Source organism: Pseudopodoces humilis, chromosome 5, assembly GCF_049639895.1.
Source record: "Pseudopodoces humilis isolate 2021_Gansu_Grassland_sample_001 chromosome 5, ASM4963989v1, whole genome shotgun sequence".
In the NCBI taxonomy this organism is placed as follows: domain Eukaryota; kingdom Metazoa; phylum Chordata; class Aves; order Passeriformes; family Paridae; genus Pseudopodoces; species Pseudopodoces humilis.
In genome coordinates this window covers 7505536-7649714 of record NC_142204.1, presented here as the reverse complement: position 1 = coordinate 7649714, position 144179 = coordinate 7505536, and the positions used below count along the sequence as shown (strand labels likewise).

General features: G+C 40.5%; 1 protein-coding gene across 1 annotated transcript; it reads right to left on the bottom strand.

Annotated features, from left to right (window-relative positions):
* Nucleotides 1–28068: 28068 nt before the first annotated feature.
* On the bottom strand, nucleotides 28069–124732 carry ATXN10 (ataxin 10). The gene is made up of 11 exons (XM_005527014.2): nucleotides 124639–124732; nucleotides 118260–118451; nucleotides 116734–116816; nucleotides 98578–98674; nucleotides 97537–97701; nucleotides 84676–84756; nucleotides 77832–77997; nucleotides 73979–74087; nucleotides 72071–72240; nucleotides 45544–45607; nucleotides 28069–28791 (listed from the first exon to the last, which is right to left on the bottom strand). Exons 1-11 carry the CDS (start codon nucleotides 124719–124721, stop codon nucleotides 28604–28606), a joined length of 1398 nt encoding a protein of 465 aa, XP_005527071.1. The 5' UTR covers nucleotides 124722–124732; the 3' UTR covers nucleotides 28069–28603.
* Between the last annotated feature and the right edge of the window lie 19447 nt (nucleotides 124733–144179).

The following is a 144179-nucleotide window of genomic DNA, read 5'->3' as shown; positions in this document are numbered from 1 at the left end:
TAAAACAGTGGTATTTTCATGTGACTTCAAGACTGCACCTACATTCTTTGCTGCTATAATCCCTCCAAATTTGCTTTTAAATGATTTGAGATGCATGTGAATGGTAAAAAACTTCCACCTCCTTCCTACATCTCTCACATTCAAAGGAGGGCATGCCAGCCTCTTAATTTAATAGCTCTGGAAGGACATCAAGACTTGTGATGAAAACAAGTGTCTTCACACAGGCCTTGCTGGGATAAATGCAGAACCATCAGGTTTGCACATGCAGAGACCAGGTAGGGATTGTAAGAAGATCCAGTTAGTGCTTCTGGGAGAATATATTTTAAAAAAAAAAAAAATTGAATTGTATGATCATAAAGTATACAGTCAACCTAGAGAATTTAGTGCATCAATCCTTCCTCATACCAAACTGCTTATGTGCACGGTGCTTATGTGTTGCCAAGCTGAGAAAATTCGCCTGGACACTGACAGGAGTCAATCCAGTTTTCATTTCGTCTATTGGTACTACTGAGAACAGAAATTCCAGGAGTCAAACCCGGCTTTCAACTCAATGTGGACAAATCCCCGTTTCTCGTAAGACAGTGTCCTGGGTTGATTATGATGTTAAATTGTATCCCCATTCGTCCACCTAATCCAGACACAGGTTTTGTATTCTTAAAATTCCATCTAAGAGTAAAAATGAGTGGAAAAGAAGCACCGAGTCTGTTATCAGAGACTGTACTGGCTCCCCCCGCATCGGGAGTTTTGACTACAGCACAGACAGACAACAAGACACAGATCGCCTTGGCTTTCCAACTAGCCGGAGCAGAGAGGTCTTCCTGGACTGTTTTCTTTCCCTTTTTATGAAACGAATCGAACCTGCTCTGGACTGGGGACTCGGGGGAGCACCGGGAGCTTGCACCCATGGACTACCGGGAGCCCAGCCTGGGCAGCGGCATTTTCCAGCGCCAGAGGGACTGATAACAGAGAGAACACCCACAGGAAAGAGACCCTCTGAAGTTTGTAATCTTTTCTGAAGGGCGAGAGGTTTTGTAATTTGATATCTATCATTTTTGTGCTGGGTAGTGCTGTGCCTGTGAAATAAACAGGTTTTTTCCACTTCTCTCAGAGAAATCTCTTCCCGAACCGGTTGGGGGGTGGGAGAAAAGGGCCACGTGGGTTTGCTTCCCGGGGGGAGCCCCACTGGAGGTTTTCTCCCAAATTTGCCCTAAACCAGGACAGACAGGACAATACTAATGTAAAGGCAGGATTTGCATCCACAGTAGCAAAATAGTTAAAAATGCCAAGACATATTCGAAAACTGAGACAGCCACACACTCTGGCAATGCTTGCAGCAGTAAAAGTATAAATATTAATTTCTTTCACAACAGCAAGCATATGGGGATATATTATCAGGTATTTGCTGATAATGGTGTATTATGGAGTGATAATGGCATGGAGGAAAGGTGAAATGTTTTCAGAATGACTTCTCAGAGTAGAAAGCATTGAATTAACTAATATATTAATGACATTTATTGCTATAATTACTTAGTATTAGAACACATATTCACATACGGTACTTGCAAAAAAGCCCATACAATTACAGTATCAATAACTCACATTCTTTTTGAAAACTGGGACTATCACTGGAATTTAGTCAGCTTTGGGCTCTACACAAACTATTTAGCAACACACAATAGCCATTTATCAGAGAATTCCAGCAAGGTATTACTTTTGGAAAACCTGAATAAGAACTTCCAGCAGCAGGTTACAGGTCCCCAGACTGGTAAGGGCACATAACTCCAGTATTCACAATTCCAGTGTTTGCACCTTTTAATCCAACACAAGGTATCACTGGAAAGGTAATGTTTGCAGTCATGTTAGAAATCCCAACTCCCCATGCATGCAATATTAGAGAGACGGTAGCTGAATATCAAACACACCGAATTTTAAGGTATGAAGTTTGAGACAGGCACACAGAAGATGATAGGAAGTCTTTCACAATACTTCAGCTCAATTGTTCCGGAAGCATGAAAAGAATGATAAAGGAAAATAAAAGGGAAAGGTCACACAGCTCACTGAGAGCATGGAGTGATTTAGGAGTTTGTCTAGTTCTGCTTAGGAAGCCAAATGAACCACTCACCAAAGGAAAATGATAACCAATAAGGAAAGGAAATCAGGTGAATACACAATTTACAGACCTTCTAGATAAGAGATATTTACCTTCAGATAACTTTAAATTCAACTACTGAAATCAAGTATTTCCAGTCTCCAAAACTCTTGTGACTTAGACCAACATCTTTATAGCTCTAATCCATGTAGCTGGAGATGAAAAAAAAAAAAAAAAAAAGAGAAAATTAAACAGAGGTTGAGGTACCTACACTCCAACTCAATCTGTTACTGGATACAGCAAGATAAGGTACAGTCAATAAGGAAGTCCTCAGGCAATCTTCTGCCCATAGAATACTCCAAACAAAGTAGTCCTCTTTTTCTTGCTCAGTATATTTCATTTGAAATGTTTAACTAGAAAATGGGGTTAGATCAAAAACAGATTTCCAGGGAGAGCTGCACTACAGCTGCACTCAAAGCTCAGTGCAAAATATTAGACATGCAAGCCATGATGATGGAGAAACCAAGTTTCCACTCTTAAATTTATATAGTATAATTAGCAACAAATATACTCAGAGAAGTATTTTAAATATATTCTGGTGGTTAAGAAGCACTTTCCTACGTGATGACATAATGCTATTCTTTACATTAAATCCAACTTCACCCAAGAGTTGCTTTTGACTTAAAGTGGAGTCTAGTAGTATAAAAGCATATTAAAAGTGATGTGAAGTTGAATTTTATTTGTGCTTCAAGACATCTTGAAAAAGTGGCAAAGGTTGTCTTGGTCTTATTGGAAGCCAGTTTCTTTGCTAATACACGAAAAGCCTTTCAAGGTTTCACTAAAGGGAACCATTTAGGTTGGAGAAAACCCTTATGACCCTTGAGTCCAACCACTTCTTCCAGTCTTTTTCTTCTCCTTCATCCTGTTTCCTGGAAAGCAACAACATACCACCATAATACTTGTCAGTGGATCATGTAAATCAAATGAAAATGTACCCACTGGGTCTCAGTGGGTCAGGAATCAGCACCAGAATAATTCTCCTCTCAATCTGCACAACACAGCCAATCATAATGCCACAGAATTCAGGAGAACAAGTCCACAAAAACTGCATTTTGCACATGGTCCAACAGTCTCGAGGTTTTTGGACAAAGAGGTGTGGACAGGTGTGAGGCAAAGGGGAGAGCCTGCAGGCCTTCCTAACAATAAGCTTGACACCCCTTTCTAGGTGAAAACTCATGTAAAGGGAGCACTGGTTTGATGCCAAAGCTCTAACAACATTCCCAGTCAATTACTAAGATAAAAGACTAATCTCATAAAAGACCAATCTAACTCCTCTCTTAAGGAAAGGACTCACTCTTCCTAGGAAAAACCATGTACTGTTGGATGAATTGAGAGTGTGCTTTACTGTGAGCATTATCTAGGTGCTGCATGAGGCTCTTGCCTCAGAGAACTCCCAAAGAAAGAGGTCAAGAAAGAAGATACAGATTCACGCAGACAGTCAAAAGACAAAGGGCACACAGGGACAAAGAGAAGCTTTGTAAAAGTACCTGTGATGAGGTGTAGACAGAACTGTATCTGTAGGCATTCTTGAGGTGCAGGTTCAAGGAAGATTTTGAAGGAAAAGAACATAAGGTGATTTTGTATAACTATAGAAGAATCCTCTGATATATGAACAGCAGCAGTAGAAGGGACATAATTGACATACTCAGCATATGGCAGTGCATAACTTTTAAGTGAAAAATAAATAGGTCATGTAATGTCACCAATATACCTTGAGCACAGGGTGATATTTTTAAATTATCTGTATTTGTTTTGATATTTCAGTATTTACTACTTACCTACTCTTTTACATTAACATTGAACAAATCTGACTTTATGTTAGCAGGCAGCCCTTTATTAACACTCTAAAACTTCAAGTTTCCTCAAAAATGCCTTCAACATGCAATTTGGATGACAGCCAGGTGTGAATAGCCACCTCTAACTGAAAAGTACTAAGAAATGGAATGAACTTTGGAATGGAGAATATGTTAAGTTCAGTTATTATGAAAATACAGCAGACATGAAGAGTAGCTGGTGTGCCACAGGGAGAAGTTTTACACAGGTTGATTGCCTAATCCACATTTCTTTTGTGGACTCCTAATCATAACATACTGGTGAGTAAAACAGTTCCAGTGCTGCGAGCTACATGCACACACCAATTTAAACTTAAACACATTTGCCTTAAAAAAGAAACAGTCCCATGGTAATCTCATAGTCTACCTCAGTATCCCCCCACCCCAAGCACCCCAAAGGTAGATGATCACTTCCTGAAACACAAATAGGAGTGGGAAAAGACTAAATACATGTTGAAACATTTAGCTAGTAACTTTTAAAAAAGTAGTTTACCTTGAATGTGCATCCCTTTTCCCCTCAATGCTGAATCCACATGGCTGAGCTCACAGCACTACTGCACTGGCTTTCTCCAGCTACAAGCGTAGCTGCAAACCTTCACAACCATGTTTTGCCCTGGGTTGTTTGCTTCAAAAAGAAATAAAAAGAAAAAACAAAAGAAATCAGAAAAAATAAAACAGGGCACAGCATTAGCATTGTCCTTTTCCCTCCTGTGGCTGAGCAGGACCAAGGCAGAAATACTCTAGAGGAGAAATAATGAAATTTTGCTCCTCACAGGAGTTTAAAACATGGACAGATTTTAGGAATTATACCAACAGGAAAGTGTTCTCACAATTAAGTGCCTTCCTCGCATTCTTTCTCAGCATTCATGGAACAGAAAAAAACCTAAAGAAAAATAACTTCCCTGCCTCACCTGGTCATTATTAATTACAGACTTAAACTGGAAAGGCCATGCAACCCCATTTCATTAGAAACCTGGAGGGAAATCACTCTTTTTTTTGTTTTTTTCCACTGTTGCTTTTCCATTGCTTTTAGGCACGGGAAGAGTAATCAGAAAGTGTCATTTTCTGACTCCATGGACAATCAAAAGCTAGAGCTGACTTTTTTAACATGGGAGGAATAAAGGTGAGATTTCTGGTGAATGGCAGGAAAAAACTAAACACCTGTCATATTAACTAGAAAGAAACCTGCTATCTACTGAAACTACTGAGCAGAGTATGACTCCACTTACACGAAGCTTGAATTACAGGATATTTGTTGTAACAAACAGAAAAATCCCAGAGAACCCTAGCCAGAGGTCAGGCTGGGCAGTCAGGCAGGGCACTATGTCACAGCTCTCTCCCCAGGCTGACAACCTTTTCCTGATGCAAAGACCAACCCTGCCAAGGAAACATGTGCAATTTGCTTGGCCAGTCTCCTTTTTCTCCCTTGGCCACAAGGCTAGGAGGAAGGCAGCTGTCCCGCTGCTCATCCCATAGGAAGCTTCAGACAGGGGAAAGGGTAGGCCTGTTGATGGGAAGAAACTCTAATACACATAAAGAGTCAGTGGACAGAGTGAAAGTCAAAGTGTCAGAGGGAAGTGAAGAATGTCCCAGCTCCTTTTCTGTCCTTCACCTGCAAGACAAGGAAATTCCAACAATGTTGTTACCATTTGTGCAAGGTGAAAAATCCATCCTTACTATCCTGAGTCTCTGAATGATTATCTGGAGAAAGCTTCCCAGTGATCAGTCCTCAGCTCCTTGCAAGAAGCAGCTGGGGAACTCCTTACCTCACACACACCCAGGACAGCTCAGGGTCCCTCAGGACAGGAAAGCCCTGGAGCTCCTGCAGCAGGTCCAGGGGAGGGTAACGGAGATGAGGAGGGGACATCTCCCTGACAAGGCAAAGCTGAGGGAGCTGGGGCTGTTCAGCCTCCAGAGGAGCCCCAGCTGGGAGGGACCTGCTGCTGCCTTCGCAAGGACTGGGGCTCATCCATTGGAGAACTAAGGTAGCACAGAAGATGGAAAGGCCAGGCACTGCTTCCCACAAAGAAACTGCATATGCTGTAATTTAACTAATCTTCTTACAAGTGATTTGAAAAAAAATTTAAGGCCTCGTCTTAGTCTTAGCTAGTCCCGGGTAGCAATGGCATATATAAGTCACAGCCTTAGTGTAAACTACTTATTTTTCAATGTATTTGGGTACCATTATCAAAAGTAGATGCATACAGCTGAATGATAGAACAGATAAAATTGAGAGGAAAAATTTGGCCTGGTGTCAAAAATCAATCTAAAATTAGTTACATCCATATTAAGTAGAAAAAAAACCCTGACCATTAGTTTCCTACCTTAAATCTCTTGCTGAAAACACTTTAAAATCTGATACTAAACAGTCCAGCCATAGTCCTGATACAAAATGCAGTACTATGCAGATGACACACTAGGAAAAATAAAACAAAATTAACATACCAATGTTTGTGGCTGGACCACTGTACCATTACTGGCATTTTGCTTATGTAGTGATTCCATTGGTGTTTTGCATTACATGACAAAACCATAGGTTCCCCTTCTAAGAAAAGAATTGCTTAATGTGCCAAATGGTACATCTGGAGAGAAGTACTGCCAGCCTGCAATGGTAACAACAAAAATAGATTAATCCAATGTTTGCTGGCCAGGTTTCTAAACAATGATGCTACTCACAATATTCCTATTAATAATCATATTTTGGTAGTGTATTACCTAAAGATTTCAGGCTGGAAAGCATCTTTAATCCTTAAAAGCCATATTAGTCTCTGTTTTTTTGGGTTTTTTTGCAAATCCAACAGCTGCAGGGGAGATGTCTGTGGGTTTGGTGAGATATCATGTATTATTAGTGCTCTGCTTGAGCTTTTTAATTAAATTATTCTGTAATCTTTCACTGTCAGAGACACTATCAGGAACAAAAACTGTTTGATCTTCAAATGAGTAATTTAAAATGAAGCCTTTTGCCTGATAGTGTGGATTAAGTGTCATGTGGTATTTAAGGTTCAGCACATGTACAAGGGAAGACAGGTAGAAAGGACCTACTTGATCACACATGATCCATTATTATACATATTTCCAAAGCCTATTACACTACCACTGTATAAAGTCTAGCAGGCCCTTACAAGCAGTGACTTTGCTACTTCTTTGGGCAGTTCCTGCACAAATCAATCTTCTCCTGGAATGGGAGTCCTGCAGGAGAGGCCTCAGTGCCTCTTGTCTAACTTGTTGCAGGGCTCTGTACGGCTGGAAGTCTATGTCTGTGCAACCCCACATGAAAACCTGCAATGCAGCAGACCTCAGCTGATGCCTTAAATTTAAACTATGCCTCCTTTTTAACAGTATTTTCTTCCTGACAATTTCACTGAAAGAAAGAAAAGCAATTTTAGAGCATTTTAGACTGCAGAGACTCAAGTTCACACAGAATGATAAAAAACATAGCCAGATATACTGATTTACCCCCAATGACACGAAATACAACCTCTGCCAGCAGAAGGAACACAGCAGATGTCGTTGAAGATGCTACTGCAGTAAAGAAGACAACTGATTCAGGGTAGGTTAGAGACATCACCAGCCTCATCAGTCCCAGCAGAAGACGCAGGAATATGGAGGCGCCTCAGAGCAAGGCTCTGTTTTGTGACAGCTGTACCAAACCATCCAAGAGCTCAAGCAGGCAGATCTGCCTGGTTTCAGAAGCTGGAGGAGCTCTCTGGTTTTGAGTTTTGTAACAGTCTCTGCATTACAAAAGGCATCCAAATAATATGGGTAATTTTTTTCCACTAAAGGTGAAATATTTTCCAACTGAATACTTCCCTGATTTGGAGGCTCCAGGCATGCTTATGGGTTCTGGAAAGTGGCCTGCTTTATCGATCTAGGAGCAAAAATTGCTCAAAACATTGTTCTGGAGTTGTTTACAACCAATATGATACAGTCTATGGATTATTTTAAATACTCAGTGGGGGGAAAAATGGTGATTCCTTTTTCTAATGAATATTTAATCCCAAAAACATTATAGAGGGCAAACTGAGATATCTGAGACAATACTTAACTGGGCAGTAGAAATGTTTCAGGGGTGACACATCAGTGCATGTGACAATGTAGACACAACACAGGTGAAATATTTGAAATTCTGTAAAAAAATGTGGGTCATTGTCATATTCTGCTTAGGCCTGGAGGGGTGAGAACAGGTGTGGCTCTCAGGGTTACATCCCTCAGAAGCTGCCTTTATGCTGTAAAACTTCTCATCAGCTAGAACAAAGACACTGCAGGGTGGGACTGGAGGAACTGATGGTGTGGAACAGCACACGGATGGCCCCATGCTGCCCAAATCCTGCCAGTCTGGGTGTCTGGGACAGTGCTGTAGATGTCTACTGGGGAGTTACCCTACTCCAGACTTCAACTAGGTAATTACCACCTCACATAGTATCAATCAATATTGAAAAACACAATTAAGCCAAAATGAACTTCTCAAAAGTCTCCATTCATCCTCTCCCCAAAATGGACAAACCAATTGTCACAGGAAGTTTCTGTGTCCCATTATGTGAAGAATGTAAATAGTTTTGACATTTACCAGTGCTTCCTAAACCTGAAAACACCTCCTCATAAACTGACCATGCACTTTCAAAGACAGACCTGAAGGTTGCATAGTTTGGTAAATAAACTGGCCTGTCCTCCAAATACATTGACATTTTTCCTCTCACAGAGCAGCTCCTTTATTTTCCCAAAGATCAGACTTTTTCCATTCCAGTAGATATTTTTCAGGATTGCTCTTTAGTTCCTTCCTGAAGAAACATGTTTGAAAATTGATCTTATCTAAGTTATTTCCTTAACTGACACAGAATATTAATGGAAGTTTGAGCAACTAATTCAGAGCAGCATGCCTATCACCAAGGGGATGAGGAGTGCCTACAGTTAGACACAAGTTGTGTGTCTAACTCTTATGAACTTTCCAAACAGCTTTGGAAAGCTGATCTCTACAAAGTCTTATATTATTTGTTTACTTTAAATGCCCAGACTTGTGCTTCATTTTATTGAACAATCAGCCCTGAATTCTTCCTAGTGGCATTTAACGTGCATCTCTTTTTTTAGTGTCAGACATCAAATCTACAAGTTTAGCTCGCACAACACACATCACAAATTTCTGTCTAAATTACTTTTATGCAGTGAAAACACTGCTTTTCCTGAAAACCAATGTAATAGCAAAAGAACAAAGTTCAGAGTGAAAATGGTGTGGCATGGTTTTATCCTATGATAACACAACAGTTCTTTAATATTTAACTTTGATAATAACAACTGAATTAGATACATGCTTCCGGAGACACAAACTGTTCCAAGCCTGGCTGCTTCAGAGATGGTGGATGCAGAGATTAAGTGACTGCCTGAAAGTAACACAGGCCTGTGGCAAAGTCAAAAACTGATCCAAGAACTCCCAATTCCTCTCCATTGTGTGCACCACAAGGCCATTGTGCCTTTTGACTAGTGCTAGTTTTTTGTACCTGTAATAGTGTTTGCCATCACCCGGCTTTGTTAAAATTGCTCTCAATACCATTAGAAAACACCAGCTCTCACCTCCAACAACCCCCATGTTTGGCTTCACAAGTCCTACTCGCCCCTCAAAGCTGGGGGAAGGTCCAGGAGCATCTCCCAGCACAGCTCCAGACACGCAGCACTGACATCCCATCTCTCTCCTGTCCTACCAACACAACCCCACAGACCTCCCACCTCCTCCCAGCCCTCTGAACAATCTGCCTCACAATTTATTTACTAAACCTGCAAATCTGGCAGCATGGTGTGCAAAGTCTCACTCTTCCATTAGTGTCTAGAAGGAAGCTGTGGCTCAGGAACCCTTTTCATATCCAGTCTGGGAGGCCCATGCTCACCTGGTGCCCAGCAGCTCCAGCTGCAAGAACGAGTTGCCACTGCTTCTAGAGGGACCTTTGCAAGTATATTTTTGCAGAGCTGTAGTTCCAGAGAAGATAACCCCAAAGCCTTCACCTTTTATTTGGATAAGATGGAGAACATGGAAACTGAACTGAAATTAAATCCTTCTATGGGGATTCAGAAAAATACAACTGGTTGTTAACCACTCGTGTTACTGCATCGCAGTGGGAAATAAACACCAGACCTATGCCCTCCAAAACCTCCCAGATGTGATTTGTACAGAGCTGCAGTAAAATCATAAGTAAAATCATAAATACAGTCCAGGAATTGCACACTAACATGTCTTGGCACTGATCACCACTAAACAGCCACTGCACCTCGTGTTCACACAGGACTGCCTCACTCAGGGCCTTCCTAAATGAAGAGAAATCATGGTATGCCAGAAGGCATCAAATCCAGCTTCCATAAATCTGCTAAAAATGCTGGAGGAAAAAAAAAAAAAGATGAAAAATGTTTGCAAGGAGCAGTAAGTGAATATGGAAGTCTACAGTTCATCTAAAATATAAAATTAATCATAATTTTGAAAACAATTATTTTCCTTTTTTGAAACTCCTTAGTTTTCACAAGCACACATACCTGTTTTTATTTTTGCATAAACCAGCTCATCCAGATTTGTTCCTTTTAGCCAGATACTATAACTTACAGTAGATGAAAAACAAAAAGCTGGATCCTGTCAAAGGATGAGATAACTTGTGATTAAAAAGGATTTCAGGGATGAAGTTTCCCAAGTAACCACGGAAAAGCCACATATTGATCACTTGAGCTCAGAGTTCTCCCTTTCCCAAGGGAAAGGACATAAAAACATGCATCTGTTTATATCAGTTTGAGAGGAAGTGGTAGAAAGGATGACTGTAACAGTGCCCAGTCCAACATTATTTCCTGGAGTTCATCTGCTGATGTTTCAAGTGCATCTGCACAAAGTGCACCTTTGCTAAACTTCTCAAAAAAATATATGAAACCTCAACTATTTCAGAACAAAAAAATCAAAATTAGGTGATAATAGATATGGAAAACCAAAGCTATCTCCCTCTCAGTCCACCTGCAAGAGCCAGCAAAGCATATTTAAATTTGTGTTTGAATCCATCAGCACCAGTGCAAACACATTATTCAGAAATCTCAGGACAACAGAATTTATTTCATTAATTTCTAATCCTTGTCTCCAGCTGGAATAGCTCCCATAGCAAACTCTGGAAGCTTTGGAATGGCAGTGACAGCAGAGGGAAAGGGAAAAGGGAAAGAGGATTACCATCAAAGAGACTTTTTTACCCTCAAGTGATCACTTGCCAATATTAGCATATGCACAGTATATTTAATATAGACATAGAAATGACGAGGAAATATTCCTTTCACACTATTAAATTATCCCAAGGGTGATGGTTTTGAAAAAGTAGAATACCTTACACTATTCATTAATTTAATTGCACAGCATGGCAAACAGCACTGTGCATTTCCCAATAGGCATCAAGTGTAGAGGTCTCTTGTGGAGACTCATGCTGTTCATTTGATTGGTAATCCCTGGAGGACACTCTGTCATTGACATATTATACTCCTGTTCCACAACACACTGGACAACTGGCTGTCAACTTCTTTCTCTGAAAACCTGCTGTCACTTCAGGGTGTGCTGGGCAGCCTCCAGCACATAACAGGCTCCAGAAGATGCTCCTTAACTCCCAGTGACTTGTAGGCTTTGGCATTGATCAAAACAAGGGACAAGATGCTGATCATTTTCTCAAGGGTTCTGCATCTTAGCAACTAAAAGACTGAATCTGTAATCCCATTCATTTACCTCACTGATAAGACAAGATATTTTTTTGTTTCAGGTTTATTTTCATGGAGTGATAGGGGATAGTAGGATATCAGTCAGTGAAATTGAAGGCACCTGCTTGCCATTCAGTGCCTGATAATATCTAATTCCATGGCATGGAAAAATTTAATCTAGAATTTTCTTTAAAAGGAAGAGGGGAATAAACAGTTAATAAATAAAAAGAGATACGTGGCTGTGGCATAGGGACCCTTGGGATCTGGCATTTGGAGTACCAGCAGTGGATTTGGCACCCAAGGAGAAGCGGCACTACTCTTGCCTCCACAGCAGCTTTCACCAAATTCTCCCCCCATACCCAGCACAACCTTCACAGTAACAAGTTGTCCTTGTATGACCCACATTTCCAGCTAGTAAAGTCCTCCTCTCTTCCCCCTATTCCCTCAGAAGGCATCAGTTTTCTATTTTAAAAATATCAAGTCACCCTATCTCAGCTGCATTATAAACAAAGACAAACAAAACAACCCAAAACAGTTTTGTGTGTGTGGAACTAGAAAAAAAACACTTCAAACCCAAAGAAGTTTCCAATAAGTCACTCATTGAAATTCAGGAAGAAAAAACCCCAAAGGGTAAAAATACCCCCATGTATCCAAGTTCTCTGAGGCCATTTCTTTCCCTCATCTGTGTTCCATCATCTTCTTCCTTATCCAAAAAAGTTGTGGTGTCCGTGGGAGTATGAAAAAACATTGGTGTGACCACGGAAAGGAACTCTCTGTCTGGCAGCAGAAAGCCATGCGTTATCCCGTCTCCAGGAACTCAGCCTTCCTTCGACAGTCATAAATATTCTCTGATGACAAAGCAGAGGGTATTCATTGAACCAGACTGAATAATACTGCACAACCCTGAGAAGCACACCGGGATCTGTGCTCTGTCCCCAGCCACAACTAAGATCCACGGGAAACAACCCGACTGGCCTCATGTGTAGGACACCCTGAGCTGCCACATCCACCCTCAGGGTGATTCAGGCAGGAGTGTTGGACTTCCCTCTTTCAGAAGCCTCAACACACCTGGTGACCTCAAAATTTATCTGAGGACAGTGTCATCCAGAGCAGCCCTTGGTGAAGGATTTGGGGATGCCAGTGGGTGAGAGCTGGACATGCCCCAGCTGTGTGTGCTGGGACCCCAAACTCTCCACGTGCTGGGTTGAGAGTTATCAGCCTCAACCACACATCAATGAATGGCACACAAAGGCTGAAGAAAGCACCAAAGCACAGGCTATCTCATTAATAATAGCTAGTGTATGCTATTAATGAGTACACAAGTAATTCTGTCACTTTTTTAGTTACACTCTGTCCTTGGGAGTTTTCAAAGTTCTCCAAAACATTTAGACACAAGTTTCTGAAAGGGAGGGAAAAAAAGACTCATTACACCATTAACTTTACACTACATTGTGTAATCAAAGATCTCCTAATTTTCAGAAGAGCATCTTGTTGCATCTTAAGATGTTGTTTGACATCTTGTTGCATAAATTCTGCTTGTGCAAGCAGACCTGAGAATGACCAGTAAAGTATGTCATAGTCTTGCCAAAGTTATTGACAAGAAAATGATCTTCATGACCAACCTTCCCCTAGCCAGAAGAAAAAAAAGTTCTAAATATAAGTCACTCTCTTCTGCTGTCCTCCTTTTCACTCCCCAAACCCCAAATTAATAAATTTACAGTGAATAAACAAATAATCACCTTATGCTTAACCATATGCATTCTCCTTTTAGGTAGCCTTATAAATTAAATTTAATCTTGCCCTTCAAGGTAGGAACAAGTAATAAAACTAACCTGTTTATTAGTCAGTGTAGTTTGAGAACTATACTCGCATTTCTGCCTTTGAGACCGTGAGGGATTGTTGACACAATGGAGGCCAAGCATGCATTTATGGTGCGTGATATCACCGTGGGGCTCACAGAGGCAGTTTACTTATTCCACAGATGACTGCCACAAGAGAATGTAATTGCTCAATAATGTGTCAATGTACCCATGGGAAGCATTTAAGTCATCTGAGACCTGTATTGGGAACTTGCCAAGGACCCTTGCACTACCTCTAATTTGCATAAAATGGAGGAATTGTGGCCATCTTCTGCAGTAAGGATAAACAGAACAAGGGAGAAAGTCTGGACAAATCAAAAAAGCACCCCTTTCTCAGAAAACTGAACATAACTGGAAGGGGAAAAACTGTTCCCCAGATTCAGGAAATAAAAGCTGCAAGAATGACAAACTTCTAAGTAGGTGAGTCAACACCAGTGTGGTACACTCCAGCACATGAGATGATCTGCACTGGAGACAAATTACCTCACCAAGAATTAAAGCCTCAGAAATATTACACCTGACTGAAAAGCTATTTATGAACAATGAAATCCTCATACCATCTCCACCACAGATTTATTTTTTAGTCATAAATCAAGTTAAAGTGGAACATCCAAGTGATTGAATATCAGTGTGAGGTAAATAACAATTAAAGCTCTCTGAACACTGCAAATCAAGTATCATCATGTAGAATCAGCTTCGTAAATCAGTCTTTTCCATACTTCTCAAGAATTAAAGGGTCATAGGATGAGATCCAACTTTGTGGATGCCTACTTTTCAGCATGTAACTATGTCTGTTGATTTTGAAAACACTGCCCAAATGCTTTAGTTCAGGTACATGAAAATATCTGGGTGAGCAAAAGCCTTGGTAAGAAAGCCATCAGTGGAAGCTTTGGGAAGCTTTTCAAGCTAATGGAAATTGTAACTCTCTCCAGTAAGATCCACAACAAGGTAAAGAGATGCTGCAGCTAAAGTGAGAATGACCAGAGTCCCCAGTGGCTGACGCAAAACAGGAGTTTACAGCCTTTCCCAGCATCCTATTGGAGAATCTTCCATGAATTTTCCAAATGGTATTGTCACATTTTCTGTTCAGTTTTCCCCCTCACAGCTCAGAAGAACTTGCCCTCTTGTAGCACAAATGGGTTCAGTCCCCATCCCCACAGTGAGTCAAAGGATCTGATTGAAGGACATCCACTGTGCCATGACATGATGCTCAGCTCAGGGCCCACATGTGACCCACTCCATGTAAAAAAAAAAAAAAAAAAAAAAAAAAAAATCCTAGTTCTGCTAATTTCAGGTTAGTCTTTCCATCTAGTTTTTTCCCCCAGCCCTCCCTCCCACCCTGATCTGACTTTTCCCATTTCAAATGAGATTTAGAAGTCTGCCTAATGGCAGGTGGGTGGAGGCACTCCAGATACTATGTTTGTTGGTAGCCCAGCAGTTATTTGCGGTTGACTTTTTTGGTTGCCCACAGGAATTTCCAGGGTGGTGTAAACAGACAGATGTGGGTTCTTTTCTGCTATATAGATCACACCATAGAGAGATATCAAAGGAAAAAACCAAGCCCATGAATAATGCACTAGTGGGAGCATTTGAAGCTCTGAACTTTAAAGACTGGCCTCTGAATTTATTGGTTTAATTGTTGGGTATGGACACTTAGGCTGCCAGATAGCTTTTGAAATCAAAACATCACTGAAGGGTTTCCCGAATATTTAGAAGTTTATAAAAAGTGGGCTCAAGTACTGGCAAACTCCAGGCTGGTCCCGCCCTGAAAGCACTGCCCTAAATCTTACATACTAAAATTGTTCTTTCCTTTTTTCCCTCAGCAGCACAGTGGTTTGATTTTTACTTCAGTGAGGCATCTCAACAACTATTCCATGGCTCATTGCTGCTGTAACCCTGGGAAGCTGAAGGGGAGGGTTTCAAAGGTATGGATTAGTAAAGCCCCACTGATTTCAGGCTAATTCATACTAGCCAGGAAATTCTGCCCCTTGTTCTCTTTTTTTTTGTTTGTTTCTACTGTTACCATTATGCAAATGCAACTTTTGCCACGTGATTTCTGTGCGCCTTGTGCTCGCGCAAGAGACACATTGTGGCATTTTTAGCCTTGAGATGAACAACTAGCCCATGATTAAAATCACGTTAAGTCAATGGTGCAACTTGCTAACCATTCTTAGTCTGGCATTTCCAGCTAAAGCGTTTCTCATAATTTATTTTTCCAGGAGGATTTGTATATGTTTCTGTCAGTGTATTTTGGAGCACAGCAGGTTACAGAGGCACTTTGATTCATGGCTGGACCTGGATTATTTTAAGTAGAAAGAAAAAGGAGTCTTGGTTTTAACAGCCTTGCACTGTCATCTTGCGGTTGTAGTGCTCAGTTCCTCACCCTTATTTGGAAATGCCTTCAACAAGAATTTGATTTGAGCAGGAAGAAACAGTGATAGCCTCACTCCCAGGGCTTTGGTTTGTTTGAAGGCCTCCTTCCTGACATTCTTGAGACAACAAGACAGACTGACCTTGCCAACTGTTTCCACTTCAGTTTTTTCCATGTCCTTCCTTCGTGAGAAGAAAGCCTCACCTCCTCCATAAAACCATCATTATTTAGAGAACTTAATCTCCTCCAGACTTACAGCACTTCCACTATGGACATGTGCTCCAAGACAAGTTTTCAGGGCATTGTTATGCACAGTCCTCCTTCCTACCCGAGTTTTAAAGAGGGAACGCTCTGCCACCATCAGCTCCTGGTGAGGGACAAATCTGTTTCACAGCTGAGGCAAATAACTTACATCATCTTCTTGGCTTTACCCACTAATCTCAATTTGCAAACAGCAACTATTTTTGCCTCTTTTCTGGACTGCTCAAGACATGAATCATGGGATTATCCTTGTAAACCCTTCCAAGAGTTAATTTCCTGAGCTTGTCCAAAAGACAAGAGAAAGCCCTTAGCCAGGCTTCCCCTCATCTCCACCAGTGCTGCTCCCAGCCAGAAAGCTGCTCTCCCACCTGCTTCCTCATATCTTCCTGCTGGATAAAAAGAAAGCATATTCTGCAAAGATTGTCCAAATCCATCCCATCCCAGTGAAGCCTGGCCAAATCATCTATCAGTGAGTGACCAGAAATGAGGAAATCAACCTAACTAGTTACTTGGATGTGTGCAGCAGGATGTTACCCCAACTTAAACAACAGATTCCAAAAACTGCATCCATGTCCTCCTCAACAGGCAATACTTAGATCTCCTATCATACAAAATCCTCTTTACTGTTTTATCAATACCAGGAATCAAAAGCTTAAAAATCTATATTGTTTCTATTTGTGCTATTCACTTCAGTAATTTGTCTCAAATTAGAAGTAAAAAATCCTCATAAGGTCACTCTTGTTACATTCAGTTTCAGCATCTCTATTTGGGCTGCCAATACCTTAAGGAAATGTTTATTTTTACAGAAACCACAGTTAAAATTAAGAGTTAGGGGAAAAAAATAAAAAATGGGTTTCTAAGGGACTTCATTTAGTATGTGGGGGAAAACCCACTGTATTTTGATTAGAATTGTGTTACTATTGTTCATTTGAATGAAATTTAGAGTGTGAAAAATGAACTCCCCATTTTCAGAAAGAACTGTCTTACAGTTTAAAATGTTGTAAACCATATTTACTTCAACTTTTCTTTTACATGTGAGAATTGTCATGATTTCACAAACAGATTGCCACAGGTAAGATTTGTGCATCAACCCAAAATCTTACTGCCTGCACAGGGATCCTCTGTGGGCTTTCGAATCCATTAAAGCACCATTCAGAATCTCTCTGAGGGTTATACTCTAAAACTCCCAAAATGCAAGCTACATATGCAAGACTTTTTTCAGCTATAAGGGATTTTAAAGGGTAAGAATTATCTATTTTGTTCTTACACTTTCAAAATGACTACATTTTAGTTTAGCTTCAGAAAACAAAACTTCTTCAGAGATAAAATATAAAACCACTTCAGAAAGAGGATTGCAAAACAATGGGGTAGTATGGAAACTTTGGAGCTGAGAGTTACCAGAATTGTGACTATTGTCATCAAACAAATGGACTGAAATCACACACTCATAGAACCATTCAGGTTGGAAAAACCTCCAAGTCCAGCCTGTGACTGACCCCCACCTTGTCACCCAGACTAAAGCACTGAGTTCCACATTCAGTCATTCCTTGGACACCCCCAGGGATGGGGACACCACCATCTCCTGGGGCCATCCTTGCCAAGGCCTGACCACCCTTTCAGTCAAGAAATTCCTCTTGGTGTCTAACCTGAACCTCCCCTGGCCCAGCTTGGGGCCATTTTCTTTTCTCCTGTCCCTTGTTCTCTGGGAGCAGAGTCTGACCCCCCTGGCTGCCCCCTCCTGTCATGGAGTAGTAGAGAGTGAGAAGGTCCCCCTGAGCCTCCTTTTCTCCAGGCTGAGCCCCCCTATCTCTCTCAGCTGTTCCTGCTGCTCCAGGCCTTTTCCCCAGTTCTGTTCCCTTCTCTGGACTCACAAATATGAAGAATCTCATTTTTGGCATGCTTAGCAGATATGTCAGGAGATAAATCCGATGGACAAAGGGTGTGTGGGAAACTCCAATCCCCATGCATGGACATGCCCTTGAACCCAGGGACCGATAACCTGCAGAGGGCAAAGCAAACACGGGGACCTGGCTCAGCACCTGGGAGCAGGACGAGCTGCCATCTCCCCAGAGTGCAGGAACACACATCCCACAAGGCTGACGGCACCAAACCCAGCTGCTGCTGCTGCTGAAGGGCTCCAGGAGCAGCAGGGACCACCTCTGACAGCAGGAGCAGCATGCTAATTTCATCCTTCCCCTCTCTGCCAGCCCTGCCAGCCCGGCTGATAATTGGCACTAACTGCGGCCGTGGTTGCTGTGATGTGGCAGCTGTTTGCCAAGAGCTGGACTGAGACCACCAACTCACTTCAGACAGGCCACTAAACACTCATCTGAGGGTAACCACGAGGTCGCTCTCAACCTGGGTTCGATTCAAACTGGGGACTCCGAGGTGAAAAGGCTCCGCATTCAATTACCAGTCCCCTGAGTCATCCCATCCACCCTCTATAGTTATTTCAAACTGCTTTGGTAAGCAATATCTGAGAACATTACATGTGTTCAAAATGCTAAAAATACATGTCTAAGAAGGCAGGGATAAGATCAGATCTCTCAAAAGTACATTTTCCTTTATCTTTAAAAAAGAAAATAAAAAAAAAAGAACATCATTCACTTTCAAGCTGTTTTTTCTTTTTTTTTTTAAATACTTTTCCCACACCCTGCTTTCCCATTCCAATTAATTTTTGCAAATATCTTTAGAATACAAAAGAGAGACTGTTCTTGGAAGAAAAATAAATGTTCCTTTTACCTTTTTTATTTTCTAAGTAGTTAAATCAGTACTAGAAAGAAGGTGAAAGTACTGGGGTGGGGGGGGGAGGGGGGGGTTAGGGGGTGTGAGAAGGGTAGCAGGAACAAAACAAAATGCTAAAAGATGGATTAAAAAGGCCCCACGCTGAAAATGACAAGTCCCAGGGATTCCACCCAGGGTTTCTCAAACGTGCAGATTTGTTTTCAGATTGACGCTGCCCTCTGGTACCCCAGGATATGGTATTTTCAATGCAGCTCCGGAGGGTCACCAATCCATTTGTGTCACCTATCCTGGGATCTGACAACTCTCCCCAGGGGCCCAGTTAAACAAGTCTTCAGTTTTTAAACAAAGTGGATTTTAATTGAGAAGCACCTGTGGTGAGGGTCTACCAGCATTATTAAAAAGCAAATTTATCACAGTGAATCATAGAAGGAGGAGGTGGGGGAGCCAGCGGGGAGGGGGACTCCACACGTACGTCATACCTGCAACACAGAACCAGTCCTTTCATAGAAAACCCTTGGAGAAATGTGTAGGATTTGACTGCACCCCACAAAGAGTGTTTTTCCCAACAAGCTGTTCCCAGGGTGCTGAAAAGCTATCATTCATAAAAAATTATTGAGGGGGAAGGAGGTAGCAAAAGGGAGTTCAGGAGGCCAGGGATGCCAGTGGGAGCTGCAGAATGAGACCCTCTGTAAAGCACGCACCTGTTTGTGGCCACCATAAAAGCTTAAATAGAAAGCCTAAAGTTCCAGATTGGGGGGGGGGTGGGAGGAATGGGGAAAGAGGGAAAACATAATGAAAGCTTGTCTTAATATAAAAATAAACTTTAACCCATGGAGTGCAGACTCACAACAGATGGCTGCAATTTAGAAAAAAGCCCTAGCAAAGGGAAATACACAGAACTGAGGAGGAAACTCCTCCAGACTCATCTTGGTATCATCAAACATAGGCTTGGGGCAAAGACTGGAACTGCACCACTTTATAAAATATGTGGCTAAAAAACCTGCTTCTAAAATAAAATTTAATGTTGGCCTAGAGAGCAGTTGATAGGAGGTGCCAAGGTCTGTCTAAATGTAGTAATAAACAATTTCAATAAGGAACAGTTTACCAGGCAACGAGAAGAGAGTGCAACCAACAGTTAGAAGATACACAAATGTTTACAGTGCCGTAATTTTAATGACACTATTAGTAAGATCCCTTGGTGATTTGCAGTGTTATGCACTTACTTTACCCTTGGTGAGGGGCAGAAATGATGTGCTCAAGCCTGTTGACCCAATTTAGAAGACCTGCCCTTAAGGCTGAGGCTCCCCATAGGTATTAATCACTAAGGATGCTTTTTACCCTAAGAAAATAACTGGGCATTTTCACCCATTATCTCCTTATCAATATTTTCCCACTTATTGCACATGTAACACTGCCTATTTTCCCCCCTCTAGTTTATGTAAATCAATCTCACTTCTAATCAAAAGTAGGCACAGAAAAGAAATGCATGGTGCAGAATGAAGGGGCTAAGGAAGAGAAATACCAGCCACTCTACATCCCATGTCTGGTGGTTTTGTAAATGCTTTATCAACAATTTCAGAATTTGCTTTTTAAAAATCACTGCCAAAGTAAAAATCTACTTCTCTCCTGCCACAGTGCCTTGATCTGCAAGGCTTGCTTTAACTTTTTTTGTTAAGACACTGTCAGCTTGGACTTGCATGGACAGAGACTATTTACAAGAACATGGTGTTATAGGACAAGGGGGAATGGCTTCAAACTGAAAAAAGTAGGCTTAGATTAGGTATCAGGAGGAAATTCTTCCCTCTGAGGGTGGTCAGGCCCAGGCACACGTTGCCCAGAGAACCTATGGCTGCCCCATCCCTGGAAGAATCAAAGGCCAAGATGGCAGGTTTTGGAGCAATCTGGTCTAGCAGAAGGTGTCCCTACCCATGGCATGGGGGTAGAATAAGATGAGTTTTAAGGTCCCTTCCAACCCAAACTATTCCATGATTCTATAACTGTTTAGATCTCTTTTTCTAGGGATTATCTTTTTTAGTCAGCCTACCTTGCATTTTCTTCTAGTACGCTCTTCCCTTCCTCCACTTTAATTCTTACATTTAACATTAACAGTTGAATAGTTCTGCAAAAAATGTAGGTAACTTCCTCCACAATTAACAGAGGTAATCTGAAGCAGCAAACTGATTCTTCTCCCCCAACTCCCCCCCTCAAAAAAGCCCATGTATATGATTTCCATGACCTGCTCTGTGAGAAAAGTGCCAACACAGAACATGCAAATGCTAGTGTTAAACTGATTCCTAGTCAAAGTTGTTTAAATACACTTGAAACAAGCAATATACATAGGATTTATCATGAAAGCTGAATGCTTTTATAAGCAGTCATTAAACAGCTCACTATGCTGGCTCTGCTGAGGCACCATTAATCTGGGAGCTGGTTCTGGGCCCCTCACTGCAAGAAAGACATTGAGAGCTGGAGTACATCCAGAGAAGGGAACGGAGCTGGGGAAGGGGTTGGAACACCAGGAGCAGCTGAGGGAGGTGGCGACAGGTCAGCCTGGAGAAAGGGAGGCTCAGGGGAGACCTTCAGGCTCTCTACAACTCCCTGACAGCAGGGTGCAGCAGATTAGCACTGGTCTGTTCTCCTGAAAAACAGGAGACAGGACATGGGGAAATGACCTCAAGCTGTGCCAGTGAGGTTTAAGGCGGCTATTTAGGAAAATACCTCCTGGAAAGGGCCATCCAGCACTGACACAAACTGCCCAGGGCAGTGGTGAAATCCCCATCTGATCCACTTAAGGTGAGGACAGGTGAGTCTTGCCCCAATCTAAAATTGCAGAAAGGAATTAGGTATTCAGCATAGTGGAAAAGAAGATTAAACCCCAAATGAACTTAAATGCTGGAATCCAAAGTGATCATTTGTCGCACTGTATTAGGAATGGCAAAATACAACAGACTCTCTAACTGGGTTGCACAAGACAGCAAGTTTCATTCTTCCAGATCTTCTTTTATAGACCGTTCTGAGAAGGTCTGGAAAGGTAAAACTCTCATTGGTCATTAAACTAACACATCACCATCACTGGACAATTAGGAACACCACCCCTTGTCTGTTTCTTGCAAGAAAACAAGGTGATAAACAACACCTGCAGAGGTTTTCCTTCTCTAAGGACTGTTTGGATTCCTCCTTATGATTTCTTGGCCACAGAGAAAGTTGTGTGAATTAGTTTCACACAGGCTCAAGCTAATGCCTGAAGCCTAAAAATCTCTTATTTGACCATTGTCAGTTTCCACAATCATTCAGCCTAATTTTTTTTTTTTTCACACAGAAGGAAAGAAAGAGATAAAATAGCAAAACAGGAAAATGCCAAGAACAATTATGAGAAGCACAGGAAAGGGGTTACCACCTCTATGAGTCCATTGCTGGCTCACAGACTGCACTGGGGAAAATATCCCCAGTGAAGTCCCTCTAAGAGCTTCCAGTGAGTCAGCAGCAGAGCACAGCCATGGCAGCAAGACCAGCAGGGTGGGGCATAAATAGCCTCATAGGAGCAGCCAGGACAGCAAAGAACAGCACAGACAGCAAAGACTTCGACACTTTGTAGATTTTGCAACCTGTGACAGGTTGGGCACTTGCTTACAGAGTAGCAATGTCATATCTACCTTAGAGCAACAGCATGTCTGTGGAGAACTCCATCTTTGCTCCCTTAAAGTTCATTGTGTGCTCACCGATATCCAGGCAAAGTTCCCTTGAAGTATCAAAAATTTATTGCTTGCTTTTTTCATAGATCAAAACTTTATTGCTTGTTCACCTAATGTATCAATAGTTTATTATAAGTTATTTTAGTGGCCTTCAAACATGGTGCCTAATTTTCTAAAATGAAGCAGTTTCTAAGATTTTTGTTACAGGTAGTTCAAAACAAACTTTCAAAACTTAGTAGTCAGAGAAGCAATGGAGAAACATTCCTTACTTTTTACTTGTTCACTTCACCATTCCTGGAGGGGTTTAACAGCCATGTGGATGTGGCACTTGCAGACAAGGCTTAGTGGTGGCCTTGGCAGAGCTGGAGGAATGGTTGGACTCAATAGTCTTAAGACACCTTTTCCAATCCAAACCATTCTATAACTTCCAGTAAACACAATTTCAAAACCAAAACTGCCCAGCACAACAGCTGAAAATCCCCTTTCCACCCAGACTGAGGACTTGGTATGGATCATTTAATTTATCTTAATTTTTTTTCCTTATTATTGTGCTATGACTACTACATAAATACGTATTTCTGAAAACAAGGTCTACAGTAGAAGAGTGATCATCACCACCATTTGTTCTGCTTATGTTTTAGAGTTAACACTACCATAGCGAGGTACCTCTCGCTGACTAATGCACTACCACTTCAGAGCTTTATTGAGACTTTTTCCCTTAGGCAACACAGCTTTTGTGCTTACTTTGACTGAAGTTTCGAAACTCCAGGAGAAGAAAATGTTTTAAGAACAACCACACAAAAAAACACATTACTGACTGGACTGTTTGTTTTATAACAAATATTGACTATGAATGTATGCTAAAGCATGAAGATTTTCAGACATCTCAAATTATTACCGAGCTAAAGGCATCGTGCAACAATTCTGCAAGTGGACAAACAGGTTGAAATACTTCCTGAATGACAAAATGAAAAATCAAACACAAATCCCTTTTGTGCAATTCTGTTTCTACATTAATACTTACTTGTACTAAAAATGAAAGGAAACTTTAAAGTTTGGAATAAATGTGTTACGGAAGCCATCTTAAATTTAAACAAAACCAAGTACAATTTACAGTGTGTCTTGCTCAGGAAGTTCTGTGACATCTCCACATCATCACCAGTGAGGCATCAGCTCCACTTCTGAACTAAGATGGTGTGCAGCAGAAACCAGGAGGTTAATTTTAAATGATCTAGGCATTCCTTGGTCTTTACCTCCAACTGCATTTTCCTTTCCCATGAAAATTCATGCAGAACTAGAATTCTCAGACTTGTTTGTACATTTCCTCTTTACTATTTAAATATTTTAACTATTTAGGTATTCTCTGAATTACATACTGCTTTTAGAGTAAGCTGTAAGGCTTCAGAAAATCCTGAGCAAAATTGCAGAGTATCCTTGATTCCAGTGAGGACTTGATAATCTTGCAGCTCTTTTCCAGCCTTAATGATTTCATGATTCTGTAAGGCAATTAAAAGCAATACAGTGGCAATCCTGTCCAAATGAAATTTGGGGTGAAAGAAGACAACTCTTTTACTTTAGTCTGGGAAGGGGGTCTCTTCCTAAATAGATACTTTTTGGACAGCAAATTTCTGTGAGTGTCCAGACAGCAGGATGAAAGATGCAAACTAACAATACTCTCATTTGACTGACAACTTGTTTTCCATCTCCCAGGAGCTCTCCCTGGGACCTGAACTCCTCCCTCTCTCACCCCAAAATCCACTTTTATTTGGTTCTGCCTTCTCCAGCCTAGGTAGTTCCTAATTCCATGTTAGATGGACATCACAAGGCAGGTCTGAGAAAAATGCAGAGTCTCTCTGTTCTTCCCTTCTTTTACCAGTACCATCCCAGTGAGGGACAACAGTTGTGGGAAATGTCCTGTACAGACACTGGATCCATGACTCGAACATCAATTCAGTAAATTTAATAGCTCAGCCCCCATGTCTCTTCTTCCAGTATATAAACTAAAGTTTTCCAGAGCTTACAATGTGGCCAAGTTCAGACTAGATTATGCCAGAGGAAAATTCACTACCCTCATTTATATCTGCAACAGCTAAAGGTTCCCCCCCAAAAAAGTTGTTTTAAAGATACGGAAGACCTATTCAAAAATCAATTCCAGTTTCTCATCCTCATAAATTGCTGGATGTTATCAGAAACTACTGGAAGAGAAAGTTCCCTTAGAGAAACCCATTAAGCCTAAAGCAGCATGGAACCACTGGAATGGCTATGCCTTGGCCAAGCTGCAAGAGACTGGAACCAACTCTCGACATGGAAAGGTTTGTTGGCAGAGTGGGGGTAGCTCGTCAGGACCCTGGACAGCACTGCAGGGAGCCGGCGGTGCACACTGCTAAGGGGGACACAGGGGTTTTAAGAAAGAAGCGGGAAGTCCAGGGAATCACAGAATGGTTTGTGTTGCAAGGGACCTTAAAGACCATCCAGTTAGAAGTCCCCTCTGCCATGGGCAGGGACACCTTCCACTATGCCTAGCTGCTCAGAGCCCCATCCAACCTGGCCTTGGACACTTCCAGGGATGAGGCAAACCCAGCTTCCCGGGCAACCTGTGCCAAGGCCTCACCACCCTCACAGGGAACAATTTCTTACTAAAATGCATTCTTCTGCATTGCTTCATAAATTCCCCCATTTCATACAAAGAAATCCAAACTAAGAAGACAGGGAGTTTGAAGTCAATACAACCCAACTACACAGTTCAAGCTTGGTATAAAAACTGAGTGTAATTTTGGGTACAGCCTCTCATTTTTAGTACTTTCTCATTTGCAAATCAAGAGGACTTTTTTTTTGATTCTCACTACACAAACACTTGCACCAATCTCAAAATACAAATTGACTGTTAAATAAAGGTTGTGACAATGGCATAAACTGCCTGTGACTTTTTTTTGGGGGGGGAGGGGATTGTATTTAAAAATGTATTTTACAAGCACTTTAGGCAAAAATAGCTTCAATTATTAGAAGCATATTCAGAGCTTTGCAAACATTTCAGGCTATTTCTCACAATTTGCCAGAAAGCTCTTCCAGAATCTCTCCACTTACAATGAAAAACCAACTCCCTATTCTCTTTTAATAACAAATGGACTTTAAAAAAAAAAAAAAAATCTGATCACTATTGTTTGAAAGCACTCGAAAGCAATAAGATGGTCACAAGACTTGATTTGCCTGTTCTGCCCCCTTACAAACTCACTAAAGCTTGCTTTTTATGACTGATTGCTGTGCTGTATTAATCCCCAAGCATATAAAACGAGTCTATTGGAGACCGGGACTCCACTGGGAGAGGACAGGGAAGCTGTTGTCTTCCGAGAATTAATCCATCCTGGAAAATCAAAAGCCAGCCATTCACAATACAGTAATCAGCATGTTCTCCACTATGAAAGCCGTACGTTTCCCTTTCAGAAAACACAACTATTACTCCATTATGTACTGAAACACACAAAACTATTTTTTTTTTGTGTTTGTTATTATTTGGCTTATATTTATGGGTTCGTATGTATTCCATTGGTGAGCGTACATCCATCAAGTTAAAAAAACCCACCCTGTCTATTCCCCATTGCTTAAAAAGAAAAACGGACTCCCACTGCTGTTTCCACAACCAAAGTTCTCTCTGGATTTGCTTTGTGAACAGGATTTTAACTCTTTATCACCCTAAATAAAAAGAAATTCTTTGCATTTTTTTTCCTTACACAGAAAGCACAGCAAGTCCATTTTCTATTAGGAATAATTTTATTTTTTTTCCAACTTTGTTAAATTATCTGAGTTTTTTAAGTAGTGGCACTGAAATAAAAAATCTTTGAATTTTTGTAATTGCCAAATTAAGAACAACTTCACTTTATTTCAGATAGTGTCCTATTTGATGCTCCTTTGTTAGCAAAATTTTAATTCTTTCCTTTTAAAGTTGAATGATGCAGCCTTCTAAATAACCCCTTTTTTTTTCTTTTTTTGAAAAAGTAGAATTCTTTTTTTTTCCATTTAGGTCCTAGAAGTATGAATCTTCCATTCAGTTACGGAGATAAAGATCAAAACCCCCTACAATCCCAGCTGTAAATCTTATGTGACAGTAATGAAAATGCTAAATGAATTTTGGCCTAAACACAATAATTAAGGCTTAAGGAAATAATTGAGAAATCATGTGCTTAAGAAGAAGTACAATCACATTTCCATTCAGCCAGCAAAAAGCACCTACCTGTATACAACAGCACTTCAACACAATTTTTAACACCCAACAAAATATCCCTCTCAAGTCATTCTTTGAAAGAAAACAAATCAATCTTCTTACATTCATATTCATTCTTTGCTAAAGCAAAGAACACTTTTCTCCCCTATTTATTTTTCAAGTAAAAAGTCTCTAAAAGCAATAAAAGTTAGAACCTTTGTTCCTATTGCCATTATCCCTTTTCAGACATCACTTACTTAATAAACAGCTATAGACAGGAGTTTTGTATCCTTGTCTGTAAAACCAACAGGTGTCTAAAATCCCACTGGGTCAATTCCGTAGTCCCACCAGGATGGTATGGCAGACATCAACATCTTTCTGTTAACTTGAAATGACCTTAGGAGTCCAGCTGTATTCACCATCAGTTTTAAGCAGTATGATGTGTATCTCAGAGTTCAAAGCCATGTGTACTTTTTTCCATTTTTACATCAAAAATTCAATTGAAGGATCAAAATCTCATGCACATGGATGAAGGTGGGTTATATGTAATGTGGAGCTAAAGGACATGAACTTGCCTTTCTATTTAGAATGGGATTAAATGTCAACAAGAACATGAACATGTTCATTTTTCTGAGACCTCTGAGTTAGACATGGCTGAAAATAATCCAACGACAGTAAGTGTGCACAAGTACCAGCAATATTAAGCTGTAATTCCTGTTTTGCCTGTGCAGGGAGGATTACATTTTTCAGCTTCCAGGGCAAAGCTATGGCATACACAGAGTTAACTGTGCCCTCCTCCCCCTGTCCCCCAGCTTCACCCCCCTTCTCCCCCATCTCATTCATGCCACATTCCACAGTGGCAGGGTCCAACAACAATATAGGAGGGTACCCAAAATGAAGAGGCAGGGCCTTCTATTCTTCTGCCTCTCTTGAATTAATTAACTGGAAATGAGTTTTGTCAATGTTTTGGAAAGGCAGAGGGGTGAAAAGAAACTGCTAGAATTAATCACAGTGAGAAACTACCTCTTCAGCAGTCTGCCAAAGTTCAGAAAACCCATGAGAAGTGCAAAATAAAAGGAAAGTGGGCTGACTTACCCTCCAAAGGAACAAATAAAATTCAAACAAACACCCAAGTCTCCAAAACAGAGACATGCCCCAGTGCAAAGGAATGCAGCATCTGTTGCCACAACAGCTTCAGCTTTGGTTTTAATATACTTGTCATGAAGACTGATAGGTATCAAGGTAGAAAAGACAGTTTACTAACAATTTAAATAGACAAAAGGCATGTTGTGTTTAATTCACTAAATATTTAAGTACATCCAACATTCCCTTGATGCTTATATAGAGATATTTAGGTCCCATGATTGAAAATTAGTAACTTTGCTTGTTTAGCCCTAACTCAGCACAGATCTTTTACATGGAGAAGGCAGCCTGCAAAGGAACTCTTTCTTTGTAGAGTTTTTTAATGACAGTTATCTCCAGGTTCAGCAAAGGAAATTATAACAAGTCAATAGTGCAAGTATGACATTCTTCTACTGATGAAAAGAGAAGTAATGAAATTCCAACCAACTGACAAGAAGGACCTTTTTTCAGAAGCTGATTTACCCAGGTACATAGAAAACATATAGGTGACCTTTTGTTTACAGCAAAGGGAGGCAGAAGCATCATCTGGAAGTTTGTCTGAGAACAAACACAACATTTTAAACAGACTGGCACAAAAAAATAATGGCTTCTGAGCAAGGAAAAATATTTTATAAGAGAAATACCCTTTTAGTGATATGACTATTGCTAATATTTTTGCTCAGGAGGGCTTCTTCCTAACTGACCGCAGAATTAACTTGTCATCTCGTTGCTGTATCTCCAAGCCCATCCTCTCGAGGGCAGAGCTGTCTGCCAGCCCCTTCTGCTCCATCTGTGCAATCAGCGCCTGGTTCTGCTCGTTCTGTTCAGTGAGATTCCGGATCGCATAAATTGCCCACTGGCTCACAACTGTTGGGCAAAGTTAAGGACCATTTATTTATTTACAGATGAAACATTGTTTATTTTATTACTAGTCTCACCTCCCCCAGCCCTCCCCATCCCTTAAACTCAGAAAACTAGTAGAAATCAAGGATTTGAAAAAGATGTTTACAAGTGCTGACACTCAACATGCAAATACTTGCATATGAGGCAATTTAATTTTAAAAGAGGTATGCCCTTAAACTTCACACAAATTTGCTTTTATATTTTATACTGAGCTTTGGATTTATATTGAGTCAAAAAAACCCCAAACAAACAGATAAGCCCAACCAGATGAACTGCAGGAATTAAAAAGACATACTGTGTTAAACCAAAATTACAGCCAATTGAAATGTTCCAATGATCCTCCTAGTGAGTTTAAATAAAAAAAAAAAGTCAGTTGTTCATGATCTGAATCCTTCAACACTACACTTCCAAGCACTGGCAAACAAAATAGGCTGTACCTCATGTACAGGAAAGATGACTGTTATTTTCACTGCAAAAGTTGAAGAGATGTAGAAAAGGACAGCTAGCTTATCCAGGTTAGTATCTCAAAATAGCACAAATAATGTCAGAGACACTTAAACTTCTTTGACTTCTAATATTGCCTAAATTCAGTCCTTCAAGCCTGGGTGCTTTCACACACTTGCCAGGAGACCAGACACTACAGTCACTGGCAGGGAGCGCCTGCTGATGTTTAAATGGGCACAAACTGCAACTCATTCACCTCCCAAGGTGGTCCCTTGAGGCCAGGATTGAGGCACATGTCAGGGATATAGACAAAGGATTTAAATTCCCAGGATTATCAGCCAGGCGTCTTCCAAGTGAACTACAGTGCTCATTTTATGAAGTGTCAGAGATGTTGGTCCCAATTCTGCAGCTGAAAAGTTATGTTATAATCTTTTCCAAGTTACCCACATAGGAGCCAAGCCTTTCTGAATCACATGAGTGGTTTGCCCGCAGGGCATCAATTATTTACTACATGTAGCTTCACATCCAGTAGAAGAATATGCATAATTTACTCATCTTCTTGACGTCTTTTGGGTTGGGGAGCATCTAAGCACAGAGATAAGTGTTCTTATGGGCATTTGCCAGGGGGTGACAGGAGGGGAAAACTCAGACAGAGGGGAACTTCAAACAAAACAACAGAAGAGAGGAACTGGACTTAAACAATCTTACATAACCTCAACAGAGAGAAGGGTTTAGATGAAGAGTAGCGTGGACACAAACGGAAGGGAACAGCCCTGCACTGGCATGCATCAACAAAACAGTCTTTTCGTAGCAGTTTATATTTATTTTCAAATTCAAAAAGTCCAGAATTGAAAATCAAAAATAATAAAGTGTTAACTACTATGGAGCTTTTTTCCTTTTTCCTGATTGACCTCTTTAAACTTTGTCAGGAAGCATGCTGCACACCTTCTTCGTTCAAAAAAATTCCAGTTTGAGGTAATGATAGAGGAGACAAATTAAGACCAAAACAAATTATGGATCACATCAAAGCCTTAACAGGTGAACACAACAGAGAATATCAATATATTCTCTTCTGTCAGTGCACCACTACTAGAATTAAGCAAAAAGACAAGTGCCAAGCTACATTTAAGTTACATGAACTTGGTATTTGCAATGAAGATTGCATTTGAGTATACACAACAGTAAGATGCCAAAGTAATAAAGTCATATATGTACAGACTCTCAGTTATTAGTGCCAATGGTGAGAATAGATTGCAAAGCATGCAAGCTGATGAATGCAGATAAACCAAGGCTGACACCCAGCAGGTCTTTTCCAGGTCTGTTTTAGGGCATGCCATGAGTGCCAAAAAGTAACATGAAGTTCTCCCAGTGGACTGTGAAAAACAACCTACCACCCTCCCTGGCTTGGCTCCTGGGATGAGAAGCAGACTTTTCTTGCTGTGTTCCTAAAATATGGCTTCTGCATAAAATACAGCACTTGCATAAAAGCATATTTTCTATAATATTAACAGCAATTTTCAGAGAGTTCTCAATCAGACAAAGTGCCACACAGACCAAAAATGTACTATCAAAACTTTTGTGTGTACTAGCCTTGGGAATGATCCTACTACTATAGTCTTTATGTCCTTCAACACAAACCCGCTGCTAAACCCCATGGCAAATGCTCTTTTCCTATTACCAGATCCATTCATGCTTACATAATATCTAAGACATCCCCATTATCTTATGAACTCTATCACCATTGTGGCATTTATCATTACTGACTACTGTAGCTGAAGCTGCAAAATGGTTTCAATAACATTTTCACTCCTTCAGACACCCCTTTCTGTGTGTAGGTTTTCCATTGTGACCACAGCCATGAATATTCATGATCCCCTTGTTCACATGCTGGGGAAGGATGAGGCCTTTGGACAGTTTGGAGCAGACTCTGGCAGACTTGAGTGTCTGCGGAGATTAAAGCCAGTCCCCAGCTAATACTCACATTACCCTCTTGCTCCTCTCCAAAGACAGAGACACAGAGAGAAAATTAAACATATTCGAGAGTCTCTAATCCTACCTACACTTTAGGCACTTTATTGTATGCTCAGCTTTAGAAACAGAGCTTCTAAAGTTGCCATAGTTACTACAAATAAGAGCGTAAGCCTGTTTGTTGTGAAACTGCACCAAAGAGAAGCAACACAGTGAGCACAGCAGATCTGACTGCATAGACTTGTCTAGATTTTCCCAACTGGGCATTTTACACTCTCAAATAATATTACAGACAAGTGAAGATTATGATATTCTGTCACAGGGAAGAGGGCATACAAAAGGAAGAAAACAATTAATTTTATTTTGCAGAAACCTCATCACTAGAGTATCTGTGCTTAAGGACTGAAAACAAACATTTCTATGTATTTATAGCAACACTTTTCCAAAATCCTTCAGTACTGTGTGCTTTGGGATTCCTATGCTACTTTGACATAGACAAGTAACAAAACTGAATCAACTTGACCTGTCTTCTATACTTAAATAACATCTTAATTCCACAATTTAAAATTTTAAATCATCCTCTAGGTCGTAACTTTGATTGTCAGGGAAAGAGGAACACAAAGAGAAAGGAAGAAAGGTGGAGAAAACTGTCCCTTAGGGATGAAAAATATTAGTATTTTGGAGTAATGAAAATCTATGACAGTTTTGCCACTGACTGCAAAGGGAACTTTTCACAATTCTTCTGTTTCTTTTCACTTGGATTCTGCTACAAGAGGTTGCTGGAGTCAATGCAACAGCACAGTGACTGGTTTGTAAGCTTAATGGGGTGTGAAAATACAAGGATGTCCTGCCAGGAATTGCTAACCAATACTGCCAGAGAGGAGGACATACAGACCATTTCTCAGGGAGAGCGTTCCACCTCATTCTTAGTCCAACTGGAACCTAAACATTATTGACAAGCCCACTGCAGCCACCAGGACCCAAACAAATTGTTTTATAAAGCAATTTGGATTCTATGGATGATGGAGAATAGAAAAAAATATTAATGAGGTTGGAAGCTCATGAGGCAGATAAAAGGCAAGTTTTAGAAGTTAATTATTATCATTAGCTAATACAAGATAGTGAAGGGATGTCAAGGAGAACGAAATACATGCATATGTTTTCCCAAGTCCCCTTCATAGTTATTAATACTGAAGGATCTCTAAATATAACATTCTTAGGGGAGAGTTTGATTTATTACATAGTATAGGGACTTTTTTTTTTTTTTTTTTTAATTAGTCTGTTTCCTTCACTACAGTCAGTTTTCCCTAACTCAATTACTGCTTAGGAACTTTCTTCCTTATGAGTAATTAGGTTGTATGCAAAAAAGAGGGTATTCTTTGCCCAATCCCATTACCTCGTTTAAATCAAAATTTTTATTATTTAAATAGTAACTACATTCTAATCAAATACAGGAAGAGATACAAAATCTTATTAAGAAAGCCAGCACTCACAGATTGGAACCCCCATCAAATGGGCTGTTTATGTAATCCATTTATTAAAGCCGCCCAATTTTTCTAAGAACTATTCTGGAACAGATCTGTAGGACTAAAAAACAGAGGTAATAAAAATACAGTATTTGTATTGTACAATAATTATATTTCTTTCTGGCCTTCAACAAGTAATCCAGTTACCACTAGAACGTCTGCAGACTGGAATTAAATACTGAAGTATCACTTAGAGTCACTTCCACTTGCAGACCTGACTGGACACACTGAAAAGACATAAATCATTTTTCTTTCCCGTCTTTCAGTCCCTTCAAGCACTTTTGTTTCATAGCACCTTGAAGATAATTCCTCCCACCACTAAAAGAGAGCTCTAGACAACTACCACAGCTGTTTGTCATGGTTTGGAGCTGTGATGGACCACACGTAGCAGACAGTCAGGACTTTGGCCCCTCACCATCAGCCAAACTGCTTACAAAGCTCTACAAGTTTCATTCTGTCTGAGGTTTCAGTAGTTTAATGAAGTTCTAAAGGCTGTAGAAGATCAGAGCAATTCCTTAAGATTAATCTATATTTTTATATGACTTCTGCCAGTGATTAAGACATTACCAAAAAAATAATAACAGAAAATGCAACAAACTGAAACGTTTTATCTAATTTACTTATTTTCAAGAAGCTAATTTATATTTTAGAATTAAAGCTTTATACTCTCTTTATACTTAGCATTGAATTACCAGCACCAGAAAACAGCTGGGGTATTTTCATCCCAGGATGAAAATCAGGAATTCATCCTATACAAACTTAAAAAATTTTTCCTAGACGGTAGGGGGGAAAAAAGTCTAGGATATTTCAGTTTGCAGTATTTTCATATATTCCACAGCTGCTCTTATCACCTATGGTTGCAGTCACCACATTCTGGGTTTAAAAGCTAGAAATGGGCAGTACTGTACAAGCTGGGAATGTCCCTTCCTCCCGCCTCTGATTGACTTTGCTCTTGCAGAGCTGACATAGCACAACCCATCTAGTCTAGAAGCCGCCAAAATACAGAGGCACCACTGGACGCTGGCAGAGGTATTTATTCCTGATCACACTTTTTGGGGATAAGATTTGTAACACTGGGGAAGTGAAAGCAAATGTTTCTGCTACAGGCAGCCCTCACCTGGTCCCAGGGATCGGGCAGAGGGTTGGACCATCCAGTACCATACAAGGTTCCATCTCCACCACAGCGTGGCAGCAAAGCTTCACTGGACAGCATGTGTGGCATGAGGAGCTTGCAGCCAGCCCTTCCACTCCTCACCTGCAGCCCTCCCCAAAGGAAGCTGCTTCCACAAAATATTCCACTAAAGACAGAAAGCCTATCCCCAAAAACCTGAACTGAGGTTTGCAGCTCAAATTCCACCCTGCAGAACATGGCTTTGACAGAGATTTTAAACTACACCACCTCAGAACAGACAAATGGGCAAAACCATTTGGTTTAAAGGCACCGAAACAGCTTCAATACTAGGGCAATATTCTCTGTAATTCACAGATAACAAGAAACATCCACAGCACAAAATAATTGTACATTAAATACTTTTTCCAATTCTGAAGTCCTCACTCTCCTCTCATGCCAGCAGTGTTCCTCTTGCAAACAAACACCATCCTTCTGGCTACTTGTATTTTTCACACTCTCTGAGCAGTCTACCCAGGATCTGCAATGATGAATCAATTTCTAAAGTGTGCCTTGTGCGACACAGGCTTCTTTAAAATGGGACTTACACCTTTTGTATAACCAGCACACAGGCATGTTAAATCTCATGTAAGACTTTCAGTGACAATTCATCCATTTTAAGTATCTGCAGACAACAAATACACTTTGAAGACCAGAATGGACCTCTTTTGCCCAACACTTCTGCATTAACAGAGATGACCAAAGGTTAGCTTCTCTTGAAATCAAGCCTGTCAATTCTATTTCATGGGCAAAATGCTTTAATTTCTTTTCTCTGAAAAACTTTCAGTGTTGAACTGGAAGATTTCACTGTGTCCCTAAATAAACTGTCCTAGTGGGTAAATATCTCACTCATTACAGCCTGTGATTTATTTCTGGCTTAGATTTGTTTAGAATTATTTCCAAACACGGCTTTTCAGCATAGACAAAAAAAAAAATAAAATCCCAGATCATAACCAGCATTTGGTAAAGTACTTTTTGCATGAACTAAAGAAAGAAACCAAGGGAGATACTCCAAGTTTTGCATAATTTTTGTGTCTCTTCCCTCAATTTATGTTTTTCAGCATTTTTTTTGAAGGACAGGCACCAGAACTAAGTAATAAAATCTGCTAAAATCTGCTATCTGGCCGATTAGGGGTACAGCACAGTTTCCTGGCCCTTTTGGCTGTGAGTAGTTCAGAAAGAGAAGAACAACAGCTCACAATATCCAGTTGCTGTATATCTAACACACAATTACGAATATACATATGCATATGTATTATCTACTGTCCTCCCAGAAGTAGAGTCCAAGCTCCCCAGCCTTTCACATTTTCACTACTGTCCAATACTGACAGCCAGGGCAGATCATGAGGCTCATTTGAGTTCCAAAGCTTCCCCATTTTTAACTATATCCTCATGTCAGTGATAACCAGCTAAATGGCACCCTATGTTCACTAAATGGGGTTTACTGCTTCAGGAATTTGAAATCTATTGGCATATCTCTTACCTAGAGTCATATGGGAATTTTTCTCCCTAGATCACTGGTATTTCTGGGTTAACAGTTCTGAGCAGTATTACGCACCCAGCTTGCTATTAGCCTTTAATGCCTGCCAACTACACATTTAATCTGTATTCTATGTGCAGCCTTTCATGTTCTGTGGAACTTAAAACCCAATGCCAGAACATCTTAGCATACTATGAACTTAAAAAATTTGGGTCTAGCACTTCAGAGCTACAAAAGCCATTGGATAGGCTTAGCTCTGTCAGGCTATTTTTATTATTATGTCTCTTACGCCAAAACTTACAGAAACTTTCAGAAAAAATTAAGCCATAACCTCCAGCTTGTTTTCCTTTTCTCTATACTCAGACTTGTAATACTAGCTTAAAACCAAGAATATGACACATTCATTTTTTGCTGCTTAGGCTGCCAATTTTTTTTTTAAATTATGACTTACATTTTTAATAGAAACCCATAATTTATGAGCAACTACAAATCATCTGGTTTTAAAACAGAAAGAATCACACTCTTGATTGATCTCAAGCTAGTACTTCACAGTTAGAGAAAATTCAGTTGTTTCAGTCCCTTCTTTTACAATAATTCCATTTTAAGAGTTCATAACTAAATTTATTCGCTATCTGTAAGAGCTAGTTAGCAGGTTGGTATGTCAGAAAGCTTCAACTGCTGATACCTTACTGTTAAATATGCCTTACCTTCTCTTCCCAAGTACAGAAAAAAAAAAGGAACATTCCATTACGTTTAAATTCATGTATCAAATTACTAATAAAACCTACCACAAACAACGCTTCACAAGCAATGAAGCACAGGGGGATGGTAACTGTGTTCACAAACTGATCATCAGGCAGGCTGTAGTCCTTTTAGATTTCCTGGGACAAGGAAAGAAAAGGCTCCACCTTTACACAGAAATACAGTTGTGTATTTATATGTATACATATAGAAATAAACACCTTTTCTAAAATGCTTTAAAATGACAATTACAGGGGTCAAATGAAACTTTCAGAAATTTGGCACTACACTTAAAAACCCAATCTAATTCATGCCTGAGATGTGGTCAAGCTAATTCTAATTCACCACTCCAAGACAGATGATGAGTTGAGCTGACACAATTTGGGCTGAAGCTCTTTCTCTGTTTAGAAATGTTAGAGATTTGTCCAATTACATAGATCCAACAAAGATCTTATGCCACCTTATCTTTAAGCACAGTACATGCATATTTTATCGATTCAGGGTCTCTGAATAACTTATGTGGCATACCCTCCCCCCTGCTGCTTATGGTCATTTCAAATGTCACTTTATGACAAATAATCAAAACACTGAAGATAAATTAAACTCCAGTTCCACGGTCACAGACACCAAATGATGCCCAGTGTGCACCCAAAAATAACAACCATTAAATAAATTAGTGTTTTGAGAGATGCAACTAAATTATAACCAACTATTTGTTTAGCAAAATAGCCATTAGCCACAATTCTGTCTACAATTTCAGGCAGTGTCTGCAGATCCTTGAGGAAATCTCCACACTCCAAGAGAAAGGAACAAATCCACAAGGCGAGTGGAAAGGACTGCAAATATATCCCAAGTGAGGGAAAAAAGGTTAGGTTTTAAAAAACATTTGCAAATCGAAAGAACAAAGTTTAACCAAAGACCTGAGGAAGTGATTGCAAACAAATTAAGACTCAGGAAGGAGCTACACAGGAGAACACATTCACCAGCTGAAGATAACACTGTTTTAATTATAATGATCAAAAATGGGCAACAGAAAAATGTCAGAATAAAGTTATTATTCAAAGCACTGGCCAGATAAAATCCAAATATTCTTTGGAGGCAGGCACAAGAAAAAATGTCAAGAAGACAGACTGAAATATGATAAGGTGGTTGTAGAAGGTCTTCCATTCTCAACAATATTTCTGAACCACTCCTAGCTTTACTTAAAAAACCCCAAAATTTTTGGCTCTCAAGTTTCTAGTGCTCCGTCTCAGCCCAGAGGGGAATTTTTCAAAAGTAAGTCTACAGAAAAATCAAGGAAGCAAGTCTGAGCTATAAAAGCGGTGAAATAGTATATATTTTCTTCTTTTTCTTTATTTTTTTTTTTTTTTGGAGGGGGGTTTGCCCCTGATAACTAAAGATCTGCTTTCTTTAAAGAACTCAAGCCTGTCATAGATTTAAATCCACCAAGAGGATTAGAGAAAAATATGACAAGATTTGGTTTAGAAATAGTTATTAACTTTAATTCCTCACTTTTACATGCATGAGTTGGTGCCTACAGAGATTATTCCTCACTATGGATTAGATATATTAGAATGTAACATTTGTAAAAGCTTTCTTGCATTCTGTATAGCTCTGTTAGATTTCTCCCAGCTTTAAGAGAGACCTTGTACATCACATGTTTCTTTAGTGGTGATAGCTGGGTAGAAATGTGATACTGAAGAATAGATTCATAGTCACATCTCTGCAAATCTGTGTATTTTATGTATTTTTAAACTCTTAAGGAAATTACTAACAACACCCCCCAAACTCTGAAGTTCAATATTTTTAAACTACTTAAAGTATTTTCACTATTTTAATCATCCTGCAGGTGCTCTAAAAAATTAATTTTCGGAATTACGCAATCAGCAACCTGAAATATACCATTAGAAACTGTAACTTTGTTAAATGATAAAACAAAAGTGTGTGTGATCTGTGGTCATTTCTGGATGACAAAAAAGGTTAAGTGCTTTAATTTCTCAAAGTATCTATTTCTGTAATGCACACTACACTCTTTCTGTGGTCTCAAGTATTTTTCATATGAGGAGAATGTTGCATTTGACAGGAGAAAACTTTTCCTGGGGAACAATGTGGAAGACAGAATTGATGAAAGATGTAGAATATCTCACAAGAAAACTTTGTATTTTTGTTTCATTCTTAAATAAACATTTTCTGGCAATAAATACTTGAGAACTGCAGTCTTTGTGTCAGAATTTAGATCTACCAAATATGCTTAATGTGCTACGTTTTTCCCTTGGTTCTCCACCTTTTACTGAGTTTTGCCCCAAAGAGTTTGCAGAAAAGATAAACAACGAGTTAAGACATAGGTGTTATCCCAACTCTTCAAATCTGCAGCCATCACTCATTTAAGTGAGATTTAAAACAAGATTAAGTTACAGGAGTGCCTCCTGTGCCCTTTCCAACAGGGAGCAGCACTCAACTTCTCCCCCTTTGGAGCTTTATAATAATCCCATTCAGGACACTTTAGGCAATATACTGAAAAATCTACTTGGAGTGGAATCAAGATCTCTTTGGTCAATTAATGCTGATGTAAGAAAAGACTGGATAATTTGGCAATGCTTCTTTCAAGAGTATAAAAAAAATACCCTTGATAGATAGTGACACCAGTAGGCACTGGGAGGCTGGTGATCTTTCCAACTACAACCAAAAGTGGTGTTTGGAAATAGCTGTTTGGCTGAAGCCTCTTGGGAATCTCTTCAGATAGTAGCCCTGATACAACATTGAGGGGCTCCATTCCAAACCCACACAGGCCTCTGGTCCCCCTTAACCACTAACAAAATACAGCTACAAAGAGTTCACAGCAACTTGCAGAAAAGGGCAGAATTTCATCTACAGAATAAGGTGAAAGAAATGAGCCCCTCTCAGACTGTTCTTGCTCAATGAATGTTTGTACTTGTTCCAGCTTCTCATCTGACCAGCTCTTTTCTATACCTTACAGGTATGTGCATATGTCACAAAGCAGGAATCCTCCACTCTCTCCACTCTCTCTAAAAGCAATTCTCAACACATAGGAATTGAATTAGTCTGAACTGGAGCATGGCAATACAATGACTTCTTAGTTTCCTAGTTCCATCTATGGTGGAATCATAAGATAGAATCACAAACTGGTTTGGGTTGGAAAGGACCTTAAAGCTCATTGATTTCCAAACTAGTTCCAACTCTAGTTCCAAACTCATCTAATTCCATGGGCAGGGACACTTTCCACTATCCCAGGTTGCTCCTAGCCTCATATAACCTGGCCTTGAACACTTTCAGGGACGAGGCAGCCACAGCTTCTCTGGGCAACCTGTGCCAGTGAGAACAGGTAGAGCTGGCTTCACTCAGCCGTTATTTTATTTTGCCTTTGGCTCCATCAATGAAGGGTTCAGGCCAACTGATTTATCTTCTTAACCTGTGGTGACAAGTCCCATTCTTCTACTGCTGACCTCAACCACTGCTTGTTAAAGTCGCAGTGACACATTCAGTACTGGTTGATAGAAAACAAGATGTTTGCAGTGCTCTGTCTCATCCCTGGATGACACAGAGCAACCAACAATAATGCAAAATTGAGGCCCTCTACCAAAGAACACACTCCCCCTTAGCCTAGGTGGACTTCAAACTTAATTGTGCAGCAAGGCAAGTGTCACTGTGAGGAGGAAAAGGGTAATTCCATAGAATCACAGCATGGCCTTGGTTGGGAGGGCCAAGTTCTGTCCAAGTGGGCAGAACTTGACTGGACATGAGGAGACCATTACAGTTCTCATCAGTACTGTGGGTCCTTTACAGTTATCATATAATAATGTGATTTTGTGTATGCTTATGAAAATACAGAATCAAACAGGTCACATAAAATTGCTTAATGCACTGTCAGTGCCCAAAATGAGCTTTCCAAAAAATGGCAACCGTTGCTGAAGTGACATTGTGCTGTATTTACTTGGCAACACACATGGGATAGCCACACGTGCATGAAAACACTCAGCTCTGTGATGGCTCACTGTAAGAAGTCAACTCACTCTCCTGTTTTTGCTTTCTACTGGCTCCCATTCAGCGGTGAGGCTGTTTTACAGCATGTGGCCTGTTTAAGGTTGCACTCTGTAACTTAGATAAAAATGTCTGTCAGCTCCCCCAAAAGTCCTTGCTGGCATCTTGCAAAAACAAACTACCATTGTTGTAGACCATAGCAACTTGATTTCCTCCAGCTTTAGCCAGCTTCATGAACCACAATTATACTTGTTGCTGCCATGAAGTCAAAAGTATTTTCAATCTACCTCTCAGATGACTGAATATAATAGAAGCAGCTTTGGAAGGAGTATCTGAAAATTAACTTACTCTTTCTACATTTTCATCCATTAGTCAAACTAAGGGATCTGTGTATGGATATTCATATCAACCACAGCTTTTCCTTCCACAAATGCTAAAAACTCTTACTCCTAAAACACAGTTTACTAGGCATTTCCTCACATATATAACATATCTATGCATATATGTACATACACATATATATATAAACATATATCATCAAAGCAGGATATATTTTCTTCAAGTACAACTGATTTCTTGGCTAATACAAAGCCATGTTAACTAACAGTTTATATAAAATACTTACATAAGGTCATTCTGATTAAATCCAGACATTCACAAAATCAATTTATTGAGACACCTTCTATAAGAATCTCAAAAGGGTAATACTGGCACGCAGGCTGAAAAACCAAGAATATTCTGTCTTCAAAACTGCAGTTCACTTCTGACTTTCAAAATTTACCACTAACTTACAGTTATTATATTGCAGAACGCTGGATAATATTTTTTTTTTTCCCAAATAATAATAAATATTTCTATGGACAGCCACTGAAAAGCAAAAAAAGGCACATCTGTGTGAGTTACTCATAAGCAAAAATGTTAGGAAGCAGTGAAAAACCAAACTGCTTAGTTAAGGTAAACTGAAAAGTCTTCAATGATAAACAGGTCAGTTTATTTAAAGCCTCTCATAAGCACCTTTCTTGGAGTGATTAGGGTCAAAAGTATTTTGATCAGAAATGGGCTGACCTCCCTCCTCATGTTTACCTTAAGGAAATGGAACCTGTGAAAGGGCAGAAATGAAGCTGGAAGGAGCAGGAAGAGCTTAGGATGTGGTAAAAGGCAAGAACAAAAGGAAGGGCTCTTCTCTAATGATAGAGTCAGTCAGAGATGAGGAAGACGATGACTCAGAGAGCAAAATAGAAGATATTTGAATTTAGAACACCTTTTCAACACAAGTAACCTGAAAAGCAGGATTTGGAGTAAATTTTTTTACTGGTATTACCCAGATAGGTATCACCAACCCACTCTGCTGTCCTTTAGCAGGTTGAATTTATTTGTTTTTAAGTACAGGTTACAAAAGTAAAGCACAATGTTCCAGCTTTTCAGAAGCAAGAAACTAAATTTTCAAAACTAAAAGATTAGCTCATACAGGGATCTCTCCTTAATCTAAAGACAAATAACTCTGCTTGCATTTTGAAACACCCTGTTTTCTTTTGAGACAGAAGGACAGTTATGATTAGGACACAGCCAATCCACGAAAGATTTACCAGCTATACAAAAAAGTGGTATTAAACCTTCTTTGAAATTTAACTCTTAATGAACTACAACTCCCCAGTCTCACTCTGTTTACCTTTTGGCCTGTGCTGAAATCCTAAGAGCCACAAAAAATCTGGCATCCTTCAGCATCTCTCTGTTGAATTTACATGCAAAGCTACAGTAGCTGGAAAATTAAAATTCAATCAATTATAGAGGTACAGTAAATTTGTTTTTAACTGTCTATAATAATCTTCATGTCTGTAACTATGAGAGTGTTTGTTTTTACTCATGAAATATCCTGAAGGAAAAAACCCGTTTGCTAGTATAAATGTAGAAGTTACAAGTCTGAGATATAATTAGACAAGGTAAGAGTTCTCCATAACTGAGAACTGAAAGTTGAATTTAAACAATTAATTAAAGCAACGCAAACATGTCAATTGAACTTTGTAAGCCACAAACTCCCTGGTATTCCTATGCACATTACAGAACTGTTCAGGATTTCAAAGGATGCAATTTTAAGGTAATGACAGGTTTACAAAGGAATTTAATTTAGGATAAGAGAAGACCCATTTCCTTTCTCAGTATACTTCCATATGCTACAAATAAAAAGATTTATCAAAGATTTTTTCCTCTCAAAGGTAATAAAGAGCTTCTTTAACATCTAACGTGGCAGTCCAGCTTCTTCTGATAAATTGCACATTTTAGGGAAATTATTTTTTTTCCATTCAGAAAAATATCCTATCACTTTTACTACAAAAGTTACATTTTTTTGATGAGAAATCTTGTATGTGTAATTTGGAGGCAGAACTTTTCTAGTAAAATGGAGAAAACACAACGACATCTTAACTGTAGAGCTTGGGTAACTCCAAAACAGCTTGAACAAAAAATGTGCATTGATCAAGACTTACTAAGACATCTAAGAAACTATTATATGAAAGGATTCTGAGTGAAACTTTTTCCAGTCAGATTTATCCAAGGAGAAATCCAAGTAACACAGCCTTGTAAACCATAAAAACAGGCACTAGGAATAAAAATGTAAAATGAACTTTCTGGACATGATTTCCTGAAGGAGCCATGTTCGAAGAGCTATGCTGAGCTTTTTCTTGCAGCTTTCCACCCTACCTTGGAAAACTGAAGATGAGCCTCTGTGGTCCCTTCCAGCCTCACCCATTCAGTGATTCTGGGATTTGTGCCAGGCAGGACTGGAGCACACAGAGAAGGCAAAGAAACAGTCAAATCTCTTCGAAGAAACATTATGCTATAGATTCAGGCCCCTACATGCCACTAAGGACATGGTCTGTGGAGTCCAGAAGTAGCAGAACATGCTGCAGAGCAGATAAAAGTAGCGACAGATCTAAACTGCAAACTTCTCCTCCGCTTCCCTGTGTACGACTGTTGCCGTGCATTGCTGTTCATTATATTTGATTCAATTACATTCTTTATTGTCAAGTTGTATCCTTCCCCCCCCCCCCCCCCTCGCCCAATGTTAATATTTTGTTCCTAGTTGTGCCCTCCTACCCCGGTTGACAATGCACCCTGATACCTGCCTCTTGTTCCCGAATGTTCCTTGTTCCCTCTCCCATTAAGTTGTGAATCCTCCCTTGTGCCAACCCCCTGCCTGGACTGCCCCTTTGGAATTCCCCTATTCCTCCAAGCCCCATTGGCCCATGTGCCCCACTCTCCTCCCCTTGTGTTCGCCTTTGGTTTACGTATTGTGTAACCCCTCCTTGTGCTCCTCCTCTAAGTCTTCCCTACTGATTTATTATTTGTACACTCCCCTTGCTCCTCCCCCACACATAAGTTGCTGTACCCCTGTATCTTTTGTCTTTCCTCCCTGGAACCTTCAATAGACTAAATCCCTTTTGGAAGCCACAGGGAAGACCTCTCCCTCGTCCTTGCTCCTGCCCTTGATGCTGTACAGCCAGTGCCGTAGAGCATAAGCCCTAAGCTGTCCTGCTTTCCAGGAGCAGCCCACTCTTGGCTCGGTGCCGGGAGCTGGCTGGGGAAAAATCCGGCACCGCGTCATATGATCTGCTGGGAAGGCAGCAGATGAGGAATGCTAGAGGCAGGAGAGAAGCAGGGGAGCATCAACTTCATGTAGCACAAGAGCACCTGGAATAGCAAGAGATCAAAACAATAAACTGAACCATAGTCAGGACCTGCACTCTAGAAAATGATGCAGCAAACTTTGTCACAGTAGGCAAGTGTTCCCTGTGCCCATGTGCTACCCACTTTTCCATATACCCCAATACTGTATGCTATGGATCACTGGTGAAAAATCACATTAGGAGGTGTTAAAATGTTTTCAAAAACCAAGTAGACAAAGTTTTATCCTCTTATAAGAAGTTTATGGTATAGCCATAAAATGTCAGCCTGTGTAAGAAGGTGCAAGAAATTCCATTTTGCTCAAAACACAGTGAAGATTCTCGTGTTTTTTTATTTTCCTTTCATTCGAGATCATAAATTAGAAGTCTACCCTTTGAGAGTCTCAAACCTTATCCTCTTCTACTACATCTAAAATGAAGGATGAATTCTAGAAGTGGTTGCACAGCTGTGCTTCCCAGCAAAGAAGGGTCACTTAGGACAAAAGCTCCTTATTAGGTTTCCTCAGGGCTGCTTTTCCACTTAGGGAAAGGTAAATTTCCCTGCCCATCCCACCACATCCAACAGTGCCTGTTACCAGATCTGGACCATGGAAATACAATTCTGCCACTCAGTGCACTGACAAGAGTCACACTGTCATGTCTCAAACTACAGGAATACTGAAGATGTAAAACTTATGGATATAAAGCATCAAACTGAGTAACTCAGAGGATACTTACCACCCCTTGCTCCTCCACCCAGCTTGTTAACATTGTCCTATCATCTACATTATTTCATCATTTTAGGATATATTTATATGTAGATGATGTTCTGCAGGACACAGCTGAGAGAATATGAAACATTGCAAATTCTTTTTGTTTGTTTGTTTCTTATACTTGTTTAAAAGAGTGTGCTTTTTATTATATAATCATTTGGAAACCTATTTCATGTGTTCAGTAAATTAAAACTGACATGATTCTGTATAGGAAAGACATTGGATTTCAAGATGCAATTACCAGAAATTTACAAATAGCTAATGATTAGATGACCAAAAAAAATCACAGCTCAGTCACTGAACTTGTATTACTTGAAGAGATGGATAACTCTGCTTAAAAACTGCTTATCTTCAATATAAGATTATTTATTTCCCTCTAATAGCAATCCATTTTTGAAAGTTTATGCTCTTAAATTCCAGGAAAAAAAATCTCTAATATGAAGCACGATGCCATTTATATTAAAATCTCCCCAACACTTCAGTAATTTGCATCATTGATTATTTCAACTATACACATTTTCATAACAGCTTGCTAGCCCTGTCTCTGTGCTTAGAATAAACTCCCCAATCTGATTTAACAAGTGTAGAAAAATCAACGTGGTACTTATTTCAGTTTCCTAAACAGATTTCAGTTAAGCAAAAGCTCTAAATCTGATACAACAACTAGAGTCTGAATTCAGATTTCTGTCACAGCTCTTTGAATAGGCACTTGCAAACCAGTAATATTTATTATTTTAGGAAATAGAATATAACCACAGTTATCTTACTTAGAATCCAGTTCATGGAAGCCTATTTGTGCCCTTGCTCACTTCTGAACCATTTAAATATAACCTAGAAGCTCATGAGGCCAATTACATTTAGATACCCTGTGAAAGCAATGCTGGCATACATCCATGAAACCCCCACACCTTTCCTCATGAGTCATATTCAATAAACAGAATTACTTTGTAAAGGATACAAGGATTGTTGTCATCAATGCTGCAGTTGTCCAGAATCAAGGAAATGCCATCCAAGTCATACACCTAAATAAAAACAAAAGTTTAATTTAACAGATGTCTCAACAATACTAATGATGTTTCATACAAGAAATATGTAAAAACAAAAGGATTGTTTCATCAAAAATATTAAACATACTAACATGAATTGCAGAGTAAACCCGATGTTTTCAGCATGAGTGTCACAAAACAGTGACACAAGTGGGCACTAATTTCACATTCTCCCTTAATTTAGCAGATGTTTCACTGAGGTATTTTCTGCTTCTCACACTGAGCCAGATAAGCTATGCTCACTTATAGCTCCTGCTTGCTTCCAGAAGCAAGAACCATCAAAAACTGTGAAGCAAAAAAATAGAAAAAAAAAGAAGCTGAAAAATATACCTACACACACAAGTTTGCATGAGACCACCTCTTCTTTACATTTAGTAGCAATGTGTTACTTGTGCGTGCCCAGCACAAATTCTTTATATCAAGTAAGAGCCGTGGATGTTTCTCCTTTAAGAAACTATTCCTTATGTTACTAGCAAACGAGCAAAGATGAGATCTGGGGTCTTTAGTTCCTTATGCATACATGCACATGAGAGTTCACAACTACATTTGTGTGTGTGTGTATGAGATAACAACAGATAATCTTAATAGACTCATACACATACACTTTACCAAGTCTTGGGACAGGTTGATCTTAACAATAAACATGGAGCATTATCTTATGGAAAGTATGTTCCATAAGAAATTTATGTAGACTCCTAAGGTGTACTGTAACATCACACATGCATATTTATACTACACACATCCCCTTCCAACCTCATCCATTCTGTGACAGCCAAGCTATACTCATCCAAATCTTAAATTCTTTAATTTCTTAAAATGTAATTTCAAACCAAGAACTCCCAGTTAAAGGAATTTATCATAATGCCAGTTTAGGCCGTGGCTTGATGATGATGTTCTCTCTTCTACCTTTTTTGCCCCAAACAGAATGCATTTTTATGTACCAAGGAAAACAATAAACAAAAAGTTTTCACTGCAGGATCATCAGCTTTCTGAAACACAAGTTTTGTGATAAGAGAGGTAAGTCAAGTAGATTTAGATGTGAAATCTCAAACAGTCTATGGATCAATAAAACTGAACTCAGAGACAAAGATGAGCACATGCCTCTTACAAGTTCCTTTTCAGACAATGTTATTAGAGAGTTTCAAGCTACATGAGAAAGCAGCAGTGACAGACAGACAGGCAATGCTTACATGTGTAAGAAGCAGAGAGCACTACTAGGTCTTAAAACCCACCTTGCACATCTGTCCTAACATGCCTAACTTTACCTACGTGAAGTACAGTTAATAATACAAGTTTAAAAATATCCATTCTTTCCATGAAATGTTTGTGTTCTCTCAAAAGGCCATGCACCATGTATAGTATCATACTTCATAGCTTGAACAAGCAATGACCTTTAAGTAACACAGTACTTGGACATGCTTGGGAAATGCTGGTTCTTTGATATTCAGGCTATAGCCAAACACTGATGTGCCTACAATGCTACCTCTTACTTCCCACCAGTGAAATGTTCAACAGTAGAAATTAATTAGGATCAAGTGCTGTTAACAGAAACAAACCATGCAACAATGTGCTCCAGTCTGATTCAAACAAGATGTCTGGTTAACAGAGTAATCATTTTGGGAAAGTACAGTTTTAATCAGGATCCACCAACACTTCAAAAAGTTACTGGAAGAGCGTAAGATTGCTTCAAAGGTATGTGGGAACAGCAGCAGCAAATCACAGCCTTAGTGATACCTTCATGAAAAAACAAGTTGCTAACTACCAGTGCCTTGCACCTCCTCCCTTAGAGTTTCTTTAACATCGTACAATTCAACTGTACATACAATTTGTATGACTTAGGCACAGCTTTTGTCACCACAATGCCAGCTTTAGAATGTCACCCGTGACTTACTACACAGGGAAATGGAGCAAGAAGAAAAGCCTTACAATGTACATACCCAAGACAAATCTATATACTCCAACTGACTCGAGATGAAAGGGCTAAATCCTGAGCAACCACTGTTAGAAAAGTTCCAGTCCATGCCAGCCATTCCTGAACTTCAGTGGTCCACTGAAAGCATTTTATGGCAACCTGCAATTCATGCTCTGTAATGTGAGCCAGTTCAGCAACTGCTCTGCACATAGCAGAGTAACCTCTGCAACAAGAGTGCCTCAGGCAGTCAGAGGGAAGAACCACTGTCCCACCCAGTGTACCACTTGCATTGCTGAGAGTCTTTCAAATCCTGTCACTCTCATCTCCTTGTAACCTCCCAAACCAGCACATTTTGTAAACACTGAGAAATCGTCCTACATCTCAACCTCTAAACAGTCTAAAAATCCATTGGAACTACACTGCCCAAAAAAACCTGTTTTGGGAACTTTTCCAACTAATTATTGGTCTCAGAGATTTTGCTTTGAAGAGAACTGTCTGTGAAATGCTCAGTGTAGAGCAAGGAAGTGGAGCTTTTGCAGGGACCTTCTGCAGGGCCTGGGGTGGGGAAGGAGTCAATATTGCACAAAACCCAAATCTTACTTTAAATATGGTCTGAAAGTACCTTGTGAAGAGAACATTTGTGGCTGGTGTGAAACTGGCTGTAATCTGTCCAGATTTTGGAAGAAATTATAGACAGAAGCTAAAGAATAGGACAGTTGTGGTGTCTGGTGAACAGAACTGGCTGGTCTGTGTTACAAAAGATCACTAAATCTATTTACATTGCTGACAACATAGATGGCCAGTAACAGGGAACTGCGCTGGACTGTAACAAAGCCACAAGGCTATTTTACTATCAAGAACAGTGTAGTTCAGAATAATACTATATTCTGAACTACACTGAAACAGAAAATGAAGTTGCAAGGTTACTTAAGACAAGTTTAGAATTTAAACAATCCAGCTCTGTGCTAATGATCTCTTAATGTTTCAGTCAAGTCAGTAATTAATATCTTGCCCTAATGGTATGACGTCAGTTTCTGAAATAGTGTCCTAAAATATCAGAAACCTAGAATATCCAGCATTCCAAGACAGGTATCCATCCCTGGCAGTTAAAAAGCCTACTTTCACAACACAGCTTTATATTTCTGTCATTTGTTTACTGCACTTGCCTCTGAAACATAATGAAGATGTGTACCATGCCAGTAAGAGAAATTTAAATGTATTACACTGAAGAGAAAATGCCTTTCCCAATGACAGTGGCTGCAAGATTTTTCTCTTTCTCTGTATCTGAAAATTAATAACCTATCTTAATTATTTAAACCAGGCTCTTAAAAGAAGCTCATGTAAGTAAAGGTGCTATACAAATTTAAAACAAAGTTTATGGGAAGAAGTATCCCAAGGCTGTATTTGCTCACTGCTTCCATGGCCAAGTCTTTAATTCACATGATCTGGGACATGTCAGCCCCAAGAAAAAAGTTATGCTTTTTCTCTTGATAACCAGTGAAAAAAATAAGGACGAAATTAGACATCTTTATGTTATCTTACAGAAGTCACATTTATTGACCAATATATAAACAAAGTCAGTAGTAGAGTGAAGGATATGTGCTTAAACAGAATTGCTTCTGACAATCTCCCAGTACTTTCTCATGAAGTACACAGAAATAATTACCATTAACACAATCATTCACAGCAGAGCCCAGGAAAAGTATAAATTAATCGAGACTACTTATTGAATCTTTCCCTCTAGCAGCAACGGAGCCAAGCTCAGGGGTAAGAATGCAAATTCTCTGAGCATGACAGTGCTTGTTGCTAAATCTGCCTGCATCTACTAAAATGCAACTACAATCTCCAGGTCCAGCAACTGTCCAGACAAAAATGGAAAAAAATAAAAAACAGTCCAGCAAGAAAAAAATACTCTTCCAAGAATCATTAACATTTTGCCCATTAGAAACATCACCTAATCAACTATTATGCAGAAAAGAACATTCATGCCTTTACATAACAACTGAACATACACTACTCTTCCACCAGAATGTGATCAATTTTTAGCCTTCAATCAATGCAGAATGAAAAAGGTGTTTCTTTCAGTCACAGAAAAACTTCCATTTCGTAGTTGTGTTTCACCAAACTATTGGTGAGCAAAAAAAGAATGTTTTCTCAAACAGAAGTGGACTAGTAACAGTCTGAGTAATGCTGACACTTACTCTTCTTCTTACACATTATTTATAATCACACTGAAAAACAGACAAATTTCTAGGTTAAAAAGCGGTTCGGGTTGGGAAACATATTCGAGAAATGAGTCAAAAAACAGGAACAAGCAGGAGCCATTTGTTAGAAAAACCTCTAGAGACAACATTCATTACAGATCACCAGTTTCCTACCAGACAAAAAGTCTGTCTTCAATCATGTTTAGTTCCACAGTACGAAATTTTAACTCCCGTTATGGAACTTAAAAGATTTCTGGGAGCAATCAAACTGGAAAACTTCACACTTTTATGAACTTGGCTCCTTCCCTTCACTCTTTGTAACGTTTCCAGTTCTGTCACACAGCTGTAAGTACCCAAACCCACTCAAGTAGCACCACCTGGTACCTAGGTAGGGCTGTGCTGGTCGACTGCAAAATGCTAGCCCTGGTCTGCAGTGCATCAGGGTTTCAGCAACCACAACCTGACTTCCCCTCTCTGGAGCACTTCTTTGGGTTTCTCATCCACCCTATTTGCTGATTCTCACGTGGCAAAAGTAGGAGCATAACAGTAAATCTGATCCCCATATTTCTCTGACAAATTAGACTGGCTAATATAATTAAAACCTGGAGGAGGTGAAGTCAGAGAGAAAGGGAAGATTAACATAGCTGGTCTGGCATCACCACAGGAATCCTAATGAATATATTAAGGTGGCAGAACACACTTGATGACTGTATTTCGACTTCTCTTAATGTCCTAGATTACTGAAATTATTAAATTGCAACATGCTTCCCAAGAGCAAATGCATCAACAGCATCCTAAGCTGCATCTTGGGAATGGAGCCAGTAGATCCAGGGAAGAAATTCCACTCCCTGACACTCATGAGAAAACCTACTATACCTTGCAGAGAAGCTGAGGGATCTGGGGGTTTGAGCCTGGAGAGGAGGAGGCTTCAGGAGAACCTGCTGGCAGCCTTCTCACCCCCCTACAAACAGGTCACCGAGACAGAGCTGCTCTCCTGACTCAGGTTCAAAGTAGTTTAAACAGAGAAAATGTGGATATAAAAGTGCAACTGAGAAGGTTCTGGCTGGATACAAGGAAAAAAAAATTATTATGAGGATATGGAGCAGCCACTGTGGACTCCCTATCTTGGATGACTTCCAGACTTCTCTCAAGAATGTCTGAGTAACCTACTCTGAATTCAGCTTTAGGGAGGAGATCCCTTTCTGAATGGCTGTGTGAATCTAATTCATTTTCATCTCATTCAAGCAAAAATGAAAAGGCTAAGACCACAGAAAGAAGCACAATTCTTTTCCTCACATTTAGCTGAAGATCAGATTCTTTCTACTCTAATATGACCTTTTCTTGGTTATAAAGTTGGAAACAGTTGTTAGAAATTTACTAAAGGATGTAAAATTCAGAAGCAGTTCTAGAAAAAAATATGATTCTTAACCATTAATGGAATAATTCTGCATATTTACTGGCTTCACATGACAGAGAAAACTTAATTTGTCTGGATGCCAGACCATTCATATGGTCTTATAAGCTTATATAACTTATAAGCTCATATAACTTTGAATTAATGCCTTGGGGCAAATAAAAAGGATTTCCCAACTGTATAAAAGGAAATAACTTCATGTTATCTAGAGTAAAAAGTAAGAATTTTGTACCACTCAATATACTGAAGAAATATCTGAAACTGGCTGTGAAGAAAATAAAAAAGGAATACAAGTGAGGCCTAAACCCCACAACTAATGAAAATTTTAAGATCATAAGCAACATGGTTAACCTATACCAGAAGCTTGTTGGTTAACACAGCAACCTTTAATTAGGAAAACAGTACGTTCTATTATCCACATCCACGAGGACAAGGAGAAGTGAGCCTAAAGAACAGACCATTGACATTGCACAGCCATTAAATATTTTTAACAGTAATGGTCAATGAAGCATTGCAATACACTGACACACAAGTCTCAGACTCCTGGAGCAGACTCCAATATTCCAAGCCTCTGCAAATGACCTGACAAACCTTAACCATGAACACTCTACCTGGTCCTGCTCTGGACAGGTGAATGGTTCCAACCTTCTCTATCTCTTCTGTCTCTCAGTCTGCACAACTTTCTTAAACAGAAAATGACAGTAGAATATTAAACTGTGCCAAAGAAAAGGAACCCAATGAAATATACACTGGGGATTTGTTGTCAGTCTTTGGCGACCATTAAAGATATTTTTAAGCTCTACACTTTCTGAATGTACCACATGAGACTACATAATGTAGTACATAATTATGTAGTGAGAGATATGTCCTTCAGACCCTAACACCAAAAAGGCTGACTAACAGAGTCAATTTTCCTCCAAGACCTCCTCAATAATTAGCTAATTAGTGATTAGACATCTGGGAAGAATCCAGCATTCAATGTGGGTAATGGAAGAGCTTAGTAAGAGTAGGAACACAGCAGCTGTTAGGTTGCCAAACAGGCTGTTCTGCATCTATGATGATACTGAAAAACATTACTTCCTTTTTTTTATTTCTGAGTCTTAGTTTTGGGCATTTTCATTTGTTTTCCTAAGCAGCAGAAGTGACAGGAGATATACACAGGATATTCTGCTTCAAAAGACAAAAGAATGCTTTAGGCCTTCAGTGCTACTGGATTCCAAGGCCTATGGCAGACTACAGGCACTTTGGTTTAGAATACAGGCAGCTGTGGCTTGCCACCATCAAGTCTATTATAGGAGTTCACCACATTCTGCACATCTACTGAAATACTTGTGGACAGAGGCTCCCTTCTCCAGGACATCACAGGAGCCTTGCTAAGCTAGTCTGAGAGCCCCCTGCACCAGCATCAGTGACTTTGCTCACATCCAAGGCAATGTCGCCAGAACATTTCCCTACCTCCATGCTACCTAGGTAAGCAAAATTTAACATTTTAATGTCTGAAACTCAGAAATCATGGCAACAAAACCTGTTGATCCTGCTACATTAATTTCAAAGATATTCACTCTCTTTCAGCATTATTTCCCAGAGAGACATGAGGTTTATTACAATTCTCCCATAAGCAGAAATCCTCTTTCTTGGAGGTAAAAAAAAATTTTAAAAAAATTAAATCTTCAAATCTAAATGTGGGGTACCTTTGTGATGTCTCCAACTTCTCCTCAGAGAACTAGCTTAGAAAAATAGGGGTTTGGCCTTATGGAAGAAGAAAGGAAGATGAAGATTCCAAGCACACCATCAGGCCTGAGCCAAAATAAGCAGATGAAGACTGTCCAGTTATGAGGAGAGGGTAAGCTGCTGAATAATTTTTTCAACTAGTCTTTCCAGGAGCAAAACACAGGAGTTTCCAGCCACTGAGATGATAATACAAACACTTGAGAATTCAGAATAGGTTCCCACAAGAGACAGTAACACAACTGGAACATTTGCTTTTTAAACAATGCAGCTTTCCTCATTCTCTTACATACAGTTCCTGAACCAGAAGGCACAACAAATAGCTGCTGCCATGACAAGCAGGCTGTTTGCTCTGGTATGGTTTAGATCTGAGACTTGATGTGGATAAAGCAAGGTCCAACACAGCCTCATTTTGCTTGAAACACTTAATAGTTGCAAGTGCAGCCTTTGCCTATCCTGACAACAGCAGTAGAAGAAAACAATGGTGCTAAACATCATCCAGTATTCAACACTGCCCTTCAAATCAGTTGAATTTGTACAAATTTGCATCAACACCACAGTAGACATTTAGGTATTTCTGGTCACACACCTTCCTATTCTCTGTCCATGAAACTCATTAATCAGAGGATCTTAGTTTGCTGATTTCCAATCAGTGCTATAAAAGTGATTCTTAATTCTCTTGTCTTCTTTCATCAGAACAAAAAGAAACTTAAAGGAAATTAAGTGTAAGAATCAGTTATGTGACTAGAGACAATTTCTACAAGGCTGTCAAAATTTCAGTAATTTATTTAGTTCTAAAGCAAAGTGAAAACTGAAGACTTCACACTTCAAAGTTCTGAAAAAATACAGGGATAAAGGTTGTACAACAAATCACATTATTCCTTTCAGCCTTTTTAATCACTATTGTAACAGGAAGTTCCAAGTCATTCTGGCAAGCTGCCACTGTTTTGGTGGCTACAGTATTTTTGTCTTCCATCTCAAGCTTTAGAAAACATTTTATGAATATCTCAATTAAAATGAGAGACTTTGTTTTGTGGGTTGTGTGTACAGGCTTGCTATTTTTTAGGGATATTTCTGTTGTTTTTTTGATTGTTTAAAGTTTTATTCTCTCCAGTTTCACATTTTGTATTACATCAGAATAACTTCTTCTGGAACAGAATTCCAGACAATCCATAAAATACCCTGATTTTGAAAATCACTGACATTGACAGAAAAATAGATAAAAACTGAACCCTTCTGTTGAAGATTTCCTCATTAGCGTTCTACACTAGTGATCACACATTCTTCCAGACAAAAATGGGCACCACAGCCTTGTGACAGTGCTCTATTACTCAGGCCAGCTTTGGTACTTAATTCATTTCCCCCAACAGCTGGCAAACCTGCCTTGCTGCTTCCCTTTCACATTTCAACTGCTCCCTGACACACAGTCCAGCTGAAATCCTTGAAAACTGCCAGCTGCAAGGAGGAAAAACAATCCAAAATCATACCCTGTTTTGATGAATGCACCACCCTCACAGAGACCATGTATGCCACCACTCTCACACATCACAACTATATTCTGAAATTGCTTCCACTCCCAACATCCAGGATTACAACTCAGAAATTTCTGAATTCAGCAAGCAAAAGTAAATGCCAATTGGACCTTCCATGCTCTAAAGATGACTTTCACTGCATCCAGCATACTGAACATTCTCACTTAATTTCACTTTGAAACAAGGATTTTTAAAAAAAATTAAAAATCAAAGTCAAACATATAATTCCATTTGCAGCAAATGCTCAAATGATGAAAATAATGCATCTGAAAAGATGTGGGATGATTTGAAAAGATGCAATGATTTATGCCAGTGATTTTTATGTTTCATGGTTAAATTCTGCAGCTAAATTCAGCACACTGAATCACATCACTTCAGAGTGCACTGACAGACTCAAGTCAAAAGCAAAGTGGTGGCAGTTTCCCGTAATTCCTCAGTTTCCTATTGTAACTGTGAAGTGACTTTAGTACTGCTAAATTTTTTTAAGGAGCTGTAAAGAATAAGTTACTGAGTATGTTACCCCAAACTTCAAAGCCAAGGCAGGGGGGTGAGAAAAGAAGAAAAGGAGAATGTTGGTAGGTTAGAAGATTGAAAATCTCACAGAGACATTTAGTGAAGGCATTCACGATTCCACATTCCCTTGTATGCACAGCTTCCAGGATTTTACTGATGGGTCAAAGAACAAACCATTAATTTTCTAGTACATGTGTTAAGGACGTGCACTCTGTTACATGTTAAGTACAAAACTATCCTTGATGATTATTAAATTTTTCACTAGGTTAAAGCATAGTAAAACAAAGTGTCTCTGGAAAGGACTGTAAAATGCCTTTTTAGAAAGCTGCAGAAACAGTAAATGGGAGACTGTGGGACCCAGCTGGCTACTACAGTGAGCAGACAGTTTAATGGTGTTTGCTGCTTGTGTTTTAAATCAGAGCAGTCAGGGAAGCTCTCAGAATCCTGAGCCAGCCATACAACCCCATCACTGAATACTGTAGTAAATAACATGTCTGTAACTGACAGTTACAGTAAATAACTGAGCAATGCCAGCCTCACACTCTATTTCATATGAAATGCGATGTTTTCCAAGAAACCTGGAAATAATGGAAATAATGGTCTTTTGAAAGGAAAAAAAACCAAACCAAAACAAAACAAGAACAACAAAAATAGCCCCACCACCCCAAATCTCACAATTACAAAAACTGTTTTATGTCAGGACTAATATATGTTGTTGCACTTTACTGGAGAGCCTACTGGGGATGCTTTCAAAGAAGGCCTAATGTAAGTTCAGATCTGTTCTTGGGCTGGAAGAAGCTTTAGACATACACTATTTTGCTGAGACCTAATCATGTCTTTTTCCCCAGTATTTTATGATACCTTCAAGTCATAAAGTACTCTTCATACAAAATAGAACTGATGGCATGTTCTCTCAAATACAAAAGCAAAGCAACTACACTTTCTTTTTTTAAGTAATTTATTAGCTATCTTTTTATTTCATAACAAAACTTCAATCCTATATAAGTATGTCCTGTAAAGCCCTTTCAATTCTTCCTCCATGTCATTTTATAAGCAAATTCAACACAATTTTTATTTGTTCAATGCATGAATAAATCCCAACAACTTAACTGGGACATTCAAGGAATGGTAAGAGAAGGTTGAAGTATTCAGTTTAACTCCCTAATGAGGAAGAGGTACTCTTTTAGATATGATCCAACAGAAAGATCCTTTCATTCCTTCCTCTCAAACTGTGCACACTCAGCTATCAGTTCCTGCCCACATCACCTGGAAGAGTGACTCCAGCCTGCCAAGATAACTTCACAGGTAGCAATAACAGACCTACTGAGGGTGCTGGGATTACTTATGCCTCTTTTTGGTATTGTGCTTTTGTAGAAAGCATCTACTACAAAGTAAAACAAATGGTAAACACTGTCAAAGACAAGAAATTACTGTGAATTAAGTGATTATAAAGTGAACAGAGTAAATTTTTAGATCAGTTTTAATTGTTTACAAGCCAGATCCAGAAGCTGATGACCCTTGTGGCTCCCTTTCAACTCAGGATTATTCTATGATAGAGATGGAATTTATTTCTGCATAATTGAAATAATGTCACAAACTACTTCAGTAACAATTTTACTGAGACAATGGTCACACATTTTATGAATAAAACCCCATCACAATTAAGACCTTTGTCTGAATTAGATACTCTCTTGAATCAGTGTATCCCAGACAGACTAAATAATTTCTCATACACTAAAACAAAACAAAGAAAACAGAAGACTTTCAGTGATGTATTTAAAAGATTTGGTAGTGTTAAAACAAGGGAAGCTGTAGCATGAGATAAATACTTTTCAATAGAAAAGTGTTTAAATACATTGAGAAGCTTTATTCAAGTTAACATTCATTAATATGATGCAACTGTTCTCACTTGATGGTTCCCTAGAGAAAAAAGTGATTATTTCCACAAGTGTAATTTTCCACATTTGATTTATTCTTTTAAAATAAATTTTTACTTGATTTCTTATCAGCTGGGTGTTCTATAGTCTCTTTCTTTAATGAAAAGTAGAGATATACTAACAAAGGTGTTCTGGATTGCCAGCCTGTTAACAGAGTGGCTAGCAGCACTGAATGCAAATATAAAATCTGGAAAATATCACTGTATATGAGCATGACAAAGAAGTCTCTGTTTTTTAAAGAGAAAAACATTAAGCTAAGGTTTGTAAAATGGTATAGTTGAATTCAAACGTTATTCTTTAACAAGACCAGGTTGGATAGGGCTTGGAGAACCTTGGTCTAATGGAAGGTGTTCCAGCCCATGGCACGGGGTGGGATGAGAGAAGTTTTAAGGTCCCTTCCAACCCAAACCATTCTGGGATTCTATGACCCTGATCAGCTTAATGAAAGAAGTGAGGGAAATCCCTCTGCATGCATATTATTGAAACATTTCATATTTCTCACACTGCAGAGCAGACAGGAGTTTACTTTGGTTTGAGCTCTTTTTCACACCTTTTATACATTCAGGATTAATACCTCAGTTTCAGGATTTTGTCAGTAAGAATGTTTCATTTTTAACTGCAAAAGAAATCTGAATGATGATCTTATGATGGCTCATAACTTTTGACATTTGCAACCCCTTTTGCTGATGTAAATGCAGTTAAAAGTAACTGACAGAGAGTTTTTACACTGATAATTTTTACAAAGTGGGATTCTGGTAACATAAAGTTTTTGTAATGTTTCCATTATACTTTTGGAAAGTCCCCAACTGCCAAACCACAAAAGAATTCAGAAAACAAGCTGAATGATGTTCTAGGTTACAGTAGTGTAACAGTTTATTATTTGCCCCCTTTCAGCAGTTATTTACAACCATAGCAATAAATAAAAGCAGAATAAATCCTTGTGTCGCCCTGAAAACTCAGCTTCTGAGCTTGCTAACATACTTTTCTAAGGACTTTCCCAGGACAGTAACTATAAACATAGATATGTGTACATTCCTTCTGTTACACGTCTTGTAATGGGCACCTCTCATGGCCAGTGCAGTGAGAAAGTGTTATCCTGACCATCCAATCCCTGGCCGTGGTCAGGAGCCTATAAATCCTGGGGGGAAAAAGAAACTTTTTCTTCTTTCCACCGCACCTTGACCTGTGTCCGTGTGATCTATTCATCTTCAGCGGTAACATCCTTGCATCTTACACTGCACACCCATGACTACTGAGGACATCAGTTATCAAATTACATGGTCCACTTGCACCATAACATAGCTCAGATCCACAGAATCACTAATGTTGAAAAAGACCTCCAAGATCACCAAATCCAACCTGTGACTGATCCCCACCTTGTCACCCAGACCAGAACACTGAGTGCCACGTCACTGAACACCTCCAGTGGTGATGATTCCACCACCTCCCTGGGCAGCCCCTTCCAATGCCTGCCCAGCCTTTCCATGAAGAAATTACTCCTGGTGTCCAACATGAACCTCCCCTTCAGGCTATTTTCTCTTGTCCTGTCCCTTGTTCCCTGGGAGCAAAGCCTGATCCCACCTGGCTGCACCGTCCTCTCAGGGATTTGTGGAAAGTGAGAAGGTCCCCCCAAGCCTCCTTTTCTCCAGGCTGAACCACCCAGCTCCCTCAGAAGCTCCTCACAGGACTTACAGAATACCCAAGTGCATTCTAAAATGCCATTGCTGATTCCGAATGCTTGCCCACCCCCCCCCCCAAAAAAAAAAAAAAAAGCAGATAAATGCACTACTTAACAAACCTCTCGTGTGGGTTGGGAGCTGTTTCTATTTTGAAAAACTGTTTTCAAGGAAAACAAACTACTGAATAGGTTAGGAATCAGAGAATGTCATGGTTAGTACAGGAGCAGGGCACATTGCAGCTTCAAAACCATGTGTGGTGATGCAAGAGGTGTGCAAATGAGCTAGCAATGATCTGCCAAAGATGAACCCACACAGAACGTTTTGAGGTGCCCAAACCAATGGGACCCAAGGTCTAATCCCTCCCAGTGTGATCAAAACAAATACAGTGACCATTACAGGATATGTAGAACATAGGGTGGAAGGAAGGACAAGATTAATCAACCTCATCTGAAGTGAACAATACACTAGTGAAGTCTGAAGGCTGCAATAAACTTGGCTTATTTCAGCAGAGCTTCTGAGTGCATGAGCAGACATGGAGCTGGTGTGGCCAAGATTTGGCACTGCCTTATGGGTGCTGCTCCCTGCTGCATTTTTCAGACGGTTCCTGGGGCTGCTGGCTCCTGACAACCTCCACTTCTCTGGGCAATACTCAGGAACTGCTGAGCACACAGTGCAGGCCATGGGTTCTCCCCAAGGAAAGGAAAGGCAGTTCTGTGATTTTATTTTGGTGGGGGAAGATTGAGGGGAAGAAGAGGAGAATGCTGGGATGTGCATGTGAGCCATGCCAAACTCTGCAACTTGCCCTCAAGGCTAGAAATGGTCCCTCACACACTTACTTGCTGTACCCACCAGGGACTGGCCCAGCCCTCATGTGACATTGTTTCTTTGCTGACAATCCTGACTTACAGAAAGCTGAGCAATTATTCTCTGCATTTACCTGAAATTCTAAGAATACACATTTGCTTTTAATGATTCACCAAGAATAACCTTTGCATAGGATCAGATTCTCTTACTAAGATAAATTTAGCCACCTTGTTGAGATTAAGATCAACTTTACATTTAGAAAACAAGACTCCTGATGTTGTGATTTATATGTCTATAAAAGCCATATATATGGTATGCATGATATACAATAACTCAGGAATGCATGCTCAAGCACTAAATTTCATGCTGAAAGTTTGCTAATGCCTCAGGCTACTGAGCAAGATGATACATGAAGCTGTACACAAGGATATTGCATAGTAGTTTCTTCATTTACCTCTAAATTACAATTATCAGAGGGTTTTCTGAGTATTTGTGTCTCTAAATGTCTCGCAGTCAGGTAATAACAACTGCAGGTACTACAAAAGTAAGATTCCCCATTTCTAGCTGAACTCCTGTATTTGTGACAAACAAAATTCTAGGTTTTCAAATTAGAAAAGGTGTTGTTCAAAATGTTCTAAAAACTCCGTAATAAATGTATCCGTTCATAGGGTCAATTTACCTGAAAATATTATTGCACAAATCAAGGCATGTATATATATACTCAAGCACTAAGCCAATTGTTTATACAATTTTGAATGTTCTGTTTTGCTTTATTTATATTGTTATTTCTTGTCTTGCAACAGATCATTAATTTGATGACAGCCTATAAAGTTGAGACTGCAGATTTTAACTGAAAAACAGAAACAGTTCTTGTTTCAAGACCATTTCATTACTCTATATTAAGTATATATACACCATGTTATTAAAAATTACTTAAAGGAAACCTATCCAAGCACAGCCAACTCTTCCTAGCAAGTCCATTAACAAGAAAAAAAATCTCATATGAACAGAGGATTGAGGGTACATTTTCATAGATGAAATTTGTACAATGATTAATGCAATCATAAATTTAAAACCTTTTCAAAAACTTTGAATCCTAAAAGTCACTACTTTTACTATTTTTAAAAAGAAAGAAAATTTCTAGAGGAGTTTAATAATAAACACTTTCATTTGAAGTTGATTTTCAAAGGAGCAGGTCAACACTTATAGAAATGCCTGCAGGAACAGGTTGACAGTAATGGTAGGTCAGAAGGTGACAGGAGAAAAAGCCTTGAATCAGAACCTCAATCAGCTGCCAACTGGTTGATCTATTGTAAGGGAACTATAAGCTTTTTCTTTTTTTTTTTCCTCAGCAGCTACACATTCTAAAAGTGCACTGAATGGTAAATTGCTCATGAATCTGTATAATTCAAGAGCTGGAACTAAGAGGTGACACTCCCAACCACCAAATACTCCATTTGGATTGTAGGTTCCAGAAGAACTGGCAGTAGTTAGTGTCCTCTCAAACTGCCTCTGCTTCTTATGCCTGGAGCTGTGGGGAATAGGAAGAGCTGCAACAACTAAACAGACCTGGCTGGAAAATACTGAGAGTGACATTCGAGTAGCAGGGAACAAAAGTTAGATACAGGTTAAAAGGAACCTACCAATTTATGACTACTTACAATGGACTGTTTGCATTATTGTTTGCACGCAAAACACTGCTTTATTATTATTATTATTATTAGCTACAATACTGAGTAACTGCCTGAAATAAAGACCTTGAATATTTCCAAAGCCAAATACACAAATACAAATGAAAAGATTTTTAGAGAAGCTGGAAATTCTCCTATGGAAACTCTCTTACGGAAAATTTCAAACCCTGAACAGCTCCATGGGTAACAACCCTCATTTTCTAAAAAGAGAGGATTTTTGAATTGATTTGGAAAATTGATTTGAAGATAAATGTTATAATTTCCCCTTATTAAAATTCAATGTGTGTTGCCAGCTTCAATATTAATCCATAATTGTGCTTTAGAACAGTAATTGCTAGACCAAAATCTAAATCCTTCTTATTTTGTCGTAGGTGAGATTAATGTCAAACCAAAGCTGACAGTAATGCTGAAATATACAGGAAAACAGAGAGGAGAGACACTTATATTCTGTACTTATTCTAGTTTATGAAGAACACAAAAAATTCTATCTTTACAGAATGAAGCTAATCCTCATAGAATCATGGCATGGTTTGGGATGGAAAGAACTTGAAAGCTCATCTCAATCCATTCCCTGCCATGGGCAGGGACACCTTCCACTAGACCACATTGCTTCCAAAGCCCTGTCCAACCTGGCCAGATTCAATATTTCACCTCAAATATCAGTAAGGTTATAATAATGTAAAAATATTAAATCAAACTGAAATATTGTACCTATAACCTCAAAAATAAGACTCAAATGAAACACACTATTTTTTTAGAGGCAGTAAATGCTCTAAAATTTTTTTTTTAAGCAACAAAATTATATATTTTAAGTTAGACAAGCAGAATGCATAATGAAACTGAAGTCAGAATGCTGCATCAGCCTTGGTTAAACCCATTCATACTGCATACAGATCCCCTGGGCTGGATGTTCTGCTCCAGAGGAAACCATCATCACGAGATTATCATTCCCAGGGTTCGTATCATGACCTAAATCACATCCTGGGGTACACACACCATTCAAGACTTGTGCATTCTTGTACTTTTCAAAGTACCGCTGGCTTGCAAAGGAAGACTTTTTAACTTCTGTAAGGTCATACCATTTATGTTCATACAATTTTTTCATATTTTCAAGTATCGGTGTTGTTTTCCTTCTTTTTAGCATCTGTAAGACTGTGCCAGAACTCATTTTTAAACCAAGTTTATTAAGAAATGCCAAAAGACATCACCTTGCTAGTAATGAAAAAATGATCCATCAAGGTATACAGAAAATATTTACGGTATTTTTTTAAAATTTAGCAGTGCAACTTTTCTTCCAGGAACTGAACAGGAGTTATGATTCTTAACCAAGAGAGTAACTAGGCTCATATATGAGAATCTCTTTCACAGTATATTTGTGTAATACAATTTGAACTCTGCTTGTGGGAAGATTATCAAAGGGAAGTAAATCAAAGATGTATAATACAATTAGTTTTAACAAAAAAAAAAATATATATATATATATATAATAATACTACCCATCTTCTCGGTTTTATCCAGAGAAGCCTTCCTGGAATAGTACATTGAGGTAACTGAGGAGTCTGTGTGTGTAGGTTTTTAAATATGTATGTATGTACAGTGAATCACAGACTGGCCTGGGGTGGAAGTGACCTTTAAAGATCATCTTGTCCACACCCCCTGACATCTTCCACTATCCCAGGTTGCTCCAATTCCCATCCAACCTGGCCTGGAACACTTCCAGGGATGGGGCAGCCACAGCTTCTCTGGGTAACCTGTGCCAGGGTCTCACCACCCTCACAGGGAAGGTGTTTACCTTAACCTATCTAACCCTGCCCCCTGTTAGTGTGAAGCCATTTCCCTTGTCCTGTCACTCCAGACCCTGGCAAACAGCCTCTCTCCATTCTTCTTGTCAGCTCCCTTCACTGGAAAGCCATGCTGTAGCTGGGGTCTCACCAGAGCAGAGTAAACTCAACCTGCTGGCTACTCTTCTCTTTCAAGTATATATTATATATTTGTATTCATGTATATATTTTTATATTACATACCTACACAGATATATATATATATAATTATACAGCAAGAAAACCCCAAAATATCTAACTTCTATTAATTATCAATTTCCACATTCATCAATTAAGGGAAATATTCCATTTCATAGATGAGAACAGTAAGACAAGAACACAATTTTGACAGAAAAGCAAGTGCAAATAAAATCAGACAGAGCTTTCTTCTGTCCCTCCTCAGACTACTGCTTTTCCACCTCAGAGGACATTGGATAATGAGCCAGACTGACTCCGCAATAATTATTATACGGAACTTTTAATCTTGCTTTATCTTATGAAGAATGACTTTGGTCAAAACCATTCATTATCTGTGTATCACAACTGCCAAGAGTTCCTACACCTACTTCACCCATTTGATACTAGCACACTGGAATGGGTTGACCTTGGCTTGGTACCAGGTGCCCACTAAGTTGCTCTATCACTCTTTCCCAATGGGACATGGGAGAGGGTAAGATGGAGAACAACCACCAGGGTGAGATAAGGCAGCTTTATTACAGTGAAAGAAAAAGAAGCAAGATTGTGCATGCAAGCTAAATAAGCTAAAGAGAAAAAAATTGTCAACCTCTACTCATTAGCAACAATGTCCAGACACTTCCTGGGAAGCAGGACTTCAGCATACATAAGGATTCCTCCAGGAGGCAAACACTGAGGAATCACAAATGCACCTCTTTCCTCCTCTCTCGCTTAGCTTTAGGTATCTGAGCTGACATCATATGGCATGGAATATCCCTTTGGCTAATTTGGGTCAGCTGGCCTGGCTGTGTCCTCTCCAGGACCTTGCCCACTCCCATCCCCTTTGGTGGGAGAAGGAATGTCAGAGGGACAGTGCTGAAGTAGCCAAAACACTGGTCTGTTATCAACGCCTGTCCAGATACTAATGCAAAGCACAGCGCTGGAAGGGCTGAGAACTTACCTCAGTCAGACTCAATACACACACAGATACTTGTTTGCACTCAATCCTCAATCAGTGGTAACAAAGGGCATTTTGGAATTCCAGACTGTGAGGATGTATCTGAAATTTAAGGAGTCAGTCTTGTAGACAAGGACTGTTTGTGCATACTATGTATTATCACTTTCTTTTCCCAAGCAGAGTCCATGGGAGCCTCTATCAGTCCTGGAAGGTAGATAAACAGATGTACCAACCTGTTGTCTACTCCCTTAGTCTCCCCCTCAGGCTAAGCCTATGGGGACCTGAATATAGAGTAACTATCAGTAAGTGCTTCCTCTTGCCACTTACAAGCAAGAAGGAAAATCACACTGGTGGCACAGGTTTCTCTTGCATTAGAGAAGAGTTTAATGTCAGCATATGTGATGGAAGTAATCAGTCTTGTGGTGCTACCCACTGAAATGCTTTGTGAAAGGATGGAAGGAATCTTGCTAGCAGTCTTTAATTAACTAAATCTTAATACATACAATCAAGCCATCATCTTGGCTTTTGTACATCTAGCTTATTCTGAATTTCACAAACATCAGAGGATTAATTCAATATCCTCTTGGTGCCCTGACTTTTAGCAAAGAGATGACATACTTTCATCTTGCTCCCACTCCTACAATAGCTAAATATAGGCCATGGTCCATTCAAGGAACTTAAACCCAACTGTTTTACCAGTGTCTTTATGAGATCTTTGGTCAATGCCCCTTTGAAATACTTCCAGCAAACCACTTCTGCCATAACAATCTGAAGATATCTCATTGACTGCAATTATGAGGTGTAAGAAACAATGCTCACTTTTAAAAAAAATTAAAGGTTTATTAACAAAATACAACAAAGGACTGAATAAGGAAAAATTACAGCACTGTGAGTCTCTGTGACCAGCAGCCACGTGCTTATCTATAAAATGGAAGTTTTGCTTTTTATACCTTTGGCCCTTCACAAAGTCTTGTCAGTCAACTCCTTTTCTGCCATTCACTGGTGGAGATCATTTTCTTACAACTTGATCAGGTGTTGCCAAGCCTGCCTTCTCCAACGCCCGGACCAGTGTAAACAATACGAGGGGGAAGGGAGAGAGAACTATGAGGTGAACATTCTCTTGACATACACATCCCTTAATTGTGAGAGCCAACCATAGTATTACCCATCTATAAGATGAGGCAAACTTGGAAACTCACAGTTTTAAACATTTAAATACTCATGAATGAGGCAATTCTTTGTTACTACTTGATTGAAATACTGAGCTTTTTTGGTTAAAGGCTTTCAAACAGCACATCTAATGTGAATTAGCATGCTAAAAATATCAGGAGACTGTAAAAGGAATGTTAAGTCTTTTCTCTCTCACAAGACAGGCAGAAGGTCTGAATATTTATGAAGTCCTTAAACAATGCAAGGACTAAAGATAATTTTCAAAAATCTCCTTAAACACTGCAAGTTCTTCTCTCGGCACCTGTTCTACCACTGCTTACATAAAAAGCTAAGTAGGTTCTTCCAATCATTTTCTAATGATAGCAGGCAGATTAAACTAGTTGATAAAAGCATGCAGAAGTGATCACCACTTATTTTTATATTATTGCAACCCCCTTATAACATTGAGGCTCTTTGAAGACCCCACATTTTAAGCAGAAAAGATAACTGAATGGAGCTCTGCAAATCAGATCTGAATGTGCAGCACCTCTGCCTACACAGACTTGTGTAATCTCATCCCCCACCTCTTTAAAAATGAGACCAGTCCTTTGGTTCCTTTGGGCACAGGCATGACTAAACTTGGCTCAAGCATTGCCATGCTGAAGAGCAAGAAGCAAAATCCTGCAGGGCTACAATATAGAACAAACAGCATCACCCAATGGCAGAAATTCAAATCTGCAGATGTCTGTCACAACACTTTCTGGCTCCTCTGAAAGATATGAAGGAAAACAGGAGAAATGGAAAAAAACCCCTAATAAAATAAAATGCTTGGTCTCTGAAGACTAGGTGCTCTGATACGGCCTCACATCCTTCAACAGCAGTTTTAGAAAACACTTAACAGCTGGAGCTGTGTCAGAGGAGGTTTAGGTTGGATATCAGGAAAGTATTTTTCCACTAGAGGGTGGGCAGGGACTGAAAAGGCTCCCCAGGACAGCAGTCACAGCTCCAAGGCTTCCAGAGCTCCAGGAGAGTTTGGACAATAGAGGGTGGAATTGCTGGGGTGTCCTGTGAAGGGCCAGGAGTTGGACTGGATGATACTTGTGGGTCCCTTCTGCTTCAGGAGATTCTATTCTAGGATTCTAATTTTCAGGGCTGGTAAGAGAATTCAGGTGGGTTCAGAGGCACACAGGCAGAGAGAACTGAAGGTTGTCAGCTGCTTTTTGACAAGGCAAAGCTAGGCTGAAGCCTGCATGTCATCAAACCTCTACTGAACCTGGTAACAGCTGTCACAGGGGAGGGAGTCAATAACTGAAGCCCACTGTGGTGAAACTGGTAGCACATTGTGAGCTTCTGTCTGGCTCAGTGCTTCTCTGATTTTGGTGGGAAAGTTAGTACCAGAATTCAGTGACATGTACTTAACATCCAGCTTGCTGATCACTGTGAAGGGCTCTTCCACTCCCTCACACACAAAGTCTCCTTGGTGCTCTCCTCACCCTGAATGCAGCACAGCATGCCACTAAAACCAAATCACTGCAGTAAATTCACCACAAAATGAAGTCTCTCACATGTCATGCTTCATTATTTCCTCCATGAAGCTATTTTATTCCAAAATGTGAACTGAGCTACATTATAGGCAGTGATGGTCAAATCTCAACACTTAGAAAAAAATAGTATTTTTTTTTCTTCTTTTTTGGTGCTGGTTCCTGTATGTGGGAGAATGGATAGTAAGAGAATAGAGGTGGTGTAGCAGGCAACCCCCACCCCTGATGAGTTGCAGCTGTAGTAATTACCAAAGAATGGAAGCAGCAAGCTTTAATAGGTCCCAGCTATGTCCAATAAGGATGTGAGTTATATAAGGGTGGGTTGGCCAGTCAAAAAGGAGTTGTGTGGTGCTGCCTGTGAGAATTTGCAGAGATAAGGTATAAAAGCTTTTAGGATAATAAAGGGCTGATGCTTGCCACCATTTTCAGCATCAGTCATTTGAGTCTGTTGTCACTTATAAAATTCAGGATTGTCATAAAAATATAAGCAGAAAAACACTGCTGACTTTCACAGACAAAACCTACCAATTACAGAGGTCAGTCCTGCAACATCTTGCATGTTTTATCCCTATCTAGCAAAGCACTAAAACATACAGAGAGCTACATGAGAACAGCCCCACCCAACCAGTGGAACCGTATAGAATTTTTGATAGGTGTGCAGGAGCTACACTTCAGAGCATCCAGGCCCAAAAGACTCCCTTTTTTGTTCAGTTGTAAACCAACAATCTTCTTCCATTTTAGGCCTCTGTTTAACATTAGGGAAATATAATAATCAGAATGATGAAAGTTTCTACTTAAGATATCCAAGAGATTTAGTTCTCCCCCTACCATCTCTCAATAGCAGATAGTTAAATATGGGATGATCTTCACTGCAAGTAATTTCAAATCCTCCTATGCCAGAATGTAATTATTTTTAAAAAGTTACATTAATCCCAAAGAAGAAGAGATAAGCTCATGGGGTTTTTCTGAAAACCTTAGGTGAGAAAGAACCATTTGCTAAACTACATAGTGTAGTGAAAAGTCAAAGAGGAATGGCTTCAAACTGAAAGTGGGTAAGTTTACATTAGGTATTATGAAGACATTCTTCCCAGTGAGGGTGTGGAGGCCCTGGCACAGAGAATCTGTGGCTGCCCCATCTCTGGAAATCTACAAGGCCAGGTTGGACAGGGCTTGGAACAACCTGGGATAGAGGAAGGTGTCCCTGCCGATGGCAGGGGGTGCAACAAGATGGTCTTTGAGGTCCCTTGAAACCCAAACTATTATGTGATTCTGCAAAAACAAAGCATGTGTCTTTAATAAGAGTTTTTCTATTTTATATTTTTCAATTTTCTATTTTTCTTCACTATAGCAAGAAGATGAAGTTGAGGAGCTGTGTGGTCACAGTTTGATCTGTGGATGCTGTCACCTTCTGCTAAGCAGATTTGTTACACACCTTGCCCCCACGAAAAAAAAAATTTGAAAACTGAATTCCAAACAAATCAAATCTCGTTCATATTTTCAGGTAGAACAGTCTTCAAATTAGGATGCCAGTCTCATACAAAACAATGTGGCTTAGATATATATATATAAAAATCTAAGTTAATGTGAACACATTAAATAGTATACAGATGTTTTACTTGCTACTTTTATTAAGATCAGTTTTAACAACAGAAGCCTTTTTCTTTTCCCTTTTCTCCCAGAACACTTCCTTTCTTCATCTCTTCATTGAAAAAAAATTGGCATTATAGCATTAGAGAAAGCACTGATGCCACCTCAAATAAATACAGGCACATGAAAAAAATTAGCCCTCATAAATTGTTCATTTGACTAGAGTTACTCTGCCTAGGCAAGCAGGTGCCAGTACCAAGGGCAACTACATATTTAATTTTTCTGCCTATATTAACAACAGAACAGCTTTACCAAAGAAACAGATTCCAAGATTAGCATGCTATGATTGAGTTCATCGGCATCCATAGTACCTAAAATGTCCTTGACAGCTTTAGGGACAGGAAATAAGGTCGTGCAGAGCAGTGCTAGGTGTCACAATAATGCAGAGATCAGTCATCTCCCCTTCCATGTATATGATTCTTGTAAAGGAACACAGAAACAATGATCTATTTTGTGTTTGTTTCATTTCTGCAATAAAGAACTATATCCTCTGGAATTCATTCACTAGGTTTCTTTTGTAAGTTTTGCTCTTTATTAAACAGTTCTGTACTAAAGCAGCAGAATGAGCTAAATTAATCCATCATGTCATAGCTCTGAAAGTGAGAGTGGAAAGTAAGTATCTAAAGCCTTCCCCAAAAAAGCCAGCATCAAGTCTGTCTCCATGATAAAAGTGAGGTATTTAGAAGGCAAGTCTAACAAGGTAATGTATGGAAGAATTTTCACTTTTTCCACCTGATAGCTTTATTCATCACCTACCAGCCAAAACCTCCACCCTTTGCTCAGCCTAAGAACCCAACTCCTTCTTTCCAGTGTATTTAATACAAACATACAATGCATCTTTGTGAAGGAGACATAACACAAAACAGAAGACTGCTCCTCATGTATGACAGTAACTCTTGACAGCCCTTCCTCCTACACAGAAGGAAAAAAGAATGGAAGTGCACACCCACTGCAGGCTCTTGGCAGGCCCAACACAGAACAAGCTTACCCCTTGACATCCCAAGTACAGGACTTTTATTTGTTGTTCTCTCCTCTTCAAGAGCTAGTGCAACTCAGGACATGAAGGGACCCAACATGGGTCAGTCCAAAGGGAATGTTTTATCTTAAGAACACCAACCCATCCAGGCTTGCAAAACACCAAGTGAGCAAGCCTGGCAAGACCCCCGCTAGTAACTGTTTACAGGTCTGCCCACTCCCTTGAATTGTAAGGACCTATCACAACAATGGAACTAGACTATGAGGAAGAAAGGATGTCAAGAATGCATTCCTAATGTAATGGAGTACAAGCTAAAGAATGCATTCCTAAAGCAAAGACTGATTTTAAACAGAAACTGAAGAAGCAATAAAGTGCTAGCAGGGTATCTCTCTGTTCCAAAGCATTACAAGATTTTTCCCCACTGCCAACAAACCAGTCCACTAATCCTCTGCAATTATGGTTGTTATAGCAGGTGAAGATCATGAACAGAGAGGTGGAAAAGCAGCCTTTGCAGAGCGATTCTCATCTCCCTCCAGACAGTTTGCAGCTTTAGCTCCAACCAGCAACCCGTGCAGTTGACCTGCCCCACTGAACTTGGAGACATGCACTGCAGGACCCACACCCAAGAGGGCAAGTAGCCTGGGTGTCACTCAGCTCAGGAAAGAGCTCCTGGATGCAGTGATCTAACTGTTTCACAGTGAGCTTGGCCCAAGTCACTACTCAAACCCCAGATCTTTGGATATTGCTTTTTTTTCTAGAACTCAGGCAAACCAACATCAAGCATTAAGGTTGTATTACAGATCCATAGAATAAAATCATAGAATTGCCTGGGTTCAAATAGACCTTAGGGATGACAATGATTTTCCAAGCCCCCTGCCATGGACAGCGACATCTTCCAATAGACAGGGTTGCTCCAAGCCCTACCCAGTCTGGCCTTGGACACTCTTAGGGATGGACCATTCACAACTTCTCTGGGCAACCTGTGCCAGGGCCTCATCATCCTCACAGCCAAGAATTTCTTCCTAATTCCTAATCCTAATTCCTGTTTCCAGGCTCTTCCTGCCATGCAGCCCTCTCCTGCAAGGCAACCATCCAGGCTGTCCCAAGAGAGCCGCTTCCCCAGCCCACAGTTCCCACTTTCACACCCCTTCTCCTTCTCCCACAGGAGAGCAACAGCCACTGGTAAAGTCCAAGGTCTCTCACACACACTGGTCACTTGGCTGGTTACATAAACCCCACAATCCACCCTTTTTACATTGCTTTTGATTGAATACAGACAACAAACTGTGTGTAAACCCAATAACGGATACAAAGTCAGACCTATATTGTGAGGTACATGTCTGAAGTGAGGTGGGAACTCAGTTCTAGGTCTGAGCCATGCACCACTTTGAAAAATAACTCTTACCTCAAAACTCTTCGTATCTGTGCAATGACAGCAGCTGCTTGTCCCATCCTCACAAGCATGTGTTTATATATGAAAATAAACTTACAAACTGCTTTAAATATATTAAATAAATCCGTATTTATTTAAATAAATATTAGTATTTATTTAAATTTATTTTAATTAACTAAATTTATTTCACATTTGATTTAATATTTTTAATTAATTATTTATTTAAATTAAATATTAAATAAACTGAAGGTGCAGACAGGATATGATACAACTGGCATTACTGAAGTTTCAATGGCATGTAAATAAAGTACCATGATATCACACCAGAATTTAAATAATTTTTAAGACAGCATAAGGCAATACTATTTTCAGGCAGTTTACAGCAATTTAGTACCCAACTTCCATTGAAAATATTAAGTCTACATGCTTAATTGCTCCAGGGACCTTTGAGAATCCCAGCAAAAAGGATAATAAGCTGTAAATCAACCCTTTCAAAATTAAGCAACCCTCTCCCCTCCACTATCATTAGGTATTCCATAAAAATGTACTTTATTTCCACAAACACATATTACATCATAATGGGTTAGAGACATAGCTAAGCAAGAGTGATTAATAGTATTAATAATATTTTTCAGACATATTAAAAACTTTGATTAGATACTCTTAATATGAATGGGGAAGAAGATCATTCCTGTATTACCCATCCAGAGGATCTTAATACTAGAATTTGACAGACAAAGACACTTTTGGAAGTGTTTTTCTTGCTGAAACTAAGATAGTCTAACAGATCCTGGAGGAAAGCCACATCTTTTATCACTCAAAAAAACAAAAAAAAACCCAAAAAACCCCAAAGTTTAATATTTAAAGCTTGCTGCTGTTTCCCCTTTATTCTCACTGTGGAAACAAAACTGGTTTTCTATATATGAATTATAAGATAAAGGGTTTCAAGTGATTTGATAAAGGCAGACCTGCATTTTTAAAGTGACATGAAAAAGGGAGAATCATTAGACTAATTCAAAGATGTAAACTTAAGTCTATACAACAATTCACATCCATTTCCCTTCAAAGTGAAATTGAAACTCAATTTGAGACTTTTCAAAGAAAGTGCAAAAGTGAAAACTATAAAGGAATTAGGCACTGGCTTGCATTCTACAGGACTGAAACCAAAGGTAGGCAGGCAATTACATTGTTATTAAAAAGTCAGCAGAAATGTGACAGTAATTCATACTCACTAAAAAAAAAGCTTCCTTTACACAATCAATTTTACAATTTACAAATCAATTTCCAGACCAACAGTATATTTGCTTCTTTATAGCCAGACATCTGTTTACACATCAGAACTCTGCCAGAAAAATGTGTAAGCTCACCTTCTCTTGGTTTTCCTTATTCTTGTAACACAGATTTCCAATCAAACGAATGAGATGAGATTTGAAACCCACAGCTGGATGTGAAATTTCTTCCTGCCCTGTCACAGCATGGGTGGCAGTGAAAATATTTACAGCCTGTTTCCCAGCAAGGTGAGTTAATCTCAGGGTATCTAGAGAAAACATTTTAGTATATTACCAAGAGAAAATTAGTCTCACATGGTGCAGAGCTTTATTATCAATTGTTGAGTTCAATGCTAAGTAACATAATTTCTGATATTCAACATCATGCCAAAGAACTATGAAATTTTACCTCATTGTGTGATTTAGGCTAATATAATCAACCATAAAAGACTAGCCCAATGTCAGAAGGCATTTTTGCATACTTTTTACACCCTTAGATAGTTCACACATGAAGGCTGAAGGCTGCTGCCATCCATCTCCACCTGAAGATTCAGAATTTGTAGGCTGTTGAGAATTCTGGGACCATAAATATATTGCTAAAACCAAGATTTTTAGAAAACTTCCTGTAGCTTGAATATGTCACAGCAATATATACTAAACCCAGAATCCCTTTTTCCTCTCTTCTTCGGCCTGTTCCTGGCACTGTAGCATGGTGAGAATTTTCAAGTACACAAAATTACAGAACAGTTTGGGTTAGAAAGGACTTTAAAGATCACCTTATCTCATCTACCATGGGCAGGGACACCTTCCGCTACCCCAGGTTGCTCCAAGCCCCATCCAACCTGGCCTTGGGCATTTCCAGGGATGGGGCAGCCACAGCTTCTCTGGGCAACCTGTGCCAGGGCCTCACCTCTGTCACAATCTAACCCTACTCTCTAGCAGTTTGAAGCCATTCCCCTTCCTCTGTCACAATAGGTCAATAGCATCCCTCCGTCTTTCCCACAGGCTCCCTTCAGGTACTGGAAGGCCACAATTACGTCTCCCTAAAGCTTCCCTTCTCCAGGCTCAACAATCCTAATTGTCTCAGCCTCTCCTCACAGCAGTGCTGTGCTCCATCCCTCTGATCAACTGTAAGTTTCCTTAACACACACATGCACAAAATAAATCCTGTTGTTAGTCATCTTATTGTAAGCCATAATTCTACAAAGCTGCCACCAAAAATAGAGGTTTGGTTGCTTTTTATGTTTTTCTTTTGCTGTTGCTGGAGATCTTTTCTTTATTTGTATTTTTCTTTGCTTGTTTGGGCTTTTTTACAATAAGAACCCTTCAAACATTTCAAAAGGGGTCATCGCTAGCAACTGTTTCAGCCTTTTTATTTTTTAATTTTTACCCATTTGTCTTAAAAATACACAAACTTTTACAATATTCTCACAAAATGATAGCATACCTCAATCCCAAAGTGCTAAGATGTAAAAAAGCACAGGTCATGGTATGTATCACCCCTCCCTTGAGCATCTTTGGAACACCTTGGCATAATTTTCTTTGTGTACAAAGAAAATTTTCTTCCCTTGCTGCTTCTTAGCTTCTTTAAAGTTGACCTTTAAAAGTCACTGGATTTAATTAATAAAATTCAAATTGCACTTAAATTTTAGAAATTTGGAAAACAGAAGAGAACAGGCATGGAGGACAAGCCCTTTTCCTACTTCTTGAAGGAACTCTTCCACGTATTCAGCCAGTGGAAGAGCATAGAAAGCAGCTGTCTGTTGCATCCCTTTCTGTAGGAAAAGAGCATTGCTGATACTTTTATCAAGGCTCTGTTGGGCAACACAGACCAACAAAGTGGAGAAGCAGAAAATTTCCAGGATCAAATATTTGAAAATGCAGATTAACTATATCTCCTATTTATTTACCTTATTCAGAGGCCAGAATTGTAATTACCACCAGTTGTGAAAGACATGTTTTCATTCACAGAGCACCAACAGTTAAGCCTTGTGGCTATTGACTCACCTACAGCTGTTTCAAGCAAACCAGGGAATGCCTGCAGATGTTCCAGCTGGCCGTTGTTTGAGGTCATTTCACAAAGAACGTCGAGAAGACGAATTGTCACCAGTGCTTCCTGGAATGAAAACTGCATTTCTGAAAATGGCCTATAAAGGCTATCATAAAAACATAAACCCAGAAATGTAAACAGGGGAAAGGAACTCTCAGCTCCTCAGGTTCTGTGCAGGTCTTCCAAACTGCCAAGAATAAATTTATATAAAATTAGGGCAACTTTCTAAAATAACAATAACATATTAGATTGCAATAATTTCTTTTCTACAGTTAGTGTTATATCTGCCTGAAAAATCATGGGGAAACCAAAACAGAGCCATAAGGGATAAAATTTTAACAAAAACAGAGTCACTTCCAAAAGCAGAAATACAGAAAATTACTAGCTAAGAAATTATTTCTGTATAAATGTTTTCTTTGAATTTATTCAGTCAGAGCGTTCCACTTTAAAGACACAAACACCGCCTGCAAGACACCAATTTGTTATCCACAGGAATTCTGTGAAGTTCTGTGGTTAAAAGAACTTTGGCTGTGAGAATTTACATTATTATTGTGTAAATAGAATTGCAGTCAGAGATACAGCATTTTGGTTAGGTATGAGACACAATTCCATTTGCATATTTTTTATTCAGCCAGAGAACTATTTTTTCTCACTGAATATGTTGGTCCTACTTATAATGATAATCTAGCACTTACAAAAATGCCTTAAGAGCACATGACAGAATTTGGAACACCACATATTGCTCAAGAGCCAGGCTGTGCCTGCAAGATGATCCCACTCTAGGTGTGTTACATAAACTGCAAGTAGCCATGAAAAGGCTCAGACATTGGTCACAGTAACTATTTCTGCCTTTTCTGATCCAGGAAAAAAAAAAAGGGTTACTTAACAGTATAATACTTTGGATTCACATAATCAACACAATGTTATTCAAATCATCAATAATAGTGCTCAGTAATTAAGTAGTACAATTATATTCATTTACTGCTCCTTGAAAACACCAAATTGCTGTAGGGTCCAGGTACTAAATCAGTATTTTCATTTTTTGACCCATACAGATGTAGGGAAGTGCAAGTCTTGCCCTAAATTACTCAATAAACTGCTTTATCAGCACAGAGGCAGACTCTAAACACATCTAAACATTAAACACTCCAAACATTATCCTCTTGCAAATTAATAATACCACAATTGTATTTCAGAGACAGTAACCAGCTTTTTACAATTTTTAAGAGGAACAGATTATTTAAAAACCATAGATGAACTCCCAAATTTTCATGTATATTTGAAACTTGCTAAGTTCAAAAAATTGTTCCTTCCCTGCTGCTGACTTGACTTTGAATTTAGAAAAAATTTTGGAAAAATCCACATTTTTCCAAACCCAAAAAAAAAGGGGTTTTTTTGCCCTCCACCTGTACAAAAGAAAGGCAGTAATGGAAAATACTTCCTTCTGAAGTTCAAAATCCAAACTCTGACAGTCATTCCTATATGGATACAATCTGAAAAGTAAATAAGGAAGTAATTGATGACTTTTTAAATAAGCATATTTAGAGGAAGATGCAGAAAAGATGTTCCTTATAAAGAGATTAACTAAGTCCAGGGAAGGTTTTTATTTTGCAAATATGGTTTAAAGTTAGTACAGGCAATCTGATGCTCAGTTCAGGCTTCAAATGGAAAAGCTGTTTTAAACATTGGCTTAAGCATTGCAAAAGCATACGATTAGCTGGTCATGGGTTTAAGATGCAAGCTACAAGACCTGATTTTCCTTAAGAAAACAAGTGTCTACATATAACAAATTAAACAGTGGATGGGGACACCCAGACAACATTCTGGGAGTCAGGCCAGTCCAAGGACTGTTCCCTAAAGTTTTCCAATGTGGCCTCAGAGCTCTGGAGTCTAAGGCAGCTCACTACTACAGACATGGCCTGAGCAAGGTACTCGTTTTGTGGGCCACAGAAAAGCCCAGGCAAAGCCAAGCTGAGTATCACAGATGTTGCCTAAAGCATTTTTAATGACAGACTCTAAATGCACAACTAATTTTTTTTCAATTAAATACAAGTGCTACACAAAACCTAAAAACAGTTATAATAATGAGGAAAAATTGATGCAATTCTTTATAATTTCTTGTAAGAAAAGAAACAGTTTTATGAAGTTAGACTGGCATTTCTCTTTTCCCACAGTAAGCATACATTGTGAACAAATGTATACACAGATATGCATGCACACATATTGCCCTCAACTTATTCACCTATCAGGACTTATATTTTCTGTTCATTCAGTGAGCCCCATTTTCCCACCAAAAAGTGACACTCAACTTATCATACATCTTGTTTATGTGAGAGAAGAATAAGAAGTCAGTGTCAATCGGGGCAAGTTATGCAGTAATATTCACAATACTGCTGTCCCAGCACCTTCTTGTTGGACAGAGACCTTGTTCTGGTGGGTGCAAACAAATAGTTTGTTTCCATGAACTGAAACCACAGAAAGTGGCCTGGAAAGTAACCACAAAGGATAAAAAACCAAAAAAAAAAGAAGGCAGAGGGGAAAAAAAAAGCAAAGATGGAATTGTCTCAATGTACGGCCTCTCACTGCCAAGTTAGTACCTTTTCCAGAAGTAGTCACTTAAGTTATCTGACATAAGTTAGACCAACCAATAGGGGCAGTGGGGAGGCTGTGTTTCTTGGACAGACAAGAAGAGATTGTGCGCTTGTTGGTTTATGTTTTGGTTTTTAAACACATCTCCACCACCTCCCATAATGTGATTTATGGTATTTTTTCACAACATGTCTCAACCTACTTTTAAAATTCTTGTGTCTATTTAAACGAAAAATGCCAAGCAAGTACAACGCTTTTCAACATTATCATATAAAAGCGTTTAAGATAAATGTTTTTTTACTTTGATAATAAATTATGACACTTCTCTAGAGTTTTTGAAAGTGAAACTATTGCACGTTAATTTTTATATGAACAATAAAATACTCTGACTACATGTATATTACTGCTTCCCATCTATGAACAGAATAAATATTTTTATTTTGGTTCATATTTGAATCACAGGTTCATCACAGAATCACAAAATATTCTGAGCTGAAAGGCAGCCATGAGGATAAAGTCCAACTCTCAGGTGAAAGGCCCATATGGGGATCAAACCCACAACCTTGGTGTTACCAGCACCATGCTCTGACCTCTGAGCTCATCTCAGGTCATGGTCTGAGTTGGAAGGGACCTTAAGGCCCATCCTGTCCCACCCCCTGCCTTGGGCAGGGATACCTTCCACTAGATCAGGTTGCTCCAAGCCCTGTCCAGTCTTGCCTTGGACACTTCCAGGGACAGGGCAGCCACAGCTTCTCTGGGCAACCTGTTCCAGGGCCTCACCACCCTCACAGGGAAGAATTTCTTCCCAGCATCTAATCTATCTTTACTCTCTGTCAGTGTGAAGCCATTCCCCCCTGTCCTGTCACTACAAGCCCTTCTAAATTTGAATTAATATCAATTCCCAACTCAAATAAATTATAGAAGTGATCCTTAGTAAGATAATAAAATATCCAAATACGTGACAACTTGAACATTTCTTAGATTTTGAAACATTTAACAATGGGGTAGGACTTATTCCGAAGTACCATATCCTTTGCCATCCTTAAATTAAAAGCAAAAGTTGGCTGCTGTCCTATGGGCTCTACTGTGCACTTTGCCACTGCTTTCCCATCGTAAACTGGAAATGGTACTGTTATGTATGCCCCCTTGTGCAACAGTGGCAATGAGGAATCAGCATGTCTATGTTCTAAATTCTAGTACTTAAACGGTTATCAGTCATACCTCATCTTCTGCATCTGCTGCAGCAGTTAACTTGAGCACAGCTCCACATTTCTCTTGGAAGCAGACTGCAAGGAAGTCAGCATGTCTCACAAACACATTCATTTCTTCACTGGTAACTGAGTCCTTGTCACTTAATTTCACCATCATTAGCTCTAACAAAGTAACTCTGGAGACAGAAAAAAAATTTATTAGTCAGATTCACTGAGCCACATAGAATTATCAGTAGAGCAAGCAGTAGTTATAAAAGATAAAAACAATTATCATGCTTGTAACAGAGAGAAGTTTTAAAAATTAACAAGCCTCATGAATACTGGCAATCAGTTTCTGTCTCCTGGGCTTTTTTTTCTGTACAGAATTAATTTAATTCATCATTTAATTAATACAATCTGGCCAGACTGTCAATATTTTTCTCAAGTCTATTTCAATTTATAATTTCTTATGTCCCAAAAAAAAATCACTGAGAGTGCATATTCCCTGTATCTAAAATTTAGAGCAAACCAGCTCTTAAAAGCTGTTTGTAAGCATAGCAAAATAAGCACAGACTATTTGACAGCTTCTGTTTGAAAAATACAGGTTTTCACAGCCCTTGCCGTGCCCACAATCCTTCAGTAACTCCTCCCCACACCCCTAAAACAATTCTGAGCCCAAACAGGGAAAATAAAAATTGATATGCACACTCTGTTCTTTACAGTCATTTCATAATTGTTACTAGATGGACTATGTAAATCTAAGTTAATCACTTATGTACCCAGTCAGAGATATTCAATGTATTAAGCTGGCAAGTAACTAGATACGTAATGAAGCTCTATGAAATCTACTTGAGCTGCGTTTTTTAACAGCTTTAATGTAATTTTATTTCCAACGCTGTTTCATGTTGTCAGGGCAAATTGGAAGCATCTCGTGGAAGTAGGACTTGGACATGGCAGAGGCTCTCCTACAGGTCCCTACTCCAGTCCAGCACACAGACTGGTGAAGTCTCACTCTCATTCTCTCAAACTGAAAGAACACTATTTATTGAATGAATTCAAAAGCCAGCTCAGGCTTTTCTTTCAGTGAAATCTTTGAAATTCAGATGGAAGGACTGACATTTAAACATGTGGAATAGTTCAAATGCTTTTTCTTTTAAATTTACCAAGCAGGTTGTCAGAAGAGGAAGAGAAACATCTTTTTCTGTGGATAAAGCTCAGTCACTGCTTTATTAACCTCCAAAAAACCACCTCTATTAATCACAAAACAGCTGCTTAGTCCTTGCTAAACTCAGTTCTCAATGTCATAAATACAGCTGCATTAAACTATTATCTGAAGGAGGACAAAATTTTTTTCAACATGGCAGCACTTCTGTGATGCTAGCACATTTGGCAAAGGGCAGACTCCAAAGAGGAGGCTGGAGCAGCCTCTCTCAGGGGCTCTGCTCATGGTCTGTTTGTTCTGCAGGTTACAGCTGGTGCACCCTGCCCATCTCCAAATGACCAGAGTCCGGCTCCCTGACACCCTGCACTGACCAACAGCTTTCCCATTTGGCATCCCATATAAAACCCAAGCCCACAGATCTGTCATTTGCCCCCAATACAGGGCAAGACTTGGTATGTCAGTTTTCACCAAATTTAGAGTCTTTCAAGCATGTGCTTTCAACACAGGCTGGTCACTGACTTGATGAACAAAGGAATTATTCCAGTACTGCAGTGTACTGGAATACAACCAGTGGGTTGACCCTGGCCAGATGCCAGGCACCTACCGAAGCCACTATATCACTTCCCTCACCTCCCCCCTTTAGCTGGACAGGGGAGAGAAAACTTCACAAAGGGCTCATAGGTTTAGATAAGGGCCACAAGAGATCACGCATCAAATACTGTCATGGCAAAACAAGCTTGAAATTAGAGATACAACTTAAATTTATTACTAACAAAATCAGAGCATGCTAATGAGAAGTAAAATAAAACCTTAAAAACACCTTTCCCCCACCCCCCTCTCATCCCCAGCTCTCTCTCCTACCCCAGTGGTGCAAGGAGACAGGGAATGGGGGTTATGGTCAGTTCATCATCCACTATTTCTCCCTCTGCTCAGGAAAAGGAGTCACTCCCCTGGTGCACTGTGGGGCCCTTCCCACAGGAGAGAGTTCTCCATGAACTTCTCCAGTGTGAGTCCATCTCACAGGCAACAGATCCCTGCAAACTGCTGCAATGTGAGTCCATCCCACAGGCAACACTCCCCATCAAACTGCTGCAGCATGGGTCACCCTACCATGGGTACAGTCTTTCAGGGACAGGCTGCTCCAGCACAGGCCCCTCTCTCCACAGGCTCCCACAGGGTCACAGCCTCCTCTCAGGCATCCCCCTGCTCTGGCATGGGTCTGGGTCTCCTCCATGGGCTGCAGGTGGATCTCTGCATACCCATGGATCTCCATGGGCTGCAGGGGCACAGCTGCCTCACCGTGGTCTGTGCCTTGGGCTGCAGAGGGATCCCAGCTCCAGTGCCTGGAACACCCCCTCCCCCTCCTTCTTCACTGACCTTGGTGTCTGCAGAGTTGTTCCTCTCACATATTCTTACTCTGCTCTTCCCCGACTGCAATTACAACTGTGCAAAAACTTCTTTTTCCTTTTTTCTGAAATATGTTATCACAGAGACATTTACCACCGTTTCTAATTGTCCCAGCCTTGACCAGTGACATGTCTGTCTTTGGAGCTGCCAGGGACTGGCTCTGCCAGACACGGAGGGAGCCTCCAGCAGCTTCTCACAGGAGCCACCCCTGTAATCCCCCTGCTACCAAAACAAGGCCATGCAAACATAAAACAAATACTATCTTCTGCTTGACAGGATTCTAGTCAGCGCTTCTTGCGCCAATAATCCAAATAATAAATGTTTAAAACTGACAAGCAATCCTTTCGTAAACAAGCTGGAAAGTCACCACACTTATATAAACCCCATTAAATAGATTAAATGGTTGCTAATAGGGAAATTTTTTTGTACTACTCTTCCCCTTGCAATATGAATGGACGCCTTTTTCAACAACTGCAGTCCTTCGTTAAAACATCACCTGAATGTCATTTCTTTGGAAGTTTTCTGGTCTCTTTAGGCATTCAAGTCAAACTGTTCTGTTGAGTTTTCTTCTAGGCACAGTCATTCAGGACATGCCCATCTTTCTCTGAATTTCAAGCAAGTCTTGCTATTTAGCCAGTAATTTCTTGAGAGTGATGTGCTTTGTTCTGGTGCAAGTTCCCTCACATTCCTTTTTCTATCGTTTCTCTCAGTTTTCTTTTAAAACTCACCCTAATTTTTCCAAATTAGTTCTCCCAGACAATGCAATTTGCCCATTTCTTTTAAATAATCTCACAACTGTTGAGCCATTCAAATTACAGTGTTTCATCCTATTTGTTTGCCTGCAGCTAAATGCAACAAATATGACAACTGCTAGTACCAGTTGAAATTTTGTAACACTCAGTTCAATATCTCAAATCTAATTCTGTGTATTATATTTACAATTATACCTCTGTTTGGAAATAATCATGCCATGTCATCTTCCTTTTCTTTAGGCACTACTGAGGAATACCTTTTGTGAATCTCTGGCAGTTTTTTTCCCCCCTAGACAAACAGAAACCAGTTCTTCCTGAAGCCTACTAAATTGGCATAAACTTAGAACAGCCACTATAAGGTATTTGCAGTCATCAGTAAAACAAACTTTTGTCTCCTATAGCCTGCAAACAAACCACAGAATTAAAGTGCAATTTAAATCTGGAAGCTCATTACTACACAATAAAATGCTGCCTCACTAAGCCTAAAACTAGCCGTGTAAAATTCTATTGATTTTCTTAGCATCAAACAATATTTGCATCAAATGTGTTTTTTTTATAACCTCTTAACAAGCGCTATACACCTGGGACATTCTCCCTCTGTGACTTTGGCTTCTCCTTCCTGAAACACTTCCCTGACAGCAATGGTTCCATGAGACAAATGAGGCCCTTCCTCACAACTTTCACTTCTTTCATCTTCAAATGATACTTGCGAGCATCATATTAAATGAAATCTGACAAATTTGTGAGCAGCTGTAGTTCGGTGCTACCTTTGGCTACCCTATGTCTGTGAGCATTGCCATCCCAAGGACTGACAATGCTAGCCCTGTAGCTGAGCATTAGCAAGAAGTAGTGCTGCTTACACGACTTGAGTGCCCATTTCCTGGCAGGAAATTCCAAGAGTGGCTGCACCCTTCACTTGGGACACTTCACCTGACAACACTAAAATCAAACCTAGAGATGCAAATACTCGAGCATTTTAAAAACACCTGAAGCTATTCAGCTGCACTTTTTCATGCTGTTAAAAAGCCCTTCTTAGAAGGGACAACAACAGATGTGCTCATTTTTGAAGACTTTATAATGTAATTAAGACAAGCAAGACATGAACTTACAGTGTCCATGCTCAAGGCTAACTTGGATGAATGCAAACCAGACTTTTTCTAAATACTTCTGACAAATACCTGCACACAGGTGCAGGAAAATCTCAAATCTGGCAAAAAAATTAAGAATCTATATTCCTTTAGCTCAATGGCCATATCCTTCTACAATAATCCCTTCCAGAGAACCAGCATTGTCACAACACCATGCATTTGTCTCCAGGTCAGACTAACACTGAAAACCTGATCATATTAACACAGGATTTATTTCAGGCCATTTGCACACTCAGACATGCAACACATTAAATTTGTTAGGAGAATGAAAGAGAAAGTTGTCCAGAAGTCAGGAATTTTATTTTAATTAAAAATTCAAATTCCTGATCTACTTGTATAAGAACTGCTTTGAGGCAGGCACTATGGCCACTGTGACACAAATGCACTGGATTTCAACTGCAGGAAATATTTGAATAGTGCAAATACTGTGAATAGTGCAAATAACTGAGGTTAGATAGCCACATACACTCTGGGCATCACAGGCAACTGCCAGCTTTGGGAGTCACCACTAATGGGCATACTCATAAACTTCCTTAGCACAGCTAATTTCATTTGAGCAAACACATTTAAACTACCTGTATTTAATGTGCATGACAGAGGATACTGTAACTGAGGGCTACCATATATTCATGAGCTCCAACTGCCTTCCCCAGACACCTCAATGGACATCTGTCCATTCTACATTTATAGCACTTGGTCAGTTTCACTGGACATCCAACACGAGAATGCTTGTGGTGAAGACTCCTCATCTCTTTTTGAAACAATGAATTCCCTATGCTTTGGGGTTTATGGCTACTTTTTTCGTCAGTTCATGACAGTCAAAATGTTTGTATCTGAATTGGATTTGTCTTTTCAAGTCTCTCAAAAGAATGCATTCTTAAATACACTAACACTACCTAGGAAGATGCCGGGGCAGGATATTCATCTATAGCTTGGATGCAAAAAGATTATTTCTACAGCACTTCCATATGTTTGTCAGTAAACAAAGCACTGCCCAATTCATAAATGTACTGTGATTATGTCTTTGAAAAACTTAATGAAGTTGACCAGCAGAACTCTTGGGATTAATAATAAATTCAGCAGATATGCTCTAAACAGTGATCTCACCTGTGATCACCTATGTCATGTCTACACAAAAAGCCTTTGAGGTGAGGGATCTGATGATCATCTGTAGTATGCTGAGACCTTTCTAGAAACTGGTTACACCTACTGCTTTTCATACAACTGAACACCATTAACAGCTCTGGCTATCCTCAAAGGCATTACAGAAATGTGCAAACTGCCATTCATGACATTCCCCAGAAGAAAATTCAGTCTAGTTCATTTACTTAAAACAGATACACAGCACCTACCTCCTGGTGCATTAAACACACAGCTCAGATTTGTTCCCACTTGGTTATCCTGAATTATGGAGGAAAACAGTATCTCCCTCCTTACCATTCCCACCCTATACCATCCTCATACAAGAATGATATTTTATTTATGGTTCAAACCTATTGCATATTCTTTCTTTGTCTGATAACCTTTCAGTTTTCTTATAATCTCCAATGAACCCTCACCTGTGGTAACACTAGAAACAAAACACAGGAAAAAGCGCAATGGCACTGTTTTATTTAGTGCTTTTTCACCTGCAAAAACTAGAGAGGAACTTCTGCAGCTTCCCTGGGTGGATGTAGAACAATATAGGCAAATTAAACACATAAATGAGACCACAAAATCTTCAAGCAGTTGGAGGAGCTGTAGAATTCTAGCAGTGTTTCACAAATTTGATTGTCTTAACAAAATATTTTTTTAATCTTCCTCAATTCTCTATTAAAGCAATGAACATTTTTCTATTATAACAGTGGCCATTTCCCATCAATTCAGCACATACTTACTCAAACAGCTATCAATGCTTCTTCAAGGTGAAGATTTGTTGAAGCTTTTCAACAGTAGAAATATTAAAGATTAAGTAATCACAGGCATCTGCTCATCTATGTTTTTTGTAGGTTCTGCTAACCTGTATGAGACACACTTCCATCTTTCTTAAAGGCTTCCTCTTAATTTCTTGACATATCAACAGAAGTATGATGATCTAAGGACATTTCTAATCGAGCTGTAAAACTCTGCAGGGTGTGGCACTCTTATGAAATCAAGACCCAGGCATGAAATCCTTTCCTTTTTTGTGTGTGAAGTATTTCTTTACCGAGTAATGGTGCCAACCTGAATTCTGCAACCCTACATAAATCACTGCCAGTTGTGGCTAAGCTGTAATGTTAACCAACCAATTTAAAACCATTACTGACATAGAAACATGTATTTAGAGATTTTGTGCCAACTATGAAACCACACAGTTTTTCAATCATGTGAACAGGATACTCTATATGGAATGCTAAATAATAAAAGCCGCATTGGTTTTGGGGTTACCTTTCTTGATTGCTCAGTTTGGCATAGAGGGCTTTTACCAGCTCTGGACATTTCAGCATATGTTCTGTAACAATCAGGAACCTAAAGGAAAAGAAAAAGAAAGTCTTACTAGTGCTGTAAAAGCAGTATACAGATTTACTCCAAATATTGCTGATTAGTTTTACTTGTAGATGAACAAGTGTGTTGTGCTTTTTGTCCTACTCACTAATAGATACAAATTGGCACAAAGTAATTGCACTGTCCTGCGGTTTTTTCCCTAACATTGCAATGACCATATCTCATCAGTTCAGCACACTTTTACTCACATGTTTGAAGGAAAGATGGCTGGAGTCTTAGACCAGTTATACACATCACAATTCAAACACTCATCCAATGGTTTATGCATGTAAGTAAAACACCAAAGTTCAAATTTGAAAATTATTATTCTATTGATCACAACACTGTCTTTAAGCCCAAACAGTCAAAAAAGTGCCCAAATTATATAATTATTTTTCTTTAAAAAGGGCAATCTGACAAAGCACCAAAGCAAATGAGAACTTCTTTGTCAGATGCAAGGCAGCAAGGTACTTTTCTCAACTTCAAAAGTATACCCTTCTTGTGTAATAGAAACCTAAGCTGAGAACCAATTTTAAGTTCTTGCTTTACAAGGCACATAAATATAGGCACATAGAGTCTCATATTCTGGAAGGGACACACAAAGATCATTGAGTTCAACTCCTGTCCCTGCACAAGACACCCCCAACTTTAACACAAGGATCTTGCCAGTCAAAATACAGTGAAGTATATTCTGCAGTAAATTATCAAGCTTTTCTCTTCCTTTCACCACCTTCCCTTTCTCACACTATATTTGAGATTTCTGAAATACAAAAAGACCAACAGAAGTTGACAAACTGACCACTGGTTCCCTCTTTCTCTTCACCAAAATGTTGCAATGATACTAACCTTCCTGGAAAAATAGTGTCTTTAAAAAACAATCTATCCAAAACTGGCAATGGCTCATTCTTTCTTCTTAATTCTTTCTCTGGAAAATATGGTCAGCCTTGTCCTTGTGCTAATGCCAATATTTACACCATTTGCTTTCCTAAGCACCATCCACAGCAATCCACAGCAGGTAACAGTCATTTAATTTCAACCCACACTCATACTCCCAGCATTATAGGAAAAAAACAAATTGGGTAAAAGTATTTAGCTCCTCATATCACAATTCCAGGAGCACTACCAGTGGTATTTATGCTGCATAGGTACACACAAACTCAACAATGCATTTTTAAAGTAGCATGTCTAGGCTACAATAACTGAAAGTTAAGTCTCAGAGTATCTTCTGAGCTGATGAAGCTACAGAAAAAGAACAGCTAAAATAATATTAAAACCAAACAATTTCAATTTTCCCTCCACCTCCTCCCTAGTTTTCCCTTTGCTGACAGCCTTTATTTTGCATAGCCATAACCTATTACATAGCTAATAAGAAGATCACAATGAAGCCTTCCAGCTGCAATAAAGTATTTTTTGGACAAGTACTCAATGCCAATTGGGCTAATAGAAGAATAAGAGTTCCAAAAGATTAATAGCTATTATATTTCTAATTGTAACTTGGACTTATCCAGCATCTGGTTCAGTTACTGAAAACTCAACATTTCTAAGAGGGCAAGGAAAAAAAACTATTTTCTACTGCACTTCTTTTTTACTGATATTTGCACATTCATTCATGAAAAAAATATGCAGAGGTGTAAGGAATCATCAGCTTAAAACTGGCATGCTGAGGAATGTAGCACTGATCAAAGAGTTTTTCAATACAAATTTCAAAAAACATGAAGACTCACTCTAAGTCAGCAGCACAAATGTATCCATCCAACTGAGCTGTGCAGACTCAGCTGTAACACCCAATTCGAGCCATCAGCAGGGCAGTCAAGGGCAACTCTTCCACAGTTCCTGAACTAACTCTCAGCTATCCATAGTTAAACCTTCAGTATCATCACAACCAACTTAATTTTCCATGGACTTAAGTAGAACCACAAACTTTTGTGTGGAGCTGGAGAAGAAAATAGCACAGATCAGTGCTGTGCAGAACTTGGCCTAAGAATGTACAAATTTCAGCTGATAATGTAGTAGAGTATAAAGTACATAAACAGAGATAAGAAAAAAGATGTGAAAAACCTTGAAGCCAAATTTTTCTACTTTGAAACTGAGGCTATTTAATTTAAAGCTTAATTTTCATGTTTAAGACTATGTTGAGGAAACTCTCTTGACTATTTGTCTTGTAATTAAAAAGTGATCAATAATTATCACAGAAAAAGATCTACTGCTACTAGGTTCATGTTCCTGATCACTACTGCAAAGTAGAAGGACCATAGTTCAACTATTACTTGGGTCTGTGCTCCTGTATTCTCTCACACACATTTTGTACATTCTGTGGACTAGACCTCTACTGCTTGAGGAGCCTGGAGTATTTTAGACTAAAATTTCTGATTCTTACCTTCTGGTTTCATGATGTGATGCAACACCTCAGAAAACAAAAAGCTCTGGCTGTCCCATCACTGGAAGCATCAAAAGCCAGGATGGATAGGGATTGGAGCAACCTGGGATAGTGGAAGATGTCTCTGGGAAAGGGTGGAAGGAGATGGGCTTTAAGATCCATTCCAACCCAAACCAGTCTGTGATTCTATAAAGTATCTGCTTCTGTATTTATGTGTCCCTTTTACCTTATCCACTTTCTGCATTACTGCATCATTGTGTTGGTCTTGCATTAATTGACATTTGGTGAGAGCAGAAGAAGCTGCTCATGGAAATGATTTTTCTGAGAGAAGCTGCTAAGAGCTTCCTCTGTGCTTAGCAAAAGCCAATAGCTGGCTAGCTCTGAAAACTGACATCCTATTAAACCATTTAGAAGGTAAGTCTGCCTCTGTGAGATTCACATCTTAAAGATGCCAAGCCCAGGAAACTCTCCCTTGCTTCCAGCCTTGAAGAGGTAATGGGGTGCCAGTTGGACTGGCCCTGCTCCGCTGTGGCCTGCATGGCCTGGAGGGGCTGGGCTGGACCCCAGCAGCTCCCGGGTGGGGGATGTGAGGATGTGGGTCCTGGCTGAGGCTGGGCCAGGCCACAACTGCCAACATCTTCCCAACACTAAGCCCTGCCCCATTGATGGCCTGTGCCAGGCTGGGGTACACAGCCTGTACAGGCAGGGCCAGCCCCCCCTCTGCCATGGCCCGGCAGGGGTCAGAGACCAGCCACGCAGCCAGAGCAGCCACCACCGTTCTGGCCAGGCCCCCTGAGATCTTGGCACAGCCCCAGCACAGCCTGAAATCCACCACCGTGACTGCTTCAGCCACTGCCCAGCAGAAACCATCATGACCATCCGCAGGCCTGGGTGAGGTATTAACTCTTTCAGTGCACAGATGAGACCTGCAGACCTCGATCCTCTCTCGAGTGAGAGAAAAGGACAGAGTGAAGACATGTAGAGGATAACATGAAGACACCAAGGTCAGTAAAGGAGTCAAGTCCCAGACAGAAGTAGAATGAGGAGGTGCCTTAGTATTGGGCTGGAAGTTCTTTTGGTAAGGCCATGGAGATGGACTGTGATACACAAGAATATTCCCTTTAATTCATGAAAGAATATGGGGGGATGGAGTGTTCAAACTGTAGATGTGAGCAGAGGCATCCATAATAAAGCAAAGCAGATGTTGAAGTAGCTGTGGTCCCATGAGAAGCTTGAACAGAGACAGAGATGAGAGTGATGAAGACCCTTTTGCCCCCAGGGAAAGAAGACCTCTGTTCCCAGAGATGAAGATGATCTCAGAGATGGAAAGAACCTTTGCCTTTTTAGCAGCTCATCCTTAAAATAATACCCCATAAGTTGACATGGCCCATGAACTCAGCTGTGGGAAGGCTGTGAAAGATGGGAGAAACTTCAGGATTGCAGATTTTCCTGGCAGCTGCTATTCGTGGAAATTAAAAAGCCACGAGAGAATTGTTTCTTGTGGAGAAGTCTCCATGGCATGGCCAGAGAAATTCCTCTCCCTACAAGAACTGATGAAAGACTATTGTAGAGGTGATAACTGATTGAAAATCCCAGGTTTTGTCCCTACATTGTCAGCTGGGAAAGAAAAGAAGCTGTGGAGAGGGGAGGAGAAGTGTTCTGAAGGTTTTATTCTGATTCTTACTATTTTTTTAGTTCTGTTAATAAAATTTTCTTTATGCCTTTTAAGTTTTGAGCCTGCTTTGCCCTCCCTCTTAATTCATATCTCACAGTAGGAAATGAGTAAATAATTCTAGTAGGTGCACTGGCGATTTTAGCCAGCGCTAAACCCGTTACAATAATGAAGAACAGAGCACGAGTACCATCACCAAGAGAAAACAGAAGAATTAATAGTGAAGTAAAGCACTTCCAACTCCTTCACCATGCCCAGAAATTCTGGAGGTAGCTAAGCAAGGATGCAGCACATTCAGTATACTATCTTTAGTCCTGCCAGCTTTCCTGTTTTTCATTTGTGGCACAGGAAAAGAAGAGGAAAAGTAAGATAATCCACAATTCTGAAATATAGAAAGATATTCAGTTTTGGGTTACTGACTGAACATGGCATTTCAAATGCACACAAAAGGCTTTGGTAGGAGACTTAAACTCTCTTTGGGGGCCCACAGTAGAACCACTGGAATAAACTGAAGACCACTGTAATTTAGTGAAGGAAATGGTGAAAATTAAAGCTGTTATGCAAGCGTAACACAGTAACAATGCTATGTTAAATTTAACATTTAATGTTAAAATGAACAGTGTTAAATATGCCAATTTTCTCAACTCTAAAAATTGTTTGGCTAAAATCCTAAAAAAATCAAATGCTTCCATAGTAGATAAATACAGGAGGAGATGTTCAAAGACTTTATAACAGCACAAGGGCTGTATTGTACCAAACTGAAGCTCAGAAGCAGCCAAGACAAAGTGGTACAAGCTACATTTGCACTCAGTATATTCCAGATGGCCACTAAGCTTGCTCCAATCAAAGCTGGGTGTAAGCAATCAACTTTACCATCAAATGTCATGCTCCATATTAAGTTGATTTTATCCCATTAGCAAATTTAGGGAACAGTTTCCTCAGTCTCAGAAAAAGAGGAAGACAACCCCATGTATGTTTTCCAAGTACAAAGAACAAGACATGGCAATTCTCTACTTAATCAGCAATCTTCCAATCTCAAAACCAAAAGCATTTTTCATCAGTACATTACTACAGTAATGCCACTCTATCCAAAATATTTAGTAAGAGCTAAATAGCTATCTTTTTACTGTAATTTAACAAACAAATGTAATAAATCATCCACATTTTGAAGAAAAGTAAAGAAGAAAACTCAGTTACTTTCAGCCAACTTTCAAACTTTTATCACCAGCCTTTTTAGATGCTAAAAAAACAATATGCCTCATGAGAAATTATTTGGAATCAAAACATATTTTAGAAGCAGAAGTATATTTAATCCTTGCATAAGAATAGAAGAAACCTACCAAAACCATTTAAATAAACAATTACAAGTATAAAGCTATTTAATAACAAATGGAATGTGTGCTGTCTTAAAATCACTAGGAAAGAGGTAATTCACCCCATTCCCACACCGGCATTTCTAGCTCTGAAGGAGAATATAGAAACACATTTTCATATTTAAGCCTTGGTCCTAGGATCAAGCATCACAATACTCCTCTCCTGTGCTGAGCCAAGCACAACAGTGAACATCCTTCCGTCTTCCAAAGGCACTCCCACAATGAAAGCATCCTTCCTACTGGACATGATAGCCCCCACCAAGTAAACTGAGGTCTAGAAGACTAAATTCAAATTATGTGCAGTATTTCACTGATTCAGGAGACACTCAGACTCAATTTGACAGCTTTGACAGCTACATCTGAAAGGCACTAAGGAGAGATTAAATGTAACTTATATGTAGAATTGAATTAATTTTTTTCTGAAGAGCTACCAAGAAATAAATGAAAGATGATTAGCAATGGCTAATAGCACTTCCTGCTTCACCCTCTCAACAATATACACAAGAAGAGGTGACAAGATAATTCAGTGTATGAGGCTGAGCTTTGAAAGATTGAGGAAATCTGTGCCAATTCACTGCTACTGCAAATAGAAAGTAGAAGTTAGTCATATCTCTAAAATTAAGGAAACTTTTCCAAGTGTCAGTACTATTTAAAACCACAGCTGAACTTGGAACCTGCAATATAACTCCAACTTTCCTGGAATTAAAAAAAATAATTACTTTCTGGAGAGCAGAAGAAGGGGGTGGAGGACATCCTAAACTGTCCGACAGAAGAAACTGAGTTGCCAGCCCAATGAAAAAAAAAGGTTCTTCACCACACACACACACCAATTCAGCAAAAAGAGCAGTACTGAAGAGTTCTATCCTTGCCTTTAAATCTGTGCCCATAGGCAAAGACTCCTTGCCACAGGAGTACCAGTTTTTGTCCACACATCTTTCCATAACCCAGGAAAAAAACCCAAAGGCAAAAGATTGGGGAGGGGTAACCCCACATCCTAATCTTTACAGTAATCATTTAGCTGTGGTTTCAAAAAAGAAAGTGGATGTTCAGCAAAACTTACTTCAATGCCAAACAGCTGACCACACTCCTAATCTCATTTTTCTGAAAGACAAAAGGCACATTATGTCTCTTATTTTAAAATGGAAGATTTTTGTTCTTTGCTCTTCAGGAATCAAAAATACAACCTATTTTTCCTGTCCATATTAGGACCGGACTGCCCCATGCACACACTTGGAAAAACTGATCACACAAGTTATACTCTCATCTCTGATGGAGCCACCAAGGTATTTCTAAAATAAACAGCTTTTAGAACACACATTGATCTTGGTTAAGATAAATTATAATGTAATTTTTGTACTACTTTTTCCTAATTATTTTAAAATACACGTATTTTTCCAGGTTCACATTCTAAAATAGATCGCATGTGGCATTCTCTGTTGGTTTCTCTTCTAAATACTGTACCTTCTACACTGTGTGAGTCACTTTGCTCCTGATTAATACAAACCCAAGAGGGAGTAGATGTGGAAGAATATGACAACACAGAGAAACAACTTTCGAAAGGCTACACAATTTTCCAGAGCCAAAGGCTCTCTGTATGTGTTTAGGAAAAGCTATTGTTGAAAAAATAAGATAGAGCATTTCTTTTGAACTGCATGGGAGTTTGTAACAGAGGGCTCTTCAGACCTTAGTAATATTCACACAGAAACAGAGTAGAAAATACATTTCAGTTATTGAACAGTTATACTTAGTCATATTCCAGCTTTGTTTCTTAAAGGATGGATATGTCCAGTTTCCTGACAGCATCCTTTGGTAGGAAGTGGCTGCTGAAAGCACGCAGCACCAGAACAAGAATCAGCTTATGGAGCAGGTTTGCTTATGTGTTTAAGATATTTAAACATTAACACATTTAAACTGTTGGAGCAAGTCCAGAGGAGGCCACAAAGTTGGTAAACTGACTGAAGCACTTCCCTTATGGAGACAGGATGACAAGAGTTGGTGTTGTTCAGCCTGGACAAGAGGTTATGTGGAGACCTCAGAGCACTTTCCAGGATCTGAAAGGGTTACAGGGAAGCTGGAGAGGGACTTTCATCAAAATCTGTAGCCATTAGACAAGGGAGAATGGATGTAAACTGATAGAGAGTAGGTTTAGATTACATATAGAGAAGAAATTCCTCCTATGAGAGTGGTGAGGCCCTGGCACAGGTTGCCCAGGGAAGCTCTGGCTGCCCCATCCCTGGAAGTGTTCAAGGCCAGGCTGGACAGAGCTTGGGGCAACCTGGGATATCCATGTCCATAGCACTGATACTGAAATCAGCCCAATAGAAATGTTCTCACACAGTTTGAGTATTAGAAAGCAGGCATTCTTCATGGCAGCACTAGGCACCCAGGGGGATCCTTCTTTCAGCTAAGTGCCCTGATCATCAGGTGAACAGAATTTTTATCACACACTGATTACATATTCATGAGCAACTTCCTTGACTTTCTTTGACACAGTCACATCCCTATTTGGAAATCCTTATATGGCTCTTTGGGTTTCTCCCCTTCAACATCAAGTGTCCTTTTCAGGTGGCTGCTCCTTGACCCCCCACTTTTGAGTAAGTGCAATATCATTGTTTTGCATAACTTCCACATTGTCAGCTTTGCAGAGCTGAACTGGTATCCTGCTTATATTTTGCATTAATTCTTTTTTGTCTGCTTCTCCAAGGCCACATTTTCCCTTTATTTGTTAAGTACAAAATATTGTTCTGTTCTGCTATTCTTATCAAGTGAGTAAAATGCTGTTCAGTTCTACTGTCCTGACCAGCAGGAAGTTGGAACTGGATGAGCTTTAAGGCCCCTTCCAACACAAACTATCCTACGATTCTTTATGTTCAACTCAGTACATCAATAGTCCAGAATTAAATTTGTGTATCATTAGAGATATTTCGGAAATATGGAAGATACACAGAAAATAAATTACTGTCACACAAGGGCTTGAAAACCATGCTCATCTCTTTGAATAGAAATAGAAGATGGAAGAGAGGGATGGAAAAAGGAGACCCAAAAGAGCCAAGAGTTTAGGAGACAAATCTGCTGCTGTTTAGGAACAGATCAAAAAGAACTAAGCAACACTAAAAGAAAAGGGAAATAAATGATTGCAAGAAGGTGGAAACAACTGAATTGAGAAGTTTTAAAGACTTTGTGTGTGGAAGCATTTTGGAGGGAATGCTAACCCATAACCATGATCTTGAGCAGATCAGACTAGAAGAAACCTGTCCTGAAAGGTGAAGTCCGCATTAAAGACCAAAATTTCAGGACTAGAGTTAGGAGAGGAATGGACCCTGATGCACCAGGCTGGAGCAGCATGCCTTCCACCATGGTTAAGTGGTGTTAATTCCTGAGCTAAAAGCTCAGGCAGTAGCTCACTTTGCGAAGAACAGCATGTTGTCTAGAAGACAACTGCACAGCAAAGAACTGTTGAGGAGATAGGATCAGTTAATTAGGATATGTCAGAAATCAGATCCAAGAAAGGAAGCAAACTTGTTTCTGCAAAGTTAGTGACTTTGCAAAGACTTACTCTTTGAAGTACTTTCTGTAACATCATACACCTTGCAGCTTTCCAAAGCAGCAAGCTCTGGGCACTACCCACAAGCCCAGCTATAAAGGTGTATCAGGTACCAGCCAGTCAGACAAATATTTTTAAGAACCTCAGCTGGAGATATATACCATCTGCTTCCTCAGATCATTGCTCTTGAGAGTCAGACCAGCAGCAGCAACCTCAGATGAGCTCCCAGCATTCAAGATACAGGACTGCTAGCCTGACACCAGTTCAGGAGCTGTACTGAATAGAAGTTTAGTGGCAGTGTAAAAATACATTGTCTAATAGATGTTAATATTATTTTAATATGTCATTCAACATCTAACATTAAAAATGACAAAGACGGCAATATGGAAATCATTCTGGAGCTGTTGAGAAGATCAAGCTTCTAAAAGAGAAAGAGAAGGATATACCAGTTCTTAAATCATTAGTGTATTTATTGAATGTGTGTATTACTTTCTCCAGCTTCACAGATTTCAGAGATAGAAGAATTTCTGAGGCTGACAAGTAACCACAAGCTTAATGAAATGAGCCTTCAGACCATCTGATCTGAAGAAACATGATCAAAGAACTGAACACAAAATTTGACCGGGGCATTCCTTATAAAACAGACTTCCTCCTTTATTAACTATTTCTTAGCTCACAGCACACCATAAAATTACCTAACAGAATGTGTTTCATTCAAGAAACACACTTAGTTGTGTATCACAGCACAGGTACCTTTTGTTCTTTCAAGTTCTAAGGCAACTTTTTGTTCTGTTGTCAATCTACAAACACATTTTAAAGCTACATCAGTGCTTAGTCTAGAAATTCCATTATGCTGATCTGAAAAACAGCTCTTTGTTTCAAAAACTACTTAGGAAGTGAATAACTTGGCTTTCCATCATTGATTAGAATCAGAAGTTGCTGAACTGAGATCTTATCTCCCATGACCCACCCCTCCCAGGAAGCAGAGCCAACACGCCAAACATTCCCTCTTTCCTAACCCAAAATCTTAGCCTTCTACCAAATGTCTTGTGACTCAAGTAGGCAAAAGTGACCGGAAAATTCCAGAAAGCTACATCCAGCCTTTAAAGACCCTTCCTCTGCTCTCTCTAACTGGGAGAGGAGTTTATGGCAGACAGAAGAAAAGTTATGCCACCAACTGCTGCCTCTAAAAAAGATGCTCTGAGGAACTGCTTAGAACAATCTCAGCTTTCCTCAGATAGAAACTGTCTACAGAACTGCTGTGGAAGAGGCAAAAAGCATCACACTTGGAAAGAGGTTCCTCCTGAACTTTTCCTAAGGACTTTTCCAACTTGAAGATGGGAAACTGGACTCTACACATGAATATAGGATTATTAACAGAGAAAGAACAGTCAGCTCATCAAAATAAGACTTGAAAGGTGTGCTTGCATTCCTGTGATGGGTGAGGAATAGAGAACCCAACATGTGCTAGCTGAATGGAGTAATGAGGACTCCATGGGAGAGATTACATTTCAGCCAGTGGCCTCAAATCCAAATATTTATCCTGGATATCCTCTCTCTGTCCTAACAAAATTAATGGCAGCAACTGCAAAATAGTTTGAGCATCATAGTTGTTCACTTGTGGAATGCATTGGATACTGTCTTAGAGAAATGTTAATTTCACGAAGTTCAATGCACAATAAAAGCAAATGAAATAATGAACAGACGTTCTGCCTATGACCAAAACATACCTAGTTATTCAAATAGAGTTCCAAGACTTAAAAGCAGAAACTGACAGCAAGAAAGCCCAGTCAAGAGGAAGAATAAACACACATGTGGCAGTCACTTCTTATTTGTTGTAACACGAAATCAGATGCTCCAGCTCAGAGACAAGAAAGTAGACAGGAATTATTTTTAACTTTAGGTAAGAACATCTTAATTTCAGTCATTTGTGAGTTAGCAGTGTGCATAATCTCCAAGAATAATCTGTATTTCAGTCCAGCTATATAATACCATAAAATGGTTGCTGTGTACTTTTGCCAGCCATGGCACAAGAAACTCAAATCTTTCCAATAGGACATTGGTCTCTGCAAATGCCACAGCCATGTAAATTCCTTTCAGCAGTCCTACTGGGATGTAGATGTACTTCAGTGAGAGCTGAAGAAAAAGCTTCAGCTGAAGCTAATTGAAGCTGCAAATTTTCAGTATTAGAGTTTGCCCCTTTTTCATTTCAAGACTACCCTGAAAGAGACAATTTCCCACCCACATCAAACATCCATGGTGGAGATAAGACATTTTCACCATAACATCAACTGAATCTACTTCACACTAGAGAGATCAGGGAAATGCATCCCTCAGCATTTATTTTGATGCTGCATTTATCTTCAAAACATAATCTTACCACCAAGATTTTGGTAACAGTCAAAAGAAATTTCAGTGTATCTTCAACACATAAAAAAAATTAAGGATAATCAGGATAATTATCTGAAAAGCAACACTTTAGTTTTGTCATCTGTCAATAACAGATGACAAATTACGTCAATTACACATGTCAACATGTATAAAAACTCAGTTTGTCACTTTTGAAACAGCAGTCTCATCGTCTAACCCTAAACTTACAGTTTGCTTTTTAAAAACTATTTTGGTCCAAGCAAATTGCCCTTGCCATTAAAAAAGCTGAGCCACAAACAAATTCCAGGTCATTTTTTTCAGTACAAAAGCAAACTATACAATGACACTTACTTTTCATTCAGTCATCTTAAGTCTGTGTTAAGACTTTCTATATTGCTTCTAAAACGCCAAAAATCCTTCATATTTGAATTCTGAATTTAAACACAACCTTAAAAAGAATGCTACAAAAACATACAAACAATTTTTTCCTCTTGGAAGACATGGTGTAACAATTAGCTGAATGTGCATCCTTGCTATATAGGGCAGCATATTTATCAAAGGCATAACTGCTAACAATATTTAGAAGAATGGTCAGTAGTAAAAAATATAGAAATTCAGAGGGATAAAACCACTGATTAGGTGCTCTAAGTATGAAATGAAGATTCACAAAAAGAGCCATCCCTGTTTGGGTATAAAAATGACTGCGTGTTGCAGTAGAAAACTGACGGTGGAGATATGACTGATATGAAGAAGGCTTCAAGCATCAGCACTTTATTGCTCTTAAGAACAACCTTCTATACTATTCATCTTACATATATAACACCTGTGTGCCCTCTCTACCCTTTTGTGATGGGTCAGTACACTGCAGCACTCCGTATTTCATTGTGTTCAATACTGTTCACCTGTCTTACACAGCTGTAGCCCATTAGTGATAAGGGTCAGCCACAGCCCCATTCCCAATCACCACAAACTGTGTGCCTACAGAAAATGGTTATGTTAAAAAAGGAAAAAAGAAAACACACAAAAAAACAGATTTTATGTAGCACTTATAAGCATTAGACAAAAAAGTCCTCCTACCATGACCTGTCTGTATGACTATTCCGTGCTAGCTTAAAAAAAATCTCCAAAAACCAGCACACAAGTATAAATTAGTTTGAATTCTAAAACCCTGTTTCATTGAAAAAAACAAAAAAATTTGTTGAGGACAAATTGCTATGTCCTCAACAAAAAAAGGAGTCTTATTTTAGCAACAATCAAAAGAGGCATTGAAATTACCACGAAAATAATCTCTATTATAAACTACTAATTTTTTACTAGATTTTCATTTACTACTTTGCAGTGTCACAAGTTTAGACATTTTAATACAGTAATTTACACAACAAAACACCTAACTAAGAGGTGTAGAGAAAGAAAATTTAACAGTACATACGACCACTCAGAATCCAACTGCTCCTTGCAGACTCTCAGGACATGAAGAGCCACAGTCAAGTTCCCTGGATCCAGCAGTTCTCTCACTCGCTCTGAATTTAGGCAAGTGAAAAGGACCATGCAGCAATAAGTGACAATTTTCTCATCACTATATGTCAGGCAAGTCCTTCAAGAGAAAATAAGGAGTTAAGGGCAAGTTAAAATGGACCCTGGAAAAACAGGCTAGTGGCACTGAGCTAGCTGAGTTGTTCTTTGCTGTCTTTTAGAGAACCACAAGTTTGCCACTGCCCAAGAAGGATAGAAGTCACCTGCAAGGAAAAATATCCAACTCACAACAAGGTCAAACTTCATAGAAGGTTTACAAAATTTATGCTAAATTGGAACTGCTTTCTTACGGTAAGGTCTTCTTACTCCTGGTGCTAACAAGTGGGTTCCAAAAACCCATGGAGAATGATTATCAAATTGAATCAAAGTGCCTTTGTAATCAGCTTACTACAAAAAATCTTGCTAAACATAACAATGCTGTCATGTGCCTGCACAAAATAGTTTATGTAGTATTTCCTTACACATATATTACCAAATCCCCAGGAAGATATATTGGTGAGGTTAGGAGAGGGACAGGATTGAAAGATTTGAAGATTAAGGAACTTTTATAGATTACATATGATCCACCAATACTGACAGATCTGCACAGAGACAGCATCATGAGAAAAGGAAATGCTGTGTTCTTGGAAATTAGTGTAACTACTTGAAAACATGTCTGAAATAAAGCTTATGTTTGAAGATCGTAATTCAAAATAGTTGCCTTCCAGTTTCTGTTCAATGAAATCAATTTACTCTTAGTTTAGAAAAAGCAGGTTTTTAAAGGTTCTGACTCCTGCGGTTGACTAACAAAAAACATCTACAGGATATGGTCTCAACCAGCCCATTCTCACCAAAGTTATTTTTCAGAGTTTCTCACAAAGGCACAACTCTCATGTACAAGAGCTTTAAATACAACCACAGAAATGACACTAGGAAGAAACCCCGCATCCATGCTTACAAGAAGAGATCTGGGAAAGCACACTTCCAGATGCTATTCTGGGAATCTCCATTTCCTGCAGCAATGTTTCCAAGAAATTGGAGACTACAACGAAGAGCTGAAAGAAATCCAGAAAATATATTAACAAGAATTCAAAGCAACATTAATAAATTTCACAAGAATGACATACTTCAATATTCTAGATACACACTGCAGAATCCATCTACAGGAAGCTTTAGGTGCAGTATTTCACTGCTACTGTACATAAATATTTGGATTTTCTTTTCTAACACAAATAATTTTACAAAATATTTTAGAATTGCACCCAAGACTTGTCTGAGTATTACACACAGGCTACTAGTGACTACAAGAACTAACTGACAGGTCCATGCTCCTCACATTATATTCTGGTTAACTGGACAAATGATTATAGTCTATTATTATATGCTCAATACCTTGTATCCCAGAATTTCTATCCCAGAAAATGAAAGCCAGCTCTCCAAATAGCTCTGCCTCCATTTTTGACACTGAACTTAACATGGTCAATTTCTACTCTTACTCTAAAGGATTTATTTTAGCCTCCTCTCAATACAGATTTAAAACATTTCACCACACAAGTTAATATCCTAGACCAGCCACCAAAAGGTGTAAATTCAAAAAAAAAAAATTGCATGTTTTCAATAGCATGAACTCAAAGACTTCATGAAATTAAAACACTTTTTTGTCCTTATCAACAGCTCTCAATAGCCTGGTCCTTATTAATAAGTTGTCAAAGAAACTTGAAATTAAATGTTCAAATGCAGTTTAACAGACAGTACAAACAACAGCCTAATACATATGGAGGTGGCTAATATTGCCAGGTTCTGCAAATCTAAAATTAGGTCTCTTAGAAAGGTGCTGTGCTGCTGTGCCAGCTGGCAGCCAGATTTCCTACACAGGTCTGGGCATATGTCCTCTTGAGAACAAGAAAGCGAGTCTAAGAAGTAGTCACTTTGGCTCAGAAAAAAGTAACATTTTAAAATACATATAAATATATATATATATATTTAAGCCCAAAATATGTATGTATTCTCTATAATGCATCTTGAATTATAGTCTCCTCTAGTTCTTAAGACCTCTGTTCTCTCCCCCTGCACATCTGCACTGGTTTAATTATTTTCTGCTCATCATTGTGCTTCCGCTTCTCCCACTCATCTGGTTCCCACCCTGCTGACTAAGGAGTTTCTGAAGGACAGCAAGCATGGGCATGCCAGCAGACATTACATGGAAATACTTCCTTGCTAGAAAAAAATAACGAGGCAGTAAATCCTAGAAACAGGGTATTACCTCCCTTCGTGAATTTCTTACCTATACAGCAATGAGAAAGGTCTCCCAAAGAAACATTAGGCTGGTTGACTATATTCCAATCTTTTCCTGAAATTTGCTTGGCTTTTTTCAGCTATCAATTACACCTTGGTTATTCGAGATTAGTCTGTCAAAAAAATTCTACAGACCAAGGAAAAAAGTTCAAGATCTTGTAAAGCTACCATTCTTACTGTAACAAAGATTAAATGCCATGAACACATTTACAGTACAGTAATAAATAGCTAGAAATTCTCCATCAATCACACAGTGGACTCTCAATATTTGTGAAGCCAACCAACACTGCACTTGTCCAGTAGTGATGTACTGAACGAAGAAGGAAGATACAGAAAAAGGTGACAATTCTGTGGATGCATCCATGGCAAAAAACAGTTTCACCACTAAGTGCTTGCTCTTAACCAGTAAGAGTTAAGATTTTTCTTTTAATTAGAGAACACAAATCAATACATGGGCAAGTGGATATTCCGTAAGACAAAACCTATCTCCTCTACCCACCTAAGCAGAGAAAGAGGATGCCTTGTTAATACAACATATAAGTAATCTCACATGATGAATCTCAGCAATTCGCAAGATGTGATTCTACAAATGGAAATTAGCACCCAGGCAGCTGAGCAAAGCCCAGAGTTCAGGTCACACACCATGTCCAGAAGTCACAGACAGAAAAACACAGATGAAGAGGCAAAAACAGCATGAAAAGTCACCCCACCACACCTAGAGTATCTTATCACAACATGTTCTCTGAAACACATCTCAGCAATATCTGTAGGGTTGTATTTAAAAAAACAAAACATCTCCCCTGGAACTCCACTGGTCTTGGAATACATAAATGTCTCATGCAGTGCTTCTCTCCAAATATAACTCCACATAAAATGTACTAGCCTGGCACCAAGCTACCAAGGGATAGTGAATTTTGATACAAGCATTACAAATTTATACAATGGTATTTAAGCTTTAAAAAAGAAACTCCCAAAAAATCCAACTAGAGCCATTAATTCACAGCAAGGTATGTGTGTGTTAAAAGATGTAAACACTACAAAAATAAAAGGGAAGTATTGCACTTCAAACTATGGAAATCTTTTATTAGCATTCAATTTCCGTGTTTTTCTTTTCTAGTTTTACCTCTATTAGACTTGACTGGTGCAATATATGATTGATATGCTGGGATATCTGTATAATACAAATACTGCTTTTCTCCTCTGTAAGAATTTCTTCATCATAAAATCACAAAACCCTTAAGCTTGGAAAAGACCTGTAAGACTATAAAGTCCAACCGTCAACCCAGTACCATCATGTTTACCACTAAAGCATGTGCTCAATTACCACATCCACACCTCTGTGAATATTTCTAGGATGGTAACTCTACTGCCTCCCTTGGCAGCCCATTCCAATGCCTACCCACCCTTTCCATGAAGAAATATTCCCTGATATCTAATGTAAACCTCCCCTGGCAAAATTTGAGGCAATTTCCTTCCACGGCCTTTCCATGTCTTTCCACCAAAAGCAAGAAAATGCAGCTGATGATGAAGACAGACTTCCTTTCTGCCATCCAATCAATAAGCCATGTGCTTCCTGAAAAGGGGGTGGGGTAAAGGAAAACAAAAAAAGAAGGAGGAAAAAAAAAGACAAGACAGTTTCACTTATACCCTTTTTACAAAGCTGAAAACAATTGTCTTAAACAATTCTGTAGCTATCAGCATGGGCAAATTTAACTTTGAAAAAAGGTTATTCTGTGTGTGGTCAAGTGGAGTATTTTTAACCTGATGGTCAAGCACCATGAAATTGCCTGTACTAAGATGTAACTTCTGAAACACAAATCAGCCCTGGAGCTGAAGAGATCTCTCCTCACAATAAATCCCGTAAAAGCTGGTGTTCTTTAACAAAGACACAGATTACATCTTGATTTCACAACCAGTCTGCAACGACTTAAGGAGATTTTCTAGGTTCTATACAACAGAGCAAAGGGTACAAGCAGAAACACTGACTCTTTACCTAATGAATTCTGGTACCTAAACATTTATCTATATGTAAACTGAACATTTAGTCGTTTAAAGCCACCCATAACAAAGGTGAGGGAGATGAAACTTGATGGCCCTGTATCAGGATGGTTTAAATGAACTCCAGAAGTTCAGTACCTTCATGATCAAAGCTCTCTTTCTTCCTTTCAGTCCTTTATTATCACAGAACTATTGAGCCAGACTCTAGTGCGTGCTTTTCATTTAATTATTATATTGACATTGTCTCATTAAACAATTACATTATCTGGTCTAAAAGACTACAGTGGCTCATCTGGTCCCATTTCCCTGCTCCAGCAGGGCCATCCCAGAGCACACAGCACAGGACTGTGTCCAGATGGTTCTGGAGTATCTCCAGTGAGGAGACTCTCCACCCTCTCTGGACAATCTGTTCAGTGCTCAGTCACTGCCCAGGGAAGAAGTTCTGCCTCATGTCCAGGTGGAACCTCCTGGGTATCAGTCCCTGCCCATTCCTCTGGTGCCATTGCTGGGCCCCACAGAGCAGAGCCTGATCCCTGCTCTGAGCCCTCCCTGCTCACAGGGACACACAGGGCTGACGGCCCCTCTCAGCTGGGGCTCCTCTCGAAGCTGGACAGTCCCAGCTCCCTCAGCCTTTCATTTTGAGATGCTTCAGTCCAGACAAAGATGTCATTTCACACAGTGCCATTTGCAGAATCAGATTGTGTATGAGATGAAAATTAAAATCTCTGAAGTTCTGAGGACAAAGACTTTAAGCATTAGGATTTTAAAATTCAATACCATGTTTCCTTCTGTTCCACATGGTTACAACAGGAGCCCCCAAATGTGCTCAGCAATCATTTCAAACAACTTTGACAGCAACTGTAGAGGCTTAAAACAGTCCTAAGAGATCTCCATTCTCTTGATTTGGGTCAGACAACACAGTGATAGTTGCGAGTACTATCACTGTTATTGAGATTGTGAGAGAGTTGTGTGTTCTTTACCTTTATTGGAGTTATAAAACAAACACAGATATAAAATAGATCCAACCAAAGCACATACAAAATTGTACAGCATTGCTTGTCAGACTGGAAATATAAGGCTTACAAACTTGCATCCCTCTTAATGCTCTAACCAGTAACATGCAGGAAAAACAGAGCTGCAGTGCCTCCTCTGCACTGGGGCAGACACAAAGCCTAATAAGTCCTGGGACCACACCCCAGGCTTCTGAGAGCCTGCACATTTTTAGAGTCACCTGTGAGCTTTGCAAATCTAAAATTTGGGCTGTGAGCTGTCACACAAAGCAGCTCTTGCTGTTTGTAAACAATGGCAGAATGCTTTATGATAGACTGTGTGTCCCGGAAATATAAAACCTCCAACTCAGCATAAGGTGTAGTTCTCTATTACTATAAAATGTGAGTTTCCACCACTATCATCCGGTCATTGACTTGTTCCCTTGCGGCTGCAAGTTAAAGCAACTTCCAGTCATAAAGAGTTATTTGCCTCTTCACCACCATGAATCATACCACAAATACTGATCAAAATGTATTTTCCTTGGAAAACAGTCTGTCTAGACTACTGAAATTGAATGTACAATACATATATGGGCTCTGTCATTTAATGTTACATTAAAATAGTACCTAGTATTTTATTGCTGTAAATAAAATTACTGTCTAACTACCTTTTATATTTCCACCTTGGTCTTACTGCACTTGCTGCAGTGCAGACTAGTAACCCATTTTTACCATCTGTGGAATACCAAGAATGTTTTGTTTAGTACATTTCTGCTCCTTCTCCCCTCCATCTCCTCCACCTTCAAAACAAAGTTGCACTCTTACTTCTTTTTCTTTCCCTTCAGAAGTGCCAGCTCTAATTTTAACAGAACATTATGTGCATTGATTGGACAGGCCTTGTGTTCTTGGAAGACAAGTGTCTAGGAAAAATATCAATACTTTGTTCTGACTTAAAGGAGAATTTGACTTAAAGGCAAGTAAAATTCTTGCCACACTATTAAAAATGTGGAGTTACAAATAAATTAGAAGGGATCTGGAAGAAACCATCAGACCACACATCAAATTAGCCTCTAATGCAAATTAAATTCCAATGAGGTCTCATAAAAAGAGATGAAAAAAAACAACTTACTTGTGCATTTACTAAGAAAAGAGTCAGTTATACAGACCTCTGGAGATCAGGTTCAAACTGACTCTGATTCATACAGCACTAATAAGGTTTGCTAAATACACTACTAGAACCATTTTCTTTATCTCCTGTTATTGTAATTGCATCATTTCATTTTTAGAAAGTAAACATAAATATGCTAATTTCCTTAACAAACTATCTATTAAAATCTAAAGGCATATGAAATGGGAATCCTGTTACATCCTAGAAGTAGCGAAAACACATGCCTGAGATTACTGCCCTATATGAAGTAAAACACTTAAGTGCTTGCAGACCTGGGGGACTGCCTTTATTAACTTCCTGCAAACATTAGGATGTAAAATCATGTTCTTGAATCAGCCCAAAAGCTGAGCCTAAATCTAATACAATGTCTCTTTAAAGGTCCTGCAGCAGCGAAATCAGCAAGTTTGAAGTACTGGGGAGTCTCAAAATGGGCTTAAACCATGCCAGGAAACAAAGTGGGTGGCCACCCACTATGTACTATTAGTGGTGTCTGCCTGTGAGACACACTCCTCCTAAAAGGTACCTTCTACAGGTCTGAAAAAAAAAAAAGAAAAAATTATTAACATGTAAAGTACTAACCAAGGTTATGAACAAATTTCTCCAAATATATACTGTGTATGTTGTTTCGTTTAACCCAAAATTTCCACTGAAGTGCTTATATTTGCCCTCAAAAAGCTGAATGATCTTTTTCCGTAAGTCTGTGAAAAGAATATCAGACTTCCCCCCACTTACTTGTACCATTTATATTCTGTATCTGGCTAACAAATGGACCACAGTCCTTTTGGAATACAGAATAACAAGCAAACTTACACTTGGTATTTTTACTTGCATATCCACATTAACGTACAGCAACAGTTTTAGCATCAACCTTTTTTGGGCATTATCATTTCATTTAATACCTATAAAGGCAGCTTACCTTTTCTCATTGCCATGTAATGGTCCCTTCTGTACCACATATGGTATATGCCCAGAGATTGGAGAAAGGGAAAGAACTTGATGTATCTCACAAACTTACTTTGATGTCTCTACACATCACGTAACTTGGCAATATTCCCTAAAATTCTCAACAAAAAGCAAGAGACACCTTTCTCTCCAAGCTCAAAGCTGCTAGCAAAAAAAGGGTGCTGCAGAATGGGAAATAAAAGCCTTGTAGCTTTGTGTCTGGAAAACCATGGTAAGACAACTTCCTCTTTTCCACCACAATGGTACTCCTGTAACTGGAGAGTATGGCAGTTGTGCCATGGCAATGACAATCAAATGGTTGAGAGAATGACATGTGTAACTCCTACATAATTATAACCACTTGGATTTTTATCCCAACAGGCAAGAGATGCCTCCTGTTGTTCCCTCTGCCCAGATCTTCCTCTAGCTTCTTTCCATCCCCCTTCCATCTTCACTTTCCCTGGAGGAAAAAATATAGCCTGCTTCAGGCCTCTGTGGGAGACTCTTTAGAAGGGATATTTCCCCTTAGCATATGTGAAAAAAGTTAAGCTGCTTCTCCCTGCATTAAATTTAAGATGCTCTGCCTTTAGGAAGCTCTGCAATTAAAAGGTTTGTTTTCCCCATTTTTCCCACCTTTATCATGAGATCCTAATGTCCCTGCTGCAAAAAACATGGCAACCACTTTAAATCTAGGGATGCTTCTGCAAGGTTTGATTCACATATATTTGTGTAGAACAGAAACCTGCCTCATTATGAATTATTTGCTGACATTATTTGCTGGGGTAGGTTAGGGGACACTAAAGAGCCAGGAAGGAAGGAAAGGACTTACAGAACACACTATTTAGAGATCCACAGAAATATAAGCATTACCGTTCATTTCAAGCCTTAACCAAAGTAACCAGAAACCATTCTAATTAAATAGACATCAGCAAACTCCTATTTCCTTTGTGCTCCAAGTGGATATCAGTCCACATTATAAAACCACTATGCATGTGGCATAAATCAGCAACATCTTGGCAGGCTATACTAGAAAGCCTCCAAATTGCAGAAGCAGGAAAAAAACAAACCAGCTCTACACACTGTCTAAAAGCTGCACCAGCAACGAGACCAGGGGAGTCCACAGGGCAGCCCACTGACCTACTGTTTGTTCTGACTTAGGGATATTTTCTCAGGTTACTCTCCCTCCTAAAAGGAGCAAAATTATTTAAACTGACTCTGAGACAGTCACTGCTTCTGTCTCCCAGTACAGCAATCAAAACATCTTTCCCTGAGTACCATGAGAAGGACAGTTTTGACCATCAGTACAAGTGTCAAACTGCTGGAAAGCACCAGATTTTTAATCACGATTTCTAAGTCTGCTTCTAATGCCATCCATGTCATCAGTCACCTGACAGGTGAACCTCATTAGGCAGGATTTGGTCTGTAGATCAAATTGTGCCTCAAGGTGCTGCAATAAAACACTTTTATACTCACATATACACAGTCAATAAAAAAATTTAGTTCAACACAACTTAGAGAGAGACTATTTACAAGGGCCTGTACAAGACAAGAGGGAATGGCTTCCCACTGCCAGAAGGCAGGGCTGGATGGGATATTAGAGAGAAACTCTTCCCTGTGAAGGTGGTGAGGCCCCGGCACAAGCTGACCAGAGAAGCTGCGGCTGCCTCAGCCCTGGAAGCATCCAAGGCCAGGTTGGATGAGGCTTGGTGCAATCTGATGTAGTGGAACCATGGCAGGGGGTGTGGACAAGATGATTTTTAATGTCCCTTACAACTCAGGCCATTCTGTGATTCTAAATTAGAGAATTTGTTACTACTGAGTCTACTGCAGAAGCAGCAAGACTCAAGGAGAGAATTAAGCCCACAGTAGGAAAAAAACCAACCCACTGCCATGAATCACTGCATTTAAACATTAGCACATTTAAACCAGAGTTGGGAAAAGGTTTTAAAATGAGAGGAGAGTCTTACGTGGGACTAGTAAGGGATAAACACAGCAAACTGGAGCTTACTATATTTGGACACAAGAGCCTACAACTACAGTTGCCTGTAATAATGAAGCGCCAAGCCCTGCTGGAAGTTGGAGGCCCCACTCCCTCCTCTTTTTGCCATTAAGATAAGAAAGTGCTGCATTTAAGTAGAGTCTCTGGTCTTACAGTAGATCCCACAATGCCCTTCTTCAGTGGATCTAAACTCTCTCTCAAACCCCACTCCACTCCAAATGCTAAAAATGAAAAAAGAAATTAAGGCATGCATCAAGTTCCCATATTAATACCAGAAGTCAGAGACAACATTACAAAGACATGTCAGGTTGAAAACACTGGTATCACTGGCATTTACTCAAAATCTCAGTTCCTGCTGTATCACACAAATGTACACGAATACCTCAGACCTGCAGGGCACAGGGAGCTGTTCCTGTATGCACTGTGCAAGATCCTAAGCGTGGGAACTCACAGTGAACGGGGCAAGAGTGAACCACAGCAGGCAGGGCCAGTACTACATGCACAGGAGCTAAAGAGAATTCTGTATTTGCTAACTCAGGACAACGCATCAGTTTGAGTGCTCTTGGTCCAGGTTTGGCTCTTTTTCTTTTGCACACAGCTGGAAGTGGTGTAAAGGTTGGTTCCCTATTCTGGAGTTTCTGCAAAAAGGCCAAATCACAAAGCCTTGGAACAATGACATGAACCAAGATCCATGCAAATCAGTCTTTCCACAGCCTTCAATGAATTTTGGACCAAACTAAGAGAACCAAGAGAATGCTCTTGCCTGTAGGAGGTTGCTTGAGGTTGACATGATTTGAGAACATGACGTTGTACAGCTGAAATCCTTGCTGTAGGTGTTCTGAAGACAGTTCATGAGCAATCTGTGGCAATATTCACCAAAACACAGTAGAGACAGAACAGTTGTACAGTTAAAACTGCAGTATAGAGCAGGACTGGAACATCTGTGCATCTGGTAACTTCCCAGTGCCCAGCAGCAAGTTCTGCCTACTCCTTTAACCAGCCAAGGGACAACTGCCTATTGCTAGAAAACCTCACAACTTGTAATCATATATGTTTCTGGGAGATGTTCACACTCACTTTTAAGATGGACTCAGACTCATTTAAAAAAAAACACACAAAAAAAAAAGCTAAACATGAAGGAAGAAGAACAACAAAAAATCCAAACAAACAAAAAAACAAACAAAAAAAACCCCAAACTAAAACAAAAAAAACCCCAACTCAAATGGTACAAAAGAACAAACCAATTACTTAAAACTTTCCTGTTTGGTAAAGTAGTAAAATCCTCTGAGCTATAGTAATTAGGGGATAGCAAAACTCAAAAAAACAGAGGATTTTCTTAAGCTATGGAAACATGAAACCAAAATCCCAATACAAGTGCAACTAGCAGTTTACTCCTACCAGATAGCATATCAACTGATTCTTAGGGCACACGCTCTGCAAATGCTAGAGATCATGAAAATCCCAATATTATTTTTACAGATTGGAAAAACACAAAGGCCAAAAACAACACCAATAACTCAAATAAAAAACTCATGCTTATGTTTACATAAAAGTTTGATGAGTATAATATATTCATCACACTCCCACAATTATTCCCCAAAAATACTATAAATATTATTTTGACAATGTAATTATAGTTTTTACTTTAACAGTGGCAGCAAAGTATTGGCACCAGTCCCCCATACAAAAATCCTAACAGACAAAGCAAAGATCACACATTGAAACTGGCAACTCTTAAGGTCAGGGCTGTCCTTTATTCCTATGTCTAAACAAAGTCTGTTTAAGTTAGCAGCTGGTTTATTTAAGCTGTAATACATACATAGTTTTAATTGTGCTAGCTGTAAGCAAAAGGAAACCCCAAATACAAAAATAAATGGGAGTGCAGATTTTTAAGTTCTCTTTTCTTCCATGCAACTGAATCATGTTCTTTCATGCTGCTTTTTGGGAATTAATCCCATGGACTGTAGGTCCACTCAGGAGCTGCTTTCTCCCTCTTCCTCTCCCTCAAAAGAAAAGCTAATGTGAAACAAAATTGAGAAGCGTCACCTATCAACAGCTCATGATGACTGTATGAGAGTAAAATTATTCAGGTTTTATAACCACTCACTCATTCCATGTAAATCAGCAAGTAACATAACTGGTACAAAAAAACCTGCAGCACAATAATTTACTGAATTTGGTCACGAACACCCCCAAGATCTCCAACAAAACAGTATGTCTTCTCCTTCATAGATAAATATTTGGGGCACTGACATGGGAAGAGAGTAAAGATTAACTATCCTTCCTTAATCCAGTTGGTTTAAATTTCACAGCCATTGTCTATGAGAATCTCCAGGACACAATTTAGAAATTACACTTTCTCCAACTCCCTATAAACAAGCCTGTGTAAAGACACTTGTTCAGGCAGTTACAGACCTCTGTTTATAGACAATAAAACTTGGCAATGGTTTCCCAAATGCATTGGGTGAGCTCTGCTATGATGTCTGTCTAGCAAAAAGTTACTACACCTGCGTTCCATCACACTTTCCAAGCATGTTTTAAAGTATTTATTTTTTATATAGAAAACATCAGCAGTAATTTTTAAATTAAAACAGTCAGTGCAACATGATTAAAGAACTACAAAAAAAAGTGAAAACAAAATGCATTTTTTAAAAGAATAAAACAGAAGAATGAAAAATACTGGACAAGAGATAAGAAGGAAACACAAAATATGAGAGTGACTCCTGTCAATACTGGCATTCATAAAAGAACATTTAGGTTCCATAACTGACCACTCTGTTTCTCTTTCCTGCTGATTTAAAATAATTTTCCGAATGACCAGGCATTTCAAATAATTTCAAGAACAGGTGAAAACCAGTTAGACTGTGATGCTAGTACATATGCCTCTAACACTCAGATTTTCAAACTAAGCCTGCAATGCCCAATTTTTCTACCCACTGGCTCTGCAAAGGTACCACTCCAATGTATTCCCAGAAGCCCACATATATACTTTTAGCTCATTTTCCTACTGCCAAAATAGTCTTTTTAAAGGGGACTATAGACTTCTAGGGTAAAAAAATAAAGAGATAAATAAATATTGACAAGAAACAGTAAACAATTAAGGATACAGGGACGCCCATTTAAGAAGGAATACAGGAAAACTAACTCAGTGTGCTTTGGCAGGTTTGAAAGCATTTCCTTCCCCTGCTCCTCTGTACTTTCAGAATTAGCCAGCCTTGATTTTCCACTGTAATTCCAAACTGCCAATCCTTGAGTGCAGAAATGGAAAAGGTCAGAGCAAAGAAACACCTGGTTTTTTTCACTGAGTGGAAGACAGAACTGAAAGTTTTGTCTCCCCTGCACCCTCTTGAAAAAGTAGAAATCATTTCACTGGTATTTACCCATTTTTGTTTTCAGGAATACCTTTGCAAGCATAACAATTTAACCCCGTTTTACTCGTTCTTCTTCAGTAAAACAAAAACATTTGATTAAATATCTCCTTTTCTGTAAACCTTTGAAAAGTACTTTGAATTAACAACTTTTTAAAACTGAGAAGATACCCAATGTAGCTGCAAATTTATTTCCTTGTACCATTTATTTTCAGGTATCTCACCTAACAAAATGTCAACGTGATCTTCTAGTACTACATGAGCACCTACAGCTTATAGTCAGTGGTTTTTGAAACCCAGCATGTCTTCACCTTCAAAAGCTTACAAAGAAATCAAGTATCCTTCTTTGCTCAGCCTTGTGATGTTCTCCTGTAGACCTCAAGAGAAGCTCTTGTCTTCTTACATCATGAAAGATGAAATGCTTCCATCCCATTTAACTTTTGCATGAAACAATCTCTGGAAGCTATAGATAGACCTAGGTCCCTTTTCATTTCTGAAGCATGCGCACACCCCTATGCTTTTTAAAATTTATTTTTAGTATCTATGAAGGAGTGATACTTTTATTCATACAGAGTTCTGAATTCAAAGGTTACTCATTGCTATCTCTTCTGCAGAGTGCTTCACTTCCACACTGAAGGACTTAAAACCACTTCCCATGGCACTTTCTTCTCAGACCATGAACAACTGTTAAAGCACCAATGGGTCAAGAGCAACTGGGTTTTCATTAACTGAAAGAAAAATACACATGAAAACAGTTTAGGTCCAGAAGAGTTGAAGTAGTTCAACAACACTGAGCCCAAACTCACAGTACTAATGGTACTGGTGGACACAGGAGAGATGAAAAAAAATGTGGCAGAAAATGAGAGAGAAAAAAGGACAATAAAAGAGAAAAAGGAAGAGAGAGGAGAAAAAGGAGGAGAAAAATAGGAGAGAGAAAAAAAGGAGGACAGAGGGAAAAAAGAGGACAAAGGTAAAAAGAGGACAGAGGAAAATGGAAGAGAAAAAAGAAAAAAAAATTAAGAGAAAAAATAGAAAAAATGGAGAGAGGGAAAAGGGACAGAGAGAGAATAAGAGAAAAAAAAGGGGGGGAAGAAAAAAAGCTCAAAGAAAGGAACATTTTTTTATAGTTCCCTTGTAAGAACATGGCATTTGTAGTACTTGAAAAATGTTTAAAATAAGATATCACATAATTTCCCACACATCCTCCCTCAAGAAAGGAAGCACGAACAGGTGTTAGACATATGATATTCATGTTGCTGAACATCCTACCAGAAAATACTCAAGTTACTATAATAAGCGCAGTATTAAAAATTTTACATAGAGACATCTTGCATCGCTGCTTTTAAAGGAATGCTGTAAGTTCTGCTCTGAAGAGAGTATCTGTAGCTGTTTAACTGTCGCTCTATTGGGAACGGTGAGAAGAACGACACAGACTCTCTCTTGGAGTCGAACTGGAGAATTTCTCCCAGTTTATTACCTCCAATCTTTTTTATAGACCGATACGTGAAAGTACAGAAAAGTAAAACTCTTATTAGTTAGTGAACTAACACATCACCATCACTGGTCAGTGGGGTACACCAGCCCTCAACCTTCTCTTGCAGGAAAACAAGGAACAGACAAACAGCACCTGCAAGGCTGTTTTCTATCTCTGAGGATTGCTTTAATTCCTCTTTATGATTTCCCAGGCCACTTTCTCAGGCAAGACTGAGAGAGTTATGTGGCCTGCTATTCCACAGGCACCATGCTCCATGCTTCACAGTTAGCATACATATTTAACTACACCTGAACATTTCGCAGAAAACTGCAAGCAAGGTCAAATTCCTGTTCAGGGATTCAAGCTACAATCTGCTACAATTTAACCAAAGTTTTCCGACTTGTAGAATTATAAGCGGAGAACACCCCAAACCTTGCTCTGACAGGCAGCACACCTGAACACGGGTTTTGGCTGAGATTGCCTGTTACATGAACACAGGCTCCTAATATTCCGTTCCAAAAAAATATCTGTACCAGCAATAGTGACAGCAGGACCAGGGCAGTGACTGTTCCCTGTGCTGGAACACTGCTGAGGCACCTCCAATCCTATGTCAAGTACTAAGCCTTTACCTAAATAAAAAAAGATACTGAAGGCCTGGGAGCATGTCCAGGGAAGGGTCTGGAGGATGTCTGATGAGGAGCAGCTGAGGGAGCTGGGGGGACTCAGCCTGGAGAAAAGGAGCCTCAGGGAAGACCTTATCGCCCTCCACAATCCCTGACAGGAAGGGGCAGCCAGGGAGAGTTGGGCTCTGCTTCCAGGGAACAAGGGACAGACAGAATGAGAGGAAATGGCCTCAAGCTGTGCGAGGGGAGAGTCAAGGTGGACATCAGGGAGAATTTCCTCACCAAAAGGGTGGTCAGACATTGGCAGGGACAGACCAGGGAGGTGGTGGAGTCCCCATTCTGGGAGGCATCCAAGGAACAACTGGATGTGGCACTCAGTGCTCTAGTCTAGGTGACCAGGTGGGAATCAGTCACAGGCAGGACATGATGGTCTTGGAGGTCTTTGCCAACCTCTGTGACTGTGATCGTGTGAACCCCCAACAGCAGTCATCCAGCTGTAGGCTTCTTCATGCAGCTCCTCAGAGCACACTTCACCTGGCATCATCAAGTAGTACAAAACACACATTGCTCAAGACAGACTAATTGTAAGAAAGATTAGTTTTAAGAATATCTTAGATTACCACAAATGTACTATGTAAACAATTATGAGAAATAAAACTAGGCTATGGAGTTCAACTCAAAGTATCACAGGAAGTAAGCAAGGAGGAAGAGTGGGGACAAACAGCTAACTGTAGCAATACCATAAAAGAAAAGACTAAAAATGTTTGTGTTTTTTTAATGCAAGTACTAAAAAGAAAGGAGACTCTTATTACAGGGACAGCTGGCTTGTAACATGGGACTGGAAAATCTATGAATGTTGTATGTATGAATTCACTATTTTTCAATCTTCCTGAAGTTTCAAAGAGCTATTTCTGGACAGACATTCTAACTCACCTTCAAGGATTCTAGTGCATTGCCTTAGTGGTATATCACATACTCAAAACAAATTTTGCCACAGCTGGCTGGGACAAGTATTACAAACATACAGGAATTTATCTTGTTTTTTTAAGCATTGAAAAAAAGAAAAAGTAAAATGTTATGGTGAAAACATGCAGTAGAGTTGTTTCAGTAAATATACTGAACTGAGGAACCCAATTAACCATCTATATAACCCCTGGGCAAACTATTTTTAAAGTATCACTCCTAGCAGAGAGGATGCAAAGGAACCTAGATTTATTTGAATAAATATTAGCAACAGTTTTTAGTCATACCACTTTGCACAAAGTGAAAAACCTCCATTTTTTTTCTTTGATCATGTCCTCTCCCTTAACTATCACACTGGTCATAGCAGTGGCCAAAGAATATATATTTTATTTCATTTCTGGTTTTAGCCATTTGAAATTGTACTACACTGAACTTTCTTACAAAAATTAACACACCACTAACTAGCCTTAACAGCTACCAATGGATTAGAGTGCAGACCTCCCATAGATCAGGTTAAACGGATTTTTCAGTCTGCAGAAAAATTTTCAACCTCATCTTTGTAAATACAATAATGTTGGAACTTCAAGTTTATTTAGCCTATAATGATTTATTCTGGGAATTTTTCAGAGGTACATGATCTGAAACATTATTTACTGCTGTTCACCCCGCAGTAAAGCCTTACCTCCTCCTTCATTGTTATGGAAGCAACATGAAGGTATTTTAAAAACCTTAAGAGGTTTTTAAACACAGGCATCAAGAGGGATCATCCAATCCAAGCATCTATTTGAGGGAGGAAGTGATATACACACAAATGAACAACCTGAAATACTGCACTTAACACCTAATTATCCGCAAGAACAAAATACACTTGGTATTCTAGCCCTGTGACCTGATTTCCCATATGAAACATGAGAATCATGAAACAGAATTACAGGAAAAAAACACAGTACCATTTACTAATTTAATGGGTCTCTTTTGTTTCAAAAGTGCTATCCAAGCCCAATTTAGCAATTTGCTTCAGTATAACTAATAATCCAGTCATATTTATCTGTTAGCTTCTGAAGTAAATCCTGCAGAAGGAACTGGTGCTCTAGGCACTACATTAATTTCCACTTACAACAAAGTTCACCAGATCAATCAGCAAGGAATTAGCAACATTTGCTTGTCTACAATTTTTTTGTTGTTGTACTAACATACATGTTAAAAATAAGCCATGCTCATCGCAGAGGTTTCCCAGTGAGATCAATGCTACTTACAGCATCAAATGAACCACCTATCCTGGGTCAATACAGCAAATTTTAGTTATAACTCAGATGTATTTACTGAATGTCTGTGTAGAGTAACAGTCACAAAACAACTTTCACCAAAAACCTGTTAAAAACTGCCTTGTCAACGCCACCCTTATATTCAGTGTAGATAAACAGATTTTACACCATCCTCTAGCTAGGATAAAGTGCCTGAAGCAGATAATCAAATTACCAGGGTTTACCCCCTTTGCTTTTTGCTCAATAGCACTCCCTCTCCTTCAAACCCATGAGCAGAGAACAGCACACACATGTGCCATCCCAGCAAGGATGGACCAGCAGTCATGAAGCCAAAGGGAAGACCTCAGGCCTTGCCTGTATCCAGCAATGAGCACATCCTGCTCCCTCTGGCAGGTGGCATTCTTACACAATTCCTGATGCTTTGAATGGGCTGAAGGTGGCAAGCTCTTTTTCCCAGTACAGCTTTTCAAGCCCACTGCTGTCCAAGGCCACAGAAGGGACGGTGACAGGCTGGATAGAAGCAACATTTTTGTCTCCCATCACTTTTCCTTTCATCTTGCTGGTCTGTAAAGCAGTTCACAACTGTGGAACAGGACACTCTCGCTCTCCATGACCTTTTCCAGTCCTTCCAGTAACACGGCTTCAAATTCACTCCCATGGGCCATCAGTTCCTCCCCTCTGGAGCCACTGAGCAAGCCCTTTTTGCCACTCACAGAGCTTATAGTTCAGTTCCTCCCACACTGAAGGGCTGTGCTGGCATCACCAACCCTTCCCTGGCAGCAGGATTCCAGCAAGAGGTCCAGGAGTGAACCTGGGTTAAGAACAATACCCTCACGTGCCCACAGGGCTTTATTTTGAGCCAAACATAGCAGCAAAAGGAAACCCAGTCTCCTGGACTTCACTGCTCCCTCACAGCTTCATAAAGGTGTTTGAGGGCAAGTTACTGCATGAAAACTGTTTCACCTGCTTTCACAAAGTGACAGAAAAGCAGCAGCAGAAATCCAGTAATAAACCTCACCTGAGGAACAGTGTCACCCTGAAAACTCGGCTTCTGAGCTTGCTAACATGGTTTTCTAGACTTTCCCAGGACAGTAATTGTAAACATAGATATGTGTACATTCTTTCTGTTACATGTCTTGTGATGGGCATCTCTCCTGGCCAGTGCAGTGAGAAAGCGTTATCCTGACCATCCAATCCCTGGCCATGGTCAGAAGCCTATAAATCCTGGGAGGAAAAATAAACTCTCTCTCGTCTTTCCACCACACCTCGACCTGTGTCCGTGTGATCTATTCATCTTCAGCGGCAACAGAACAGGAGTGAAAAGAAATAACAGACACACAAGAAAGCAAACATGCTTTACTGACTGCAACCACAGACAGTCACAACTGCAGTCCAATGTATACAGCTCCACACGCACACACCAGGAAACACACATTCTGAGGAGAATTACTGAAACCCCTTAATATCTAGTGAAATGAGTAACAATGACTACCACTAGTGAGGAAGGGTAACATAGTCACATTTTCTCTTCACTGCATTGAAAGAAATAACTCATCTGTTAAGGAAATGTGAACACTACTCAAATCAGTACTTAGTTCTTGGCAGATATCATCCTCAATAGCCAGCAACCATGGTACCCAAATGAAAATTAAAAATAATTTTTAAGACGTCACAGCCAAAATTTGCTGCCTAGAATCAGATAAATTATTTGAAGCATCAGCAAATAAAAAGACAGTAAAACAGCAGAATGTATTTTGAATGGAGGTACTACAGGAACTTTGCCTTTTATAAAATCAAATATCTTCATATTCAAGAGTTTCAATATATCTTTCCTTTAGCAATCTGTAAGAAACAGTTCAGTGAAAAAAAAGCCGAACTAGACTTGAGGCTGAGACCTTTTTCAAGCAGTCTAAGAGAGGGCCAATTCTTAACTGCAATTCAAAAAAGAATGCATCAGTAAAGTGACATCATACCACCCATATAAAAAAATATAGTGCAGGCCATACATTTAACAAAATCCCCAGCCTTACCAGTCAGTAACAATTCTTCTTTGATCTGTAGTCCATGAAGCAGCTTTATCAAATGGACAGATGTAGAGATGAGACCCAAGTTCCTGTTATTAAATTGTGAAAAAAACACAATAATTCACTCAATATGAAATACACTCAAAATTTAAAAGGCTTTTCATCAAAGTTAACAGGAAATCTTTAGCATCTTCAGGACCTCTGAAACAAAAATAGTTTCTCCTACGTTATTACCTGCCTATCAGTAGCCACATTACTACCACCAGAAGCAAATAAAAAGGGTTTATTGCATCATCCTGTACTTTGCCAATTTTGGGCACAGAACCTTCAGAGCTAAATACCCTTTCCTCCCTTTTTGCTATTCTTCCTATCAGACATTAAACCTTAGCAAGCTATTCCTATAATTTAAACAGCTCTATTTGCATAAAACCTTTGCTTTGTTTGGAGATCAAGCATCCAGAACAAGAGTCATGTATTTTACTTCATAATAAACTTGGTGGATTTTCAATGCCAACAAAGCAGTTAGTGACAGCTACCAAAAAAAACCAGAGCCAGTTCAAAGGGAAACACATGCAACTCTCACAGAGAAGCAGAGAAGGCCAAGTAATCATTTATCCTTTCTCCAGTGAGGAGGAATCATAGGTAAGACTCTCAGAATGATTTGCATTGCAATTTCTGTGGCATTAACAGAATTCTGCCCCAGCACAGAAACTAAGCCTTGGTCCCATGTCAAAATTATATTTAGTTCAATAAATCAAATTTGACAATCCTGAGAAGCCAATTTTTAAGCCTGTAGTTCCCAATAATTATTTGATATAACCAACTTGTGACAAGTTTGGGGGCTTTCATCTGTTGGTTGGTTGGTTTGGGGTTCTCGCGGAGCATCTGGACAAGAAGTGTGTTTGTTGCTATTTTGTTGGGTTTTCTAACAACATCAACCAGACTATCAGGTATTCACCAACTACAGCTGGTTGTATCACAAACATTGCTTCAATGTTGCAACAGACACAGGCAAAGAATAGAGAAGCTAAATAACTTAAGGAACTAGATTGACTTAATATCCTTTAAACTCAACTTGCCTGTATTTATGTATCAGGATTAATATGCACAGTTCTACATGTGATGTATGTTTTGCCAGAAAAAACACACAGATCTAAATTAACTGTAAAATACATACTAATCCTGTAACTGATTATTAAGACCATTTACTTATTCATTATGTTATAAAAAGATAAAGAAAGAGAAAAAAAGGATAGCTCTACAGTCAGGCTTCCAACAGGGTTATATCATTTGTGTAATCAATTCACATAATGGACCCAAACACTTTGTCCTATTATTGAGCAGGACCCTAAACTGACCTATAAATAGGTCAGCTATTTTTGTTTCTTGCATATTTGAATTCAAGTGATTGCATTAAGCAGGAAATGCCAGTTAATAAATCAACTAACACAGCAGTGTAAAATAAGAATCTCTTTTATAAAACCACACAAACATCAGTAGGTGGCATGGGCTAAGAGGGATCATAACTGTACCTTATGACATGTTGATTCTTGGCACACTCAACACAGGCATTCCTCAGACATCTGAAGCACTCTGCTATGAGCAGCAGGAAGGTGTCTAGATCTGCCAGTCCACAGGAGTCCTTACAGGTCTGCTCAATGGCACTTGAGGCGCTTGTCAAGATTTCCAGGACATTCCGAAATACACTTTCTTCTGCTGTTTGTCTGAAATACAAAAATTTGTGGTGAAGAAAAAAAAATTCACTCCTACCAAAAAGCCTATGACATTGACACTTCTTATTGTAAACCCAAAGATATTTCTGCAGCAATCTTTAACTATTCAGAGTATTTAACTACTCACAGTCTTTCTAGTAGAAAGAACAAAATACATCACATAATCCTTCCATCAGCCTTTTCAGAAAAAGGGCTGTAGGAGAGTTGTGTTACCTCAGTATTCCTTGTGATTTTTCAACAGCTCTTTGGAATTTTAATGTAAAGGGGAAAAAAAAAATTCTCCCTAATACATATAGATGGCAGGTTTATACATGACACTGCATGCTGCTTTAAGAGGAATTGCTTTAATTAATGAACACAGTTTATATGTCCAGCATTAGCTGTTTCTGAAGAATATGGTATCAGAAGCTCCAGCCTGCTGCAGATTTCCTCAGAGGGGGAAAGGTCACCGAGAAAGCTGGTAGCTGCATGAGCACCATTCAGAAGTGGGTGAATCACAGTCAAGGGAAAAAGCCAACTCTGTCCAACCTCAGCAGATAACCACCCAACACAGAAGGTACCAGGCCACTTCCTGGAGCACCCAGACCAAGGAAAAGAGCACTACCAAGCTGCATATATGCAGCATAAGCATAAGCCGTATGACTGGATGACAGCTGAGGCTGCTGCTCCATGACGATTCACCAGCCTCCCAGGACTGACACACACATCTACACATGATCTGCCACACAGAGATAAACAACATTTCCAAACTACAGCTATTTGTCTACACTGCCCTGCTTTTATGTCCACCAAAGAGATGACGGCAACACATGATAAATGTTGCTAACTCAGTTCTGATACCACATGCTGGTGGAGAGAAGCCACACCAGAGAGCGTTTATGGCACTGCTACAGGAAAGTTCAATACATTTGCTCATCCAATACTTCTGAACAGGGTCAGGAAAAGGAAATCCAGATGCAGCCTCCTTGAACTTTAAACAAACTTGCCATGTACTCAGGATCAAACAGAAGAAAGTGAGAAGAGAGGAAATGTAAAGTAGCATTAAATAAAATGTTCACACAGAAAACTCTTCCTAAAGGAGAATGAGAAAACCTCTTGATCAAACACTACTGGGTTATATAGTATTACCTGCATTCTGCTGCTCACTCAAATGCCTACACATTTGCACAATCAGAAATTCTACTTTCTCCTTTGTAAGTGATCATGCCTATAAATCAAACCATAGAATCACCAAGGCTGGAAAAGATCCTTTAAAGATTATCAAGTTCAACATTAACCAAACACTGCCAATCCACCTTAGCCCTAAGAATACCCTTAGACATGTCTGGGGGCTTTATTTCCCACCTCTGCTCCTGCCATGTTTTCTCACCTGCACTAGACAAAACTCTCTTAGTCTTTACTCACAGTTCACATTTTCCAAGTCCTGTATCAGAGTTGTTGCTCCAATAGTGACACTTTTATGCTAGGCTACATCTTATTGACAGTACAGTGACCCCAATGTAAAAGTCTGTCAGGGTGTGGAGGGGACTTACGAAGAAGGGAGAGTGTTGCAAAAAATACAACAACAAACACTATTATCTAAATTACCACGACATTAGGTTTCATGTCTCCAGGAAGTACATATTTTACTCTGCAACCTCACAGTTGATCAAGACCAATGTATTTACACACTCTCCATCTACACTGAAACATTAAAAAATCCACCACTGCATTACTGAGAATTACAGGGAAGAAGCTACATTTTACAGTGGTGCAGTACTGCAGGGAAAATACCAGTGGCACAAAAAAACAACGACCAAACACAGAGCTGGCCCTCAGTCATAAAGAAAAGTGGAGCTTACACAACCAAAACAAAGTTTGGAATTTGGTTTTGGTTTCAAGACCAAAGAAAATATATTCATGGAACTTGAATCTTCAACTTACAAGAGGCAGTGCAGCTCCTGCCACTTCATGATGTACCAAGAGAAGACTCAGTGGCTGACGTACCATGGTCCCCATAGGAAATGCAGTAGAGACAAGTTTTTCTAAATGTTAGAAGAGCTAAGGTGTGGTAAGGTAGTCCCCAGCCAGGCAGTGCTTTCTACATTGAGCAGAACCATTAGCTCTTCTGAGTTCTTAAAGTCTGACATTACTCTAAAATGGGACTACTCAGCCCACTGTAATTTCCTTCATATCAGCCTGTGCCTTTTGTTGGATTATCCCATGAAATCAATCATTTCCTGACCCAGTTGCAAAATACAGAACCCAGTGGTCACTGCAAGACATGCTACTGTACAACATCCACTTATTTAAATTGGTAAAAGAGAAATAAAAGAAACCAGAACTTTTGTGCGTATTTTTGTGACTCCACAGGTAAAAGGACACCTGACAGTTATTCTTGTGCTGAAAAAGTTCCACTCTCCTGGCAGAGCTATGCAGCATAACAGAACTTTTAGTCAGATCATGGATCAGAAGCATGCTGAGCTGCTGTGACAATTTTTCTTTTAAAATTAGATTGAAAGTGAAAAAAAAACAACTTAGAGTGCAGACATTTCCAGTAAAATACAAAGATGAAAACTTTGTGTGTCCTAATGGAGCAAGTGTGGGGTACAAAAGGAAGCATCCTCACTGTAAGTATGGAAGGAGATGCTGATTTTTTTACTGTACTGAAGAACTGAGCAGAGACAGAACTCCAAATCTAATCTCTTAAATTCTATGAAAGAAAATCCAGACTGCTCAAGCCAGATCATTCCAGGCAGAAATCAAATCTCAAAGCCAAACAAGCAATGAAAAGGTACTCTGAATGAACACGGACTGACTTAAATGTTGTTTGATAAAGCAGGATTCTGGTCTGAGAAAATTTACATGTCACTCTTGTACCTAAGCATTCAAACAGCACTGCAAATTGAGTGTGTACTACAATGGAATTTTAATGAAAACTGCCCTGAATAAAAGAAATCCTCAAATTAGCAAGAATGGCAGAAAATATTTAGCTGATATTAAGAAACCAGCCAAGACTGACTTGAGAAAACTGTTCCACAGCAATGCTTACTAGCAGTTTAAAAAAAAATAATCTTTTATCAGCAGTACAACAAAGATTCTCATACAAAGTAGCAGCTATAAATATTTAAAATGTATTTTTGAATTGGAAAATATTTTCCTTCCAGAATCTTTTCCCTAGTTTTTAATTTATAAAACTACCAAAGAGCCTCCTAAGTGGATTTTAGATTCAAAAGATTTTTTTAGATTACCTTGCATTGTAAGCAGGCCTTGAAATCCATTCAGAACTGCTTTGTGGATATTCCACAAACTTCTGTTTCCTGTGTCTAGTTGCCTAACACAGCAGCTCCACAAGTTGTTATTGCTACCTGTCCTTCATTTCCACATCAAGTTCTGCAGGAATACAAAAGAAGGCAGAGGCAAAGGGTATAGCGGCTCAGCTCTCAGACAAGACATGCAAATTTGTTAAGTCAAAACAAAAAGTCAGAATTCCTGTACCCAGGCCAAAAGGAAGATTACTGTTACTCCTTTTAAGGCCTGTTTTATTGTTAGAAACTCTACAAGATACCACTCTAGCAAACATGCAGTTAAAAATAGTAATGAAACTGTGTTCAAAAGACTAGGGCTCCAAAAAAATCACTAAATTAGTCAGGAACTACGCGAACAAATCCACAAATTTACAAGTCTGTATTTCCACTCTAAGTTTTAGGTACTTACACAACTCCATTCCTGTAAGCAGAGTCCCTAAAAAGCATTTAAAGTACTTATTCTCATAACATTCCCAGGAACAAAATAAAGTCATTTTCTTCTTTGTGTAGCTTAGTAAAGGAAGCATAAATAAATCACCTAAAAAGCACTGGAAGCCTCAAGTTAATCTCAAAACCAAATTCAAGTCTCCCAAATTCCACATCATGGTCTCACAGTAGGGGCATTGTTGCCTCAACTTAGTTCCTTCTGAGTTACAGAATACCAAAACTTGCATTTTTAATGTATTTTGTTTCCACAAACACTGAACAGTGATAGAATAACAAAAGAATTGTCACTAAATATCACACCTTCAAACACAAAACATCCATTGGCTTGTGTCTGTCACTGAACAGCACCAGCAATAGGATTTGCCAGAGCTGGCAAATTTTCTGCCAGAGCTGCTCCTAGACCTATTCTGCCATGCCCTATGGGACGTAAGGTAATGCTACAGCTTTGTCCTTCTGGAAGAGCAACTGCAGTGTCTCTCTTTCAGCCCACCTGCACCCACAAAACTTGGCTGTTTTGGGAATATCTACTCTTCTTTCAAACACAGTGGCAGAGGCTTCAGGGAGCAAGACAGAAAAAGCATCAGCCTATAAGCCAAAAATCTGTACAGGTCCTCCCTTCTTTCCCAAGAAGCTGAGATGAACACCAGAGCAAGGTCTCCTAGGTCTCTTGCACTCACAGGCATCACAAAAAAATATCTGTAAGTACATCTTCCCCCTTCACCCCTTGATTTTTAAATGTGGATTTGAAAAATAAAACCACACTGGGAATTTAAACAATCAAACCACCAGCAGGATTTTACACCAAACTTAAGTCTGATTTCTTTATTCTCAGGTGTCAAGAATTTCAAACTACTGTTAGGAGTGAGCACAAGCTGTACCTTCTCCCTCCTTCCAGGAAGAGAAAAACCCATTCCTCTAACCCAAATCTCCCAGCTGAACCTCTGCAAGCCCAGCTTCTGCCAAAGCCAACTACACAGCACTCTGTGGTACTGCAGAGATCTCCCTGACCTTACAGGCACTGCTCCATACCACTCCCCTGTTTCTCTACTACCCCCATTCTCTTTACTCATCTTAAAACCTACTGAGGAGTATCCAATCTTTCCTCCCAGTGAAGCCGGTGCAGCCCATCCTGCCCCACAGTGTACGCCCTCTGTCCCTAAGGCACCCAGTCACCACCCTCATCGCAAATCTTGGGCATCACGTGGGAATGGGACTGTCACCCAGCAAGGCCTTGCACAGGCAGATCTCACCCACTTCTGGACACCCTGCAGGGCTTCCATGTTTTTTTGCCCCAGTGCAGCTACTCCCACAACTGCATCCCATCTAATGTGCCTGCCCACAAAGGCACCACAAGCCTCAGAAGTGGCCCATGAGGTTCAACAAGACCAAGTGCTGGTGCTGCACCCAGGTCAGGAAAATCCCTGGGGATCAACCAAGGCTAGAGATGAAAGATGGACCAGCCCGGGAGAAGGACTTGGGGGTGCTGGTGGTGAGAACTGGACATGCCGCAGGCACGTGCGCTGGGACCCAGATCCCTCCTCTGCTGCACTGAGCCCCCAGCATGGACAGCAGGGGAGGGGAGGTTCTGTCCTTCTGCCCCGTTCAGGACAGAGCCACCTGCAGAGCTGCCTTGAGCTCTGGGGTCCTACCACAGGAAGGACGTGGAGCTGTTGGGAGAGAATTCAGAGGCACCAAGTTGTTTAGACAGATGGAGCAGACCTGCTCCTCAGAAAGGCTGGGAGACTTGGGAGTGCTCAGCCTGGAGAAAAGCAGCTTTGGGCTGACCAAACTGATACCTTCCAGCACCTGAAGGGAGCCTACAAGGGAGACAGAGGTTATTTACACCAGCCTGAATTGACAGAACAAGAGGGAATACCTTCAGCCTTATAGAGCAGGTTTAGATTAAATGTTAGGAAGAAATTTTTCCTGTGAGGGTAGTGAGGCTCTGGCACAGGTTGCCCAGAGAAGCTGTGGCTGCCCCATCCCTGGAAATGTCCAAGGCCAGCCCGGACGGGGCTTGGAGCAACCTGGTCTAACGGAAGGTATTCTTGCCCAGAGCAAGGGCAGGATGGGATGAGTTTCTATGTCCCTCCGACCCAAGCCATTCTGTATCTCTAGGATATTTTAAGCTACCCACGACTAAGAAACAAACACCTTTCCTCCATGCTACAGGCACAAGGACTGATCACACTGCACTCCTCGTGGAACCCGTGGGGCAGGACAGGAGAAGGGACAGATCACCCCCACACACACAAACACAGCCCCAGGAGAAGGCTGGGGGCGCAAAAGCTCCCCAGAAGCGACATGATCCACACCCCTATGGGGGCACTGAGAGCCCCTTCTCCAGCCCGCAACCGACTCCACGAGGGGCAGGACCACGCTAGGAGCCGAGACGAGTCCTGCCCAACATCCGCCGGCACCGCCGCTCCCTTGCTCCTCACTACCTGGGCTGCGCCTCCCGGAACAGAGCCGACAGCGCCCGCACGCTCTCCAGGCAGGCCGCGGGCAGCGCTCCCGCCGCCGCCATCGCCCGGCCCGCCCCCGCCGCGCGGAAATGGCGGCGGGGCCGCCCCGCCCGCCAGGCGGGGCTGCGCGGGGCCGACGGCAAAATGGCCGCTCTCCTGAGTGACGCGGTGCTTTTTCGTGTCTTGTTCCTTACCGGCCGCTTGCCTTTCCCTTGTTTTTCCTTTCCTCCTCCTTTTCCCTGTAGCAAGCTCATCGCGCCGGCGGTTCCCATCACGCAGCTGCTGCTGCGCGACCGACACCTCGGCCCGTGTCCTCTTGGAGATACCCGTCTCAAAGCAAATATTAAATGAGTATAAAAATACGTAAATTTCCGGAATAAATATTTCATCCTTAATATCCTAATTGTATAAAGGTCGCCCAGCTTATGGCAGGGGTGTGAAACTAGACGATTGCTAAGGTCCCTCCCCGTCCAAGCACTTCTGTGATTCTGTGAAGTAAATACTACCTTGCTCCAGGTTTTAAAATATCTTTAAATTAAATGTTACATTTTTAGTATTTATTTTCTGGAAATATCGTTCAGCATTTTCTGGACATATATGAAAAGTTTATGTGTGTGGGTGGGAAATCGGCTTCCAAAGGATGAGAAGACTAATTGTGACCAAACACTATCCAAAGCTTTATTAGACAAGCATCATCAAATCACAGAATGGTTTGGGTTGGAAGCCCAATAAAAACCATAAAGCCCATCCAGTGCCACCTCCTGCCTTGAGCAGGGACACCTTCCACTATCCCAGGTTGCTCTCAGCCCCATCCAACCTGCCCTTGGACACTTCCAGGGATGGAGCAGCCACAGCTTCCCTGGGCACCCTCTGCCAGGGCCTCACCACCCTCACAGGAAAGACACTCTTAGAGCTCAGCCATCCAGCCAATTCTTATATAGATTATAAAATTTAGTATTTTTTTCCATTACTCACAGATGCTGTGTATCTTAAGCTCATCTGATCAACCTAATTTTGTAAACAACAGGCAGATTCCTTAAAGATGCAGCTTTTCCCCCAGAGTTTACAGTCTAAATAACATTCTTCTTAGCACAGCTTTAGAGCACTACAAGAAAGGAAACAATCCAACTAGAGCTAACTGCATCTGAAAATAAAATTATGCAGAACTTATTTTTAAGAATTCTCCATCAAATTAAGGGGTAGACTATACTCTTGAGGCAGGAGTGTTTCAAGCTGTAAACAGAGAAGGACCTGTCTTAGCTAAGATTCTGGAAGGCAATTGCTCCACTCCAGAAAATATTGGCTCTGCAGGAGGCAAAGCAGGTTAAATCCTATCTCAAATGTTGCGAGAGGGCCGCTTGTTCTAATCACAGTATGTATATTGACTGTGCCCATTTTTTTATTTGGGGCAACTTCCATCAGAAGATAAAATTTGGGCTCTGGAAAAAGTTACTTTACAGTAAAGAAGCAAATCCTGCGGCATAAATATTTTATATATTTCCGGAATAAATACTAGTTTTCTGACTCTTATTTTGGGCCTGCGTTATATTAAGTATGACTTAGCCCACCCCACACAGCTTTGAAGCTGTAGACCAAAAGCATTTATTTTTGTTCTGTTATTTTATAGGATCTAGTGAAATTGATCAATGCACTTGGAAAAATGCTTTTCATTAGCTTCTGTTGCTAAATCTGTGAAGCACATCCTGCTATCATGCACTCAGTTTCCTGCTTACACTGGGAAAATTATACAGGCATTCCTTTCCTTGCCAAGGAATTCTGGACACCTCTACTAAGATGAGGAAGAGCAGATCTCAGAGGAGGTAGCACCATCTTTTTAAACACCAAAGGTAAAACAGAATGCATATGAAATGGATACTGCAGATTGTCTCAAACCCAAGAATAACTATTGTAACCTGAAGAGTTTATTTGGCTTCAGGTGAGATGTTACACACGTGTCTGAAAGCCATAAAAGAGCAGTTACATTTGATGTTGAGATTTATGTGTCACTCGTTTCTTATGTAATATCATAAACAAATATAATTGTTTATAAAAAAGAAATCCCTCCATCTGGAAAATAACCCACAAAGCCTCAGAGGAGATGTTCAAAGCCCTTGCATTTTGTCCTGGAAACAAATTATGTCTTCTGAGAAGCAGATGCAGATGAAATGTTGTCAGCTGTGCAGGTGTCAGGCTCCAAGTCATTGCAAGGACTCTTACCTCATTTTTTAGATGCAGTCCAGTTTCTAGAGGCAATGAGGAATTTTGGGACTGTCATTCGCCCTTCACAAAGATTTTATGCCACGTTTGCATGGAGTGTTTTTGTTGGAATCAGCATTATCCTCATCATATTAGTCAATGGCATAAGCATATGGAAAGACACTGTCCTTGCCCTCATCAGCTGGATGAAAGGGATGCTACTTAACATATCTGGTACCCAAAGTCTAGTTCCCTGGTAGCTTGGGGAATTTCATGGTACATGAATTTCATCTCATTTCTGTACCATGTACCAGTTGATTTATAATATGTAGAATTTAGAGTCGGGGTTTTGTCTGGTACAGAAGGAAATGCAGCTGAATTGTAAGTAGAATAGAGCTGAATTCAAGGAGGTTTTGTGTATGTTAACTTGTGTCATCCTGCAGTTTTCCCATGCTACGAGGCACCAGGGAGAGGCCTCCTTCTGTTTAGAAATTTATTCTTATGGATAGAGAACATCCCTGTTACAGAGTTAGCACAAATTTGGATAAAACTAAACCTTAAAAAAGTCACTGATTTTTCCTCTTCTTGAGTGTCAGGTGATGCCCCATCCCTGGAAGTGTTCAAGGTCAGGTTGGACAGGGCTTGGAGCAACCTGTTCTAGTAGAAGGTGCTCCTGTCCAAGGCAGGGGAGTGGAATGAGATGCTCTTTAAGGTCCTTTCCAACCCAAACCACTCCATAATTTTATGATTGAGAGTAATATATAATTTAACACCGCTGTAAGGAAAAAAAAATGTTTACCACAGTTTAATTTCCGTAGGAAAGGACAGGATGCCCAAGGGCCTACACAAAGCAGGGAAGGACATCTCTCTCCACAGGCAGGCTGCCCTTGACACCAGTCATGAAGCTGAAGGAAAAATGATGGATGTGGGGAAAGGGGGCAGTAAGCAATGAGCTTGTAGAAATGCTGCATAGAGACAACATATCTGAAAAAAGTTCCAAGGATCTTATTTAAGGTTTTGTGGTAAAGAAGGATTCTTGAGGAGGACTGTGAAGGTGGGAGCATGCAGCTACTGGTCTCCTATTGTGACCTTTTCCACTATCCAGTGTTACTTTAAGTCCTAGAAGCCAGTGTGAAAATGCTCCCACAAGCAGTGGAGTGGGAGCTAGATTTGACAGTTGTGCCATATAATGTAGATTTCCCATACAAATACAATCAAATCTCATCTCTCATGTGAAAATCCTGGATTTTCTTGGTTTTCATTGCAGCAACAGTCAATCACCTCTGTGCTCTATGCTGAGCTCACCTCACCTCAGGCTTTTGTGCTTCCGTGGGGTCACTCTGTGGCACAGGGTGCAGGGAGTTCAAGTAGACTCATTGCTTTTCCACAGTGTGGAGTCACTCTTCACATGCACATTAAACCTGCTGGGATTGCTCTGTATTTACAGAGCTCTACATGGGAAACTCACCTTTTGGGGACTGCGGGAGCCACTGGTTAGCATTTGTGAGCAAAGTCTTACAAAATCCTGTGTACAGTCCTGGAAATGTTATCTGCCTTCTGTTGCTTGGGAAATGTAATTAATTTGCTAAGCTTGGAGGCCAGCCTGGCTCCTTCAGACGTCTCACAAGGATGCTGTTTGACGCTGCCCACCGCGGCCTGTCACACCTGGGCTAGCTCTGCTCTGCTCACTGGCCGCTGGCAGCGCCAGCAGTGGGGAATGGTCTGGGAGCTGTTTTCCCCAGACCGAACCTTCAGAGCCTTTCCGCCACTCAAGGCTTTGCGGATCTTAGCGTCGTGGGCTTCGGCGAGGAGATGGAGGAGACCCAGAGTCCAAGCAGCTTTCCAGGAACAGGATTTATTAAGGGAAAGGAGCGGTGACAGGACGAGGGCTGGAAAGGCGCACAGGGACCCAAGGACTCTGAGCACTGAGCACTTCTGTGCAATTCAATTTAAAGGAAGGTGGGTACAAACGCAGGAACCAATGAAAACACAGCTTGAGAGGAGTCAAAGAGTCAAAGGAGGGGTTTACAATATCTGGAACCAATAGGAGGAATACATGGGAGGGACGGCAGCCGCAATACCAATGGGGCTTCGAGTAAGGGATGAATGGCAGGGAACATGCTGGAACAGAGGGTTGGGTTTACTTTGACCGACAGGGACTAGGGGCTGGCTAAAGGTGATGGACAAGGAAGGTTCAGGAAAAAGGGGAGGGGTTTACAAAACTGACAAGTGGGTAAAACCATTACAAATCATAGGGGGATAACAGCAGGAACAAACCATTCAAATTAACAACCAGAACAAACTAAACAGACTGCAACACCTCCCCCTTTCTTTTTTAGAAGGAGGAGGTTGCATTGGCAGGAGGTGCAAAGGGCTCAGTGAACCAGTCTTGGGGCACGGGGAGGGAGGAGGTGAAGAGGAGAGAGGAGAAGGTGTGCTGACAACGTTGATTTGAGGGGAGGGGGATACAAGGTGCATAACCGATTGAACTGAACATCTCTTTAAAACCGCAAATGCTACTAAAATGATGAAAATGACAAAAACAATCCATAAAACAGTCTTTAAAATGGATGAGAGCCATCCTGACAGTCCCCAGCTGGACAAGATGTTGGTGGCCCAGTCTTCGTGCTCTTGTTTTATTTGGTGGACCATGCCTCTCATTTGGTCGATGGTCTGGCATATGCTGGGGCTCTTAGATGTTAGGTTGAGGCAGCAGAGCCCCTTGAACTCCCTGCAGTCATGATTGTGCAGGAGCAACAGGAAATCTATGGCCGCCCGATTTTGGAGGGTGGCCTGCCTGGTTATTTCCTCATCTTCGAGGAGGTCGCTTAGCGCAGCTGATGTTAAGTTGGCCTGTTTCACTACCCAGCACTCAAATTTGCCTAATTCACCGAGGGCTTGAGCAGCGGCTAACCAAGGTAAAAAAAACTGACACTGCCACCCGTTTTAGCTTGCTCCAATGGAAAATTTCAGAGTCGCAGTCTGGATTTAAGTCATCCAGGCTGCGCTTCTTAATAACCGAATTATTCTTTTGACTCCAGTTTTCAATTTGGGTTGTGTTGGGCGAAAACAGGGACAGCCGGCCCAATGTGCACGGCCCTCTGAGCAGGCGAGAGGGGATGCCTGCCCATGCCCGATCTCCACAAATTAAAAACAAACCTTTGGGTAACCGAAGAGGGGTAGGATTGAGGGCATCTTTACATGTGCGATGTTTTGGCACCACCTTGCCGCCTGGAATTGTCGGTTTACTTGCACCACTTTCGGGTATGGGGCAGGGTCAGAGGGATAATAACGGAAATGAACACAGAATGACGCCGGGGAGGAATCTAGGAGATCGAATTCCTGGGGCTCATTGGTCGCCCGCTCCAGTGTGGCCTGCCAGTCTCTCCAGAGAAGGAAGGGGTTCTTGACAGGCCATTTGACTTTGTAAGATGGAACTGAGCGGACGATACGCTGAGCCGGCCTCCCCTGGTTGGCGTCCTGAACTAAGGCGGTAAGGGAGTCGGAGAACTCTTCAGGTTTTAAAGGGATCCCCACCAGGCATGTTGTCGTTGGGTTTCCCGTTGCTCCGGTGGAGAGGCACAGCTCGTCACGCTGCAGGGACTTCGCCAGCATGACCCACATGTTTTGCTTTGGCTGAGGCACAATCCACCCTTTCATCTGGGTCACCACCAATATCACACCGAAGATGATCCTGGCGACGCTTGGGGCTGCCATGTCTTCAGGGATGGCTTTTTCTAAAACAAAACAAGCACACACAAAACATAACTGAAAGGTAAGTTGACATAATAAAAAGGTTTAGGGTTGTTTCCTCCTCCTCCTCGGGTCGGGCGTGGCTCATCCGGACACGACGGCGTCAGCAACCTCGACCCCATCTGGTGGCCTGCTCGGATGTTTAGGGACGTAAGGCTTCACCCATCTTTGTGGGATCCACCTTAGTCCCTGGGGCGAGGACACGCAAGCGTACCCACGCCCCCAGCTCACTAGATCAAAAGGACCCATGATTTTCTGGGTCTCAGGGTCTCGGACCAGCACTGGAGGGCAATGTTGCAGCCGGTAGCTGCTGGCAGTCTGGAAGTGCCGGGTCACTGGAGGGTTGGGATTCTGATCCGAACAAATTAGAAAGTTCAGTGTGTAAAGGGCCTTGCACAACCGTTCTTGTGGTGTGCAGCCCTTCACAGTCTCCCTTTGGTGGAAAAGGACACGCTTGAGTGACTGATGGGCTTGCTCAACAATCGCTTGGCCTGTGGGGGAGTGTGGGATGCCTCTTTTATGTTCCACTCCCCACTCTTGCAGGAATTCCTCCAGCTTCCTGGAGGTGTATGCTGGGCCATTGTCTGTTTTTATTTCTTTGGGGACTCCCAGTATAGAGAAAGCTTGCATGAGGTGTTTGCAAACATGCTCGGCTCCCTCCCCCGTGTGGGCAGAAGCGAAGACCGCACCCGAGAAGGTATCGATGGAAAGGTGTACGAAGCAGAACCTGCCGAATTCAGGGACGTGTGTCACGTCCATCTGCCACACCTCGCAGCTCCCCAGGCCTCGAGGGTTGACCCCCGATCCTAGGGAGGGCATGGCGGTAGGCTGACAGTGTGGGCATGTGGCCACAATGGCTCTAGCCTGGTCTCGCCTCAGGTGGAACTGGCGGACCAGCCCAGGCACATTCTGGTGGAACATCTGATGACTCAGCTTGGCTTGCTGGAACACGTCAGGGAGCTGAGCCATTGAAACTGGGGTAGCGAGGGAATCCGCTATTCTATTCCCCTCTGCTACCGGGCCAGGGAGCTCCGTGTGCGACCTCACATGCATTACGAAGAAAGGCTGCTTTCTGTGGGAAACAGTATAAATTAGTTTAGAAAGCAGCTCAAACAGTTTAGGATTGGAGACCTCCTTGAGAGCTACATGTTCAGCTCTCGCAACCACCCCCGCTACATAGGCCGAATCTGTAACCAAATTGAAAGGTTCAGAAAACCTCTCAAAGGCTCTAACGACTGCATCCAACTCAGCATCTTGTGGAGATCCTTCCACGTATTTAACATCAGTTTCCCACTGCTGAGTCTGAGGATCTTGCCAAGTCACTACTGACTTGTGAGAGGCTCCGGATGCGTCTGTAAAAACAGAGCTTTGAGAGGCTTTCTGCTCCCAACTTCTCTCGGAATTATATTAAATTTTGCATTGAAGAATTTATGTGCAGGGGCGTGGACCGAAACTTGCCCACAGTAACTATCCAGGGCAATCTGGAGGATCTCGTTCTCCTGTAATAGCTGATTGAACATCTCCTTTGTCAGCTTATCTGGGGACGCTTTGTCCCGAGACAAACTAACAGGCACCCGAATGCACGAAAAGTCACACCCAGCCATCTCCCGAAGCCTAGCCCGAGCTCTCCTGATGAGCTGAGCCATCAACTCCTGTGGCCGGGTGACACTCTTGGACCGCTGGTGGCTCAGGAAAATCCACTCTATAATTAAGAGCGGGTCCCTTGAGCTTTGGTCCCATTGGAAGATGAGCCCACACAGGTGTGGCAGTCTTCCCAACACAATAAATTCGAAGGGCAGGGCTGGTTCGTACCAAAGCACTTGTCTTTCGACTAAGGCATCTTGTACCTTCTCCAGGGCTTTCCTCGCCTCTGGGGTCAGGGTCCTGGGAGAACTTAGCTCCTTCTCCCCCTTCAAAAGTATGAAGAGGGGGGCTAGGTCTTCAGTGGTAAGTCCCAGCCAAGGCCTGACCCAGTTCAAAGTCCCACACAGCGAATGGAGGTCTGCCAAAGTTTTCGGATTGCTGTTAATAGCCAATTTTTGAGGCACAATGGTCCTCTCAGCAATCCGTAGACCCAGATACCTCCAGGATGGCATCCTTTGAACTTTATCCTCCTGGAGCTGAAAACCTGCAGATGTTAAAACTTTAACCACTAGGTCAAGAGATCGTGTAAGTAGATCGTCTCGGGGGGCACACACTAGGACATCATCCATGTAGTGATGGATGATGACCTCCCCCATTTCGGCGCATACAGGAGACAGCAATGAGGAGACATACCACTGGCAGATAGTCGGCGAGTTCTTCATGCCCTGGGGCAATACCCGCCAGTGGAATCTCCTCATTGGGGCTTCTCGGTTAAGGGTGGGCACCGAGAAGGCAAACCGTGGGGCATCTTCAGGGTGTAGAGGAATTAGAAAGAAACAATCTTTGATGTCAATTATAGCCAGATTCCAATTTTGGGGGAGCATGGTTGGGGTAGGCATCCCTGGTTGAAGGGGCCCCATGTCTACAATGATTTTATTTATCGCACGAAGATCGTGGAGGAGTCGCCACTTGTCCTTCCCCGGCTTACGGATGACAAAAACCGGAGAATTCCAAGGACGCGTTGTTTCTACGATGTTGCCTTTCGCCAATTGCTCCTCCACGAGCTCGTTGAGCGCCCTTAATTTATCCCTTCTGAGCGGCCACTGATCAATCCAGACCACTTCATCTGTGATCCAATCCAGCTTCTGGAAGGGGCGCTCCACAGTGGCCGCCACTAAAAATCCCGAGGGGTTTTCGGGATTTCAATTCTTACCCCCCATTGGGACATGAGGTCCCTCCCCCACAAGGGAACCTGGAAGTCTGCAACGAATGGGCACAAATTTGCTAATTGCCCATCCGGCCCTGTAATTTGCACCACGCTCTTTGATACTTGAGCCAATTGGGTGCCCCCTATACCCTGTATTTTTCCTGCCACAGGTTGCAACTCCCAATGTGACAGCCATCTCCTTTCGGGGATGATCATCACATCCGCCCCTGTGTCAAGCAGACCCTTCATGTTCACAAATTCCGCACCCTGCTTGACGCTGCAGTCTATGATAGGCTTATCCTCACCCACCACTTCTGCCCAGTAGACGCCTGGTGCGTGGTCGTCTACTGGAATTCTTTCAGGCACTGGAATAACCTGGGCAATAATTTGCCCCTTTGGCAAAAAGTATGGTGGGTGGGTGCAGTGCGCCAGGAGAATGAGGTTCTCCGGACCACCTGGGAAGGTAATCGGAGAAATCTCAATCTCCGGGGGTGTGTATTTAATGTCTCTGATGGTGATAAACTTACAGTCGTGTCCGGTTTCCACTTGATTCCCCTCCAGTGGGTCCACAGCTACCACTGTCCAGTGCTGGGACCGGAAGAGGATGTCTTTGATGGTAATGAGATGTCGCGTCCGGGATATCTGCCATGTCCTGTGTTGAACCACCCCCCCCGCCCCCGCGATACCTGCCCCATTTTTTGCATCGCGCGGGGCAGGTTCGCGCCACGCTCCTAGTTTTTTTTATTAGATGCTCCCTCATGTGCCCTCTCCCCTGAACCATTCCCCATAGGCCCCTGGCGAGGGTGGTTGACAGGACAGTTCCTCGCCATGTGGCCCAGCTGTCCGCATCGGTAGCACTGCATGGTTCTAGCCAGTGGAATGACGAGGTGCCCCGACGGGTGCTGGGTCACTGCTGCTGTTGTTGGTGGTCTTCTGGCCGCCTGTGGTGGTGGTGGCACCCTGGACACCCCCACTAATGGAACTTTCTTCTCGCATGCATCAATGAGGATGTCCAAGGTTGGCGGTGGATATAAAAGCAGGCTGAAAATAACTTGTTTACAGATGTCATTGCAGTTTGCTTTTGCCGTTTCTAGGATAAGCTGCTCTTGCAGCTCAGGTCTATCAACCTGTCTCTCTATCTGCTCCTGCAGCCGGTTAACAAATATAGTAAAGGGCTCATTGGGGGACTGTTTAATATTTGACAAATTGGTCAGGGGTTCCCCCCCCGGCAAGATGTTAAATGCCTTTTCCGCGGCCTCCGTTATCTTAATCAAGACAGGCCGGGGTAAAACCCTGGCCTGTTCTTCCGGCTTCCCCCAATTCCCCTCACCACACAGGTGATCTATCGAGGGGGTTTTCGTCCACGTCAGCCGCGAACTCCTCGCTGTGCAATAGCTCAGGAAGGATGGCCTCCAACGACTTCTTCCACCTCTGTTTCCACAGCCTATAGTCAGCTGGGGAAAGGAGGCAGGCAAAGAAATCTTTTAAGTCGTGGGGAACCATCTTGTTTGCAGAGAAGGTGGCTCTTAATAAGCCCTTAAAGTATTCACTTCTCCTGCCGAACTCTTTCTGAGCTTTGCACAGCTCCCTCTTCGTCTGGAAGGAGAAGGGCTCCCATTCTCGGTACCTCCCTCCCCTTCCTCTAAAACTGACCGGTGCAGCAAAGGGAATAACAACCTGTTCCGGGTTCTGGTCCCCAGGTCTGTCACTTCCAGTTCCCGAAGCGTGGGAACCGGATGGAGAGGCATGGGAACCGGGAGGAGGGGCGTGGGAACCGGAAGGAGGGGCGTGGGAACTGGAAGCCAGAAGAGGCGGGGCTGGAGGACCAACTGAGGAGGAGGGTTGGAGGGAGGAGCAGCGGCCGGAAGGGGTGGGGTTTTGGGATGTAACACTTTGGGGATACACCCCCGAGGAGGAGGGCCAACTCAAGGAAAAGTGAGAGGAGTCAGGGTAGGCTGGAAGGGAGGGGCTAGGGAGGAAGGGGTTGGTCGTTGAAGGAAGGAAGGGGTTCTGGGAAGAAGGAGCACAAGGGAGGAGTCCGACCATGCAGTCCCCGCCATCTTGTGTCCTTCGGGGGCCATTTTGAGGATCGGGTAAAGGGTTAGGGGACATAGGGGAACACTGGGAATAAAGAAACATAGAGGAACTTGGGTTCTGGGGAAATAACTGGGGATCAACAACTTTATTTAACAAGGGAAGCTTTCAACTTTGGGTTATTAACTGGGGAAGTAGGAGAATGGATAAGAGCTGTGGCAGCTTGGCCAGGGCTGCCAGGGCAAGGGTTCTGAGTGAGACGTGGGGAGCCAGGGAGACTACTGCCGCGATTGGAGCGTTAGATGGGTTGCCCCGCAGGTTTCCTCCAACTTGGGATCAGGAGTAGAGGAACATGGGGATGGGGAAACTGGGGAAACTGAGGAAGGCTGCGTTGGTTCTCTCTGCACTCCCCTCTTTTCAATTAAAGCAGTCCAAATTAGAATAAAAAGCGGGACTAATTTAGCTGCCGTCTTGTCCCCTTGGTTTACTAAGGCAGTTAATTTGGACCTGACCAAATTCCAAAACGAAACCGAAGAAATGTTTTCGGGGGACACTTGGGGAAAGTGCAGGAAGAGCCAATGCACAAGCCTCTTCACCAACCCACGTGAAAACCTTTTCTTCCCACCCTCAAGGATTCCCACGACTTGGAGAAAAATCCCCCTCTGCGGAGCTGACAATCGCGCACCCATTTTTCACACCCCCGGCTCTGCAGTCTCACCACCCCCCAACGGCAAACGAGAACTTAAAGAACTAAAAATAAGGGTCTGGACCCGAATCACAACACCTCCCCCCAGGGGAGTGACACCACACAAAGGGGCTCACACACACGCCCCCCCCCCTTTCCCCCACCGGGGAAAACTTACCGGGTCCAGACACTGGCCGTGGGAGATGTCCAAAGCCCCAGGAGCAGTCCCTTGTGCGCAGAGAGATTGTTGCTCCTTCCCCTGGGAGCGCTGCCAGACAAAAACCGGCCTGCTGCAACCGGGGTAGCTGCCGCCCAAAAGTCTTTACATCCCACAAAATCAACTCCTCTGGGGGTCTCCTCGCGCTGAAGAGGCCCCACGTTGGGCGCCAGCTGACGCTGCCCGCCGCGGCCTGTCACACCTGGGCTAGCTCTACTCACTGGCCGCTGGCAGCGCCAGGAGTGGGGAACGGTCTGGGAGCTGTTTTCCCCAGACCGAACCTTCAGAGCCTTTCCGCCACTCAAGGCTCTGCGGATCTTAGCGCTGTGGGCTTCGGCAAGGAGATGGAGGAGACCCAGAGTCCAAGCAGCTTTCCAGGAACAGGATTTATTAAGGGAAAGGAGCGGTGACAGGACGAGGGCTAGAAAGGCGCACAGGGACTGGAGGACTCTGAGCACTGAGCACTTTTGTGCAATTCAATTTAAAGGAAGGAGGGTACAAACTCAGGAACCAATGAAAACACAGCTTGGGAGGAGTCAAAGAGTCAAAGGAGGGGTTTACAATATCTGGAACCAATGGGAGGAATACATGGGAGGGACGGCAGCCGCAATACCAATGGGGCTTCGAGTAAGGGATGAATGGCAGGGAACATGCTGGAACAGAGGGCTGGGTTTACTTTGACCGACAGGGACTAGGGGCTGGCTAAAGGTGATGGACAAGGAAGGTTCAGGAAAAAGGGGAGGGGTTTACAAAACTGACAAGTGGGTAAAACCATTACAAATCATAGGGGGATAACAGCAGGAACAAACAACCAGAACAAACTAAACAGACTGCAACAGCTGTTGGAGAGATGGGAATACTTTCTGAAATTGTATCTCATTCCCAGAAAATAGAAATAAATATCCCTACTAAGGAGCAGAAATAGCTGAAAAGCTCCCCACCACCTGGTTGCTCTCAGAGAGTAAAGAGGCACGTGCTTGAATATTTTTGAGGAACTCACCAGTTATATAGTCTTACTGAAGAGATGTCTCAAGCCAATGAATGGAGGAGCAAAGGGAAATGCCCACGAGGAGTCCCACATTACTTGGCATTGCTCCCATTTGCCAGCATTAGTGTACCTTATCAATTCTGAGAATTTTGCTGCAGGGAAAAAACAAGGCCTAAAAGAATGAAGAACAAGAAAAACCTATATAGTGATTCAGAGTATCTCCTATTTTGTGTTACCGCTGGTGCTTGGAATTGGAGAATTGTAGCTGTGATCCTGACCATGCTTCATACTAAGAAATAGAGATTAAACCCCTCCAGCTCTGTCAAAAGCCTGACATCTAGTGGTTGTAAAATACTGGGCAGCAGAACTCGGCCTAAAACCATCTGACTGTGGAATTTGTATTATTCACTGCTGGTGTAGAGTCCACTTGTTAATTCCATCTGTGAAATATGAGTTAGTCTATTCATCTTCATTGTACACTAAAGTCACAGGATACATGTCTCTTCCAGCTCAGGATAATTTATGATTCTAAATCACAGTAACCTAAGCCTTTAGAAGGTTTTCCGTATGTACACTTGGCAGCAGATAAGCTTTGTAAGGGGAGAGCAATAGGCCTGGGATTGGTATCTTCATGTTAGGAGATAAATACCTATGATGTTTGCTTTTGTAGAATTTATGGAAGCCATTCTAATGTCATCTTAAGAAATATTATTTGAGAAGATGCTACTGGTAACTAGAAGTTGCTACATACATTATCTATTTATCTCTAAGAAGAAAATATATACAGTTATATAGAGAGTTGCTAGACTGACGGAACTGAGAAATAAATGGTTAAACTTCAGTTCTCCAGAATCTTTTTGTTCAGATCTTTTCAATTTTTGCAGCTATAAGAAAAGCTTCAATACTTACAAGAAAAAGTTACTGAAAATTGTGAGCATTCATTTTGATATAATGCTATGAAGCTTGTGAAGTTGTAGTTAAAAATCTCAGAATTTATGTTCTTAGAATTTCTCTATCCTAGCTTAATACTGGTTGAAATAAACATGCAACCTAAACTTTAATAAAAAGTAACAAATATTGCTATTAAAAAACATCATAATAGATGTTATTTCATAAGGTTCAGATATAAGGATATTTTGTTACCTTTTAATTTCAAAACCTTAACCCATTGAAGAAATATCTGATGAAACCTCTCTGTCATACCTGTGGATCTGAAAAAAAGAAAATTAAGTTTCTTTTAAACCAGTATGTAAAGTCTGTCCAACACCATTTGTCTAATTATGAATCTGAAGAGAAGCTTTGATCCATTCCTGTTTTAAATGTCTTTTTCCACAAGGTCATATTATTAGACTAAAGTAATAGGTTACTATTTTTTTTAAACTAACATCTTTCTTAAGAAGACACAAATATAAGTTAAGTTTGATAGTTTCCTTCTGCATCTGTTGATTATAAGATTTGTCCTCTTCAGAAGTCATTTGTATGTGTATGACAGGCTTCTAAATTCAAAAATCCCACACTCTTTAATGACTGGGAGTAATAATACTTTGGACTTATAAATTTCCCAGCTCACATGAAGATAAAGGTAGATATTGAAGGAGGCAGTTGTCCATCTGTTCACCTGTGCAATGTTCTCCGTAAGTCCAAAGCTCATCCAAATTAAATCAGCCCCCTGTGTCTGCATCTGTGTGCCACACATTATCCACTTGTGAGATCTAGGCTACGTGGGCTTTGTTAGCCTCCCCTCCCATACTTTACCTGTCTCTGAGTGTGCCTCACACCTCAGTAACACAGCATGCAGTTATTAAGTAATATAAATTAATAATTAAAATATTAATTATTAATTCTATGCAAGCACAGGCATGTTCAAGATGCTGTCGTGGATGGGTAAGCCTGCTTTTTGATCTGAGCAAATGCTGATATTCACAGAATACAAATACAGGTTTCACCAGAGGGGTAAATGAGGAGAAAACCTTGTGATGAGTTAGAGGTGGAGCCTCAGTTGGCAGGAATTTGGTCGGGGATCTGACTTCTCTCTTCCCTTTTCTCCTTGCCCATTATTTTTGTGACTCTGCAACTGCACAAAACTCTGAGTCTTACATTGGGAAGTCTTTTTTTGGGAAAATATATCTTCTTTTTTTTTGTCTCCCTTTCAGAGTGGTCTGGTTTAAAGGCAGAACTAAAGGGAATAAAGCACAATATGATATTTGTTTCTGCTAGGCTTTATTTTTGTCTCTTACCTGTGCTTGCCCCGCACTGATGGAACAACCATCCTCCTTGGCTCATCCTGCCCCCAGGCTGTATCACAACCACCAGGCATCAGGAGTCACCTGTCCAGCACCCAGTGCTAGGAACATGCAGGGTGAGATACTTCACGTATAATTACATATAATGTGGTGCAGCCCTGTGCACCACAACTTCTGCTCCTCTGCTTTTGTTTTAAGTCTGCATCATCAAAAGCCAGAGACACATCTTGGACAAAATCTGTTGCATTGTTTTCACATCTAGGAACTTTAACCAGCTATGTCTGACATAACTTCCCAAATTAATATACTCTAACCTGCAAGACCAGTGTACGTCTGACTTCTAAATATGTACTGTAGTTTCACAGCACTATCCATTCATGGACAGATGAGGAGTCACTTGATAAGTCAAAAGCAGGTAAGTCAGTTTTTCCTGCACAAGACAAAGATTTGTAAGATCATCATGTTAGATGAAGAGTCTGGTTACAATGTGCACCTTCATTCCTGAAGCAAGGAGTGCCTCTGCTGAGGAATCTGTTATAAATCACATTTTTAGTGAGACTGGCGAAGCCGCATAACTCTGGCCTCAGGGAACCTGTCTAATTTGTCAGCTAAAATTCAGTCTCCTGATAGAAAACTAGTCTGTTCATGCTTTGTGAAGGCTAATTACCCATGGAAGGAATCTGCTCAAGGAACTGTCAGTGATGTGGTGTGGCACCATCATCTGGCTGGAGCTTCCCAGGGAAGGTCAGCCGAGCTCCCCTTCCTCTTGTGCTGAACTTTAACTGTGCAGCTGCTCTCTCCCAGAAAAGTATGTTTGGTCAGACCATTAGCAGAATTGCAGGAGCCAGAGGAGTTCTTATTCACCAATGTCCTCCTTCAGCCCTGCAACAGAAGTTGCTTAAACTCACCACCACTTGGAAAGGGACATAAATAACATCCAGCAAATAGGAGCTTCAAAAAATAATTTTTGGAAGAAACACTACTTCAATTCTTAAGAATTTGTTTATTATAATCATTCAAGTGCACTGTGAACTGTAAAAACTACAGTGTTTAATAAACTGCCACAAAATTAACACTTCTTATTTCAGAGAAGAACTGAGTTTCTTTACTGGACCAATGGAAGTAGTTACAACAATTTTCTATCTGAAAGTCAGAGTTTAATTCCCTTCCATAATGTTGGACATGCAGTGTGTTTTTTCTCTTCTAGGATATTGTTCTCTGTTGTTTGCCCCAAACTTCAATAAGCAAAGTAACTCCATTTGTTCCATTAATGGCATTGTTAAATTAAATTAAATTAAATTAAATTAAATTAAATTAAATTAGTAGTTTTATTCCTACTAATTATGAAGCCCAAATTTTGAGTATGTCCATAAAATATCAATGAGGATGGGAAGAAATTTTGGAAAGAATGGTCAGATCTTGAGGGGAAAATGCAATCATTCACAGTTACTAGCAATTGTTAACAAGTAGAGGTTCAGTACTTGCCAGGGCTAATTTAGGATCCTGTAAGATATCTCTTCAATTGACCATGTAACTTACTTTTGCTGTAATTTATCATGCTGCTAAGAACAGGTCTCCTGGACTGAATGAATTGTATTAAATATGGAAAATAGGTGTGAATAAGAAGATAATTGCTTGGAAAACAGTTACATCCAGTCCCAACCTATCTATAGGCAATCTTTTAATATATTATAGAAAGACTTAGTTCAAAAATAGTTTGAAAGAAATGCTCCTTTTAATTAAAAAATATATTGCATATTGACCATGTAAACTTGAATTCAGCAGGGTGCTGAATGCAAGTTTGCAAGAAACAGAGTAGCCTTGGATGATTACCAACCTCAAAATAACTCTCATTTTTAAGTTTCTTGATGTACCAAGGCCCCTTTGTTCTGTTTGACTCCATCAAATTTGTGTGTTTGTTCTACTAGATGACATCAATGACTAGTCTCTTTTCAGAGTGCTTTGTAGAAAAGGGGACATAATTGTCTGAAAAGAGGCCTATTAAGTGTTTGCTTTTAAATCAAAGATCACTTTTGAAATATTAAAGAAGGACTACAATATATAAGTCACTCCAACCCATCTCAAGTATACTGATGCACATTAATGATACACTTTGAGCTCATACACCTATTTGGTTTTGTGTTCAAAACGTTGTTACCCTGGTAACCCCAACATCTCTCAGAATTTAACTTATTCTCCATCTAAAGTACACTCTTTTAAGGAAATTCATACAGGTTCTCAAGAGAGCTCTTTGCCCTTTTCCCCCCTTTGTTTGTAAAGGAAGAAGTAGTGACTGGTTTTGTCAAGAATGTGTTTTTTTTTTTCTTTTCTTCCTCCCCTCTCCCATCCCATTAATGACAGCTGAGATTTAAACACAACAGTACATTCAGCCTGTGTTCAGTGTTTAACAAAAATCCCAGTCTTAAACAAGTTGAGTTGCTTTACTGCAGTATCGATACATGTTAATATGCTGGAAAGAGCCTTTCTAAGGAATTCCTCTCCTTATTTCAGAGGATACCTTCATTCTCAACAGTCTGTGCTCTCATATATTCCTTTAAACAAGAGCAATGCAGCTCTTTTCTGGCACACTGGTATTTTACTGGGGTGTCATTAGCTGGGGTATATTTCAGTGCTTGGTGCAATGGCAAATATCAAGAAGAGGTTGCCAAATCACCTCACAGCCCTACTTCTACCCTGTGGTATTCCCTGGCAGGTAGGCAAGGATGGGGGGAACACCAGCACATATCCTGTGGGAGACTGAATGCCAAAGATTACTTAAATAGTCTGCCTTGAAGTGGTCTGGCCTCCCTCCTTCAGTGGTGATTGCTGGTGATCTGGCTCAGGGAGTTGAGCTGAGTGCACATGATGGCTGCAGACTGATGTTGGAGCTGACAGCTCTCGGAAAGCGGCAGTCCTGCTTTGCCCTGGGAGCCACTTCCCATCTTTGCTCCATTGTTTGAGGTCTATCAGTCAGTCATCCAGTAGAAGAACAAGCTGATTGAGAGGGCTGATCCAGTAGGAAAGCTGGAAGTTGACTCCAGGACACTCTGCCCTCCTTCCTCCTGCCTGCACTTGGCTCCTGGTGCCCCACACCTCATGCTGTGCTGCTGTGAGTGTTTCTGTGGCCACACATCCCTGTGGGTTGGTGATTGGATTTAACTGCTCCATTTTTGCATTATCATATTCTTGCTATTATTTTTATTAGTTCCTGATTTTATTAGGCTGATTTAGGGTGGTTCAACACTTACCTCAGCACAAGGCAGGAGATGGGGGCCTGCAGGAACAAGGGACAGGAGGCATGAGATGTGATAACTGGCATTGCCACCTTCCCACAGAACATTGGGGAAGATGATTTTGGGAAGACAAGTCGGAGCTGGAATGGCAGATAAACTTTGCAGTTTGTGCTGGGCAGATGCCACAGCACCTGTAGTGCTGTGCCAGCTCAGAACTAGAACGTACCCAAACTAGACCCCAAGGAAAACACGGCAGCTCATGAGCAAACAAGTGACATCTGCATCCTTTCTGTCCTCTCCTGGGACAGGGAAGCACAGGGCTGTCCACACCTATCTGAGCACAGGGCAGAAAGATGCCAGTTATGGACAGCTCTAGAGAATTACATCCAAGGGAAAACATTCCCAAGAAGGGGTAGAAACCCTACAAACCCTACAAAGTGCATCCTCCAGGCAGGTACAGCACAGCCACAACCACACACTCACTCTGCTAAAGCCAGAAGCAGCAAGAGCATTTGTTGAGCCCCATGGTCTACCTGACAAATCAGTATTTATTCCAGATGTTGATTTTTTTTTTAAGAAGATTTATTCAGACCAATGCAGAAGAAACAAAAGGAGTAAACACAAGCTTAAAGTTTCAGAAGTTTCAAACTCATTATTCATCACTATTTGCTTGCTGTGTAATCTCTTCCTCATTATTCACTGACCTCTGGCAAACAAAGAGTTGAACTGACAGCAACTTCTTTTCCTCAAGCCCAAATTCTTAAAAAAACCTTCTATTTAAAGTTGTATTTCAACCTCTTCAGACACTCTGTCCAATAATCTCTCTTAAAACCACCACCCTACTTGTCTTTCACATTTAAGAAACGTGCAAAGAGGACTTCACAGTAAGCCAGGTAGTGATATTTTTTTTCTTATTGAGAGTAGAGGGGAAAAATTCCGAAGGAATTCTGTAAGCCAGTCTGCTTACAGAAAAACAAAATCTCTTTTCTTGATTTTCCCCCTTTAATTTATAAAAACATCTTGCTAATCCTTGTAGGTTTCTGAGAGAAAAGTTCTCTGAAATCCCTACACAACGATAGAAGTTAGATACATGTGAAACAGAAAAGATTGACCGCTTTAATGATTAAACAAAAAGAGGAGGTATAAATGACTGAGGAATCTATCAGGGAAACATATTAACTGCAGTTTCCTGATTTTTCTACCTTTGCATTCTTAATAATTTACTTAGAGGAGATACTGAGGTGACTGGCTCAGTTAGCTCTTCCTAACCTTAAACGTAAAGAGGTTTTATCCATTTCAATCACAGAACCCCCCCATCACACTATATACATTTTGTTAGTTAATAAATCTCACTCAGTTCTTTGGAAGGATTTCCAAATT

What these genes read in the sequence shown, in the direction of transcription:
- ATXN10 (XM_005527014.2), bottom strand. Translation starts at nt 124,721, where the DNA reads ATGGCGGCGGCGGGAGCGCTGCCCGCGGCCTGCCTGGAGAGCGTGCGG. An exon ending in CAGCAGATGCAGAAGATGAG is followed by an intron (nt 74,088 to 77,831) that starts GTATGACTGATA and finishes TTTTCATTCCAG; the next exon opens with GAAGCACTGGTGACAATTCG. An exon ending in CATTGATGACAACAATCCTT is followed by an intron (nt 28,792 to 45,543) that starts GTATCCTTTACA and finishes TTTGCCCAACAG; the next exon opens with TTGTGAGCCAGTGGGCAATT.